The sequence below is a fragment of the Rhinopithecus roxellana genome, chromosome 10, assembly GCF_007565055.1.
Source record: "Rhinopithecus roxellana isolate Shanxi Qingling chromosome 10, ASM756505v1, whole genome shotgun sequence".
NCBI lineage: Eukaryota > Metazoa > Chordata > Mammalia > Primates > Cercopithecidae > Rhinopithecus > Rhinopithecus roxellana.
In genome coordinates this window covers 140,512,097-140,656,275 of record NC_044558.1, presented here as the reverse complement: position 1 = coordinate 140,656,275, position 144,179 = coordinate 140,512,097, and the positions used below count along the sequence as shown (strand labels likewise).

At 36.1% G+C, this 144,179-nt stretch overlaps 1 protein-coding gene, 1 long non-coding RNA gene and 1 pseudogene across 2 annotated transcripts; 2 read left to right on the top strand and 1 right to left on the bottom strand.

The window, feature by feature from the left end:
- Positions 1 to 56,302: 56,302 nt before the first annotated feature.
- LOC104667795 lies at positions 56,303 to 61,366 on the bottom strand (annotated as a pseudogene).
- Positions 61,367 to 72,672: 11,306 nt separating this feature from the next.
- On the top strand, positions 72,673 to 137,824 carry SYT10 (synaptotagmin 10). The gene is made up of 7 exons (XM_010370361.2): positions 72,673 to 73,125; positions 85,789 to 86,146; positions 102,830 to 103,397; positions 126,779 to 126,899; positions 129,533 to 129,704; positions 132,113 to 132,242; positions 135,178 to 137,824. Exons 1-7 carry the CDS (start codon positions 72,975 to 72,977, stop codon positions 135,247 to 135,249), a joined length of 1,572 nt encoding a protein of 523 aa, XP_010368663.1. The 5' UTR covers positions 72,673 to 72,974; the 3' UTR covers positions 135,250 to 137,824.
- Positions 104,294 to 105,666, top strand: LOC115900018. The gene is made up of 2 exons (XR_004059703.1): positions 104,294 to 105,250; positions 105,567 to 105,666. It is a non-coding gene; the product is annotated as an uncharacterized LOC115900018 (long non-coding RNA).
- Positions 137,825 to 144,179: the final 6,355 nt, after the last annotated feature.

The following is a 144,179-nucleotide window of genomic DNA, read 5'->3' as shown; positions in this document are numbered from 1 at the left end:
AAGGTGATATTTCATTGTGAATTTAGTTTGCATTTCCCTGATGATTAATTATATTGAGCACCTTTTCATATACCAGTAGGTATTTGTGTGTCTTCCTTGAATAAATGCCTATTCAATTTCTTTGCCCATTTTTTAATCTGGTTACATGATTTTTGTTGTGCTAGTGGGGGTTTTTTTAGTATTGTTTGTTTGTTTGTTTTGCTATTCAGTCATATGTATTCCTTCTATATATTGGATTTTAAACCCTTATTAGATATATGGTTGGAAAATATTTTCTCCCATTCCACAGGTTGCCTTTCATTTTGTTGATTGTTATCACTGCCTTGCAGAACTTTTCAGGTTGATATAATCCCACATGTTTATTTTTGCTTTTGTTGCCCATGCCTTTGCTATTATATCCAGGAATCATTGCCAAAACTATTGTCAGGGAGATTTTTCTTAAGTTTTCTTCTAGGGATTTTATGGTTTCAGGTCTTATGGTTAAGTCTTTAATCCACTTTGAGTTGATGTTTGTATTTGGTATAATTGTCTAATTTTATTCTTTTGCATGTGGATGTCCAGCTTTCCTAACACCATTTATTGAAGAAACTATCCTTTCTCCATTGTGTATTCTTGGAGCCCTTATCAAAATTAGTTGACTATGTATGAGTAGGTCTATTTATATGCTTTCTATTATTCTCCCTTGGTCTACATGCCTGTTTTTATGTAAGTACCATACTCTTAATTACTATCAGTTTGTAATATAATTTGAAATTAAGAAGCATAAATGCCTCCAGCTTTGCTCTTTCTGAAGCCAATTGCTTTGGCTACTGATAATCTTTATTGATTTCATATAAATTTTAGATTTTTTTAATTCTTGAAAAATGCCATTGGAATTTCAACAGATCTGCAATGAATTTGTAGATACGTTGGGTAGTATGAACATTTAACCACATTAATTCTTCCAAACCATGAACACAAGATATCATATCATTTATTTGTGTCTTCATTAATTTCTTTCATCAGTGTTTGATAGTTTTCAGTGTATAGATATTTTGTCTTTTTGCTTAAATTTACACCTATTTTATTCTTTTTTTATGCTACTGGAAATGGGACCGTTTTCTTGATTTGTTTTTCAGATAGTCGGTTATAGGGTATAGAAACACAACTGATTTTTTTAGGTTGATTTTGTATCCTGCAATTTTAGTAAGTTTATTAGTTCTAACAGTTTTTGATGGAGTCTTGAGGGTTTTCTATATATAATATCATGTTATCATCAAACAGATCATCTTACTTTTTTTCTTTTTTTGGCTAAATGCTCTAGCTAAGACTTCCAGTACTATGTGGACTACAAGTGACGAACGTGGACATACTTGTCTTGTTTTGGATCTTGCAGGAAATCTTTCAGCTTTTTGTCATTGAGTATGATGTTAGCTGTGGGTTCATCATATATAGCCTTTATTATGATGCTGAAATACATCCCCGCTATACCTAATTTCCTGAGAGTTTTTACCATGAGAGGATGTTACATTTTGTTACCTTCTTTTTCTTCATCTATGGAGATGGTCATATAATTTTATCCTGTATTCTTTTAATGTGGTGAATCACATTTATTGATTTATGTATGTTGAATCATCCTCGCATCTCCAGGATAAATCCCACTTGATCACAGCGTATTCTTCTTTTAATATCCTCTTGAATTACTTTGCTAGTATATTTTGTTGAAGATTTTTGCATCTGTGTTTCTAAAAGATATTGGCTTACAATTTTCTTTTATAGTAGTGTCCCTGTCTGGCTTTTTATCAGAGTAATGCTTCCCTCCTAGAATGGATTTGAAACTGTTTCCTCTACCTCATATTTTTTCAAAGAATTTGAAAACAATTGGTGTTAATTCCTCTTTAAATGTTTGCAAAATTCATCAGTGAAGCCCTGTGGTCCTGGGCTTTTCTTTGGGTGAGAGACTTTTGATTACAGATTAAATCTCTTTACTCATTATTGGTCTGGTCTGTTCATATTTTCTGTTTCTATATGATTCAGTATCAGCAGATTGTATGTTCCTAAACATTTATCAATTTCTTTTAGGTTATTCAATTTGTTGGCACGTAATTGTTCATAGTATCATCTCATAATTCTTCACATTTCTGTGGAATGAGTTGCATCATCTCCTTTTTCATTTATGATTTTATGTGAGCCTTCTCTGATTTTTTTTCTTAGATACCCTAGATAAAATAAGTTTGCCAATTTTATTATCTTTTCAAAAAACTCATTCTTTATTTCACTAATCTTTTCTATTATTTTCCTAGTCCCTATTTCATTTATTTCTGTTCTAAGTTTTATTATTTTCTTCCTTCTGCAAACTTTGGGATTTGTTTCTTTTTCATTTTGTAGGTCCCTCAGGTATACATTTAGGTTGCTTATTTGAGATTTTAGTGTAAGCATTTATCACTACAAACTTTTCTCTTAGAACTGCTTTTGTTGCATCCTATTAGCTTTGGTATTTTTTGTAATTTTTATATGTCTTAAGATTTTTTAAATTTCTTTTTTTGGTTTCTTCTTTGTTCCATTTGGTGTTCCAGCATATGTTGTCTAATTGTAATGTATTTGTGAGGTTTTTTTTTCCCTCCTGTTGCCAATTTCTAGTTTCAGACCTTTGTGGTCAGAAAAGAAACTTCATATGATTTCAATCTTCTTAAATTTGTTAAAATTTATTTTGTGCCTAACATACAATATCAATTTTGGAAAACAATACATGTGCACTTGAGAAGAATGTATATTCTGTTGCTGCTGGAAAGAAATGATCTGTATATATATGTCTCTTAGGTTCGTTTGGTCTACAGTGTTGTTCAAATCCACTCTTTCCTTACTGATTTTGTGTCTGGATAACCTACCTATTGTTGAAACTGGGGTAGTAAAGTCCCAAACTATTACTTTATTGCTATCTATTTCTTCGTTCAGATTTGTTAATATCTGCTTTATATATCTATGAGCTCTGATGTTGGGTAGCTATATATTAACAATTACTATATCCTTTCGATGAATTGACTTCCTTATTATTATATTATGACGCTCATTGTCTCTTGTGACAATTTTTGACTTAAAATCTGTTTTGTCTGATGTAGGTATAGCCACCCACCACTCTCAGTCATTTGCATGGAAAATATTTTTCCATATCTTTAGTGTCACATGTTTGCCCTTAAAACTAAAGTGAGTTTCTTATAGACAGTATATAATTATATGTTAGTTTTTCATAATTTATTCAGCCACTCTGTCTATTCATTGGAGAATTTAACTCATTTGCATTTACAATAATTACCAATAGGTAAGGATTTACTATTGTCATGGTGTTCACTGTGTTTTGACTGTTTTATAATTCCTTTGTTCCTTCACCTGTTGCTGTCTTAATTTGTGTTTTGAACATTTCTTATGATACAGATTGAGTATGTCTTTTCCAAAATGCTTGTGACCAGAAGTGTTTTGGATTTCAGATTTTTTTGAGTTGTGGAATGTTTGCATTTTATTTACCAGCTGAGGATCTCAAATCTGAAAATCTGAAATTTGAAATTCTCCAACAAGCATTTTTTTTGTGTGTATCATGTCAGTGCTCACAAAATTTTAAATGTTTGAGCATTTCAGATTTGGAATTTTTTTTATTTGGGATGCTCAACCGATATTATGCTCTGATTCCCTTCTAGTTATCTTTTATGCATCTACTACAGGCTTTTTCTATCTTAGTACCATGAGACTTGCATTATAAATCTTGTAACAGTCTACTTTAAGCCTATAACTTTTTTATATACAAAACCTTTACACCTTTACTTCTCTCCCATCTTTTAATGTTATTGATGTTCAATGTATGTCTTTTTATATTGTGTATCCATTAATAAATTATTATGCCCACAGTTATTTTTAACATTTTTGTTTTATAACTTTTGTACTAGAAATAAAAGTAATATATGCAGCACATTTATCATATTAGGGTATCCTGTATTCGTTATATATTTATCTTTACGAACGAGTTTTATATGTTTATATGTTTTCATGCTGCTGATTAGCATCCTTTTGTTTCAGCTGGAAGAATTCCCTTTATCATTTCTTGTAAAACAGTCTGATGATAATAAACTCTCTCAGTTTTTGATTGTCTGGGAAAGTCTTTATCTCTTCTTCATTTTCAGAAGATAGTTTTACCAAGTATAATATTCTTAGTTGACAGAGAGAGAAGAGAGTAAGAAAAAACAGAAAGAGTATTTAAAGAAATAATGACTCACTACTTCCTAAATCAGGGGAAGGAAGTAAACATCGAGATCCAAGAAGCCCAAAGGACAACAAAATAATTAACCCAAAGAAATTCACTGCCTAGAAACATTATAATCAAATTATTAAAATCAAAAAAAGAAAAAAGTTTGAAAGCAGCAAGAAAAATCAACTTGTCATAATAAGGGGAACCTCCACAAGTCTATCAGACTTTTTAGTAGAAACCTTATTAGCCAGGAGAGAATCGAATGGTATATTCAAAGTATTAAAGGAAAAATTCTTCTAACCAAGAGTTTATGCCTTGCAAAATTGTCCTCCATAAACAAAAGAGAGAAAAGCTATGTGCAATAAACAAAAGCTAAAGGAACTTATCACTTTGAGAACTGCTTTACAATAAATGCTAAAGGGGGTACTTTTAGTTGAACAAATATATACTAAACAGCAACACAACAGCATAAGAAAGTGTGAAACTCACTGTTAATAGTAAAAATACATATATATTATTAACAAATGCCAAATATTGTATTATAGTAATCATGGTAGCTAAATCAATTTTACTTCTAGTAAAAAAGTTAAAAGACAAAATGATTACAAAGGTCTATAAATAAAAATTATGTTTAGAAATCCACAATATGAATAGATGCAAATTGTGACAGCAATAACATAAAGTATGTGGCAGGAGACAAAGTGCAGAGTTATTGTTAATGAAATTAAGTTGTTACAAGCTTAAAATACATGGCTATAACTATAAAATATTTTATGTAAGCCCAGAGGTAAACATACAAAAAACTATAGATTTACAGAAAAGGAAAAGGGAGATACAAAAAATAATAAAATACAAAGGAAAACAGCAAGAGAGAAACAGTGGAACAGAGAACTGCAAGACTTCCCTATCAATAATTGCTTTAAATGTAAACAGATTTAACTCCATGACAAAAGGGCATGAAGTGAATGAATGGATTTAAAAAAAAGACCCAAGTACATGCTTTGCACAAGAAACTCATGTTAGATTTAAGAATATACATTTGCAGAAAGCAAAAGGATGGAAAAAGATATTCTAGGCAAATAGTAACCAAAAGGTAGCAAGAGTAGTTGTATTTATGGCAGACAGAATACACTCTCAGTCAAAAACTGTCACAAAAGACAAAGCAAGGCATTTTATGATTAAGGGTCAAACCACAAGGAAAATATAACAACCATAAACACATGCACACACATTAGAGCACCTAATGTATGATTAAAACATTGACAGAACTGAAGGGAGGCATAGACAGCAATGCAATAATTGTAGGAAGCTTAAAGAATGAACACACTGCCTAGACACAAGATCATCAAGAAAATAGAAAGAAAATTCTGAACAACATTATAGACCAAATGGACCTAAGAGGCAAATACATAAAATTTAACCTATTAGGAGTAGAACATACATTTTCCTCAAACACACATAAAGCTTTCTTTAAGATAGATCACGTTAGTTTACAAAACAAACCTTAACAAATTTAACAAGTTGGAAATCATACAGCGCATCTTTTCCAACCACAATGGACTAAAACAAGAAATCTATAGCCAAAGAAAAACTGAAAAATTCACAAATATGAGAAAATTAAATAGCATATTCTTGAACAACCCTTGGGTCATAGAAATAAAAAAGGAGGTAAGAACATACCTTAAAACAAATAACTATAAAACAAAACATACCAGACCTTATGGAATGCAGCAGCAGAAGTTCTAAAAGTTTTGTTGCAATAAAACCTATATGAAAAGAAATAAGGCCTTCAAATAAACAACCTAACTTTACACCCCTAGGAACTAGAAAAACGAAAAACTAGGCACAAAATTAGCAGAAACAACAAAGACTGGAGCATAAATAAACGAAAAAGAGAAAATGGATAAAATAAAAAACCGGCCGGGCGCGGTGGCTCAAGCCTGTAATCCCAGCACTTTGGGAGGCCGAGACGGGTGGATCACGAGGTCACGAGGTCAGGAGATCGAGACCATCCTGGCTAACACGGTGAAACCCCGTCTCTACTAAAAAATACAAAAAACTAGCCGGGCGAGGTGGCGGGCGCCTGTAGTCCCAGCTACGCTGGAGGCTGAGGCAGGAGAATGGCATGAACCCGGGAGGCGGAGCTTGCAGTGAGCTGAGATCCGGCCACTGCACTCCAGCCTGGGCGACAGAGCGAGACTCCGTCTCAAAAATAAATAAATAAATAAATAAATTTTAAAAAAAATTAAAAACCAATGAACAAAACTAAGTTTAAAAAATAATAATAATATTGACAAACCCTTAGACTACCTTAAAAATAATGAATAAAGCTCAAATAAATAAAATCAAAAAAGAGGAAATATTGCAACTGATGCCACAGAAATAATTATTAGTGACTACTATAAACAATTATATGCCAACAACTAAATAACTTTTCTAACATGAAAGAAAATTCTTATGATGATATAACCTGCCAAGACCAAATCATGAAGGACTAGAAAGTCCTATAACAACAAGGAGATTTAATCGATTGAAACAACAAAGAAAAGTCCAGGACCAGATAGCTTCACTCATGAATTCTATCAAACATTTAAGGAATTAACAGCAATTCTCAAATCTTCCAAAAAATTGAAGATGAGAGAACACTTCCCAACTTATTTTATGATGCCAGAATTATCATCATACCAAAGTTACAAAAAGACAAGAAAACTAAGAGCAAGTATTCCTGATAAATTTAAATGCAGAAATCCTCTACAAAATACTAGCAAACCAAATCAAACAGCACAGTAAAAGAATCACATCATGACCAAGTAGGATATAGCCCTGGAATGCTGCTATGGTTCAGCATGTGAAAATCAATCAAACTGGTATGCCACATTTACAGAATAGAGAATCAAACCACATGGTCGCAATAGATGCTGGGAAAATATTTGATAAAATTCAACATTCTTTCATGATAAAAACTGTCAACAAACTAAAATTAGAAGGAAAAAATTTCAAGATAATAAAGACCATATATGAAAAGCTGTAAGCTTTTCCATAGGCTTACTCAATGGTGAAAAACTAAAAATTTTTCCTCTAAGATCAGGAACAAAGCAAGGATTCTCATTCTTATCACTTCTATTAAACATAGTATTGGCAGTCCCAGCCAAAGAAGGTAGGCAAGAAAAAGAAATAAAAGGCATTCAAGTAGGAAAGGAAGAAATGATATTATCCCTGTGTACTGATGCCATGATCTTATATATTGAAAATCCTAAAGATTTCACCAAACAGCTATTAGAATTAATGAAAATTTTCAATAAAATTGCAAGATACAAATCAACATGCAAAAAATCATGTGAGTTAATATACACTAACAATGTTCTTTCTGAAAAGAATTAGGAAATCAATCCCATTTACAATAACACCAAAAAGAATAAAACACTTAGGAATAAACCTATCTAAGAAGGCAAAAAACTGATACATAGAAAACTATACAATCTAATGAGAGAAATTAATAAGAACACAAATAAGTGGAAAAGCTTCATATGCTCATAGAATGGAAGAATTAATGTCTTAAAATGTTTACACCGGCCGGGTGCGGTGGCTCACGCTAATCCCAGCACTTAGAGAGGCCGAGGAGGGTGGATCATGAGGTCAGGAGTTCAAGACCAGCCTGGCCTAGATGGTAAAACCCCGTCTCTACTAAAAATACAAAAATTAGCTGGGCACAGTGGCAGGCACCTATAATCCCAGCTACTCGGGAGGCTGAGGCAGGAGAATAATTTGAACCTGGGTGGCAGAGGCTGCAGTGAGCTGGGATCCCACCACTGTACTCCAGCCTGGGTGATAGAATGAGACTCTGTCTAAAAAAATAAATAATTAAATAAAAGTCTTGCAGGACTAAAAAGGAGCCAGCCCAAAATTTATGTGGAATCTCAAAGAACAAATTATTTTTGAATGAAGAATCAAAAATAATAGTGAGAAAGGAAAATGAATCTGGAGGCCTCACATTCCCTGATTTCAAAACATAACAAAGCTATAATAATGAAAATACTATGGTACTGACATAAAGACACACATTCACATCTATGGAACAGAACGGAGGGTCCCAAAATAAATTCTCATACATATGACCAAATTATCTTTGACAAGGCTACAAAATGGGAAAAGACTAGTTTCTTCAAAATATGGTCCTGGGAAAACTAGATATCTACACATAAGAAAACTAAGTTAGAGCCTTAACTTACACCCCATACAGACATCAATTCAACATGGATTAAATATCTAAATGTAAGACCTGAAACTACAAAACTCTTAGAAAAAGAACAGAGGAAAACCTCCATGACATTATATTTGGCAGTGATTTCTTGAATATGACATCAAAAGCACTAGCAACAAAAACGAAATGCATATAAACGGGAGTATATCTAACTTCAGAAAATACTGTGAAACAAAGGAAGCAATTAACAGAGTGAAAAGGCAACAGACAGAATGGTAAAAAATAATTTCAAACTATACATCTGATAAGAAGTCAATATTCAGAATATAGAAAGAACTCCTACAACTCAGGAATAAGAGTAACTTGACCAAAAAAATGGGCAAATTAGTTAAGTAGACATTTCTCCAAATAAGGTGTACAAATAGTCAAAAAGCATACGAAAAGATGCTTGTTTAATACCATTAATGATCGGGGGAAAACAAATCAAAACCACAATGAGATATTGTATTACCAACATTAGGATAACCAGTGTATGTCTAAATTAAAAAAAATAATAAGTGCCGACAAGAATGTAGAGAAATTGGAAACCTTGTATATTGTTGGTGGAAATGTAAAAATGTTCCACTACTATAAAAACAGTGGAAGTTCCTCAAGAAATTAAAATTATTAATAGAACTATGAAATGACTATCAGTGCCTCTTCTGGGTATTTATCCAGAAGAACTGAAGTCAGTATTTTGAAGACATATTAGGATTCTAATATGACAGATGAAAAGAATATAATGATAATACTGATAGAATATATAAAAAGAATGATAGATAAAAGAAAAGTGGTGTATACATATATATACATATAATGAAATATTGTTCACACTTTTAAAAAGCATATGTGACAACATGGATGATCCTTGAGGACTTTATGCTAAGTGGAATAAGCGAGTCACAGAAATACAAATACTGCATCATTCCACTTATATGTGATATCTAAAACAGTCTAATAGAATCTAAGAGTAGGATAGTGGTTGCCAGGAGCAGGGAGTGGGGCAAACTGGGAGTTATTATTTAACAGGCATAAACTTTCACTTAAAGAAAATGAGTAAGTTCTAGAGAGCTGTGACATAACATCAGTCCTGTAGTCAACAATACTATATAGGTATACTTAAAAGTTTGTTAAGATCACAGATCTCACGTTAAAGTTCTTATCACAATAAAATAAAATTAATAATTAATAAAACTTTTAAAAGATAACTGAAGGGTTGAGCGCGGTGACTCACTTCTGTAATCCTAGCACTTTGGGAAGCCGAAGCGGGTGGATTGCCTGAGCTCAGGATTTCGAGATCAGTTTGGGGAACACGGTGAAACTCCATCTCTACTAAAAATACAAAAAATTAGCTGGGCATGGCAGCATCTGCCTGTAATCCCAGTCACCCAGGAGGCTGAGACAGGAGAATCGCTTGAACCTGGGAGGCAGAGGTTGCAGTGAGCCGGGATCCTGCCACTTCACTCCAGCCTGGGTGACAGAGTGAGACTCCACCTCAAATAAATAAATAAATGAATAAAAAGATATTCCAGGCTCATGGATTGGAAGAATAAATATTGTTAAATGTCCATACTACACAAAGCAATCTACAGATTTAATGCAATCCTTATCAAAATACCAGTGACATTCTTCACAGAAATAAAAATAAATCCTAAAATTCATATGAAACTACAAGTCATAGAGTAGCCAACCCATCCTGAGCAAAAAGAACAAAACTGAAGGAATCACAGTACCTGACTTCAAGTTATACTACAGAGCTATAGCAACCAAAACAGGATGGTACCGGCATAAAATCAGACACAAAGACCAGTGGAACAGAATAGAGAGCTCAGAATTAAATCCACACATCTACAGTGAACTCATTTCTGACAAAGGTGCCAAGAACATATGTTGAAAAGGAGAGTCTCTTCAATAAAGAGTGCTAGGAAAACGGGATATCCATATGAAAAAGAATAAAACTGTTCATCTATAATTTTATTCCATTGTGGTCAGAGAAGATATTTGATATAATTTCTACTATTTTGAATTTTTAAGAATTGTTTTGTGACCTCACATTTGGTCTATCCCTGAGAATTATCCATATGGGATAGAAGAATGTGTATTCTGTAGGCATCAGATAAAATATTAAACAAATATCTATTAGGTCTGCTTGGTCTGTAGTGCAGGTTACATCTGATGTTTGTTAGTTGATCTTCTGTCTGAATAATCCTTCTAATGCTGAAAGTGGGGTGGTGCAATCTCTGGATATTATTACATTGAGGCCTAGCTCTCTCTTTAGCTCTAATAGTTGTTTGATATATCTGCATGCTTCAGGGTTTGGTGCATATGTGCCTACAATTTTTATATCCTCTTGCTGAACTGATCCATTTATTAGTATATAATAATCTTCTTTGTCTTTTTTGTACCTTTGTCTTGAAATATATTTTTTATTATACTTTAAGTTCCGGGATATATGTGCAGAACATGCAGGTTTGTTACACAGGTATACACGTGCCATGGTGGTTTGCTGCATCCATCAACCCGTCATCTACATTAGGTATTTCTCCCTGACTTATTCCCCCAACCCATGACAGGCCCCTGTGTGTGATGTTCCCCTCCCTGTGTCCACATATTCTCATTGTTCAACTCCCACTTATGAGTGAGAACATGCAGTGTTTGGTTTTCTGTTCTGTGTTACTTTGCTGAGAATGATGGTTTCCAGCTTCATCCGTGTCCCTGCAAAGGATATGAACTCATCCTTTTTATGGCTGCATTAGTATTCCATGGTGTGTATGTGCCACATTTTCTTTATCCAGTCTAACATTGATGGACATTTGGGTTGGTTCCAAGTTTTTGCTGTTGTGAATAGTGCTGCAATAAACTAAGTGTGCATGTGTCTTCATAGCAGAATTGATTATAATCCTTTGGATATATACCCAGTAAAGGGATTGCTGGGTCAAATGTTATTTCTAGTTCTAGATCCTTGAGGAATCGCCACACTGTCTTCAACAATGGTTGAACTAATTTGCACTCCCACCAACAGTGTAAAAGCGTTCCTATTTCTCCACATCCTCTCCAGCATCTGTCATTTCCTGACCTTTTAATGATCGCCATTCTAACTGGCATGAGATGGTATCACATTGTGGTTTGATTTGCATTTCTCTAATGACCGGTGATGATGAGATTTTTTTTTGTATGTTGGTTGGAAGCATGAATATCTTCTTTTGTGAAATGTCTGTTCATATCCTTCACCCACTTTTTGATAGGGTTGTTTTTTTCTTGTAAATTTGTTTAAGTTCCTTGTAGATTCTCGGTATTAGCCCTTTGTCAGACGGATAGATTGCAAAAATTTTCTTCCATTCTGTAGGTTGCCTGTTCACTCTGATGATAGTTTCTTTTGCTGTGCAGAAGCTGTTTAATTTAATTAGATCCCATTTGGCTTTTGTTGCCATTGTTTTTGGTGTTTTAATCATGAAGTTTTTACCCATGCCTGTGTCCTGGATGACATTGCCTAGGTTTTCTTCTAGGGTTTTTATGGTTTTAGGTCTTACATTTGAGTCTTTAATTCATCTTGAGTTAATTTTTGTATAAGGTGTAAGGAAGGGGTCCAGTTTCAGTTTTCTGTATATGGCTAGCCAGTTTTCCCAACACCATTTATTAAATACTGAATCCTTTCCCCATTGCTTGTTTTTGTCAGGTTTGTCAAAGATCAGGTGGTTGTAGGTGTGTTGCATTATTTCTGAGGCCTCCGTACTGTTTCATTGATCTATGTATCGTTTTTGGTACCAGTACCATGCTATTTTGGTTACTATAGCCTTGTAGTATAGTTTAAAGTCAGGCAGCATGTTGCCTCCAGCTTTGTTCTTTTTGCTTAGGATTGTCTTGGCTATACAGGCTCTTTTTTGATTCCGTATGAAATTTAAAGTAGTTTTTTCTAATTATGTGAAGAAAGTCAATGGTAGTTTGATGTGGATAGCATTGAATCTGTAAATTACTTTGGGCAGTATAGCCATTTTCACAATACTGCTTCTTCCTATGCATGAGCATGGAATGTTTTTCCATTTGTTTATGTCCTCTCTTATTTCCTTGAGCAGTGGTTTGTAGTTCTCCTTGAAGTGGTCCTTCACATCCCTTGTAAGTTGTATTCCTAGGTATTTTATTCTCATTGTAGCCATTATGAATGAGAGTTCACTCATGATTTGGCTCACTGTTTGTCTACTATTGGTGTATAGGAATGCTTGTGATTTTTGCACATTGATTTTGTATCCTGAGATTTTGCTGAAGTTGCTTATCAGCTTAAGATGATTTGGGGCTAAGACAATGTGGTTTTCAAAATATATAATCATGTCATCTGCAAACAGAGACAATTTGACTTCCTCTCTTCCTTTCTGAATACCCTTTATTTATTTCTCTTGCCTGATTGCCCTGGCCGGAACTTCCAATATTACATTGAATAGGAGTGTTGAAGGAGGGCATCCTTGCCTTGTGCTGGTTTTCAAAGGGAATGCTTCCAGCTTTTGCCCATTCAGTATGATATTGGCTGTGGGTTTGTCATAAAGTGTTCATTATTTTGAGGTACATTCCATCAACTCCTAGTTTACTGAGAGTTTTTAGCATGAAGAGGTGTTAATTTTTATCAAAGGCCTTTTCTGCATCTATTAAAATAATCATGTGGTTTTTGTCACTGGTTCTGTTTATGTGATGGATTACATTTATTGGTTTGTATATGTTGAATCAGTCTTGCATGCCAGGGATGAAGCCAACTTGATTGTGGTGGATAATCTTTTTTTTTTTTTTTTTTTTTTTTTTTTGTGAGATGGAGTCTCACTCTGTTGCCCAAACTGGAGTACAATGGTACAATCTCAGCTCACTGCAACCTCTGCTGCCTAGGTTCAAGAAATTCTCCTCCCTTAATCTCCTGACTAGCTGGGATTACAGGTGCTTGCCACTGTGCTCAGCTAATTTTTGTAGTTTTAGTAGAGGCAGGGTTTCCCCATCTTGGTCAGGCTAGTCTTGAACTCCTGGCTTCGTAATCCACCCGCCTCAGTGTCCCAAAGTACTGGGATTACAGGTGAGAGCCACCACGCCTGGCCATGGATAAGCTTTTTGATGAACTGCTGCTTTTGGTTTGCCAGTATTTTATTGAGAATATTCACATCAATGTTCATCAGGTATATTGGCCTTAAATTTTCTTTTTTTGTTGTGTCTCTGCCAGGTTTTGGTATCAGGATGATGCTGGCCTCATAAAATGAGTTATGTAGGAGTCCCTCTTTTTCTATTGTGTGGAATAGTTTCAGAAGGAATGGTACCAGATCCTCTTTGTACCTCTGGTAGAATTCGGCTGTGAAGCCATCTGGTCCTGGGCTTTTTTTGGTTTGTAGGCTACTAATTACTGCCTCAATTTCAGAACTTGTTATTGGTCTATTCAGGGATTAGACTTCTTTCTGGTTTAGTCTTGGGAGGGTGTATGTGTCCAGGAATTTATCCATTTCCTCTAGAGGTTTTAGTTTATAGTATTCTCTGACGGTAATTTGTATTTCTGTGGGATCAGTGGTTATACCCCCTTTATCATTTTTTATTGTGTCTTATTTGATTCTTCTCTCTTTTTTTCTTCATTAGTCTGGCTAGCGGCCTATTTTGTTAATCTTTTAAAAAAACCGGCTCCTGGATTCATTGGTTTTTTTGAAGGGTTTTTGTCTCTCTATCTCCTTCAATTCTGCTCTGATGTTAGTTATTTCTTGTCTTCTGCTAGCTTTGAAATTGTTTGCTCTTGCATCTTTAGTTCTTTTAATTTGATATTAGGGTGCCAATTTCAGAACTTTCTCGTGTGGTTTTGTTCTCATTGGTTTCAAAGAACTTATTTATTTATGTCTTGATTTCATTATTTACCCAGTAGTCATTCAGTTTTCATGTAGTTGTGCGTTTTTGAGTGAGTGTCTTAAACCTGAGTTCAAATTTGATTGCACTGTGTTCAGTTTCCATGTAGTTGTATAGTTTTGAGTGAGTTTCCTAATCCCGAATTCTAATTGATTGCATCGTGGTCTGAGAGGCTGTTTGCTATGATTTCCGTTCTTTTGTATTTGCTGAGGAGTGTTTTACTTCCAATTCTGTGGTCAGTTTTAGAATAAGTGTGATGTGGTGCTGAGAAGAATGTATATTCTGTTGATTTGGGGTGCAGAGTTCTGTAGATGTCTATTAGGTCCACTTGGTCCAGAGCTGAGTTCAAGTCCTGAATATCTTTGTTAGTTTTCTGTCTCACTGATCTGTCTAATATTGACAGTGGGGTGTTAAAGTCTCCCACTATTATTGTGTAGGAGTCTAATTCTCTTTGTAGGTCTCTAAGAACTCACTTTATGAATATGGGTGCTCTTGTATTGGGTGCATATATATTTGGGATAGTTAGCTCTTCTTGTTGCATTGATCCCTGTACCATTAAGTAATGCCCTTCTTTGTCTGTTTTGATCTTTGTTGGTTTAAAGTCTGCTTTATCAGAGACTAGGATTGCAACCCCTGCTCTTTTTTTGTTTTCCATTTGCTTGGTAAATATTCCTCCATCCATTTATTTTGGGCCTTTGTGTGTCTTTGCATGTGAGATGAGTCTCCTGAATATAGCACACCAATGAGTCTTGACTCTTTATCCAATTAGCCAGTCTGTGTCTTTTAATTGGGGCATTTAGCCCATTTACATTTAAGGTCAATATTGTTATGTGTGAATTTGATCCTGTCATTATGATGCTAGCTGGTTATTTTGCCCATTAGCTGATGCAGTTTCTTCATAGTGTCAATGGTCTGTACAACTGGTATGTTTTTGCAGTGGCTGGTACCTGTTGTTCCTTTCCATGTTTCGTGCTTCCTTCAGGAGCTCTTGTAAGGTAGGCCTGGTGATTACAAAATCTCTCTGCATTTGCTTGTCTGTAAATGATTTTATTTCTCCTTTGCTTATGAAGCTTAGTTTGGCTGGATATGAAATTATGGGTTGAAAATTCTTTTCTTTAAGAATGTTGAATATTGGGCTCCACTCTCTTCTGACCTGTAGGGTTTATGCTTAGAGACCCACTGTTAGACTGATGGGCTTCCCTTTGTGGGTAATCCGACCTTTCTCTCTGGCTGCCGTTAACATCTTTTCCTTCATACCAACCTTGGTAAGCCTGTTGCTTATGTGTCTTGGGGTTGTTCTTCTCGAGGAGTATCTTTGTGGTGTTCTTTTATTTCCTAAATTTGAATGTTGGCCTGTCTTGCTGGATTGGAGAAGTTCTCTTGGATTATATCCTGAAGGATGTTTTCCAACTTGGTTCCATTTTCCTCATCACCTCCAGGTACACTAGTCAAATGTAGGTTTTGTCTTTTCACATAGTCCCATATTTCTTGGAGGTTTTGTTTGTTCCTTTTCATTCTACTTTATCTAATCTTGTCTTCATGCTTTATTTCATTAAGTTGATCTTCAATCTCTGATATCCTTTCTTCCGCTTGATCAATTTGGCTGTTGATACTTGTGCGCACTTCATGAAGTTCTCATGCTGTGTTTTTCAGCTCCATCAGGTCATTTATGTTCTTCTCTAAACTGGTTATTTTAGTTAGCAATTCCTCTAACCTCTTCAAAGTTCTTAGCTTCCTTGCATTGGGTTAGAACATGCTCCTTTAACTTGGCGGAGTTTGTTATTACCCACCTGCTGAAACCTACTTCTGTCAATTCATCAAACTCATTCTCTGTTTAGTTTTGTTCCCTTCCTGGTGAGGAGTTGTGATCCTTTGGAGGAGAAGAGACATTCTGGTCTTTGGCACTTTCAGCCTTTTTGCACTGGCTTTTCCTCATCTTTATGGATTTATCTACTATTGGTCTTTGATGTTGGTGATTTTCGATGGGGTTTTTGTGTGGACCTCTTTTTTGTTGATGTTGATGCTATTCCTTCCTGTTTGTTAGTTTTCCTTCCAACAGTCAGGTCCCTCAGCTGCAGGTCTGCTGGAGTTTGCTGGAGGTCCACTCCAGAGCCTGTTTGCCTGGATACCACCAGTGGAGGCTGCAGAACAGCAAAGATTGCTGCCTGTTCCTTCCTCTGAAAGCTTCATCCCAGAGGAGTACCCGGCAGATGCCAGCTGGAGCTCTCCTGTATGAGGTGTCTGTTGACTCCTGCTGACAGCTGTCTCCCAGTCAGGAGGCACAGGGGTCAGGGACCCACTTGAGGAGGCAGGTTGTCTGTTAGCAGAGCTCAAGCACTGTCCTGCGTGATCTGCTCCTCTCTTCAAAGCCAACAGGCAGGGACTTTAATGTCTGCTGAAGCTGCGCCCACAGCTGCCCCTTCCCCCAGTTGTTCTGTCCCAGGGAGATGGGATTTTTAACTATAAGCCCCTGACTGGGGCTGCTGCCTTTCTTTCAGAGATGCCCTGCCCAGAGAGGAGGAATCTAGAGAGGCAGTCTGGCTACAGAGCTTTACCTAGCTGTGGTGGGCTCTACCCAGTTCAAACGTCCTGACAACTTTGTTTACACTGTGAGGGAAAAATTGCCTACTCAAGCCTCAGTATTGGCGGATATCCTTCCCCCCACCAAGCTCGAGCATCCCAAGTCAACTTCAGACTGCTGTGCCGGCAGCAAGAATTTCAAGCCAGTAGATTTCACCTTGCTGGGCTCCATAGGGGTGGGATCTGCTGAGCTAGACCACTCAGCTCCCTGGCTCCAGTCCCCTTTCCAGGGAAGAGAATGGTTCTGTCTCACTGGCATTCCAGGCACCACTGGGATATGAAAAAAAACTCCTGCAGCTAGCTCAACGTCTGCCCAAATGGCTGCCCAGTTTGGTGCTTGAAACCCAGTGCCCTAGTGGTATAGGCATCCAAAGGAATCTCCTGGTCTGCGAGGTTGCGAATACCATGGGAAAAGCATAGTATCTGGGCCAGAATGCACCATTCCTCATGGCACAGTCCCTCATGGCTTCCCTTGGCTAGGGGAGGGAGTTCCCCGACCCCTTGTGCTTCCCAGGTGAGGTGTCGCCCCACCCTGCTTCAGCTCACTCTCTGTTGGCTGCACCCACTGTCTAACCAGTCCCAATTAGAGGAGCTGGGTACCTCAGATGGAAATGCAGAAATCACCCACCTTCTGCATTGATATCACTGGGAGCTGTAGACTGGAGCTGTTCCTATTTGGCCATATCTGGCCAGCCACCTTCTTCTCTTTGAAATCTATTTTATCTAATATAAGTATAGCTACTCCTGCTTTTTTTTTGGTTTCCACTTACATGGGATATATGTTTCCATTACTTTATGTTTAGTCTATGCTTGTTTTACAGGTGAAGTGTGTTTCTTGTAGGCAACAGTTCATTGGGTCTTACTTTTTTTAAAAAATCCATTCAGCCACTCTACGCATTTCCATTGAAGATCTTAACCAATTTACAGTCAAGGTTATTATTGATAAGTAAATACTCCCTCCTGCCACTTTGCTATTTGTTTTCTGGTTGTTTCATGTTTTGTTTGTTCCTTCCTTGCTTCCTGTCTTCCTTTTTTGTGAAAGTGATTTTTCATGGGCACTATGTTTTATTTTCTGGTTTATATTTTTTGTGCAACTGCTGTAAGTTTTTTGATTTGAGTTTACATGAGATTTGTAAATAACATCTCACAACTCATTATATAAACTGATAATAACTTAACTATGATTATGAAAACAGACTAACAAATAAGCAAAGAGAAAATTAGTAAATATTTTGTACTTTAATTTCATCCCCCCACTTTTTTAGTTTTTGTTCTTCCTGTCTTATTACAGTTTCTATGTCTTAAAAAGTTGTAGTAGTTACTACATTTAAAAGTTTTGTTTTTAGCATTCCTAGTAAAGATTTGAATATTTTATATACCACAATTACATTGTTACAAAATTCTGTGTTTGTGCATTTACTATTACCAGTGAATTCTGTACCTTCAGATGATTTCTTATTGCTCACTAATGTCTTTTTCTTTCAGACAAAACAACTACCTTTAGCATTTCTTGTAGGATAAGTGTGGTGTCGATGAAATCTCTCAGCTTTGGTTTGTCTGGGAAAGTCTTTATTTCTCCTTCATGTTTGAAGGATACTTTCACTGGATATACTATTGCATGGTAAAAGTTTCTTCTTCAGCCCTTCAAATATGTCATGCCACTTTCTCCTGGCCTGTAAGGTTTCCACTGAGAAATATGCTGCCAGATGTATTAGAGCTCCATTATATGTTATTTGTTTATTTTATCTTGCTGTTTTTAGGATCCTTCCTTTAGCCTTGACCTTTGGGTGTATGATTACTAAATGTCTTGAGGCAGTCTTACTTGGGTTATATCTGCTTGGTGTTACAATGTAATCTTCTTGTACTTAAATAAGGACATCTTTCTCTAGGTTTAGAAAGCTCTCATTATTATGCCTTTAAATAAACTTTAACCCTAATCTCTCTCTTTCTACCTCCTCTTTAAGGCCAGTAACTCTTAGATTTGCCCTTTGGAGGTTATTTTCTAATCTTGTAAATGTGCTACACTCTTTTTTATTCTTTTTGTGTCTCCTGTGACCTTATTTTCAATGTCTGTCTTCAGGCTCACTAATTCTTTCTTCTGTTTGATCAATTATGCTGTTGAGACTCTGATGCATTCCCCAGTTTATTAATTGAATTTTTCACCTCAAGAATTTCTGCTTGATTGTTTTAAATCATCCCAATCTCCTTATTAAATTTGTCTAATAGGATTCAGAATTCCTTCTCTGTGTTGGATTTTATTGAGCTTCTTCAAAACAGCTATTTTGAATTCTCTGTCTGAAAGTTCACATATCTCTGTCACTCCAAAATTGGTCATTGTTGCCTTATTTAGTTCACTTGGTGAGGTCACTTTGGTGCCTCTTTCCTTAAGTCTTGATGCTTATCATTGTTTGCTGATGTCTGGGCACTGAAGAGTTAGAAATTTATTCTAATCTTCATAGTCTTGGCTTGTCTGTACTGGTGCTTCTTAAGAAGGCTTTCCAAGTATTCAAAGGGAATTGATTGTTGTGTCCTAAGTCTTTGGTCACTGCAGCCATATGTACATTAGGGCATAACCCAAGCCCAGTAATACTGTGACTCTTGTAGACTCATAGAGATACCACTTCGGTGGTCTCAGGCAAGAGCTAGGAGAATTCCTGGATTCCTGGATTACCATGCATTGCCTCTTCTTCTCTTCCCTTACTTCCCCTCAGACAAATAGAGTCTCTCATTCTCCATGCTCAGCTGCCTGTAGTTGGAAGAGGGAAAATACAAGCACTCCCATGGCCATCACCGCTAAGGCTGTGCTCAGTCACACCTGAAGCCAGCACAGTACTGGGTCTCACTTAAGGCCTGTGACAACTACAGTGTGACTACCACTGATGTTTATTCAAGACCTATGTGCTCTTTACTCAGAAGGTGATGAGTCCTGCCAGGCCTGGTCTCTCCCTTCAGGGCTGGTTCTCTTCTGACCCAGGTTAGATCTTAAAAACCCCTCTAGGAGCTATGGCATAAAATCAGGGACTTTAGGAGTCTTCTTGGTGCTTTACTTTACCGTCCTGAGCTGGCATCCAAGTTGCAGGACGAAGTCTTTTTTACTCTTCCCACTCCTTTCCTCAAAAAGAAATCGTATGTCCCTGTGTCTACCAAAGCCGAATATGTGCTGGATTAGATCTGAATCTAGCACAATACTGAATCTTGCCCAACATCCATGGCAACTGCTTTCTGACTACTGCTGATATTTATTCCAGGATAAAGGATTCGCTAGTCAGTGGGTTGTAAATTTTGCCAGGACTGGATCCTTCCCCGCAGGCCCAGAGAATTCTGGCCCAGGGTGGGTCTAGAAATGTCATCCAGGAGCTGTGCCTGGAATAGGGGTCTCAGGACTCTCCTTGATCCCTTATTTTACTGTGGCTGAGCTGGTATCTAAGTTGCAAGACAAAGTCCTCTTTATGCTTCCCTCTCCTCCTGGAGCTGCAAGCCATGCTACCTGAAGTTGAGGGATGGGTGACACAAGCACTCCCTTGGCTACAACTGGTGCCTCGGTGGGTCATATGCAGGCCAAGTCTACTATCTCCAGGCCCCAAACAGTACCAAGACTTGCCCAGGAATTGTCATCCTTACGGCCTTACGGCCTAGACTGCCTTTCAAGTTTATTTAGAACCCCAGAGCACTTTAGCCCGTGGTGGTGGAGCTAGCCAGAACTTAGGTTCTGACTGCTGAAATGGAAGATTTCCCTCTGGCTAGATCTGGTCTAAATGCTCTTTCTGTGGATGCCATCCAAATTCTGCCCTGTATTGCTTTCTGCTGTGACAGGGCAACCTGGAGTTCCAATACAAAGTCTCACAATCACTGTGCTCTCTCTCCTGTAAATGCATAGATTCTCTCTCTGCACCACAGAGTTGCTGCCGGCGATTAGGGTAGGTGATTCAAGACTGTCTTTCCCATCTTCTTTGGTGCCTCTTTCCTTAATATGATGTCAAAATCAGGTACTGTGATTGCTCTCCTGATTTTTGGTTCTTATGCAGATGCTTTCTTGTGTGGATAGTTGTTTAATTTGGTGTTTCTCTGGCAGGTGGGGGACAATTGCTGGATATTCTATTTAGCCATCTTGCTCCACCTCCCTCCCATACTTTTCTCTTTGATTTGTTAATGTGGGGAATTACAATAATATGCTGTTTTTCATAATGTTACATCATTCTTCCATTCTTAAAATAAATTTAACTTGGTACTGTTGAGTTTTCCTTTTCACTTATTACTGGTTTGTTTATATTTTCCTTTGGATAATTGGACCTACCTTAATGATTAATATTAGCCTACAATTTTTACATGCCATGCTCTCTGCATATGGTTTTGCTGGCAAGGTTATACTGAATTTGTAAAATAATATGAGAGTATTTTCACTTTTTAAAATATTCAGAATACATAGTAATTTTTGAATTAAATAGTGTATTTTTTAGTTTCTTGATTTTTTGGTCTTCCTTTAAATAGTGTGAAACTTTATCAGTCAGTTAAGTTAAGCTTGATCCTTTTGTTTGTTTGTCACTTTACTAGAGAGAGACTAGTGCTGCCTTTTCTCTGACATCAGTTTAGTCTTACTGCAAGGCTGGGCCCTTCTGGGCAAGGTTCAGAAAGTGCCTTCAGACAGAAACTTAAAGTATTCTTTGCAACTCACCTCATTACTTTATTTTCTCTCAGGGAGAATAATCCTTTGATGCCTGTTGCCTAATGTCTGAAAATCATTATTTCATGTACAGTCATTCATTGCTTAGTAATGAGGATGTGTTCTGAGAAATGTGTTGTCTGGAGATTTTTCTTGTTTGAACATCATCAGGTGTACTTACACAAACCTAGACAGTTAGCCTACTACACATCTAAGCTATATGATATAGCTTATTGCTCCTAGGCTACAAACACATAAAGCATGTCACTGTATTAAATACTGTAGGCAATTGTAACACAATGTCAAGTATTTGCATATCCAAACATATAAAAGTGCAATAAAAATACAATATTATAATCTCATGGGACCACTGTCATATATACAATCTGTCATTGACTGAAACATTATAACGTAGCATGCGACTGCATTTTATCTTCCAGTTTGTTTGTTTACTTATATATTTATTTATTTATTTTTGCAATAGGAAGGCAAGTTTAGTACCAACTGTTCTGACATGTCAAAAGTTGAAAATTTCTGTTCCATTAAATTTTATTTTTATATTTTCTTTTTCCTTCTATTATTGCATTTGTTGTGTTCTCTTTTTCTAGCTTCTTAGGTTAGATGCTTACCTTCTAGATTTTGAGTACTTATTATTGCCTTTTATATACATTGAAGACTACATATTTCCTTCAAAGTACTATTTTGGCTGCACTCCACATGTTGTAAGGTGGTATATTCAGTGCATTGCTGAAAACGTTATATGCATTATAAATTCTTCCTTGCTCTACAACATATTTAGAATGCCATTTTTAACTTACTCATTTATAATTAACTGAACTACATAATCAGAGCATATTGTTTCTATAGTTAATGTTTATCAGTTATCTGAAAAGTTTGAGAATTTATGACACATTAATTGTCAATTTTGGTAAACATGATAAATATTCCATGAATGCTTAAGAGAGTTATGGGCTTCCTAATTTTTACTATATTTATCCATTTTATTAAGGTTATTAATTGTCTTATATTCTTATTAATTTTGTCTGCTTGATCTGTCAATTATTTAGAAGGGTAGGTTGAAATCTCACATGATATTGATTACTTTGTCCACCGATGTTTATAGTCATGTCTTTTTTTCGCATATATTCAGAGGTTATGCTATTATGAACTTAATGATCGGAAATAAATTATGTCTATGAAGACCTGAACCTGTTGACATTATATTATAACCTTTCCTTAACAATGTTTTTACTTTAAAATGCATTTTATCATGATAAAGTGACTCAAATATTCCTTAAGTAAGTAAAAGCAGATAATTTTAAGTGATATTAACTTTTTCCCACTTAACTTACCAGTTCAAGCATAAATAAAGTCTGATTAGGAGAAACTATGCCTGCACTTCATTAAAAGTACAGAAAAATATTTTCCCATTGGAAATATTATATCCTTACATATCAGACTGTCATGTATCTTCTACTTTAGGATTGAACCATAAAATATTTTATGTTGAAAACGACTGAAATAGACAAGCACAGTCATACACACATTAAAATGCACCATTAAAAATATCTTTTTAAAGTTCATGTGGAACCAAAAAAGAGCCCACATTGCCAAGACAATCCTAAGTCAAAAGAACAAAGCTGGAGGCGTCACGCTACCTGACTTCAAACTATGCTACAAGGCAAATAGCATGGTACTGGTACCAAAACAGAGATATAGACCAATGGAACAGAACAGAGTCCTCAGAAATAATACCACACATCTACAGCCATCTGATCTTTCACAAACCTGACAAAAACAAGAAGTGGGGAAAAGATTTCCTATTTAATAAATGGTGCTGGGAAAATTGGCTAGCCATAAGTAGAAAGCTGAAACTGGATTCTTTCCTTATTCCTTATATGAAAATTAATTCAAGATGGATTAGAGACTTAAATGTTAGACCCAATACCATAAAAACCCTAGAAGAAAATCTAGGTAATACTATTCAGGACATAGGCATGGGCAAGGACTTCATGTCTAAAACACCACAAGCAACGGCCACAAAAGCCAAAATTGACAAATGGGATCTAATTCAACTAAAGAGCTTCTGCAGAGCAAAAGAAACTACCATCAGAGTGAACAGGCAACCTACAGAATGGGAGAACATTTTTGCAATCTACTCATCTGACAAAGGGCTAATATCCAGAACCTACAAAGAACTCAAACAAATTTACAAGAAAAAAACAAACAACCCCATCAAAAAGTGGGCAAAGGATATGAACAGACATTTCTCAAAAGAAGACATTCATACAGCCAACAGACACATGAAAAAACGCTCATCATCACTGGCCATCAGAGAAATGCAAATCAAAACCACAATGAGATACCATCTCACACCAGTTAGAATGGCAATCATTAAACAGTCAGGAAACAACAGGTGCTGGAGAGGATGTGGAAAAATAGGAACACTTTTACACTGTTGGTGGGATTGTAAACTAGTTCAACCATTATGGAAAACAGTATGGCAATTCCTCAAGGATCTAAAACTAAGAGTACCATATGACCCAGCCATCCCACTACTGGGTATATACCCAAAGGATTATAAATCATGCTGCTATAAAGACATATGCACACATATGTTCATTGTGGCACTATTCACAAAGACTTGGAATCAACCCAAATGTCCATCAGTGACAGACTGGATTAAGAAAATGTGGCACATGTACACCATGGAATAGTATGCAGCCATAAAAAAGGATGAGTTTGTGTCCTTTGTAGGGACATGGATGCAGCTGGAAACCATCATTCTCAGCAAACTATCGCAAGAACAGAAAACCAAACACTGCACGTTCTTACTCATAGGTGGGAACTGAACAGTGAGATCAGCTGGACTCGGGAAGGGGAACATCACACACCGGGGCCTATCATGGGGAGGGGGGAGGGGGGAAGGATTGCATTGGGAGTTATACCTGATGTAAATGACGAGTTGATGGGTGCTGACGAGTTGATGGGTGCAGCACACCAACATGGCACAAGTATACATATGTAACAAACCTGCACGTTGTGCACATGTACCCTAGAATAAAGTATAATTAAAAAATATATATATATGTCTCAAAAAGCAAGAAAGTCCAGTTGCACTGCAATTAACTATCCAGGGAATAGTTCACATTTGTGGTCAAATAGTACATTTTTATACCTTGGTTATTTTTTAAATAATGCCTATCTATAATCTGTTGATTATTTCCTATGAATCAGGCACCAAGCTATAAATCGTGTATGCATAATCTCAACAACTATGCAAACTCGAGCAGGTTATTTGACTTTTTCCTTTACCTCAAATTTTTCATCTTTAAAAAACCAATAATATCAATCAGTCTTCCAAGTTGCTTTTTAGTAATATAAACTTATGAGAAATATACTGTTCTGTGAATATTCCTTAGATTAAGAAAGCCTAAGTGCTTTTTAAAACACTCTGGTGTTGTATGTTTATACTAAATACATGTGAGTCATAAGAAAAACACAGTAAGCCTTCCATTGTACCTGTTTTAAAGGTACTATTACACACACACAAAACTTACAATTTGCTCTTTAAAACTGTTTCCAAGTAATGAGGAGACTGATAAAAGGGCAATTTAATAGCATCAGTAACTGATGGGCTCATTGCCAGGATTTTATTGATCTACTTGTCTACTAAAATGAATCTCCTTTTACACCAATCATTTGTTTGTGCTTTATTACTGTATTTATAGAGTTTTCCTCCTTTACTAAATGTTTTTGTATACTGGTAATTAGGCATTTTCCTTTATATTTTAGTTTTAATACAGGCTGTGGTCAACTTTCCCCTCACTGTCTTCCACCACCTCAACCAAAATCTGATACTTCTCTGGTGGCCCTGCAGGCATGCAGTAACCCCTCACTGGGACTTGTATGTGTAATAAATTTCTTCCTTCCAAACCTCATTCTCATTTCCTCCTATAGTCATGGTTACTTTACCATACCATATTCAACATAGACAGTCTTAGAAAATATACAATATAGGACTTTTGAAATTGTAAAAGGCAGTTTGGGAGGCTTTAGATATGTGGACAATGTCTCAGTAAAGGCTTGAAAAAGACAAGTTTCAAGAGTCACAGTTACTTAGGCACACCAACTGATTTTCATCTAAAGAAGTACGTATGAAAGTAAGAAAATAGGAAATAAAATTAGAATATTGCTTGTAGAACTGCTAATGAGTATTATATAATGAAAAAAGACCCGTGTTTCTTTCTTTCTTTCTTTCTTTCTTTTTTTTTTTTTTTTGAGACGGAGTCTCACTCTATCACCAAGCTGGAGTGCATTGGCACAGTCTTGGCTAACTGCAACCTCCGCCTCCCGGGTTCAAGTGATTCTCCTGCCTCAGCCTCCTGAGTAGCTGAGACTATAGGCGCACTCTACCATGCCCAGCCAATTTTTGTAGTTTTAGTAGAGACGGGGTTTCACCATGTTGGCCAGGATGGTCTCGATCTCTTGACCTTGTGATCCACCCGCCTCGGCCTCCCAAAGTGCTGGGATTACAGGCATGAGCCACCATGCCTGGCCAGACTGTGTTTCTTAAATTTAAAATGTTCTGTAATTCTACATTGCCCATGTGTGCTGAATGAAAGAACAAGAAAGGGATCATTAATGTAACTTAGGAAGTAATGCAAAAAGGAAATTTCAGTGTATGAAATGCTACTCTCATAAACTGAAAAAATGAAATCCATTCCACCACGCATTTAGCTTTCTTTCAGATTACTCTGCAAGCACATGTGTCTATTTTTCTTTATCTTCTGCCAGTCTCCAGCAGCTTTCATCGTATTTTTTTTTCCCAAAGCAGAACTGTCTATTAAAGGTTTTCTTCAGAAAGAACTACTGGGCAGTAGTACTCCGAAGGACCCAAAAGAGTTAATGTACGAAACCTGTATGTGCAGCCACAAAATCTAGGAACAGCATGTGACTAAGATAGGATTGTTTACTCTGCAAGTAACACTCCTGGTCAGTGCTAATTTGAAAGACTTCCAATTCTGGGGATCTTCAATCAATGGGAAGGATTCTCCATGAAGGAATACAGTCACCCGTGAAAGATGTTGTGTCCAAATACAAAACATTCCCCTCAGGGGGTTAGGATGAGGCTCACTCACTCATGCATTTGGCAAATATAATTTGAGTTTTTATCATGTGCCAGGCAGAATTCTAGGTGGTAGGAACAGAGAAGTCAAGTAAGAGAAGTTTTCATCTTTGTGGTGTTGAGGTTGTGATGGAAGAACACAGACATTAATCAGTAAGTATTTGAAAAGATACTACCATTTCAGAGAGTCATAAATGTTATGAAGAATGTAAGTCAGAATAGTGGAATTGAGGGAGATTGAAACTTGGGAGTTGGGAAAATAAGCTACTTAAGATAGGGCGTTTGGATAATGTCTCTTCCAGGAAAGGACACGTGAACTGAGAAGAGACAGAATTATAAGGACGCAGTCACAGGAAGATAAAGGGAGGGATACGGGCCCAGTCAAGGCACTGGCAAGTGTAAGGCTCGGGCTCAGAATCACATTCCTTTCCCCTTAGTTGAGAATTAGAGCACCAAGGATGACTGTCTATGGCAGAGATGAGTGGTTAAGAAGGGAGAATTTAGAAACATGGTACAATATAGTCCCTTTTAGAGAGCATGACAGGTGAAAGGATGTAGTGTATCCTGCCCTAAGGAGAACAAGAAGATCTGAACAAACAAATTGGTCTAAAGAGACAGGAAGATGGGATAGGGGAATTAAAGCAGAGGCTGCCAGAAGCAAGATGACAATTCTAAGGGCAATATACATTTATTTATATACTTTGGAAAAGATGTATCTCTTCTACAAGGCTGTAATTTTCTTAGAACAGGTTTTTTCTTATCCATTTTTCTATTTTTGATGTGGTTTATCATCCCCCAAAACGACCTATGATTGATTGTACTCCCAAAGAATAAATGCTCATTAAATATCTGTAGAGAATAATCATGAAATCGGAGACATTTAGGTAAAGCTATATGGAATTACACTCAGAGGTCATTTGAAAGGGAAAAAACATGTTGCGGAGAGAGGAATTATAGAATACAACCTAGACAGTGCATATTAGAGGCAATTTTGAATACTGAAGACTATTTTAAACTACTCTGGATGATCGTAGTGTCTCCAGAAATCTTGTGCAAAGTATAACCTTTGTCTGAGTTTCACTTTTAATTAAGATTTGTATTTTTTCCAGACTCATCAGTGAGAAAAGAAAGAGCAAGCATACAATGGTAAGAGCCAGCATATACAGCACACCAGTCTCAAAATTAGTGATGGCAAAGATAATTAACAGAAAATGTCAATGCGATGAAGTGTTGTCACAAGATAACGGTCTCCTGCTGCTATATAAATGTTGAACCGAAGCCCATTTTTCAAAACAAATGTCAAAGTTGAGACAGGAATTTTTAACCCACAAAATATTAACCTTTAAACAAGGTTCTATTGCAATAATGTATTTCTGATACAGTGTATTTTGCTCTAAAAATGCTAGAAAAAGTAATCATTTTTAATAGGGATGCTACAAATGTGCCCTAACAGTTATTTGCTATAATAGTTAATGCTATGGGTAGTCAACTGGATCAAAATCTGGATGCTTTTATTTTTAACATTTTAGAGATAATTATTTTAGTGTGCTTTCCAGTATAACCAGCTGTCATCTTACTACTTATACAGGCACCCTTAAAAATAATGAAAGTCTGAATGGCAGATTATATTCTTAATTATCAATAAACATGTCACTGATACAAATATTTTTAATTTAATTATTAAATTTTAATCTAATACCTTCAATTGAGCATTATAGTTTGATATGCCCATTTTTAAAAAAATGATTGTTAATAACTTTTTTTTCTTCTAAGGAATGTATCTTTTCAAATTCCAGATGATTGAAGGTAACATTACAAACCAAGGTGACAATTCAGTAATCACATGAATTAATATAGGAAGCTACTATAGCAGCAAGAGATCCCTGTGTAAACTGTTTTATCTAAACTCACTTTATTAGAAGAATTTTGTGCCAATTATCAATTTATTTGTCTCTCAACTGAAAATCTCCCTTTTAATCCTGCTATACAATAATGGAGGAAAACCTTGTAAAAATTTCTTCTTTGTCAGTGGCAAAAATATTAAGTCTGTTAGTGCAGTGTAACTTCTGCACTTTGTTAGTTCATGTAAACTTCCGCAGTGTTCAGCAGTCAGCAACACTTCTCTACGAGCAGCTTCCCCCAGAACGCACCTTCCAAACACATCACCGTGGGTCGTGGTGGAAGGGAGCCTCCCAATGCATGACCCTTGCTGAGTGTTACCAGTGAGTTCCACAATGTGGGGACCTCAGCAAACACTTCCACCTTCCTTCAGACCACTGCCATCCTCCCCAACAAGGTCTGGATCTCAGTCCTGAGAGGTAGGTTCTTCCATCTATGTCCTTTCCTGGGTTGCTTTGCCTCAGCTATAAAGGCAGGGGCTCCTCCCTATTTCTGCTCTTCCTGTATTCTTCAAAATTTTCTTTTTCCATTAGTAGGTAATCCATTATAATTAACTCTTTACATTTAACCTCCCCTGTTAAAATTACTGTGTGGCTTCTGTGTCCTAATTGGTCAGTGAATAATACAACTTTCCATTTCACTCCATCCATTTTTAAATGTTACCAGAATATAATGGCTTCTTTATAGATTTTCTCATTGAGGTAGGAGTCACGTAACATAGAATTAACCTTTTTCTTTTTTGAGATGGGTCTCACTCTGTCACCCAGGCTGAAGTGCAGTGGCAGGATCTCGGCTCACTGCAGTCTCAACCTCCCAGGCTCAAGTGATCCTCCCACCTCAGCCTTCTGAATAGCTGGAACTACAGGTGTGCACTGCCATACCTGGCTAATTTTTTTTTGTATTTTTGGTAGAGATGGGGTTTCACCATGCTGCCAAGGCTGGCCTCGCACTTCTGAGCTCAAGCGATCTCTGCCTGGGCCTCCCAAAGTTCTGGAATTACAGGCGTGAGCCACCACACCTGACCAAAATTAACCATTTTAAAGTGTATGATTCAGCGCATTTAACATTTCACGATGTTGTACAACCACCATCTTCCTCTGTCTAGTTCCAAGACATTTTCATCACCCCAAAAGATAAACCTGTACTCATTAAGCAGTCACTCCCTATTTCCCCTCCCTGCCCCACAGGTCCCTGGCAATCACCAATCTGTTTTCTAACTGTATGTCTTTTCATGTGCCAATTATTTCACATAAATGGAACCATACAATATGTGACCTTTTGTTTCTGGCTTCTTTCACAAGCATAATGTTTTCAAGGTTTATCCATATTTCAGCATGTATCAGTAATTCATTCCTTTTAAGCTAAGTAACATTCTATTTTATACACCAAGTTCTTTTATCCATTCATCCACTGAAGGACGTTAGGGTTGTTTGTACCTTTTATCTATTATGAATAATGCTTCCATGAATATTCCTGTACAAGTATTTGTATGAGTACCTGTTTTTAATTCTTTAGGATATATACCCAGAAGTAGAAGTGCTGAATCTTAGGCTAATTCTATGTATAACTTTTTTACAAACCACAAAACTGTTTTCCGCAGTAGATGCACCATTTTACATTCCCTCCAGCAATACACAAGGGCTCCAATTTCTCCATGTTCTTTTCGTTATTTTCCATTGTTTAAATTACAGCCATTCTAGTGGATGTGAAGCAGTATCTCATTGTCGTTTTGCAGTTCCCTAATGCATATGATATTGAGCATCTCAGAATGTGCTTGTTTCATGTGCATGATTTCATATCTGCCCTACAGAAATCTGTCTTCAAATCCTTTGCGTTTTTTTAGATTTACTTTTTATTTATTTATTTATTAAAAATTATAGAGATATATAATATTTATATATATTCTTTGCCTAATTTTATTTTATTTTATTTATTTATTTATTTATTTATTTATTTATTTATTTATTTTTGAGATAGAGTCTCACTCTGTTCCCCAGGCTGGAGTGCAGTGGTGCTATCTCTGCTCACTGCAAGCTCCCCCTCCTGGGTTCACGCCATTCTCCTGCCTCAGCCTCCCGAGTAGCTGGGACTACAGGCGCCCACCGCCACGCCTGGCTAACGTTTTGCATTTTTTTTAGTAGAGACGGGGTTTCACCGTGTTAGCCAGGATGATCTCGATCTCCTGACCTCGTGATCCGCCCGTCTCGGCCTCCCAAAGTGCTGGGATTACAGGCGTAAGCCACCGCACCCGGCCCCCTTTGCCTAATTTTAAATTGGGTTGTGTGTCATTTTATTGGTAAGGTATGTGTTCTTTAAATATCCTACATAATAGATCTTTTTCAGATATGTGATTTACAAATATTCTCTCCCATTGTGTAGGCTGTGTTTTTGTTTTCTTGGTAATGTCATTAGATGGACAAAAGTTTTAAAATTCTTACATAGTTCAATTTATCTTTTTCATTTGTTGCTCATACTTTGGGCTCATATTGAAGAATCGACTGCCAAATTCCCTGTCATGAAGATTTACTCCTACATTTTCCTATAGTAGTTTTACAGTTTAACCCTTATATTTAGGCCATTGATCATTTGGAGTCACTTTTTGTATATAGTATGAGGTAAATATCATTTTTTTTCTTTTGCATGTGGATATTCAGTTGTGTCAGCATCATTTGTTGAAGTGACTATTATTTCATCCTATTGAATGCACTTGGCAACCTTGTCAAAAATCAAATGGATATAGATGTATGAGTTGACTTCTGGACTCTTAATTCTACTGTCTAAATGTCTATATTTATGCTAGTACCACAGTTTTGATTAACTTTAGCTTTGTAGTAAGTTTTGAAATCAGAAAGTGTGAATCCTTCAATCTTATTTCTCTTTTTCATTATGGTTTGACTATTCAAGGATCCTTGCAATTGCATGTGAATTCATAAATTGATGTTTCCATTTCCTGCAAAAAAATGGATGTTTGAATTTCCATAGGAATTGTATTGAATCTGTAGATCACTTTAAATAGTATTACCATCTTGACAATATTAAGTGTTCAAATCCACACAGACAAGATGTCTTTCAATTTATTTGGGTCTTCTTTAACTTCTTTCACCTCATTGGTTAAATTAACCTGTGGGTATTTTATTCTTTTGGATAATATTGTAAATGGAATAAATTTATTACTTTCTTTTTCAGTTTGTTTATTGCTTTTCTATAAAAACACAACTAATTTCTATGTGTTGATCTTGTACCCTGTAATTTTGATGAATTCATTCAGTAGCTCTATTAATTTGAGGGGGGGTGGTTCTATATATGCATGAAGGCCTCTTCTTTTCTAATTTGTATATCTTTTTCTTGGTAGTTGCCCTGACTTAACTTCCAGTACAATGTTGAAGGTCAACATTGAATAGGCATACTTGTCTTGTTTTCAGTCTTAGGGAGAAAGCTTCCATTCCTGCACCATTTAGTATGATGTTAGCTATGGGTTTTTAATAAATGTCCTTTTCGTATTCAGGAAGTTCCCATCTATTTAAGTTTGCTGAGTATTTTAATCATGAAAGAAGGTTGAATTTTATCAAATGTTTTATTTTAGTCAATTGATTTAATCATGGAATTTTTCCCCTTCATTCTAGTAATGTGATTTATTATATTGACTTTCTTATGTTGAACCATCCTTACATTCCTAGGATAATCTCTCTTGGTCATGATGTATAATCCTTTTAATATGCTGTTGGATTTGATTTGCTAGTATATTTGAGGGTTTTTGCATATTTATTAATAAGGGATATTGGTCTATTGTCTTCTTTTATTGTGGTGTCTTATTTTGGCTTTGATAATAAGGTAATGCTGTCTGATAGAATGCACTAGAAATTATCCTTTCTGCTTGTTTTTTTGGAAGAGTTTGAGAAGAATTGGTGTTAATTATTCTTTAAGTGTTTAGTAGAATTCACCAGTAAAGGCATCAGACCCAAGCTGTTTTTGTAGGTAGAATTTGGATTACTAATTCAATCTCTTTACTTGCTAGGAGTCTGTTTAGATTTTTAAATGCTTTTTCAGTCCATTTTGATAATTTGTGTGTTTCTAGGAATTTGTTCTAATTTATATCTATAATATATAATTTGTTTCTGTACAATTATTTTCGGTATTGCCTTATAATCCTTTTAATATCTGTAAAGGTCAGCAGTAATATCCATATTTTCATTTCTGATGGTAGTTACTTGCATATTCTCTGTTGCTGCTTTTTTCCTTAGTCAGTCTAGCTAAGGTTTTGTCAATTTTGTTGATATATTCCCAAAACTAACTTTTGATATGATCGATTCTCTCTGTTTTTCTATTATCTGTTTGTGTACTTCCATTATAATATTTGCTTCATTCCATTCATTTTAGGTCTAGTTTTCTTGTTTTTCTCTAAGTCCTTATGTACAAAATTAGAATATTGGCTTGTGATCTTTATAATTTTATAATTTACTCATTTAAATCTATACATTTTCTATTAAACATTGCTTTCCCTGCATTATGTAAGTTTTGGTATGTTGTGACTTTGTTTTCATTCATCTGTGAATAATTTCTCGTTTCGTTCATGATTATTTCTCTGACCCATTAGTTGTTTAAGAGTGTGTTATTTGATTTCCATCTATTTGTGAATTTTCCAGTTTTTATTCTGCCATTAATTTCTAGATTCATTCCAAGTGGTCAGTAAAGATACTTTATATAATTTCAACTTCTTAAATTTATTAAGACATGATATCTGACTTAGTTTATAGTCTACTGTAGATAATATTATGTGCGGTTCAGAATAATGTATATTTTGCTATTGTTGAATAGCATGTTATACATATGTTTGTTAGATCTAGTTATTTTGCAGTGTTCTCCAAGTCCTCCACTTCTTTATTAATCTTCAGTCTAGATATTCTATCTATTATTGGAAGTAGGGTATTAAAATCTCCAACTATCATTGTAGAACTGTCTCTTTCACCTTTCAATTCTGTCAGTGTTTGCTACATATATATTAGGGCTCTGTTGTTTGATCAGTATATGCCTATAATTATTATAACTTCTTGCTGAATTAACACTAACATCAATATATAATATCATTCTTTATCTCTTTTAATGATTTTTTACTTAAATGGTATGTTTCTGATATTATTACACCTACCCCAGCTCTCTTTGATTGAAATTTGCATCTTTTTAAATTTTCAACCTCTTTGTGTCTTTGGGTTTCAGTATAATTGTGCTACAGCCACAAAATATCTTAGACTGGGTAATTTATAAATAATAGAAACTTATTTCTCATAGTTCTGGAGGCTTGGAAGTCCAAGATCAATGTGCCAGCACATTCCGTGTCTGGTGAGGGCTCCATCTCTGCCTGTAAGATGGTATCTTGAATTCTGCTTCTTCCAGAGAGAATGTGTGCTATGTCCTCACATAGGAGTGAAGATGAGAGAAATGAACTTGCCTCCTCAAGCCCTTTTATAAATATCACCCATGAAGGCTCTGCCTTTATGACTTAATCACCTCTTGAAGATCTCACCTCTCAATATTATCATATTGGTGATTAAATGTCAACATATAAATTTGGGGGGACACATACCATCACATTCTGTCTCTGGCTCCAAAAATTCTTTTCAGATGTAAATACATTCATTCCATTCCAGTAGCCCCAATATTCTTAACTTGTTCCCGCATTAACTCAAAAGTCTAAAGTCCAGAGTCTTATCTAAATATCATCTAAATCCAATATGTGAGACTCAAAGATGTGTTTCATGCTGACACAAATTCACCTCTAGCAATGTGACTATAAAATCAAGCAAATTAGATGCTTTCAAAATACAATGGTGGGATAGGCATAGAATAAGCATTCCCATGACAATTAGAGAGATACGAAAGAAGAAAGTGATACCGGTTCCAAGTCCAAAATCCAACAGGGCAAATCTTAAGGCTTGAGAACAATCTTCTTTGATTTCATGTTTCACCTTCTGGACATACTAGAGTAGGAGTTGGATCAGCAAGGCTCCTTGTGACCCCACCTTTTTGGTTTTGCTGGGTGCAGCCCATGACACAGCTCTCATGAGTTGAAGCTGCATGCTGGTGGCTCCACATTTCTGGGATCTTGGAAGTGGCCCCGTGCCTATGGCTCCACTAGATATGACCGTACTAGAGGTTCTCCGTGGTAGCCCCAAGCCCATGGCTCTAGTGAGTACTGCCTTAGTGGGGACTCTCTATGGCAACTTCGCCCCTGTGGGTACTCAGGACCCCTCTTTGGACACAGTTATGTCTCCTAGGCTTTGTCTCCCTGGACCTCTGATGGGAAGTGCAGGGAGACACCAGTAATCTCTGAAATGCCTGCAGGGTCATTGCTCCATTGTCTTGATGGATAATATCTGGCTTTCTTCCAACAATACTAATTTCCTTATCAAATGGTCACTTGGCTACACCCTTGGTTTTCTCTCCCAAATGTGTTTTCAACCTGACCAGGCTGAGAATTTTCCAAATCTTTAAGTTCTGCTTCCCTTTTAATCATAAATTCCATTTTTAATGTGTTTCTCTCTTCCCACATTTGACTATAAACAGTTAAGAGAAACAATGCAGCACCCTGAACCTTTGCTTAGAGATTTCTTCCACCAGAAATCCCAGATAATTTCTCTGAAGAGTTGCTTCCTACAAAGTACTATAACATGAACATGATTCAGCCAAGTTCTTTACCACATTGTGGGTAATAACGATTGCATTTCTTCCAGTTTCCAATAAGGTACTCCTCATTTTTGTCTATGACTTCATCAGAATGGCTTTGAACTGTCCATATTTCTACAAGCATTCTGAGTATGATCACTTAAATAATCTCTAAGAAGATTCAGGCTCTCTGTACACATCTCTTCTTCTGAGCCCTCACTAGAATTGCCCTTAACACTCCACATTGGGCAAAAATCTAGGCTTTTTGTAGCACATACCTCCAAATTCTTCCAACCTCTACCCATTACTGACTTCAAAAGCTGCTCCCACATTTATAGATATTCATTATAGCAACACCCCATTTATCAGTCCCAATTTGTCTTAGTTCATTTGTGCTGCTATTACAAAATCTCTGAGACTGGGTAAGGATTTAACATGAATATCTTGTAGACAGCATATAGCTAGATTATGTTTTTTAAAATCTATTCTGCTAAAATCTGCCTTGAATTGGCAAGCTTAATCCATTTACATTCAAAGTGATTCATGGTAAGTAAAAACTAAGCACTTACTTCTGCCATTATGCTTTGTGTTTTCTAAGGTTTCTCAATTTCTTCAAGACTGCTTTCTTTTTGTGTTTGATTATTTCCAGTGCACCATTTTAATTCCTCATCATTTTCTTTTCTATATAGTCTCAGTAATATTCTTAGTAATTTCTCTATTACAATTAAAATCACAAACTTATAGCTAGTTTAAATTGATACCAACTTAACTTCAGTAACATTAAAAAAACTCTATTCCTATCTGGCTCCATCGCCCCCTTTATGCTTTTATAGTCAAAAGTTACATTTGTATGCCTCGTGTGTCTATATTAAATACCCATAATCATTGTTTTATAGATTTATATTTCAAATCATATATAATAAAAGAAGTGTTACAAACCAAAACAACACTGTTTTACATTTACGTATGTAGTTATCGTTACTAGTTATTTATCTCTGTGTGTGCTTCTGATTTATTATCTAGTATCCTTTAATATTTCTTGTAGGTGGGCCTACTAGCAATAAACTCTCTCAGCTTTTGTCCATCCATGAATATATTAATTTCTCTTTCATTTTTGAAGAAGAGTTTTGTCAAATATAAAATCGATTGACAGTCTTTTTTCTTTCAACACCTTAAATATGTTGCCCCATTGTCTTCTGGCCTCTATAATTTCAAATAAGAAAACAAATATTAATCTTACTGAGAATTCCTTGTAGGTGATGAGTCACTTCACTTGCTACTTCAAAGATTGATTATAATGTGTCTCAGTATGACTATATTTGAGTTGATTCTACTCAGAGTTCATTAAGATTCTTGGATTGGTAAATTCAGACTTTCATCAAATTTATATTTTCAACCACAATTTCTTTATATATTCTTTCTTCTTCTTTATCTCTTTCTTCAACTTCTGAGAATCCCAGAATATTATATTATACTTGAGAGTGCCCAAAAGATTCCTTAGGCTTTATTAATTTTAATTCATTATTTTTCCTTTCTGCTCCTCAGAGTGGATAATTTCAATTGGAGTTTATTGATTCTTTCTTCTGTCTGCTCAAATATACTGCTTATCTCCTCTAGTGAATCTTTCACTTTAGCTACTTTACTATTTAGCTCCAGAATTTCTATTTGTTTCCTTTTTTATAATTTCCATGTCTTTATTAATATTCCATATTTGATGAGACATAATTCTTCTGGTTTCCTTTAGTCATTGTCCATAGTTTATTTTAGCTCTTTGAGTATACAGTTGATTTAAAGTTTTTGTTTAGTAAGTCCAATGTCTGGGTTCCTCAGTGATAGTTTTGTCAATCAACACTTTTTCCTGTGAGGGGCATACTTTCTTGTTTCTCTGTATGCCTTTTAGTTTTTTGTTGAAAAATCAAAACTTTGAAAATTATAACATGGAAAATCTGGAAATAATATTCTCCCTCCCCAAACTTTATTGTTGAGGGCTGCTGTTATCCAATTGTTTAGTGACTTTTTAAAGCTATTTTTTCAAAAACTTATTCCTTGCTGTGTGTAGTCACTGAAATCTGTTCCGTTACCACAGCATTCAGTCAGTGACTTGACAGAGATTTCCTTAACTGCTGAAATTTAGCAGAGTTTTGTTTCATTAAGCACTTCTCTGGTTCCTACAAGTTTCCTATTGGATTAGCTTTTATTAGATTCCAGAGTTCTGAAAAGCTGTTTCAGTTAGGTATTTTTCATCTTAATGTTTGTTTCAATAGAGAGAGCTCCCTACTCTGCTATTTTTTAGGTTATCCCTCCTGAGTTGTGTTTTTTAACAGTTTCATATTTAAAAAAAAAAATGTTTAACAAACTATAAAGACAGATTCCATGAGCTACAAATGAAAATAGTTATTTATTTCCATTCATAACTTACTTAGAAACATATTACCTTTAGGATCTAGGTGATCAACAAACTTTGCTAAATTATTGGATCTCAATGATGTAATCAAGCTATTTTCCATGCTTGCCCTTTTAATGATGTTTTCTGAAAATGTATCCAGTAGAATTTAAAAGTAGTAATATCCTCAAGCAGGTTTTTTTCAAATGGATCTGATGTTTTCTAGTTTTTTTATTGAAATTAAGAATATAGTATCATATAAATATTCATTGCAAAAAAATTTAAAGAGATTTACCATTTTCTTTAATATCATCATTAATACAAGTTTTTTTCTGGTTAGACCAAGATTGGCCATCTTGAAATTTTAGGTTGTAAGTGATTCTAGCCTAATATTTAAAGGCTCTCCTAAAAAATCATGTCACTCCTCCAGAGAATATGAGAAACCCAACTGAAGAATAGTGGTGTCACACAACACAGACTAGTATACCATAAAATTCTGTTTCCTCTACATCTTATTTCAATTCAAATGAAAATAAGCTCAAGAAGAGAACTTTATTTACAATTTTTTAAATGATATTTCATTTTGTTTTCTAGTGCTAGCCAAATCTGACTAAAAGTGTAAACATGATTATGTCTTAACAACATTCCTATTTACCAACATTCCCATTACAAAAAAAAAAAAAAAAAAAAAAAAAAAAAAGAAGCATGGGAAACATGTTGCTCATGTCTAAATTTTATTATTTACACATAATAAAAATGCAATTCAAAAATAATTATATACATGTTTAAAATAAAAACATTCAGAATGAGTGCACTTCTTCAATTTAGTGGCTCTGCACAACTGATTTTTTATGTTCTTCCAGGACTCAGCTGATGGAACATAAGCCATTTGTATCTGTTCTCAAAAATGCTGTTTGTTCCTTTCCAACCAGGAAGCTAACAAATTAACTCAAGAAAATAATCTAGTCTGACTCATTAAATTTATATGTTCATGTATATAAATAAAAAATATTTGTTTAAAAAATAGATTAACCAAATCAGAACAAATATATGCCAGAGCTTTACAAAATCCTTACAAGGATTCTGGCAAGAAGCCAGAATTAAAGAAAATGTTCCCATCAGTGAAGGAGAATGAAGTTAAACAGGAAGTCCAAAATAAAAGTGTAGACAAAGGTGAATCCAATAAAAATGATTAGAAATGTATGTGTAGGATGAGGGATTGGACTCCTAAAGAGTGAGCAGGCTAGAAAATCAATTGACTCAACTAACTGATGCAATTTTAGTCTTTTCTCCAACTTTTATAGTTTTCAGTCCCAGCCATGAATTGATGCCACCTATATCACTTTCTGAAAATCCAACTTTTGGGGTACTCCCTTGAGAGATTCTTAATCATGGTCTTTGGTATTATTCAGACATGGGTATTTTACAAAGCCCTGCAGGCAACTCTGATGCATGACCAGGAGTGTATACTGTTGACTCAGCTGTTTGGATGTTCCATGTAAATTAGATAGACAGATACATAGATAGATAGATGTCTTTATTTTTATATATCTGAACCCATTTCATTAGGCAAAATTCTAATCTCTGTTCTTCTGGGGGACTTCAAAATAGTAATAAATGCATGAATTTTAATATATTTATTTTGTGGGCTAAATTTTTATTTAATGATTAAATAAAAAGTAGAAAACTAGGTAATGTATAAATGCATGTCATCAAGTCCAAACATTCAGTAACTACTTACTGTAAATTACCAAGTTTGCCCCAACCTCAGAGTCTTTGCCTAAAAAGTCAAAACTTGATGTACATCAGATTCATTTCCTATTATTTCTGACATGGAAGCAATATTTCCTTTGTCACAGCCTGCTTGGGCTTCTCAGTATAATTTCATTATAAGCATCAGGACCTTTCTTCCTCCTGATAACGAATAAGAATGTAAATACGAAATTAAAATCTAATTTTGACTCTATTAACAGCTTAAGAGTAGCCACTGGGGACAGAAGGGTAACCTTAATTCTAGAACATTTGGAAGGGCATCAGCATAATGATGAAGCAACAGTCACTCCCTGAATAGGCTGACAACGACTCCTAGAGTTTCTCACCAAAAGAAAGCAGACTTCCAAGGAACAGCTGCAGATACCTATCACAACAAAACTACTGTTCATGCAGTTTAAACTTCACAGGTTTTAGAGTCTGAATATACTACTTTTTTATTCCAGCCCCACACTTCCCAGTTGGGTAACCCCAGGCAAGTTGCATAAACTCTCTGTGTCTCTATTTTTAATTCTATAAGTTAATGATAAACATATGTACATTATAAACATACACATACACATATGCGTATATTTACATACACACACACACACACACGATCAATTTTTTTTTTTTTCTGCACAAGCCAAATAGGTAAATGGGGTTTTGGTAGGAATCACCAACCCTGCATCTTTCAAGTCCTTGATAGTAACACAAATTTCTGCAGTTCTTCCAGGATTGCGATATTGTCTTTTGTTTACTGTTTTCTTAGATAGAAGCAGTTCTAGGGGTTTCCATTTGCCTTTCTTACCACAATAACTCTCACTCTAGAGGTCAGGGAAATAAGATGGGGATTCTACCAGTTGCTGAGTACATCTATCCCAATTATACATTTTGGAACTGGAGAAAAAAACCACAAGATTGGTCTGTGGACCTGCTCAACTCAGACACAAGCTTGAGCTAAAATCCCACTGATAACCTGACACCCATAATCTCCTACTTAAGCCCTTAACTTGACTTCCATAAGCCACTACTCTGACTGGTAGAACACAATAGCATTTTGGGTCTCCTGGAATTAGAATAGATATAGACAGAAAGATAGATATGATAAATATATTTATTTCGAGGAATTGGCTTATGGAATTGTAGGGATCAGCTAGTGTGAAATCTGTCAGAAAGGCTGGTAAGCTGGGACAGAAGCTGAAGTTGCTTCCCACAAGTAGACTGCATTATTCCTCAGAGAAAGTTCAGTTTTGCTCTTAAGGCCTTTCAACTGATTGGATGAGTTCACTCCAAATTACTGAGGATAATTTCCTTTACTTAAAGTCAACTGATTTTAGAGGTTAACCACATACACAAAAATACCTTCACAGCAATACTAGATTTGTGTGTGATTTAATAAATGGGTACTATGTGCTGGCCAAGTTGACACATAAAACTAACCAATGCAGACCCCTACATCTGGAAATGAAAATAACAACTTACAGGTCAACCATAAATCAACCTCAACATCTTCATAAGCCCTATGTCTTCTTTATTATGTAATATTTAATTTATTGCATCTAACTATTCTGTTTAAATCATTTAGATGTTCCATCTAATTTATCATTAATGTTTACATCTGTTTCCACAAACAAGTTATATTTTATGAAAATCACTGTAGGTCATTTTATCCCAAAACAAAATCTTTAGAAAATGTCATCAGCAGGTATGTTGATATTCCAGTATGAGAACAGGCACAAAGTGACATTCATTGCTAAATTAATTCCCAAAACTTTCCATAGGTCACAGTCATCTTCCATGAAATTCTGATGTAAAAATATAGAAAAGCATACTTCAAAAAGCTCCCAGATTATTTTCTTCATCCTAAATGAAGGAAATGTTCTTCTTTTGTCATACTCCAACCTATCCTGTTTATTTTAAACTCTTTATATAACATTATACAAGCAAGATCCTCCCATTTCTGTATAATGGTCCTCCAATTATAATGACCAGTAATAATTTCATTTAGGATAAACATTTGCTCAAACATAGACCAAAAGCTTTCAGTTTCAATAAACACTTACTGAAAAATGGTTAGCTCTGTGAAAGCAAAGATTGCTACTTTTTGACAGCTATAGTATCCCCAGCTCCTGAGACATTACTTAGCATGAAGAGGATATTCAATTAATATTTTTCATTTTTTCATGTATCGGCTTCATTAAGATGTAATTCACATACCATTAACATTCAACCTTTTAAAGATAAAGTTAGTGGATTTTTAGTATGATCACACATTGTGCAAACATCACCATTACATAATGTTAAAACATTTTCATTGCCCCATAAAGAAGCCCCAAATCCAATAGTGGTTGCTCCCCATCTCCTTGGTTTGCTCTCCCACAAGACTCTGAAAGGCACTAATCTACTTTCTGTCTCTACAGATTTATATATTCTGGATATTTCACATGAATAAAATCATACAATATGTGGTCTTTTGTCACTAGCACCTTTCACTTAACACAACATTTGCAAAGTTCATTCATACTGTAAAATATAGCAATATATATTCATTGTTATTGCTGAATAATATTCCAGGGTCAGGATATGCCACATTTGTTTATCCATTCATCAGTTGATAGATGTCATTACTTTTTGGCCACTAGTAACAATGATGCTGTGATTATTAGCGTGTACAGGCTTTTGTGTAAACATGTTTTCCATTCTTTTGAGTTCATACCTAGGAGTGGAATTTCTGGTAATATGATAGCACTGTGGTAAACATTTGAGGAACTTCCAAACTGCATTCCAAAGTAACTGCACCATTTATATTCTTTGTCTATTTGGTTCACTGTTATATCTCCAGCATTTAGAACACTGTCTACTTGGTCTCAATAAATATATATTGAATGAATTATTGAATAGCAAACATGATTCTTGTAATACAAATACATATTGTATTAACAAATTCTCACTATAACAAATGAATGTCAGCCACTTATTTAAAATAAGAAGTTGTAAGGAGGCATCCCTGACCTCATTCTCATTATCTAAAGCAGAAAGGAATCTCAGGATAGTTGCCTACAGCTCAGAAGTATTCATCTCAAAGAATAATCCTTACAAACATAATTTTTTTAAATATACAGGGATTATACAAAGTAATGAACAGATTTATCACAATTTATTCACATTTAAAACAAATCAACTTTGTTGGTATTTATGTCAGTAAAACCAAGGTGATAAGTTTTAGCTTATATAAAAGGTGGTTGTTTTCTTTCTCTCTAAGCAGTGGCCACATATTGCATTCCTCTTTCTTTCTTTTTTTTTTTTTTTAATTATACTTTGAGTTCTGTGGTGTATATGTGAGGAAGGTGAAGGTTTGCTACATAAGTATACACATCATGATGGTTTGCTGCACGCATCAACCCGTCATCTACATTATGTATTTCTCCTAATGCTATCCCTGTCCTAGCCCCCAACACCCTGACAGGCCCCGGTGTGAGAGGCGCCCCCTTCCCACCATGTCCATGTGTTCTCATCGTTCAGCCCCCACTTATGAGTGAGAACATGCAATGTTTGGTTTTCTGTTCTTGTGTTAGTTTGCTAGGAATGATGGTTTCCAGCTTCATCCATGTCCCTGCAAAGGACACGAATCCATCTTTTTTTACAGCTGCATAGTATTCTATGGTGTATACGTGCCAAATTTTCTTTATGTAGTCTATCATTAATGGGCATTTGGGTTTGTTCCAAGTGTTTGGTACTGTGAATAGTGCTGCAGTAAACATATGTGTGCATGTGTCTTTATAGTAGAATGATTTATAATCCTTTGGGTATATACCCAGTAATGGGATTGCTTGGTCAAATGGTATTTCTGGTTCTAGATCCTTGAGGAATCGCCACACTGTTTTCAACAATAGTTGAACTGATTTACACTTCCACCAACAGTATAAATGCATTCCTATTTCTCCACATCCTCTCCAGCATCTATGATTTCCTGAGTTTTTAATGATCACCATTTTAACTGGTGTGTGATGGTATCTCATTGTGATTTGTATTTGCATTTCTCTAATGACCAGTGATGATGAGGTTTTTTTCCATATATTTGTTGGCTGCATACATGTTTTCTTTTGAAAAGTGTCTGCTCATATCCTTTGCCCACTTTTTGATGGGTTTTGTTTTTTCTTGTAAATTTAAGTTCTTTGTAGATTCTGGATATTAGCCCTTCATCAGATAGATAGATTGCAAAATTTTTCTCCCATTCTGTAGATTGCCTATTCACTCTGCAGATAGTTTCTTTTGCTGTGCAGAAGCTCTTTAGTTTAATTAGATCCCATTTGTCAATTTTGGCTTTTGTTGCCATCGCTTTTGGTGTTTTAGTCATAAAGTCTTTGCCCATGCCTACGTCCTGAATGGAATTGCCTAGGTTTTCTTCTAGGGTTTTTATGGTTTTGGTCTTACTTTTAAGTCTTTAATCCATCTTGAGTTAATTTTTGTATAAGGTGTAAGGAAGGGATCCAGTTTCAGCTTTCTGCATATGGCTAGGCAGATTTCTCAACACCATTTATTAAATAGGGAATGCTTTCCCTATTGCTTGTTTTTGTCAGGTTTGTCAAAGATCAGATGGTTGTAGATGTGTGGCATTACTTTTGAGGCCTGTGCTCTGTTCCATTAGTCTATATATGCGTTTTGGTACCAGTACCATGCTGTTTTGGTTTCTGTAGCCTAGTAGTATAGTTTGAAGGCAGGTAGCGTGATGTTTCCAGCTTTGTTCTTTTTGCTTAGGATTGTCTTGGCTATATGGGGTCTTTTTTGGTTCTGTATGCAATTTAAAGTAGTTTTATTTCTAATTCTGTGAAGAAAGTCAATGGTAGCTTAATGGGGATAGCATTGAATCTATAAATTACTTTGGGCACTATGGCCATTTTCACGATATTGATTCTTCCTATTCATGAGCATGGAATGTTTTTCCATTTGTGTCCTCCCTTATGTCCTTGAGCAGTGGTTTGTAGTTCTCCTTGAAGAGGTCCTTCACATCCCTTGTAAGTTGTATTCCTAGGTATTTTATTCTCTCTGTAGCAATTGTGAATGGGAGTTCACTCATGATTTGGCTCTCTATTATTGGTGTATGGGAATGCTTGTGATTTTTGCACACTTATTTGGTATCCTGAGACTTTCTGAAGTTGCTTATCAGCTTAAGGAGATTTTTGGCTGAGACAATGGGGTTTTCTAAATACACAATCATGTCATCTGCAAACAGAAACAATTTGACTTCCTCTTTTCCTAATTTAATACCCTTTATTTATTTATCTTGCCTGATTGCCCTGGCCAGAACTTCCAATACTATGTTGAATAGGAGTGGTGAGACAGGGCATCCTTGTCTTTTGCTGGTTTTCAAAGGAAATGCTTCCAGCTTTTGCCCATTCAGTATGATATTAGCTGTGGGTTTGACATAAACAGCTCTTATTATTTTGAGGTCCATTCCGTCTATACCTAGTTTATTAAGAGTTTTAGTAGGAAGGGCTCTTGCATCTTGTCAAAGGCCTTTTCTACACCTATTGAGATAATTATGTGGTTTTTGTCATTGGTTCTGTTTATGTGATGGATTACATTTGATTTGCATATGTTGAACCAGCCTTGCATCCCAGGGATGAAGCCAACTTGATAGCAGTGGATCAGCTTTTCGATGTGCTGCTGGATTTGGTTTGCCAGTATTTTATTGAGGATTTTTCGATCAATGTTCATCAGGGATAGTGGCCTGAAATTTTCTTTCTTTCTTGTGTCTCTGGCAGGTTTTGGTATCATGATGATGCTGGCCTCATAAAATGAATTAAGGAGGATTCTCTCTTTTTCTATTATTTGGAACAGTTTCAGATGGAATGGTATCAGCTCCTCTTTGTACCTCTGGTAGAATTTGGCTGTGAATCCATCTGGTCCTGGACTCTTTTTGCTTTGTAGGCTATTAATTACTGCCTCAATTTCAGAACTTGTTATTGGTCTATTTAAGGATTTGACTTCTTCCTGGTTTAGTCTTGGGAGGGTGCAGTGTCCAGGAATTTATCCATTTCTTCTAGATTTTTTAATTCATTTGTGTAGAGGTGTTTATAGTATCCTCTGATGGTAGTTTGTATTTCTGTGGGATTGGTGGTGATATCCCCTTTATCATTTTTATTGCATCTATCTGATTCTTCTCTCTTTTCTTCTTTTTTATTCTGACTAGTGGTCTATTTTGTTTATTTTTTCAAAAAAACCAGCTCCTGGATTCATCGATTTTTTGAAGGGTTTTTCACGTCTCTATCTCCTTCAGTTTTGCTCTGATCTTAGTTATTTCTTGTCTTCTGCTAGCTTTTGAAATTGTTTGCTCTTGCTTCTCTAGCTCTTTTAATTCTAACGTTAAGGTGTCAATTTTAGATCTTTCCTGTTTTCTCTTGTGGGCATTTAATGCTATAAGTTTCCCTCTACATACTGCTTTAAATGTATCCCAGAGATTCTGGTATGTTGTGTCTTTGTTCTCATTGGTTTCTAAGAACATCTTTATTTCTGCCTTAATATTGTTATTTACCCAGTAGTCATTCAGGAGCAGGTTGTTCAGTTCCATGTAGTTGTGGGTTTTTGAGTGAGTTTCTTTTCCTGAGTTCTAATTTGATTGCACTGTGGTCTGAGAGACTGTTTGTTTTGATTTCCATTGTTTTGCATTTGCCGAGGAGTGTTTTACTTCCAATTATGTGGTCAATTTTAGAATATGTATGATGTGGTGCTGAGAAGAATGTATATTATGTTGATTTGGGGTGGAGAGTTCTGTAGATGTCTATTAGGTATGCTTGGTCCAGAGCTGAGTCCAATCCTGCATATCCTTATGGATTTTCTGTCTCCTTGATCTATCTCTTATCGACAGTGGGGTGTTAAAGTCTCCCACTATTATTGTGTTATTGTCTAAGTCTCTTTGTAGGCCTCTAAGAAGCTTGCTTTATGAATCTGGGTGCACATATATTGGGTACATATATATTTAGAATAGTTAGCTCTTCTTGTTGCATTGATCCCTTTACCATTAAGTAGAGCCCTTCTGTGTCTGTTTTGATCTTTGTTGGTTTAAAGTCTGTTTCATCAGAGACTAGGATTGCAACCCCTGCTCTTTTTTTTTCTTTTTTTTTTTTTTTTTTGTTTTTATCTTTCCATTTGCTTGGTAAATATTCCTCCATTCCTTTATTTTGAGCCTATATGTGTCTTTGCACGTGAAATGTGTCTCCTGAATACAGCACACTGAAGGGTCTTGACTCTTTATCCAATTTGCCAGTCTGTGTCTTTTAATTGGGACATTTAGCTCATTTACATTTAAGGTTAATATTGTTACATGTGAACTTTTTCCTGCCACTATGATGTTAGCTGGTTATTTTGCCCATTAGTTGATGCAGTTTCTTCAGAGTGACAATGGTCTTTACAAGTTGGTGTGTTTTTGCAGTGGCTGGTTCCATTGTTTCTTTCCATGTTTAGTGCTTCCTTCAGGAGCTCTTGTAAGGCAAGCCTAGTGGTGACAAAATCCCTCAACATTTCCTCATCTGTAAAGGATTCTAGTTCTCCTTGACTTATGGAGCTTAGTTTGTCTGATGAAATTCTGGTTTGAAAATTCTTCCTTTAAGAATGGTGAATTTTGTTCCCCACTCTCTTCTGGCTTGTAAGGTTTCTGCTGAGAGATCCACTGTTAATCTGATGGGCTTTCCTTTGTGGGTAACCTGACTTTTCTCTCTGGCTGCACTTAGCATTTCTTCCTTCATTTCAACCTCGGTGAATCTGATGATTGTGTGGCTTGGAGTTGTTCTTCTCGAGGACTATCTTTGTGGTATTCTCTGTATTTCCTGAATTTGAATATTGGCTAGCCTTGCTAGGTTGAGGAAGTTCTCCTGGAAAATATCCCAAAGAGTGTTTTCCAACCTGGTTCCATCCACCCTGTCACTTTCAGGTACAGCAATCAAACATAGATTTGGTCTTTTCACATAATCCCCTATCTCTTGGAGGCTTTGTTTGTTTCTTTTCACTTTTTCTTCTCTAATCTTGTGTTCTCACTTTATTTCATTGAGTTGGTCTTCAATCTCTGATATCCTTTCTTCTGCTGGATCGATTCAGCTATTGATACTTGCGTATGCTTCTTGAAGTTCTCATACTGTGTTTTTCAACCCCATCAGGTCATTTATGTTCTTCTGTAAACTGGGTATTCTAGTTAGCAATTCGTCTAACCTTTTTTCAAGATTCTTAGCTTCCTTGCATTGGGTTAGAACGTGCTCCTTTATCTTGGAGAAATTTGTTATTAGCCACCCTCTGAGGCCTACTTCGTCAAACTCATTCTCTGTCCAGTTTTTTTTTTCCCCCTTGCTGGCAAGGAATTGTGATCCTTCGGAGGAGAAGAGGCATTCTGGGTTTTGGAATTTTCAGGCTTTTTGTGCTGGTTTCTCCACATCTTCATGGATTTATCTACCTTTGGACTTTGAAGTCAGGGACCTTTGGAGGGGATCTTTGAGTAGACCTCCTTTTTTTAATGTTGATACTATTTATTTCTGTTTGTTAGTTTTCCTTTTAACAGGGCCCTCTGCTACAAGTCTGCTGGAGTTTGCTGGAAGCTCACTCCAGACCCTGTTTGCCTGGGTATTGACAGCAGAGACTGCAGAACAGCAAAGATTGCTGCCTGTTCCTTCCTCTGGAAGCTTTGTTACAGAGGGGCACCTGCCAGATACCAGCCAGAGCTCTCCTATATGAGGGGTCTGTTGGCCCCTACTGGGAAGAGTCTACCAGTCAGTATACATGGGGGTCAGCAACCCACTTAAGAAGGCAGTCTGTCCCTTATTAGAGCTCAAACACTGGGCTGGGAGATCCTCTGCTCTCTTCATAACTGCCAGGAAGGAACGTTTAAGTCTGCAGAAGCTCTCCTCACAACTGCCCCTTCCCCTAGGTGCTCTATCCCAGGGAGGTGGGGGTTTCAGCTATAAGTTCCTGACTGGGGCTGCTGCCTTTTTTTTCAGCGCTTTCCTGCCCAGAGAGGAGGGATTTCAGAGAAGCAGTCTGGTCGCTGCAGCCTTGCTGAGCTGAGGTGGGCTGGGCTCAGTTCAAACTTCCCAGTGGTTTTGTTTACACTGTGAGGGTAAAACTTCTGAACCCAAGCCTCAGTGATGGTGGATGTCCCTTCCCCACCAAGCTTGAGCATCCCTGGTCTGTGGAGCTCAGAGTGCTGCGCTGGCAGCAAGAATTTCAAGCCAGTAGATCTTAGCTTGCTGGGCTCCGTGGGAGTAGGACCCACTGGAGCCAGTCCACTTGGCTCCTTGGCTTCAGCCCTCTTTCCAGGGGAGTGAACAGCTCTGATTTGCTGGCATTCCAGGTGCCACTGGGGTATGAAAAAAGAACTGCCTCTAGTTCGGTGTCTGCCCGAAGGGCTGCCCAATTTTGTGCTGGAAATCCAGGGCCCTGGTGGCATAGGCACTGGAGGGAACCTCCTGGTCTGCCGGTTGCAGAGACCATGGGAAAAATGCAGTATCTGTGCAGGAATGCACAACACAGTCCCTAATGGCTTCCCTTGGCTAGGAGAGGGAGTTCCCCAATCTCTTGCACTTCCCTGGTGAGGTGACACCCCACCCTGCTTCAGCTTGACCAGTCCCAGTGAGATGAACTGGGTACCTCAGTTGGAAATGCAGAAATCACCCACCTCCTGCATGGATGTCACTGGGAGCTGCAGACTAGAGCTGTTCCTATTCCGCCATCTTGCCAGCAATCCCGCATTCCTGTTTCTGGGCAACTTAACATCGCAAAAGAATAAAGTGACTGCAACTAAATCAGCTGAAACCATCAGATTTACTGGACAAAGTGCTCTGAGTTCATTGACAGTTTTCAATTATCTGTGTGTATCACAGAAAGTGTAAGTACACAATATTAAGGTGTTCATTTAAAAGTAATATTTACCCTATGTAGTCTGGATACTTGAAAACAGTTCAGAAGCATGTCCTTGTTTTAGATTCATAGGAAAATCATTTTGCTCCCTCATTTACTATTAAGTTTACTAAGTGCTATTTATGCATATGAATCCAAGGAAGCACAGACTCTTTAATTTAATTATCAGACATTGATATGTTACTGTATTTTGAACACCAGGCTGGCGATTGTTTCAATTTGAAACAATCAGCCAGCTGAAAAAAATCTAAAATCATTTAAACCTAAAAAATTTGTTTTGTTAAATAATTTGAATGATAATGAAATACAAGCTCACATGGAGAAACAATTTTCATTTAATATTTTTGTAATGTTCCTTGCATCTAATTTAAATGAGATTACTTTTTCTATATTTATTTTGATTTAGTATAATGTAATGAAGTTCAAAGCAAAGCATTTAAGAAAGATATGCACATATGTTCTTAAGATCAAAATAGAGAAATACGGGCTCTATGAAAGTTTAAAGGGAGGTTACCACCATTTATTGAATTTCTGCAAAATATTAAGCATTGGAATCTGAGCTTTATATATATATTACATCATTAATCCATATACAATGAAGTGTTATAATTCTAAATTAATAGAAGAAGATTCTGAACTTTTAGAATAGTTGTTGTTTAAAATTCGGGAAGACATGGCAGGGTTGGGGTTTGAACCTATGCTAACTCCAGACCCAAGCTCATAACTATTAAACTATAATACCTTTGCTATTATCTGAATGTTTGTGTCCCTTCAAAATTCATATTTTGAAATCCTAACCTCAAATATCATAGTATTAGGATGTGGGATGTAATTTGGTCTTATAAAAGAAGGCTAAGGGAGCATATCTGGCCCTTCTCCTATGTGAAGACACAAGATGAAAACTCCTCTCTGTGAACTAGGAAGTGGGTACTCACCACTAATCTCCTGGCACTTTTATCTCGAGCTTCTCAGCCTCCAGAACTGTGAAAAATAATTTCTGTTGTTTATAAGTCAATCCATTTTATGGTATAAACAGTCCTAACAGACTAAGACTACCTGTTCCAAAAATTATTGCAATCTTTTAAAAAATCCCTTTCTAAACTTTAGATTTATTTGAAACTATTATTATCTAAGTAGTTCTTTCATATTATAATAGTAACACATGGTTGTCATATAAAATTTAGATGATATAGGTATATAAGCTAAAGGATAAAAATTAAAATAATCCCATCATATCAGTGATCAATTGTAGAGAACAAATTGCAAATGTTTTCTCCCATTCTGTGTGTTGCCTTTTTACTCTGTTATTTTAAACATAAAATTGTTCAAATTTTAATAATGTTCAACTTCTCTTTCTTTTATTGTCTGTTTAAATTGGTGTCATATCCAATAAATTTTTGACAAGTTTAATGTTATGAAACTTTTGCATTATATTGTCTTCTAAGGGTTTTATAGTTTTAGATCTTACATTTATTTAGGTCTTTGGTTCATTTTGAGTTAATTTTTGAGTTATGGTGCTAGGTAAAAGTCCAACTTCATTTCTTTGCACATCGATATCTGATTTTTCTAGAACCAAAACTATCTTTTCCCCTATTGAACGGTGTGGGCACCATATCAAAATCATTTGACCATATGTGGGAAGATTTTTCTGGGTTTTTTGTTGTCGTCGTTGTTGTTGTTGTTTTGAGACAGAATCTCACTCTGTCACCCAGGTTGGAGTGCAGTGAGTGGCATGATCCCAGCTCACTGCAACCTCCGCCTCCCAGGTTCAAGTGATTCTCCTGCCTCAGCCTCCCAAGTAGCTGGGATTACAGATGCCCACCACCACGCCCGGCTAATTTTTGTATATTTAGTAGAGACAGGGTTTCACCATGTTGGCCAGGCTGGTCTCGAACTCCTGACCTCGGGTGATCCACCTGCCTCAGCTTCCCAAATTTCTGAGATCCCAGGCATGAGCCACTGCGCCCAGCTATTTTTCTGGGTTCTTTATTCTATTTCATTGGCCTACATATCTGTCCTTTTGAGAAGTGTAAGTGCTTCAGCTTTGTTCCCTTTTATTCAAGATATTTTGGGCTATTCAGGGTCCCTGGAGATTCCATGTGAATTTTTAAATGGGCTATTTCTTTCTACAAAAAGAAATCATTGAGATTTTGATAGGAATGCATTGAATATGTAGTTTGCTTTGGGTAGTGTTGACATATTAACCATATTAAGTCTGCCAATCTTGGAATGTGGGACATTTTCCCACTTATTTATGTATTCTTTAATTTCAGCAATGTTTTATCATTTTCATTGTACAAATTTTTCAACTGCCCAGTTAATACCTAAGTACTTTCTTTTCTTTGATGTCATTGTAATGGAATTATTTTTGTAATTTTCTTTTCAGATGGCCTACTGTTAATGTAGAAAAATTCAACTGATTTTTGTGTTGACTTTGCATAGTGCTATTTTGCTGAATTCATTTATTGATTCTATAGTTTTTTTGTGCAATCTAGGGTTTTCTACACATAAAAGCATATCATCTGTGAACAGAGATAATTTTATTCCTTTTTTTCTATCTTAGATGCCTATTATTTCTTTTTCTGGCATTATTGCCCTAAATAGGACTTCCAGTCCTATATTGAATAGAAGTGGTGAAGGCAGTCTTCCTTGCCTTCTTTCTGATCTTAGATGAAAAACTTTCAATCTTTCACAGTCGAGTATAATGTTCACTGCAGGATTTTTATATACGGCCTGTATTATATTGAGGTACTTTCCTTCTATTCTTAGTTTGTTGAATGTTTTAATTATAAAAGATGCTGAATTTTGTGGGATAATTTTTCTGCATCGAGAAAATTATGTAGGTTTTTCTTTCATTTCGTTAATGTGATACATTACATTGATCAATTTTTATGTATTAAACTATCACTGCATTCAGAAATAAGTTGTATTTGGTCATAGTGTATAATCATTTTGATATACTGCTGAGTTCCATTTGCTAATATTTTGCTGAATCATTGTTTATATTGTTTAGTTCCTTCAGCATCTTTAAAGCAGTTGTTTTAGGATCTTTGTTTATTAGATCTACCATCAGGTCTTTTTCAGTGACAATTGTTGTAAACAATTACATTGTTCTGTAATTTTCTTTTCCTGCAGTGTCTTTGTCTGGCTTTGGTATCACGTTCATGCTGACCTTATAGAATGGGACAGGAAATGTTCCCTCCTCTTCAATTCCTCCTCTTCAATTTTTTAAAAAAGTTTTGAACAGATTAGTGCTCATTTTTCTTTAAATGTTTGGCAGAATTCACCAGTGAATTCATCAGGTCTAAGGTTTTTCTTTGTTGGAAGATTTTTCAATTACTGATTCAATCTCATTATTAGTAATAGATCTACTCGTGTTTTCTATTTCTTCATGATTTAGTATTGTTTGTTTCATGTTTCTAGGAATTTGTCCACTTCATTGAAATTATCCAATTGTTGGCATATAATTTGTCATAGCACTCTCATAATCCTTTTTACTTCTGTAGAATCAGTAATTATATGCCCACTTTCCATTCTGATTTTAGTAGTTTCAGTCTTCTCTCTTTATTTCTTAGTCCCATTAAGTGTCTACATGTTTGTAATTGTTGTGTGTTCCTACCTGTATTAAACCTTTTATGAATATAAAGTTTCCTTCTTATCTTTAAGAAGATTAAAGTTTATTTTGATTTAAAGTCTATTTTTGTCTGATATAACTACCCCTGCTTTCTTTTGATTACTATTTGCATGAAATGCCTTTTTCCTTTTGTCCAATTTCAATCTAGTTGTATCTTTGATCTACAGTGAGTCTCTTGTGAACAGCATATACTTCGAACATGTTTTTTCAATCCATTCATCCAATGGCTGTGATTTGATTGGCAAGTTTAATTCATTTACATTTAAAGTAATTACTTATAGGGGTGGACTTACTTGTCATTTTACTATTTGTTTTCTATATGGCTTATAACTTTTTGGTGTTCCATTTCCTGTATTACTATCTTCTATGTTTAGTTTAATTTTTGTAGTGGAATGTTAAAATTCATTGCTCATTTCCTTTTGTATATATTCTATAGCTATTTTCTTTGTGGTTATCATGAGGATTATGCTTAACACCCTAAAGTTATAATACTATAATTGACATTTATGCCAGGTTAATTTAAGTAACATACAAGAGCTCTACTCAAAAAACAGTTCTGCCTCCAGCCTTTTTATGTCATTCACAGAATGACATTTTTATACCTTATGTGTTCCGAAACATATACTAATAATTATTAGTCTCTTAAGTCACAATTTTGTTTACTAACAAAATTTGGAGTTACAAAGCAAAGTTTCAATAATACTAACCTTTAGACTACTTTTTAAAAGTCTCTTAAATTCTGTAGAAAATTAAAAGTACAGTTACAAACCATTGTTACAATACCACTAGTTTTTATAATTGCTCACATTCTTATTTTTATCGAGATTTTTATTTCTTCATACAGCTTTGAGTTACTGACTAGTGTTCTTTCGTTTTATCTTGCAGGACTCCCTTGAGCATTTTTTACAGGGAAAGCCTGTTGGTAAAGAATTCCCTTGGCTTTTGTTTTCTGAGACCATTTAATTTCTCCCTCATTTTGGAAAGAAAGTTTTGCCAGATATAGAATCCTTGGTTGACAGGTATTTTTATTTCTTTTAGCACTTTGACTATATTGACCTTTGGCCTCCAAATTTTCTGAGAAATCAGCTGATAGTCTTGTTGAGGATTTGTTATATGTGACAAGTTCCATCCCTCTTGCTGCTTTCAAGATTCTCTTAGTTTTTGTCTCTGAAAAATTTTACTATAATGTGCCTCAGTGTGAGTCTAAAAAAGTTCATTTTACTTGGAATTCATTGAGCTTCTTAAATAAGTATTTTAATGTTTTTCATCACATTTGGGAATATTTCAGCTATTATTCTTTCAAAAATTATCTTTCCCTTTCTGTTTCTTCTCCTGCTGGGACTCTCTCAATACATATGTTGGTTGATGCTGTCCCACATGTCCTATAGTTTCTTTTCACTTTCCTTCGATCTTTTTTCTTTCTGCTCCTCAGACTCAATAGTTTCCATTGTCCTATCTTCAACTTTATTGATTCTTTCTTCTTTCTCTTCAAATCTCTCTGAATCCCTGTAGTGATTTCTCTCATTTCCATTATTATAATTTCAGGTCCAGAAATTCTCTTTGGTTTCCTTTTACATTTTCCATCTCTTTATTGGTATTTCCATTTATTTCCACACATCATTTTCTCAACTTTCTCCACATCTTCCTTTAGTTCCTTCAGCATCTTTAAAGCAGCTGTTTTAGGATCTTTGTCTAGTAGATCTACCATCAGGTCTTTTTCAGGGACAATTTCTGTTGATTTATTTTTTTCTTTTGAATGGGTCATACTTGCCAATTTCTTCGTATGTCTTTTGATATTTTTGTTGAAAACTAGACATTTGAATCTAATAAAATGGTTAACTCTGGAAATCAAATCCTCTCCCTTTTCCAGGGCTTGCAGTTTTATTATAGCTTTTGTTGCTGTTGTTGTAGGCTGTCTCTGTGCCAAATATCAGCCTGTGGTGTAAACTTCAGGTCTTCTCAAGTCTTTTCTGAGCCCATACCTTTCCTTACACATGCATGGTAACTTTCTAATTTTCCCCATGTATGCAATTGCTTCTTAAGGTTCTAGTCTTTAATGTCTGGCTTCCAAGAGGGGAAAAGGAGAAAAATTGGTGTGGCAGGAATCACCGGCCCTTTAAATCACCTGGAAGTCTTTTCAGTCACAGACGGAGGGCTTGCAACAACTCGGGGAGATGCAACAACAGTGCCTCTCTATCCCCCCACCCCATCTGCACTTCTGTGATCAGAAATAGCAATTGGTAATGAGAACACAGAACCTGATATTTGGAAGACAGGCTATGTTTTGCCTAACACGGCTCCTGCAAACTATGGGCAGGTTGTTCCAGGAACACATGCAAGCTGCCTGTCATGGGGTTGGGGGTGCGAGACAGATTCTATGGTGGTAAGAGCTAAAACTGACCTAAATTAACTGCAATTTACCATCCAAGCCACCCCTGGAAGTTACAAACCTTCAACAGACTCCAGAGTTCCAAATATTTACATCAGACCCATTCTGCTAACGCAATTGTTGTCTAGGTGGGAAAACAGATTCCTGGTGTTTCCTATTTCCATCATCTCAGATTCCTCTCACCAATAGCTCTTTTTTGAATAACTGAATGGTGTTCAATTTTGCCAATATGACACACGTGATCTAATAAATTCCCCATTTTGGAAATGTAAATTGTTCTAACATTTTTAGTATTACAAACAATGTTCTGATAAATATTTTTCTTGCTAAATCAGTTAATTCACTCATGATATTTTCTTTAGGATAAACTGTTAGAAGTATACTTCTAAAGAAAGCATGCAAAAATGAGTAATTTAGAGAAATATAACATCCACTTATTTTCTTACCAACAGTATACACAACTACCCAGTTATCTTGCCTACACTGGCTCTTACAATTTTTTAAAAAGCTGATTATATTGTTAAATTCTGCAGTTACTTGACTATTAATGAGGTTATTTTATGTGTTAATTTGTCATGGCTACATTTTTTAAAAATTCATGTTGCCTATTTCATTATGAAAATTTGACTTTTGTTTTAATTAATTTATGAAATATTTTATTATTGAGATATTATTGTTACTAACCTTTTGGCATATATGCCACACACATTTTTCTCAGTTCATTTTTTTGTTTTAAATAGTTTTAAAGTTTAAAAAGTGTTTAAAGTTTGTAATTCCTAGTAGGAAAACATTATGTAAATGAATACCCTAATGGCAAACCACTGTAAAATGCTTCAGCTGCATTTCGGGTCGAGAGATAGTGATTATCTTCAAAGTGACCCAGCTCTCTTGATGAGAAGGTCAGAAGTACACAGGTTCATATTATTGTGACACCCATCCAAAGCATTCTAGGTGATCTAGGCTGCTTTTCCTTCAACAAGGGCTTTATTTATCAGGAGGGCATTATACTTGACCTCCAAATTTGACTGATAATTTACTGATAAGATTCATAACCTTTGGTTGCTCTGGTATTTTGACATATTTGCTGGGTTCTGGGCTACGTGCTGGAAGGCCACCATAACTTTTGGATCCTGCTTCGCTGCAAGAACCTCGGGATCACTTAAAGATTTCTTTAAGTCCAAGCATTCCTGCCACTCAAGGCCTTCCCCCTCCCATTCCCAGCATTCCTCTGTGAAAATTATCAGGCATTCCCCCAAGAAAGCCACCAAGAAAAGAGCCATACTGAACTGCTGACTGTCCTCTGGCTTCTTCCTCTATTTGGGTTATCTCATGCTCTTCTGGAGCCTTCTTAACTCTTTCTATTCTTTCTTTGATCTCTCACTCTTCATGTTTTCTCTCACACTTTTTCTGATGTTCTGCAATTTTCTGCGCCCTAGGTTGAACTTCTTTCAGCACTGCTCTAGCATCTTCATCATCATCCAGTTTAAAGGCAAGGCCAAGCAGGATCATGGGTTGCTTCATCCCAATGGACTAATAAATCTGTGTGGTTTCCCTCATGACTTGTAATGTTGACCTGAATCAGGATTTATTTCAATGGCTCTGTCACAGTCTCGAATGGCAGCATTTGGCTTCTGTAATTTGTCAAAGACATTGGCCCTCTTGGTATACAGAATGGCCAAGGGAGGATTCAGCTTGATGGAATTTATGAATTAGTTGATGGCTTTCTACAGTTCATCATCAGTTAGGGCTTCAATGGCAGCCACTTTCTTATCGTTTACCTGATCCATCATCTCCTCTGCTATCTCTGAATTTCCCATTTCTTGAGGGGCATCAGTGTCTAGTTCCATCACACCTTCATTATCAGTTCCTAGATCGCTTTCCTCACTTGATGGTTTGTCTGTCTTTAAGTCTTCCTCCGCCTTCTTATTATCTGTTTTTTCTTCCTTGATATTTTCTTCTGATTGAGCTTTCTGAGTAGCAGATGGCACTTTACCCCGCATGCTCTTCACCCACTCCCTCAGGAAGCGCATTTTCTCGTGTGCAGAACACTTGGATCCTGCTTACACATTTTCACGAAGGCCGGAAGCTCTTTCACTTTGCAGGGGTCCGTGGTCGGTAGGTGGTGGGTGAAGCTGAGGGGCTGCTGCTGGGTTCACGGGCCAGACCCTGGCTCAGCATGACCTCAGTTCATTTTTTATGATGTTTTTCAGTATATTTTTATCCTGCGTTATGGTTTCAATTTTTACATTAAAAATGATGTAAACATTTTTATTTTAGAATTAATTTTTACAATTTTAAATATATAAGGCATTGAAAATTAAATTCTGTGTGGTGATAAATAAGCATGTTGTTTTTTTAAAGATAACTTAATTATTCACATTTAATATTCAATCTTTGAAAGTGTATAATTCAGTGGTTTTTAGAGTATCCACAGAGTTGTGTAAACATCACTACTAACTTTGAAACATTTCATCACCAAAAAAATAACCTTTCCATTAGTAGCCACTGCCCATTCCCCAGTTCTTCCTGCCCCCTTCCCCAGATCCTGAAAGCCACTAATCTACTTTTCATCTCTAAGAATTCAGGTATCCTAGAGAGTTTGTATAAATGGTGCCTCAGAGTATGTGGTCTTTTGTGACTGGTTTATTTCACTTAACACAGTATTTTCCGGGTTCATCTATGTTGTAGCTTGTATCAGTAATTTATTATTTTTTATTGCAAAATAATATTCTGTGGTACAGAATACATCACATTTTGTTTATCCATTAATCAGCTGATGGATATTACCACTTTTTGAAAACTAGGAATAATACTGCTATGAATATTAGTGTATACATTTTTGTGTGTGAAAATATGTTTCCAGTTCTCTTGGCTAAATACTAAGAAGTGAATCAGTAGATAACTCATAGGAAGTTATACCTGGTTTTCCAATGTCATTGTACCATTTTTATTTCTACCAGAGGTGCATAAGGGTTCTACACTCTCTTACTGACATGTGTTATATCTGTCTTTTAACAATAGCTATCTTAGTTGATATGAAGTGATATGTTACTATGGTTTTAATTTGCATTTCTCTAATGCCTAATGATGTTGAATATCTTAATGTGCTTAGTGACCATATGTATATCTTCTTTGGGGAAATATCTATTCAAATCCTTTACTCATTTTTTTAAAATTGAGTTATCTGTCTTTTTGTTGTTGAATTATAAGCATTCTTTATATTTTCTAGATTAAAGTCCCTCATTATATAAGTGTTTTACAATATTATCTCCAGACCTATCAGTTAGCTTTTTGCATTCTTGATGCATTTTTGAAGTAAAAAAGATTTAATTTTCATTAAGTTCAAATTATCTATTTTTTAAAATTTTGACTATTGAGTTTTTGGTGTCAAATCTAAGAAATTATTGTCTAATTGAAGGTCATGAAAATTTATTCCTGTTTTTCTCAAAAAGGTTATAATTTCAGTTTTTACATTTAGGGCTATGATCTCTTTTGAATTAATTTTTATGTATGGTGTGAGGAAGAGGTATACTTTCATCCTTTTGCACGTGTATACCAGTTGTCTCATCACCATTTGTTGAAAAAATGATTTTTCCCCTACTGAATTGTGTTTGTAACCTTATTGAAAAGTCAGTTGCCCATAAATATAAGGGTTTTTTTCTGGATTATCATTTCATCAATCTGTATATCTATCCTTATCCTAGCACCTCACTGTCTGCATTACTTTAGGGCTTTATAGTAAATTTGATTGGAAGTATGAGACCTTCAAATTTCTTCTTTTTTATAGATTGTTTGAGTTATTCTGGGTGCTTTGCAGTTCCATCTAAATATTAGGACCATTCGATTAATTTTTGCAAAAAAAGCAGCTGGGATTTTCATATAGATGACATTAAATCTGTATATCAACTTTGGGACTTTGCCTTCTTAACAATAGTAAGTCTTGGATTCATGAACATATCTTTCATTTATTAAGATATTTTAAAATTTCTTTCAGCAATATTTGTATTTTACAAAGCTCAAGTCTTATAAGTATTTTATTATTTTAATGTTCTAAGTGAAATTGCTTTCTTAATTTCATTTTGGATTGCTTATTACTATTATACAGCAACAATATTTTTATATTGATCTTGAATCCTGAAATTTTGTTAAATTCATTTATTAGTTGTTGTAGTTTCGATATGGATTCCTTAGGATTTTCTGTATATAAGATGATGTCCTCTGCAAACAGAGGTAGTTTTACTTCTTCCTTTCCAATCTGGCTGCTTTTTGTTTCATTATTTTTCCCTAATTGTCCTGCCTAGAACCTCCAGTAAAATGTTCAATAGAAGAGGCATGAGTGCATATTGTTGTCTTTTTGTAATCTTTGGGTAAAGCTTTCAGTCTTTCACCATTAAGTATGATGTTAGCTGGGATTTTTGTTTGTGTGGGAGAGCTGTGAGGAGGGGGATATTTGTTTTTCGTTTTGTGTAAATGCCCTTCACGTGGTTGAGAAAGTTCCTTTGTATTCCTGGTTTGTTTAGTGTTTTTTTTGTTTACCATGAATCCCTTTGTTTTTAAAGTAAAGATTTAACAGCCAGAATTCAAGATTGGTAAATAAAATATTTAATCAATATACACAACTATAATTTAGGTTTAAAAAACTTGAATCATTTTTAAGTTCTCTGTTTTTTGTTTTGTTTGTATTTTGTAGCATGTGAGTTGGCTTTGAAGTTAATCCCAAAAGAAGCACTCCAAAAAAAATTTGCATAAATGCAGCATTTTTAAATTGTTGGTGAGTTCATAAAAGCAACTATGCAGACAAACAATATATTTTACTTTATAGTCATATTCCATATTCTAGCACTAACTCTTTAATGTTTACAATAAAAAAATTACAAATTCTTCTGCAGAAAACTTACTCAACAAATTAAATTGAAATTTTCTAGGCCAGCTTTCTGCCAAGAGAGAAACTGAGAACAAAAATTTCCTCAGAACTTACATACTATTTATATCATCATGTATTAATTATATAACTTTGTTTAATGAATGAATTGTAATCCTAGTGATTTACAAATCATTTTAATCAATATATCCTCTTTATTGAACTTCTCAAAATAACCAGTAACGTTTATGTGATTTTGGTGTTTAGAAATTGACACAGTACATTCTAAGCACTTAATTCAAACTTGTCAGTACCAGATAAATCCTACTTAAGAGCTATTATAGCGCTTCACATGGTCACTGAAAAGCTACATTGTCATTTTATTCCTGCTCTGTGCCTATAATTATTCTCAGTTCTGGGATGCAGTGGTGAAAAAGTCAGACCTCGCTGTCAGGGAGTTTGTAATCTAGTATGGGAAAGATAGATGGTAAACACATAAATAAACCAGCAAGATAATTTCAGAGAGAGACCACTGCTGTAGAGATAATAGAATATTCTAATATGATTTAGAATGATTGGAACTTCCTCTGTGAGAATTGAGGAAGAATGTGGTGTAAATGGGAATTTTAGGGAGGTTAATTATGTGCTACGTGAGGTAATTCATCACTTGTTGCCTCTTGAGAAAGGTATTTTGCTACTTCTTAAGACTTCTAGGGGGCCCAATTATTTTACTTATTAATGAGGCACCAATTCGAGAAAAATATTTGATACAGAGTAAAAAGGCTGAGCTGTAATTGATTTATATATCAAATAATCCTAATCCACAGAGCGATGATTATAATTTATATTTGCATAGCATTTTTGAGTACTTTCACATTCACTGCCTCTTTTGAGCATCAGGGCAATCCTTTGATGAAGTAAAACATGATATTATTCTATCAGTAAAAAAAGACACGCTAAGTTCAAAGAGTTTAAGTAAGTTATCCATTACACAGCTGGCAAATTATGGAACTTAAAACAGAACTGTGGGTTTGTTTTTTGTTTGTTTGTTTGTTTGTTTGTTTGTTTTTTACCTAATTTCAGTTAATGCCCTCAATCTATTGTTATTTTAGATTGCTTATTTTGAGTTGACCAGATATTACACCGGAAGTAAGTAAGTATACTACGTAAATTCTTAAGGATACCTTTTGGTCTAAAGAACCCATCTAGAAGAGTGGTTCTCAAAGTGTGGTCCCTGGACCAGCAGTATCTGTATCACATGGGAAATTTTTAGAAATGCAAATTCTCAGTCCCCACCTCAAATCAAATGAATTAGAAACTCCAGGAGTGGGGCCTAGCAACTTATGTTTTAACAACCATTCCAAATGATCCTTACACATGCTAAGTTTTGAGATCACAAGTTTAGAAAAGAAACAATGGTTAGTCTCAGATTCCTTATTTTTTTAATTAAAAATAAAAATATTTTGCATTTTAATTTTAATTTCTTTGATAGGCATATACATTATATATATTTGCATAAGTGTTTACATATAAAAACACAGGGCAGTCTTTGAAAATAATGCACTCAAAATAATGTCAGGAATTTAAAACTACTAACATCTATTTTTATAAGCGGGGATGCACAAAAAAGGATAATCTTATATGTTTCTGGTACAAATGTGAATTTAAATGTAATTTCACATAGCAGAATTATCTTCCTTGGAAATATAGATAATGTAAATAAAATTATCAGTATTTAAGTAAATATTACAAGTAAATCCACTGCAACATGGCCCATTGTGATAAATAGCTAAAGTAAACAAAAAAAAAATCTGCATCAGTAGGGAAATAATTGAATAAATTATGGTATATCATCATCTTGAAATGTTTCTAGTCATTAAAAATAATTATTCATCATGCCACACATGCTAGAGATTTAATATACAGCATAGTGACTATCGTTAACAATACCATATTATTTATTTGAAATATGCTGAGAAGACAGGCATACCTTGTTTTATCGTGCTTCATTTTATTGCACTTCACAGACATTGTGCTGCTTACAAGTTGAAGGTTTGTGGCAACCCTGCCTTGAGCAAGTGTATTGGCACCATTTTTCCAACAGCATGTGCTTACTTCATGTCTGTCACAGTTTCATAATTTTTGCAATATTCAAACATTTTCATTATTATCTTTTTTATGATGATATATGATCAGTGATTGATACAGTGTGGATATTTGTCCTGACCAAATCTCATGCTGAAATGTAATCCCCGGTGTTGGAGTTGGGGCCTGATGGAAGGGGCTTGGATCATGAGGATAGATCCCCCATAAATGGCTTGAGCCATTCTCTTAGTGGTAAGTGAGCTCTCTCTCTAAGTTCATACAAGATCTGGTTGTTTAAGTGTGTGGCACCTCTACCCCCAATTCCCTCTCTCTTGCTCCTGTTTTCACCACGTGACATGCAAGTTCCCACTTCAGCTTCCACCGTAAAATTTCCCTAAGCCATCCCCAGAAACAGATGCTGGCATTTTGCCTCCTCTACAACCTGCAGAACTGTGAGCCAATTAAATCTCTATTCTTATAACTTATCTAGTCTTAAGAATTTATTTATAGCTATGCAATAATCGCCTAACACAGTGATCTTTGATATTACCATATTAATTGTTTCGAAGTACAATAAACCACACCCATAAAAGACAGCAAAATAATTGATAAATATTTTGTGTGTTCTGACTGCTTCACCAACCGGCGATCTCCTACCTCTCTCCCTCTCATCGGGTCTCTTTGATACCTGAGATACAATACTAAAATTAGGCCAACTACTAACTCGAAAACGGCCTTCAAGTGTTTAAGTGAAAGGAAGAGTCACACATCTCTCACTTTATTTTATTTATTATTATTATTATTTTTAAAATATATTTATTTCTTGAGACAGGGTCTCACCCTATCACCCAGGCTGGCGTGCAGTGGCGCAATCTCAGTTCACTGCAGTTTCCGCCTCCGGGTTCAAGAGATTCTCCTGCTTCAGTCACCCAAGTTGCTGGGATTACAGGAGCGCAATACCATGCCCGGCTAATGGAGATGGGGTTTCACCATGTTGTCCAGAATTCCTGAACTCAAGGGATCCGCCCACCTCGGTCTCCCAAAGTGCTGGGATTACAGGTGTGAGCCACCGCACCAGGCCGCATCTCTCACTTTAAATCAGATGCTAGAAATGATTATGCTTAGTGAAGAAGGCATGTCTAAAGCCAAGGCAGTCTGAAAGCTAGCCCTCCTGCATCAGTTAGCCAAGTTATGAATACAAAGAAAAAGTTATTGAAAGAAATTACAAGCGCTACTCCAGTGAACATATAAATGATAAGAAAGTGAAAACAGGCCGGGTGCGGTGGCTCACGCCTGTAATCCCAGCACTTTGGGAAGCTGAGGTGGGTGGATCACGAGATCAGGAGATCGAGACCATCCTGGCGAACACAGTGAAACCCCGTCTCTACTAAAAATTCAAAAAAATTAGCCAGGCCTGGTGGCGGGTGCCTGTAGTCCTAGCTACTCAGGAGGCTGAGGCAGGAGATTCAGGCTGGCCTGAATCTGGGAGGCGGAGCTTGCAGTGAGTGGAGATCCCGCCACTGCACTCCAACCTGGGCAACAGAGCAAGACTCCTTCTCAAAAAAAAAAAAAAAAAAAAAAAAGAAAAAGAAAAGAAAAAAGAAAGTGAAAACAGCCTGAAGAAAGTTTTGCTGGTCTGGATAGAAGATCAAACCTCCACAATATTTCCTTACACAAAACTCTAATCCAGAGCAATGCCCTAACTTGCTCCAGGTCCTTGAAGGCTGAGAGAGGTGAGGGAGCTGCAGAAGAAACCTTGTAAGCTACCAGAGACTGGTTCATTAGGTTTAAGGGAAGAAGCCATCTCCACAACATAAAGTGCAAGGTGAAGCAACAAGTGCTGAGGTAGAAGCTACAGCAAGTTATCCAGAAGATCTAGCTAAAATCACGGATGAAGGTGGCTACACTAAACAACAGATTTTCAATGTAGATGAAACAACCTTCTATTAGAAGAAGATGCCATCTAGGACTTTCATAGGAGACAGGAGAAGTCAATGCCTGGCTTCAAAGGACAAGCTGACTCTCTTATTAAGGGCTAGTGAAGCTAGTGGCTTTAAGTGATAGCCAAGGCTCATTTACCATTTCAAAACTCTTAGGATCCTTAAGAATGATACTAGATCTGCTCTGCCTGTGTTCCCTAAATGGAACAAGAAAGCCTGGGTGACAGCACATCTGTTTATAGCATGATTTCTTGAATATTTTAAGCCCACTGTTGAGACTTAATGCTCAGAAAAAAGATTCCTTTCAAAATATTACTGTTCACTGACAATGCATCTAGAAATCCAAGGGCTCTGATGGAGATGTACAAAGAGATTAATGTTGTTTTCATGACTGCTGCCCATGTACCAAGGAGTAATTTTGATTTTCAAGTCTTTTATTTCAGAAGTACTTGTTGTTGTTGTTGTTGTTGTTGTTGTTGTTGTTGTTTGGGGTTTTTATAAATGATGTTTTTTAAGCTTTTGTTCTTCTTCCATTTTGATACATTTCCTGTACATGGCTCTCGAGGTTCTTTTTTTTTTTTTCTTTAACTTTATTTTAGATGCAGGGGGTACATATGCAGGTTTGTAACCAGAGTATATTGCATGATGCTAAGGTTTGGGGTCCAAACAATCCCATCACCCAGGTACTCAGCATAGTACCCAATAGTTCATTTTTCAATCCTTTCTGTCCTCTTTCCTCCACCCAGTAGTCTCTAGTGTCTATTGTTGTCATCTTTATGTCCATGAGTACCCAATGTTTAGCTCCCACTTATAAGTGAGAACATGCAGCATTTGGTCTTCTGTCCTCGCATGAACTCACTTAGGATAATGGCCTCCGGCTGCATACTTGTTGCTGCAAAGGATATGAATATTTAAGAAATGCCTTTGATAAGGGCACAGCTGCCATAGATGGTGAACCTCTGATGGATCTGGGCAAAGTAAATATAAAGACTTCTGGAAAAGATTCATCCTTCCAGATGCCATTAAGAAGATTCATGATTCATGGAGGCAGCCAAAATATAAATATGAACAGGAGTTTGGAAGAAATTGATTCCAGCCCTCATGGATGACTTTGAGGGGTTCAAGACTTCTGTGGCAGAAGTAACTGCAGATGTGGTACAAATAACAAAAGAACTAAAATTAGAAGTGAAGCCTGAAGATGTGAATTGCTGCACTCTCATGATAAAACCTGAGCACAGGAAGAGTTGCTTCTTATAAATGAGCAAAGAAAGTGGTTTCTTGAGATGGAATCTATTCCTGATGAACACACAGGAAACGCTGTTATAATGACAACAAAGTATTTGGAATATTCCATAAATTTAGTTGATAAAGCAGCAACAGGATTTAAGAGGATTGGTTCCAATTTTGGATAAAATTCTTTTGTGGGTAAAATGATATCACAAAGCACAGAAAAAATATTTTGTGAAAGGAAGAGTTGACTGGTGCAGCAAACTTCATTGCTGTCTTATTGTAAGAAATTGCCACAGCCACCCCAACCTTCAGCAACCACCCTTGATCAATCAGCAACCATCAACACCAACGCAAGACCCTCCACCAGCAAAAGAAGACTACAACTCGCTAAAGGGTCAGATGATCATTAGAATTTTTTAGCAATAAAGTATTTTTTAATTAAGGCATGTATATTGCTTTTTAGACATAGTACTATTGCACACTTAATAGACTACAGTATGTGTCAAGATAAATTGTATAAGCACTGGGAAACCAAAAATGTGCTGTGACTTTTTGATGATATTTTGTGGCTTTATTATGATATTCACTTTATTGAGGTGATCTGGAACCAAATCCACAATATCTCCCAGGTATTCCTGGAGATCTGTAGTGTCTTCACTAACTTACTCTACACACACAAAATGGTAACTATGAGTAATGATGGATATACTATTTAAATTAATTGTGGTAATCATTTCACAATGTATAGCTATAGCAAATCATCACATTATACACCCTGAATGTGTACATTTTTTATTTGTCAATTATACCTCAAAAAAGCAAGAAAAAATAATTCATTAAACTACAACAGTTAAACTGAAGGGATTTTCATTAGTTACAGTTAGGTAAAAACTGCACCATTTTGGAAAATAGACAACAGAGTAACATCTATACATCTGTGTATCCATATGCTTATTTACTTATATGGGAGAGGAAAAGAATATGACAAGGTTCATTCTAGGTTCTTAGATGGTATAACTAGTAGGGTCATGGATTGGTTGCTAATGTGAATGAAGAAGTAGATAAAGGCCATACTTTTATCATTTCACGCTTTTATCAATTCACCTTCCTGGCTGACTGATCCCTTAATACCTTTCTGCCTACTCTGTAGACACCTTATGAGGATAGATGAGAAGCAGCAGCATACAGCAATGGCTAAGAACCTAAATTCTGCAACTTAAGGTCTGAATTGGAATCCAGACTCTACTATCAATGGCTATATATCCTAAGAAAGGCTACTTAAACTCTCTGAGGTGTTTTTTTTTTTTTAACCTGTACAATACAAATAAAAATATCTATTACACCAGTTTATTGTGAAAATTAAATAGTAAATGTATGTAAAAAGCTTAGAACTGTGTCTGTCACTATTCTAAATGAGCTAATATATAAGATATTAATACTATAACAATTAGCTTGAAAGTACTTAGTTTTTTATAGCTTATATATCTAATAATAATTATGATTATGACCATTAAGCATAGATATAAAAGACACTGACACAAAACAGGTATCAAGAGTTTGTGACTGTTCCTGAGATATAAATGGCCATCTTTTTCCTTCTGAAAGAATATATTGCACTACTGCCACTTGCTCTTCCTTGTGGGCCTTCTTCCTCCCTGGGAATAGAACAGTTTACTAGCTTCTGTTACATACCCTGGTGATATGGTTTGGCTCTGTCCTCACCCAGATCTCACCTTGAATTGTAATAATCCCCACGTGTCAAGGGCTGGTCCAGGTGAAGATAATTGAATTATGGGGGTGGTTCCCCCCATACTGTTCTGATGGTAGCAAACCTCATGAGATCTGATGGTTTTATAAATAGGAGTTCCCCTGCACAAGCTCTCTTACCTGCAACCAAGTAAGATATGACTTTGCTCTTCATTTGCCTTCCGCCATGACTGGGAGGCCTCCCCAGCCATGTGGAACTGTGAGTCAGTTAAACCTCTTTCCTTTATAAATTACCCAGTCTCAGGTATGCCTTTATTAGCAGTGTGAGAACAGACTAATATACTATATATTTCTGAAATAAGTAACTAATGGCTCTTATTACTGATGATAACTACAGAGAAAAAGATAGGGTTAAGAAGTGACATATTAATCTACTCATTAACAAATGTTTATTGAATAACTATTACTGCTGGCACAGTGTGAAGCACTAGAAAAAGAGCAGTGATAAAGCAAGAAATGTTCCCTTCCTTCCAGAGCTTACAAGAAATTATTTGACTTTATGATTTGTGCTGCAAAGGAGAAATTGAGGATGAAAAGAAAGCACACAGTCAACTCAGAAAACAATAAAGAAGATAGAAGTCAGGTCAGTAAGGCTTTACAGACCATACTGAAGGTATTCAATAAATCCAAAGCACAATTAGAAGCCACAGGAAAGTTTTAAATAGTGGCACAATGAGAATTGGCTTTTTAAATAGCTAAACATGATAAATTAAGAACTTGTGTGCTTGTGTTCCTGCTCCTGAAATGACACTGCAATGACAGTAAAGCAATAAAAGGCTATAAACCCCAAAGAACAAAAAGACTAAAAAGACAAAAAAAAAAAGACAAAAGATGTTAATAGGTTTAGAAGATGGAAGTCGGTGAAGAAGCAGTCACTAACTTGTTAAGCAGAGAGAGCTTAAACCTCTAGAGGCAGACAGCAATGAGAAGCTAGTGATTCACCCCAGAGAGACCCAGAATAAAACAGAGATGGAGACACCTCATGTTCATTCTGAAGAAGGTGGAGGTAAGATAAGAGGCTAAAAAGGCAGGGGTTGGGGGTCAATGTAATTCTTAAGATGTCTTGAAGCTCAAGTCTCCACTCACACATCCTTAATTATTACCCTTCCCCAAATTGCAAATAAAATAGGTTTGTTTTTTGTGCTTTGTTTTGCCCGGAAATATTAACCTTGAAAGGCTCTAGATCCCGGACATCAGACCCAAAAGAGGACAGAGTCAGGGGACATACTGAAGAAGGAGGATTAAGTAAAAGCAGGTAGATTTTAATTATTACCTTTACATCCCTGGTGAGACACTAGAGAGTCCCTCTCTGAAAAGAATTTAATCACTCCAGAGAATAAAGCTGTTGATACTGATATTTGGGGTGTTCCAATTAAAAACACAGCTCAGTTCTGAACTGCCCTTCAGTGATGCTCATTGGTTCTATGTCTTACTGATGCACTTGGTCCTGCAAATCCATATTACAGTGCTTTTAAATGGAAACCCAGGGATCAGCAGACACCTGAGAAAAAATCCTCCAACATAAAGAACAGAACAACAACAACAAAAAGAGTTATTCAGAGAAAAAGATGACAAGACTGAAACAAGGGTGAAAGGGTGTTAAATATACATAATGAATATGGTCAGAGAAAGAAGAAAAGATCTTGCATCCATGAAATAAGAAAAAATAATCACTAACCCAAAAAGTGTGCAGATATTAGAACTATAAGACACGAAATTGTAGTAGTTTAATAGAAGGCTCAGAGGACAAGGTCAAGGAAATCTCCCCAAAATTAGAGCACAAGGAGCAGGGTGACAAAAATGGAAAATAGAAGAGAAGTGAAAATTGGAAATTTAGTCCTGATAGTCAAAAATCCAACAAAAAAGGAGTTCTAGTAAGGGACTGCACAGAAAAAATGGAAGTTAGAACATTACTGAAGGAATAAATCAATAGAATTTCTCAGAATTGAAGAACTCAAAACTGAGTCTCAGATTGAAATGCTCACTGGGTATCCATCAGGAAAAATGAACAAATTGAACATAATGGAAAAAAGAAAAGACACCAAATCTTCCAGAGTGATGAATTGGGTTGTATTAAAAGGATCTGGAGGCCTGGGGACAGTGGCTACTGCCTGTAATCCTAGCACTTTGGGAGGCCAAGGTGGCCTGATCACCTGAGATCAGGAGTTTAGGACCAGCCTGGCCAACATGGTGAAACCCCGCCTCTACTAAAAATACAAAAAATTAGCTGGGCGTGGTGACGGGTGCCTGTAATCCCAGCTACTCTGGAGGCTAAGGCCGGAGAATCGCTTGAACAGGGGAGGCAGAGGGTGCAATGAGCCAAGATTGCGCCATTGTACTCCAGCCTAGGCAACAAGAGCAAAACTCTGTCAAAAGGAAAGAAGGGAGGGAGGGAGGGAGAGAGGAAGGAAGGAAGGAAGGAAGGAAGGAAGGAAGGAAGGAAGGAAGGAAGGAAGGAAGGAAGGAAGGAAGGAAGGAAGGAAGGAAGGAAGGAAGGAAGGAAGGAAGGAAGGAAGGAAGGAAGGAAGGAAGGAAGGAAGGATCTGGAGTCAGAACTGAACTTCTTAGTAGGGACACCCTTCTGTGCAAGCCAGAAGTTTGGTCATCATCATCAGCAGCAGGGAGTGAGTGGCAATTCCATTTTCTGAATTGAGGAATACAGGAGCGGCCCCAAGTGTATACAGAAAGTTACAACTGGGATGTTATGAATCTGAGCTGCCAATAGAATACAAAAAAGGAAAGCAGTAACACTTTAAGTAAGTTAAAATTTAATAATTTTCTGTGATCTTCATTCAGACTAAGCTTAGCTGCTCTGAGATTTCTTCATTTACCCACTCTCTTAGTTCCTGTCTTGGAGGTCAAATAATATTTAAAATTAGAGTCTTAGAGTGATTCCCAAGTTCCCCTTACCTTAGGGAGATCTCTGCCTAACAAGCTAACTCTCACTCCTCCACGATGTGAATGAGAAAGAGGAAGAAGGAATTGGAAGAGGATTGAGCAAGTAGGGAAATCACAGTTTTGAATGTTTAAAATTGTCACTTAAACAGATATGCTTAGCTCACATGGGTTTTTCTTGGGCTCCTTATTTCCAAACCAGTCCCTCCTCTACATAACGTAGAGGTCATCCAGAAGGAAGCTGTGACAGAGATCATTACAGCCAGCATTTTTTTGACTAACAGTGGCTACTATAGTACTTAGCACAGCCTACAGTGCTCGGTAAATATCAGTCTAACCTGCACTCCTCTCCTTTTACTATTTCACCAATTCCTTCAGAGTGTGAGTGGGGAAGTAAATACAAATCTATATTTCTTGGTTTACTTTTTAGGTTCTTGGTAGCTGAAATAGTTGGAAAAAAAATTTAAAGACTGAAAGTTGAAATTCTTGTCATCTTATCCTTCAGCATGGAAAAAGATGATCTTCAATGCAGTTTTTACTTTGCCCAAAATTCTTACCTGAGCTTTTAGTTAGTGACAAAAAAAAACTGTTTTGATTCACCTGTTAATGAGCTGTGAGATAGTCCAAAGAACAAAGAAAACAATCAAAACCTGGGATATTCATTTTAGATGAAAGAAATTTTTTTTTCAGAGAAATGAATTCAGAAAAACGAATATCCAAGTGAAATTAACTCTGCTTGTTGTGAAAACACAACAGTAAGGCCAGGAACAGCATAAACAAATACCAGGAAAGTTATTTTCAGAATTTGTTTACTTAATATTTAACGCTGAAATCAAACACAAGAGGGTTATTAGGAAGATCTTCTGCATTACTCCTCTTAAGCAATTAGATTCTGTAAGTAGTATAAAGATAATTACTCATTTGGTCCTCCTACACAGCAATTAGTTCATATGGTAAATATGAAAGTACAGCATTGCATTGTGGGTTGTTTTCTACCGGTCTGTCTGTGTAGACTGTAGCAGAATGGGGGGCAAAAGGCAATTGGAAAGGGCCTTATTTAAATGTGTTACTTAACTTTGCAGATACAGTAGATGTTTAATTTTTTTTGGATTGACAGTGAAATTATTTCTTTAGACAATGACTGAAAAACCACCCAAGTCAGTGTGCATAAAAACAAAAAACAAATGGAGACTGCAGATTTTAGTTTGTCTTAATTCATGGTAAAAAATAGTCCTAGTTAAACCAATTATCCTATGGATCAGGTCAAAGTTATTCAACTAATGAATGCTTCCCTACTGGAGTGCTATGGCTAATACTTATAGTAGGTTTACCATAGTGCCCGTGCAAAGGAAATAATTTACCATGAACTGATTAGCTGTTTTTAAAAAAGACTACTTATTCTGCTAGTATAGACATGCCAACAAGCTCAATACATCCCACTTCAAAAATAAAGAATCCCTCATCACAAGAGGGTTAAATCGATCCTCAGGTTATGATATGGGATGAAACTCTGCCCAAAAACAGTTTAAAAACCATGTAAACACATTATTACATCCTGAAGCCCGTGTTTATTAATTCTATTTTGTCGCTTTAGTTCTAGTGATTTGCACGCATTTGCATTAAAGAATTATAAAAACAGGTGAGCTTAAGACATCAGAGTCCAAATCTCCCATTTTACAGACTCAGGCAAAGACCCGAAAGCAGGCCGGGCGTGGTGGCTAGTGCCAGTAATACCAGAATTTTGGGAAGCTAAGGCGGTAGGATTGAATGAGCAAAGGTGTTCGAGACCAGCCAGGGCACCATAGTGAGATCCCTGTCTTTACAATAAGTTAAAAAAAAAAAAAAAAAAAAAAAAAAAAAAGGCGCCTGGAGTTCCTGGGGTCCTAGCTACTAGGGAGGCTGACGTGGGAGGAACACCAAGACCTGAAAGCAGCTTCAAGGTTAGGCTGAGATGTGTGACAGATTTGAACTTAATCCTGTTCCCTTTAACACCCATGTCTTGTTTTAAGTCGCTAAGAAAGTAGATGGAGAGAGTCAGGTTGTGCATTCTCAATCTCCAATTACGGATTAATCAACAGAATCTTATCTGATTATTAGTACAAAGAACATTTTATGTTGTGATCTACCTAAGAGGGTTTGCTTATTCGCGCATTCATTTTTTTAAATTAACTTTTTCAGTTTTTCTTCGATTGGGATGACTTTTCCGGAAGGGCAGAAGCAGATAGCACAAAAAGTAGAATACATGCGTGGAAAAGTTGGAGAGACAAAGGCGGCGCGGATGGCTGCACTGATGCAGGGAAAAGTATTGGGAAAACGGAGAGCGCTCCTTGGGCCAGCTCTGGGCAACGATGAGCATCCCCGGCCTCTGCAGGGGCGCCGGGCCGCCAGCCCTCCCTCGCGAGTCAGTTCTCCAGAGGACGCGGGGAGCTGGATCTGTGCGCTCTGCCTCCAGTCACCCCGCGCCCGCGCCGGGCTGCTATTGGACGCGTCGCCGCCAGGCACCCGCCAGAAACACCAGTGTGCTGGGGAGAGGAGGGGGGCGTGCTTGCGAGTCGAGGGCTTTGGCTTTTTTACGGCTCCCCCCTCCCCTCAGCACTCCATGCCGGGTCTCTAGTTCCAGCTCGCCTCGGCTTGCTCGCGCGGCGGGAGAGTTGGCGCAAACCTCGCCGCAGCCGCAGCCTCCTCGCGCGCCTCTTCTTCCCTGCGCCCTTGGCTCCCGCTATGGGACCAACGTGGGGCTCCTAAGAGTTGCCGGGTCTCAGCTGCGCGCTCTCCAGCTAAAGTCACCGCAGGCGGACTATGGCTTAGGACGCCCGAGGGGTTAGTCTAGAGATACGGGAAGAAGAAAAGACGGCTAACTGGGGAAAAAAAGAGAAAACGAAAGAAAAGCCAAACGATGAGTTTCCACAAGGAGGACGGAGTGAACACTCTGTGCCAGAAGGCGCTGCACATCGTCACCGAGCTGTGCTTCGCGGGCCAAGTGGAATGGGAGAAGTGCTTGGGCATCTTCCCTCGGGACAGGGGCAGCCAGGGCGGAGGCAGCACAGGTAACCGGAGGGCTCCGCTCGCCTCCTCGCGCTCCGCTGGGACCCCGCGCGCTCGGCTGCAAGCTCCGGGGTTCTGCGCCTCCCGCGCCGCTCCCGGGGCATATTTGGGGCGCCGCGCTTTCCTACCTCGCTCCCTCCTTCGCTCAGCTCCTGGCGACTTCGATGGTGGGGCGTTTGGGTTTTGTTTCCTCCTGTCCCCCTGCAGGGCTTCTCCCATTCTCTGGTCCGCTTCCCGCCTCCCGGCGCCGTCTCCCGCTCCCAGGCTCGCCGTGCCTCTCGGCGCTCTCCCACGCCTCCCATCTCGCTCCCGGAGTGGAGAGGTGAGTGCGGGCGGTGACTGCGCCGGGAAGGCTCCCGGCTCGGCTGCTTGTGGGGGCGGCTCACCTGTGGGACTGGGGCTGCTCTCGCTTGTTCACCAGCCTCTGGTCCCGGCCTTTCTGGTGGGGGCCAGGCGGGACGGACAGTCTATGCTTGGACGCAGAACTCCCTTGCAGAGGTGGCTGCCTTGGCCTCCGAGGTAACTCGCGGCTGCAACCTTTCGGGTACTTGGCAATTTCTAAAGCCCTTTTAATATATATGATTTTCTAGGGTTTCTTGACAAAGTTGGTAAAACAGCAGGGATTATTGATCCCATTTGTGAGGCGACACCTAAAGCTCAGAGCACATATCGAAGAAGTGGAAGAGAGGGGAAACGTTTAAAATCCCTAGCACACGCACGCTCTCATACATCCAACTCACAGACGTCCTCCCTATCCTTCAGGAAACTAGGAAATGGGCTGGATGGAGGAGGATATTGACTGTCGGAAATCTGGAGATGGAAAAAAGTCTCAAGTGGTTTTTCCTCAAGACTTGGGGGTGGAAAGGATCGAATCCGAGTCACTGTTTGGGTCACGACTGGGGAAAAGGTTGGTGTGTCCAGCCTGCTGTGCTGCTCGGGCGCACGCGAGGTGGATCCCCGAGTTGCGGGCTGCGTGGTTTCGAGAGCCGCTTGGGAGGGTCACTTGTTGCACTAGGAGTCAAAAAACACTGCTTTCGGGATTTTCGGCTGGAAGGTTGCCATTCCTTCTCTAGGTTCTTTCCCTTGGCTTTTCCTGTCATTTTGATCTCCTGGCGGAATTTTAAGCGTTGAAGGTAGTCAGGGCAACAAGAGCTGAACAGCCAGGCTCGGAGTGGAGCAGGACAACATGGAGCCCTGCGTGCTGGGAGGGAGCAAAGCTGGGCACATTTATTGAATCCCCACCACCACTACCCCTGCGTCAAAGCCAAGCGGGGAGCAGGAATGGGTTTAGTTTAGCTTTTACGTTCCATCTTTCACATGAGTAGCCGCAGGGTTTGGAATTCTCTGATCCACGGCAACGCGAGCCAAGGGGGCTCTGCACTTGGCAGAGCTTGAAGAGATGCCACTGTTTGGACCCTGGAGCGGAAAACTTTAAAATTTTGTCAGTGTATAAACACAACTGATAATCATTTCCATTCGTTCAGTAGGTGTTAAATTCCTAGGAGTGTATGAAACTCAGCGGAAGGCACTGGTGGGCATGTTGTATTCTTTGTCGTGCTAAGTATGAGGTAAAGACCAGAATACTGTGACCTCAGAGTCCTCTGTGGTGATATTAGGTAAGCTTTTCTGAAACGTCTTTAGTGACACACGTGCTAAAGGTAACACTGAGAGAAGAGGCTACACTGGACGAAATGAGAGTATTTAAGTTTGAAGACTGTGCTTTGGTAATTGAACAGTCGATGCTGTGAATAAAACTACTGATTTTCCTCTTTCCTGCCCTTTTGTGATCACACACCAAATAGGGGTTGCCCGGGTCTCAGATTGGCTAGTTTTGAGGAAAATATGTGAAAATTAGAAACCAAATCCCAGCTTCTAAATCTGTCCAAAATGCACAACTATATCAGTTTCAGATAAAATACAGTATATGAATTGTAGAAATGGTTCTCAGTTTTTCCTAATCACCACAAGAAGTAATTGTAGTCTGAATTCCTTTTGAACTTTTCCCCTTGGGAATAAAAAAGTGAGAAAATTAGCCTAAAACAATTGCGAGAATATTTTCCTCCCCTTAGGAGGAAAAATAGACTACATAATATATACAAGAGGGGTATTCGATTTAATATAGGAACACACATATTTAATGGCTAGTTACTAGGAAAGATATTCTAATAGGTTGTGTATGACGTATAAAGACAAGATTGCTATACATTTTTCATTTGCGAATCTAAGCAACAGTTAGAAGTAAAATACTTTAATTTGCAAATAGACTCTCAAAGTTAATAGAGATCTATGAAGTGGATTTAAAGATTGTTTGCCAAGTATTTAATTCTATTGCTTAGCCACTCGGCGTCACACTGTTCTTCAAAGTAGATTTTCTTATAACTTTGTGCTCTCATGCTTGTTATTATAGGTTCCTAAATAAAGCACTTCCAGTGATCCTTCTGCTCATTGTTTAATGAGAAGGGCATTTTTAGTAGGAAGACATCAACAATGTTGAATGGCACAGTGCTTATTTACTCTGAAAGTTAATCAGCACTGCCCAGATGGTATTAGTTGTTCTAACGTTACAGTAATAATTACAAGCTCCAAAATTGTGTATATTTTTAATTCCTTCACATAGAGATAGAGGGAGAGAAATTCAGGTAATTCCAGTTAAAGTCATTCTACATGAAGGGAGTTACAAATCACATATATAAGTAAGATATTATCTTACTGGTTTTGTAAATGCCAGTGAAGTGCAAGCATCACCATCCTTTTTACCATATCAGCAGCAGCAGAAGCAGCAGCAGTATTGTTGCCATTGAGGATTTCACAATCACAGTATGATCGCAATATGACCAATCTCATACTTTAATGAAATTGGTGAAGACTTACACTAAAGTTGCCAACACAGGTACATTTACTCTTTTGGCATAGTTTATCAGTCATTATATGTGCCAGCATTACTAATATTCTAGAAAGTTCACCATGTGCAATTGTTAGAATATCAGATATGTTGAGTCTTTTTACCACAGATTCTCTCCCTCTCCCCAAATAAATATATCACCCACTAAATTCATCTCAATGCACAAGATGATTTAATATTAGAATGCTTAGGGAAAATACAAAGCAATATATTGGGCTCAAAAGTTATTTTTCAGGCATACTGTGACTGAATATATATAATCGTTTTTAAACTGGATTTAGCTTAATGTCTGGTTACTCTTTAATTCCTGCTCAAATGCTTATCAATTTCAAGGAACCTGTGTTGCTTAAAAGGCACACCTCATAAATCACAGCTAATCAAGCCCACTTAAGCTCAGTCACGTGAGCTCACATCACAATTGTATAGATCTAACCTTAATTTAAAGATTTTCATAAGCATTTAATTCATTCATGTTCTAATTTTGCATGTTTACACAATTTTAATTTGGGACTAAAAATTCTAAAATAAAAATTTATACAAATTCTTTTAAATTCATACCTGTGTTCTTCCGTTTCTTAGAGGTAGGGATAATAAGTAGGTATATGGCAAATAATTTTATTAAAGTACTTACCTGATAAGAAAAGGGATAGTTAAGTAAAATGTTAAGAATTACGTCATAATTTCCCTCTAAGATCAAGGCATAGTGGGTCTATGATAAAAGTTTAAAGTTAGTAGAGGGACAAACCAAATGACTACCCAATTAATTGAGTTACCATTTTTTAATCACCATAACAGAGTTTTACACATCTTAGTGATTGTATAAAGAATTCCAATTTACAAACATATTATCAGCAGAATTGTTTCCTTGAGACTTGTAGGTCTGTAAAAGAATAATAGAGCTACAGTGAATTCAAAATGATAGGCCCATTTGAAGAAGGATATATAAGAGGGTATTTTTCCTTCCTCCACATTGTCACTCCACTGCAGAGTGGCCAGCTTCTACTATGTCTAGCCTCATTGTCACATGATCATCAATACACCTTATGCTTGGTCTGATTTACTTCAAACAGAAATGGAGACCTATCTTCAAAACCAAGGAGGTCTCAGCAAACATTTATTCTTCTTAATTCCTAGTATGTTAGCAGTATTGGCAGGAATTTCTTTTTGCTTTAACCTTTTCTTTTTCCTTTGTGACAAATTAAAAGCTGTATTTCCTTTTTCTGTGAACTATGAGTCTCTGACATCTAATTCTTATGAGTGATTTTGTACACCAAGTTCAAATCACATTTAAAAAAAACTTAGTCATTACTATAATTTTGGTTTTCTGAAAAAAATTGGTAATTGAGATGCATCTGCATTCATTTACAAGCTCTTTTAAATACAAAATTCGGACAGAAGACAGTCATTACCATAAATGTTTAATGTAATTTCCAATGTCAATTAAAATCATTTCTATTTTGAACATATGATTATATTCTTCCCGATCTACGTTTTATTCCACTAATGATGTACACATTAAGTCAATAGCATGCCAGCTCTTTGAGGGCAGGGGCTTGTTAATTATTTTATCCTCAGTGCCTAGAAAAATCTGTGGTTCATACTAGCTACTTTATTTATTTATTTATTTGCTTATTATTTTTATTTTTATTTTTTTAAGACGGAGTTGCACTGTTGTTGCCTAGGCTGGAGTGCAATGGCAGGATCTCTGCTCATCACAACCTCAGTCTCCCAAGTTCAAGCGATCCTCCTGCCTCAGCCTCCCGAGTAGCTGGGATTACAGGCATGTGCCACCACACCCAGCTAATTTTGTATTTTTAGTAGAGACGGGGGGTTTTCTCCATATTGGCCAAGCTGGTCTCGAACTCCCAACCTCAGGTGATCCACCCGCCTCGGCGTCCCAAAGTGCGGAGATGACAGGCATGAGCCACCGCGCCTGGCCCAATTAACATTTTTTTAAATGAATGAATGAATCTTGGGATTTATTATCAAGAAGCTTCAAATTTATTATTTGTAAAATAATGAGTCTGTCTTAATAACCTCCAAATCCCTTCTGCAACTAAATTGTATACATCTGTATTTTTGTGTCACCAGGGTCTAATATGCCATATAGACATACAGAATATTTAGTTTATGATAACAGCAGAAATTAGAGCATTTGAAACATTTAAAAGCTACAATTCAGTGAGCAATATACTCATGAAAAAGCAACTGAACTTGATATAGGTATCCATTGACTTTCTTCAGAGTGTGTTCAGGTGGAGCTATAATTCCATGGCAAATTTGTAAGTGTTGCGTAAAGCACTGGGTCTACAAGTTCTAGAATCTCTGTTCAATATATTCATGTATGGCAGTAAAAGAAAAGCATTGTTAGTGTGCTAAGTAGAAAGTGACAGGGGAAAAGTAACCATCTCATTATTCAGATTGCTGTTAATCATTCCAGTTGAAAGTGGGAATCATCATTTTGCAGATGTGAAAACCAAGGCAAAGAAATGTAACTTCCCTTCAAATCACAACTAGTTAGTGTTGGAGATAGGCTAAGAAACCAGGGCTTCTTAGATTTTAACCTAGGTTTAACGAAGAGTAGGAATAGGAAGAGGAGATTCTGGGGGCATCCTTGGCGCTGAAGGGCATTGGAAAAAATGTCTGTGAAGATGAGCTCTTATTATTATTATATTATTGACTATAATTGCTGGCCAATGAAATTTCTTAGTGTGCAATTATGACCCAAGTCCCAAATCTTTCTATTAGATTTTCTGTCATCCAAATATAACAAGCAGTGTTTTTCATTTTTCTTAACTTGACTATATACACACATGTGTACTTCAGTGTACGAGTAGGTGTTTACATATTCTTGGCCAAATATAATTGATTTGTGTCAACTGTAAAATCACATAAAAGATTTTTAGTGTGTTTGAAATGCACAACTTTGAACTCATATAATCCCAAATATAGTTCCTTTCATATGTTTATAAATAAGTCTGTAGTGAAAACATATATTAAATTACCAGTTACATTGTTTTTGTTAATTTGTAATTAGAAAAAATAATTCATTAAAATCTTGTGTACTGTATTTTCCTACCATATTTTGGTCAAGTTAAATAATTAACAGTGTATACATTAAAAATTCAGTACTGTGAGGCACTGGAGACAAAATATGACAAGGAAAAAGAGCTGAGAGTCACCCACTAAAAGATCTCAGAGCATCATTAGTATAAACGTATCAAAGAAACTGAATGTTCAGATAAGGAGTGTTACTATTGTAGGTTCTTTCGTCTAACTTGCACAATGCCAGTTTCCTCTGTTGGTGGAACACCTAACACTGACCAAGCTTACAAACAGAGTTCCTGACTAAAGAGATGGCTTCTTTTATTATTTTATAGGATAATTTTCTTCTTCTTCATAATGTTAAATACATCCTAAGTAGTCACTGAAGCTATAAGAGCTGACATCAACATGCCTCACGTAGACTATCCAGGGAAAAAAGTGGAAGCTCTTATGGGTTTATTACCAGAAATTAATAAAAGTCTTTAACACCTTTGTTTCTTTACGGAATTGTGCTGTAATGGCCTTGGAGCCAGAAGGGGGGAATCATCTTAAGGAGAATAGAAAGGAATCAATATTAATGACCTTTTTTTTACTTAGATGGACCTTGATGTATGTTATGATCTAGTATCTAATTTATTATTCCATTGTCGACTAGAAAACATAACAGTCAATTTTTAAAACCTTGTAAATGTCAATTTGTCCATACCACAAAATTGTCTTAATTAAAAAGGACTATTGTTTTCTCTTCAGTATTCATTAATTTTATTCCCTTAGTGATGTTTTAGTAGTCATGAATTTATAGGACTAATGGACAAAACAATATTCAGAAGCCTATCATTTCTAATCTGTTACAATATGAGCTGTTAATGTACCTGAGAAGTGGTTTTAGGATTATGCTTTTATTCAAGCAATATTTATTGAGCACTTACTATGTGAAAGACACTGTGCCAAGAATTAAATGTACTAGTGCCATCAATTAAATGTATGTGATGCTATCTGTGATGTTCAAGTTAATGTAAATATATGAGTAATATACAGTCACAAATTATAAATAATTTACTCAATTATGAGCATATGTAAAGCTTTTTAATAAATTTAGATATTTGAACACCATATTTGGTACCATGTTTTATCAAATCGGAGATGCCTTTATTATAAGATGCACCATTATTTTATGTGGCACCAAGAAAGGAAAGAGAATGTTGCCAAATAAACTATGGCACAATGCTTTTTAATCACATGGGATTTTTATTTTACGTATATATAGAAATAACCTCTTTTAAAACTTAATTAGACTTTTAAAGAAATCTTGTATCACTCTGGCACAAATATAGAAGGAAAACATAAAATAAATACATAGGTTAAAAGTGATTTTAAAACTAAAATTCTGAGTCTGATTCTTCTGAACGGCTTTTTTATTCAGAATTAATGATGCCCTTGCTTTTCCATACATTTCACATTCTATGCCATAAAACGTGTTAATGATACATTTTTTTCTTAAAAGAATTCATAAAAGATATACAGGCCAATGGTACTGTGCTCTAAAGCTAACTGTGCAAATATGTGGGATGTTATCAGTATTTCTAAATACATCTGACTCACCACCTTCACCACACATTTCCAAAAATTTGGCTTGTAAGGTTAAAGGATATGCTTCAGTATTTTCTCCAATATTCTCTTACGAGCCACTTAGATTTCTATGAATTTTGATGCTGATGTTTTTGCTTTAGCACATACACAACGAAAATTGTGACACAATTATTGCCTGGCTATTAGCTATTGTGACAAGCCATCAACGCTAAGATAACATCCTGATTTCAAAAATGCAAAATGTATTAAAGTATGTATTTGATAATGGATTAAATATAGTATTAATATAATTTGTATCATGTATTGAAATTCAAGAGAAAGGCAAAGATCAATACATTTAAAATGGGCATTATAAGAGGCAACATGCAAGGATTGTTGGTGATTGATTATATTATGTATTAGATTTATAGATGAGAAAGCGACTACTAGTTGCTTCCCAATATTCATCTCCTGCTTCTACTTCACAACAATAGGATCTCTTATTTTTTTTAAGAATATGGCAGCATAAAACATTTTAAAAGAACATTTTTCCATCTCCTTCCAGTTTGGTATAGCCCTCATGACTAAGTCCTGACCCTTGGGAAGTTAGCAGTGATGTGCACAACTTCAAATTTGTACTTTTAAAATGAAATGACATACCTTCACCTTCCCTTTTTCCATCTTCTTCTTCCATCCAGCTGCCTGAAATATGGACATAGTACCTTGCCATTTTGGACGTTAAAGAGAAGCAAAGACCTTTTAATAGCAAAGCAAAAATGTAAAACCAGAATTCCAGGCACCTTGGGGTTGATAAATCTGCTGTGGCCTGTTTATGCTGGGACAGTCTCATTTCACATGAAAGAGAAATAAACTATCTTGTTTCAGTCACTATTAATTTGGTCCCTTGTTATAGAAATCAGAAGCATGCCCTAATTATTATAATGGTAATATCAGATGTATAGTATAAATAAATTAACTTCAGAGATAATCCCAAAATTTCGTCTTTGACTAAGAGTTGCTGATTTGAGTTTTATTGCCCCTCTTTCTCTGTGAAATGTTGCCATAAGCAAACATGTAGTGTGGTCAGGCAACAACAGGGAGCAGGAAAGAAACAAAAGGCTTGGAATATCGATGAACTAAATTATATTAATTTCTGATTAATGATTGGAAATCACATTTTTGTACAGTTTGAAAAGTTAAAAATGAACTAGAATTTTAAAATTTTTTAAAAGATACAGAGAGACACAGAGAAGAGTATCAATTCAAGCAGTGGTAATTGGATTTGAGAACAGGACACTTGTCCTGTACTTTTCTGCATGATCATAGTTAGCTGCATGAGTAGTAGGTAATTGGACCCAGCAGTATTTTTAAGTCTCAGTGGACAAGATCATGCAAATGTTATGGTCTGGTTATACAGACTTTAGCAAAGTTCTGCTATACTAAAAGTTTCTGAGGAATTCGCATTTTAGAAGTTCCCTGTATTTTCTGATGACAGTGATCTTTTTCTCAGTTTTTCCTAACTGTGTCACTTTATTTTGGGATATTAAGACATGATAAAAGAGTAAAATGTTTCTAACTAAAATTAGGTAGAGATACATAGTCAGATAGACTGACAGACGTATGGACAGACAGTGGCAGAATAATGTTTATGCATATGTATGTAATCAAACCAGAGTCTGAGCAATTTTAAACCTAATTATCTCAGAGCCTAATCTAATTGCTGTATATTTCATTAACTCTTAATCTTTCCAGATATAATAGGATGAATGTTATGTAATGGATTCTTTTGAATTATCTGGAGACACTGAAAATTAGAGCTAGAGAGCCTAGTCATCAAGTTTGCCCATTGGAATGGGTAACTTGAAAGTCCATGTAGAAAAGCTAGGACATTCATATTCATCTCTCCTGGTGATTGGCCACCTTCCTCCAGTGATCTTCTCTAGTCTACCTTACCTCTTTTCTTTTATGATCATACTCAAACCCTTGTCATTACGGTGAACGATACTACCATAGCATTGTAAATCCAAATATTTCAATCCCCAACCAAAATCTCCTACGAGTTCATCTTTCTCATTTAGAAACTCCAGTCTATTAACTTTCCTATTTATCTCTGAATTTTCTTTCAATAAATATGGCATCATACTTATGATGCATCATTTTATCTGTCCAATACACTCACTCCTTTGTGGTCTATCACACTCTTCTGGAAAAACAAACAAATCAAAAACCTCATCCATGGATGAATGTATTTGTCTCTCTGCCCCTACACCAAAGCTGCTGAATGTTTAGAAGATTTTAAAACCAGGCAGACTAGCATCACTTTATTAGTCTCTAATTTCAAAAGAAATGTATATTCTGACCAGGCATCTGATGTTTCCCTATTCAATTTTTCCCTATTCTCTATAGTTTCTATTTCAAATTGTTGTCACGCTCTTCAGATATCCCAAACTATTCCCAAATATTCCAACATAATTGGCAGTTAACCCTAACTCCTCCTTTGGAGAGAAAAATACTAGTTATAAATAAGAATTCACTTGACTTCCTGCCTCCAGACCTACAACCTTACTGGCATCCAGAACAATTCTCTTTCTTACAAAGAAAGAAGCAATCCAATTATTTGATCTTTGCTTCAGACCTCATCCGTTGTCACCTTTTATGGGACTTAACTGTTAATTATTCTGCTTAACTGCCTATCCTTTCTTGTCCACTGATTCCTTCTCATTATTCTGAAGCATGCTGAGGTATTGCACATCGGAATAAAAACACCTTCATGAACTCCATGTGCTGCTGTAGTTATTGCTCCCTCTCTCTCCTCCTTTCCTAGGTATAATTTCTTGAAGGAATTATCTATTCTCACAGAGTCCACTTCCGCACTACCAGTCACTTCCTCTTTTTTTTTTTTTTTTTTTTTTTTTTTTTTTTTTGAGACGGAGTTTGCTCTGCGGCCCAGGCTGGAGAGCAGTGGCACACTCTCGCCTCACTGCAAGCTCCGCCCTCCGGGTTCACGCCATTCTCCTGCCTCAGCCTCCCGAGTAGCCTCAGCCTCCCGAGTAGGTGGGGCTACAGGCGCCTGCCACCATGCCCGGCTAATTTTTTGTGTTTTTGGTAGAATCGGGATTTCAGCGCGGTAACCAGGATGGTCTCGATCTCCTGACCTCGTGATCCGCCCTTCTCGGCCTCCCAAAGTGCTGGGATTACAGGCGTGAGCCACCACGCCGGGCCGCCAGTCATTTCTTAATCCACAGTAATCTGGTTAACACAACGTCTGCTTCACTGGTCTCATAGAATTCACTAAAGATATACTTGTTAAGGTTAATGGTCACTTCTCAACTCTTGTTTTAATTGAACTTATTTTAATGATCTACACTATCATTTCTTAAAATATTCTCCTAGCTTCTGTGAAAACCGAATGACCTGATTTTTTTCCATATCTTTCTTTCTCCTTTTCCCCATTCTTCTGTACAGGTTTCTTATTCCTTAAAACTCTTTTTCTTTAAATATTGGTGTACTCAGAATTGTGTTAAAGAACATTTATCTTCTATGGATTCAGATCCCACTACTTAAGGAAGTTAAATTAGTTGCAATTTATTTAACTTGCATTTATGCATGACCAATAGCCTACTCAAAATTTCTACTTGCATGACTGTAAGTACTTCAAACTCAATACAACGAAAATTGAAATCATTGTGTTCCTTACTTCATCATCCCAGTGAGTCACATTCTTGTCCTTTTTAATCTTCACACTCCTTCACTAGGGCTTTGATTTTCTCTGGAATCTTTTCTTTCCCATTTCAGCAACCCTGGTTCAGAACCACTACAGTCTCTCACAAGGATAGCTGTTGTAATCTATTAACTAGTATTTCCTCTTCCAGTCTTGCCTTCACTTCTGTCTTCTTCTTAGCCAAAATGTTAGTTCTGAAATGCATATTTTCATTTCAACACCTTGATTTAAAATGTTTCTGGGACCACTCATTTTTCTTTGAATTAAATGTGTACTCCATGTCATAGTTAAATGAATCACAAATATGAAAATGTCTTTAAAAATTTTTGTTGACTTTATAAATTTTCGTAGATCCTCACTCAATCTTTTGATAGGTTTTTTTTTATTTTGTTAAACAAAGCTTGTTATTGGGGGAAAAATATGTCACGAAGAATGCATTAAGCACTTGATTTCATGTTTAATACTATTAATGATTAGTCATAATTGCTATGGCAAGCAATGCAAAACATAAATAAAAGACACTAAGCTTGCTTACATAATTTTAGTTTTATTTTTCAGGATAAAATTCTACTTAATCTAACTTCTTGCACTATTTTCTATTAAGCAGAATTCCCTTTCCCCCATGTCTTATGTCTCTGGATGCAAGGAGCTACAAGATTGTAATTATGATGGAATCTTGACCAATCCCCATCCTTAAGAAATGATATATCAGTTTCCCCTTCTTTGAGGAAAAAGCTTGACATCTTCAATAAACAAAAATTTTATCCTTCTCTATATTGCAAAATGTACAGGGTCAAGTCCCCATGGAGAATGCCTGCACTAGTCCTGTGGGCCCATTTCCTGGTTCATAGATGACACCTTCTTGCTATGTCCTCACATGGTGGAAGGGCAGAAGAGCTCCCTTAGCCTACTTTATAAGGACACTAATCCTACTCATGAAGACTTCCCTCTCTACCTAATGTCCTCCCTAGAGGTCCCACCTCCTAATCCCATGGCCTTGGGGATTAGGATGTCAGCATATGAATTTTGGGGATGATACAAAAATTCAGACCAGAGCACAATTCATTGATTAATTTAGGACTCAAGAAATTCAGAGAAATTAGGAACAAAAATAATACAAAATTATCAGAAAGAATCAATGGAGTTTGCAAAATCTTGGACCCATCATAGTGTACTTGGAAATATGCATACATCATAATTTTCCTGTATATAATTAGAATTTTTACCGGAGTGGAACTTTTCAATTATCTCCTTTGAGAATTTCCAGGAATGATTATTAACTTTTTCTTCCTACAAAGATAAATTAAAATTGAGTTTTTGAAACTCTAAATCAGGAAATAATAACAATTATGATGTAAAATTTTCTTTTCATTTCTGCTTTTTAATGTACAATATTAATTAATCATTTTTACATTATAATTTTTCCAGATATTTCGGTCAGCCTGTTAGCAGTCGTTGTCAGCTTTTGTGGACTGGCCTTGTTGGTTGTCTCACTTTTTGTCTTCTGGAAGCTGTGTTGGCCATGCTGGAAAAGCAAACCTGTGACTTCCAACGTCACTACCCTTCCACAGAGCATTTCAAGTGCTCCTACTGAAGTTTTTGAGACTGAAGAGAAAAAAGAAATTAAGGAAAATGAAAAGCCAGCCGTAAAAGCTATTGAGCCTGCAATAAAAATCAGCCACACTTCCCCTGATATCCCAGCAGAAGTCCAAACTGCTTTAAAAGAACATTTAATTAAACATGCACGTGTGCAAAGACAAATTACTGAGCCTACGTCATCATCTCGGTAAGGAAAGATTAACTATATAAAACTGGTGTGTGTGTGTGTGTGTGTCTGTGTGTGTATGAAATTTCATAAGAGAGAAAAACTTTAGTTGGAAGAAAAGAAAAGATAAACAGGAGAAATGGGAAAGACATAGGAAATAGATAAATAAAGAGAGAAAGGGTAGGACAGAGTACATAGGGGCAGAGAGAGAGAAACTAAGGACAAAGAAGCCAAACAGGGAGCAGGACCATGAGAGGGGCTTAGCAGACTGTGAGGTTTCAGTAAAATTGTGTAACTACAGATTATTGTTAAACTTTCTCCTTTGAAATATCATCAGTTGATAGCTGCTACTTGTAGTCTTTCAACTTAATTTAATTCAACCAATAAATATTAAGAAAGCCATTTGAAATGCATATCATGGGGGCTCTATACAATCAGGAATCATCTAGAATTTCACAATCACAACTAACAGATTCATATTTAGTCTGCAACTATTTAACACATATACCAAAAACATGAAACTTCATTGTGTGTTTGAGCTCATGTAGACCGGATTCTTAACTGGGCAAAGTACAAGTTCCACAAGAAGCCAAATATCATGGGCATATGGAGGAGTGTACATAAAAGGGAGGAAGAAAAGGACTTCCTTAAGGAAATACATTTTAACTCAGCCTGGGAAAATCAGCAAAACTTTGTTGGAATTAATTCACCACAGTATATTCTAACTGTATTAACTGTACAGGAAAAAATGATTCTTGTAAAGAGGCATTTTTTTCTGCTAAGTATAGGCCTCAATTCTTAAAACAAATTGCATGAGAGCAGTTTTTCTCAGGTTCCCAAAAGTAGCAACTAGTTTTATTCTAGGGTAGGGTAAAATCAGTGATCTCTTATTGAGAGGAAACTGCTATTTCCTGCAAACTGATTGACTTCCTAATCTTACTTTTTTATCTCTCTAAACTGAAGGTGCATCCATGTTTTCCAACATGGTAATACTTTGTGGGCTTCGAAATCTATCAAATTGAAAAACTGGGACATATTGGTTACTGGAATTGAAAGGCTGTTCAATATGTATTTTGTGTAAATAAGAGAATTGTATCTACAAATAAATCCACTTCTTACTCAAATATATTCCAGAGGGATAAGAATAATTGTTACCTTTGAGATAGGGAACTTTGGGATAAGGAGGGTGGATGGAGGTGTCCTTTTCATGTTACACTTTTCTGTGCTACTTAAATTTTATAACTAAGGAATGCCTCATATTCTGTTTTTATTTTGACAAGTTTTCCTGAGCAATGATATTTAGGTTCATTTTAAATTTTCTTATTTATGATTTTTGTGTAATGTAACCCAATAAATATCCACGTTAATTTTTATTATATATTTATTGAACTATATATATTTATTGAATTATGTATATATTTATTGAAGTATAAAATAGTTGTCCAATAAACCACTTTTTTTTACATGTTTTACAAATAGAGGAAAAATGTCTTTGGGAGGAGCTTCCTTTTTTCCAAGACATTGATCTCACTATACTTATGGGGAAAACTGCTGTAAAATTACCTGATGTATTTACTTGATTATCACTACCATCCCTGAAAACTTTGGCCAAATATGATATTTTATAGCCACGAAGACTTAAGACATTCAGAAATTTCAGAGTAAAAATCTTCAATTAATCTGCAAAACATTTTAAAAATACCAACCACTGTGAATATATATTAGCTTAGCATTCAGAATTATTCAACTCTTTAGCTGATATGTACAGATTATATAAGGATACTCAATGAAGACAAATTCAGGTAATCAATGTTTTTTTGGAACCTCAGAAAAACAAAATACTGTCTCCAAAATATTTTCTGTTGAGTATAAAGAGACCACTTGTCTGATTATCCCTAGCTAGAGGAGAATGAAAACACGTGAGCGAAGGCTTCGTTTTGCTAGCTATGTAATTACGTGAAATTGAACAACTCAGAAAAACATAAAAATTTCAACCTTAAAATCATAAAAATTAGATTGTGTATATCTGATATTTTCTAAGAGGAAAAACTGCAACACACATTCAGAGTTTTGCTAGAAATTTGATATCATTTCACCTGCCTCTGACTTTCATTGTTCATATGGGTGGTTGGGGAAAGAAGAAGAGGAAAAGAATTTTGAGCACTTGAAATTTTGTCACTATGCCAAGGCACCCTTCCTGATAATCCTTCCCCAACCTGCATGAAGTGAGTATTATTAATTATCCCCATTACATGTGAGTTAAATGAAACCCAGAGAGATTTAAAAAGTTGCCTGAAGTCATGCAGCTGGGAAGAGTAAAAATTCAAATTTATCCAGTTGGAAGAACACAAATTAAGCATAAATGCCACGGGGATGTAGTTTTCCTGCAATTAAATATGTTGGCTACAAAGTATGCTTAGGACAGGTAGTTGGGAGGCTGGAGAGTTAGAGCATCTTCCTGTTTATCCTACTCAATTAAAAATCTGGAATTTTATATCATTATCATGAATGACTAGAGTCATGATTTGAATCTGTTTAGCCTTGGGATGAATTCCTTGCAGAAAACATGATTAGTTCTAGTTCTCAAAACCCTCATCTACATTAATTACTTAATCTTACTAGAAACTACCTTTATAGAGAGAGGAAGAGGAAATTGCTGAGTTCATTATGTAGTCCACATGAACACAGAGATCGAGGGTACATTATTATGAGTCAAATTATTCTGCTCATATGCCAACTTTTCACTGAGATGTAGCAAAATCAAACCTACATGCATAGGCACACACACACACACACACACAGATGCACACACACACACTGAATTTAACTTTAATACTTTGTTTCCTCACCTTATTAGTATGTCACAGTTCCAGTCTGTTGGGACTCCTTTTAATTTGGCTCAGACATCATAGTCTTTCAAGTTTTACTTGTCTCTATATTTAAATAGTATCCTGATGGGCCTAGAAGTTAGCAGCATTGCTAGAAACACACATTTCTCAAATTCTCGTCTCCCTTTTCAAATACCTGGACATTTTGCCCTATCAGCCTGCCAGGCAACCAAAAAACCCAGCTGGCATTTATGTATTTCTTCGTTACTAATATTCTTTAAGCATCATCTTGATTGATTGTTTATGCATCCAATAACCTTATTCAACATACATTTAATCCTGGGTATAGTCAATATATCCTACTCCTTCCACTCTGAAAACTCTAAGGATCTGTGACCACTTCTGTAAATTTATAATATAATGTGGAGACAATACATGCAATACCAATATAAGGAATTACAAATGCCAGCTATGTGATGGAGAAAGTGGAATTCAGAACATTGAAACATTATTTCCAGCTAAGGCATGTAGAAGAGCCATTAAGCTGAGTCAAAGGAAACTGGGAATTCATGTAAGTGGCAATTGGGAGAGGACGTGCATCCTAGATGGAAACATATTATGTGAAAAATCATAGAGTAGGAAGTTTTGCTGCGAAAACAGCAGGTAAGGTACTTTGATCAAAAAATAGAGTAAAGTGAAGGAATAATGGACGATAAAATCAGCTGAAATTGAAATATAGTGAAACCTTGAAATCATGGCCAACATGTTCAGAGTCTCTCTTGTCAAAAAGTGTTTGTAGCAGAGGAGTTCTATGGATAAGTGTTATGTTTTAGGATAATTCACCTGGCAACATTTTATAAGACAGACTATAGGAGAAGATATCTACTTTGTAATTACTTTTTATTATGTTCAAGCGTAATAAAAAATCAGGAAATAGAAAACAACAACAACAACAAAAGAAACGTAAGAAAATTTGTAAAGGAAAATCTAAGATCCCTTGTAAAAAAACATTAAGTGGCAATTCAGTAATTCCATGTCTAGTCCAAATCTTTTAAAAGTCATTCAAGGCTGTTATACTATGATTATACCAAGCTACCATTAGCATTTTGGTTCTATATACCCCCACATATAGAGTTGTATGCTGCTTTCTTAGGCAGAAAAGCTGCCGTATTCACTTCTATATTGTTTTTTGATCCCTTAACAAAACACTGTAGGAGCTCAAAGTGAACTTACTGAATTAAAAGAATCAATAAATGAATTCAATGACCTCATCTTGTTTATCCCATTGATCTTCCATGGTTGCTCACTAGAAGGGTGCTTGGTCTTTTTACCATCCTCCTAAAGACCTGACTCTCTTTGCCTGTGTGCTTTTGTTCATTCTGCTTTCCTTGTGTGGAGTAACAATCTCGTTTTTATGTACTGTAAGATCTTTAAGGAAAATGCATCTGAGAGCCCAACTTTATCTGCCCAATTATTAACTATTATCCTTTATTATTTAAAGCTGTTATTGCTGTATTAAATAACAAATTGCTATATTAAAACAGCAATGCTGTTAAAACTGTAATTGCTAATTACAACCTAGCAATTATTTTGTATCTTAATATTGAGCTTCAGCTGTTTCCAGACGAGATGCTAAATTTTCAGAGAACAAGGGTGTATAACCTACTTTTATGCCCTCCTAATTTCCAACAGTGTGTAGGTATATAAGTGTCAGTTGAATGCTTTTGATTGATTGATCATCTTACACTTCATTTTGCCTTTTTAAATACATCATCTTTAAAAGCCACACCAGCTGATGAGTGGTGAGATACACTGTGTTCATATTAGAAAGAGGTTAATGATAGTATTCTCACAGGGATGAGTATGAGGATCAATTTTATGTGCATTTTTTAATGGTGTAAAGACAAGGTGAATAGTAACTGGCAAAATAATGTATTGAGGATGAGGAATTATGTAGACTTTAGGACTCTAAGTACCTATTGAAAATAATTAGGAACTGTAATAGCAGAAACAATTGAACATGAAACAAAAGCAGGAAAATATACATGGGAAGAAATCACTGACTTATATGTGCTGATGAATTTACAATATTTACAATTAGCTATGGTTGATTAGAAGAGTAATGCTTAAAATCATCATGCATAGTATCTGAAAGAATGCTTAATGTACATTATTATAAGAAAAATGAAAAATTATTTAAAAATACATATAATGAGATTCCATAGTTAACTTTACTGTAAGAATGTTTTTAAAAAATTGAATTTCTCTGAAAAAGATAGCTAAAATTGAAATTATCTATGCTAAAACACTGTAAGGAATGAAAAATGAGATGTTACAAAAAGGAGGAGTTTAAAAGATGTATGGCTAGCTAGGGTATCAAGTAGCAACACTTGCCCAGAACAATGGAAAGACTTGAGATCTGTCTCCCTGAGATAGAAGTTCATAAAACATGCTTTGCAGGAACTTGAGGTGGTTAAATAATGCCCTTCATGAAAGAAATGTATTAGGTGTACACCCTTGCTTCTTTTCTGAAAAGAGATGACTCTTTGAACACAACTCTTTGGTTGTGCCAGAGTCACAACCTTAACAAAATGATTGAAATTTGAAGTTTGTTTTCTGGCACTTATAAATATTGTCTTATACACAAACACTGATTCGGTTCTTTTTTGCTGTCGTTGTTGTTTTGATACAGGGTCTCACTTTGTTGCCCAGAAGTGCAGTGGCATGATCATAGCTCTCTGCAGCCTTGAGCTCCTAGTTCAAGTGATCCTCCTGCCTCAGCCTCCCAAGTTGCCAGGACTACAGGCACGCACCACCAGGCCTGGCTAATTTTTAAAATATTTTTGGAGATATGAGGTCTCAAAATGTTACCTAGGCTGGTCTTGAATTCCTGGCCTCAAGTAATCCTCCCACCTCAGCTTCTTAGTCTTCTATATAATATGAATAATGCTTGGGAATTTTGGTTTTATTAGTCACAGGAATCGTATGGTAAATTATTTTCGTACAAACTCCAACATACATTTTCTTAGTTCCTAGCAAATGTTTATGATGAAATACATTAAAAGATGAATAATGCTTAGTCTCTGCCATGATAAAGACCACAATTTAGAAGAAAGTCTTGGAGAGTGGAAGACAAATCTGAAAACAGGCAATTTCAATACACTATGTGCAGTAAGGTCAAGGAGATGTGGAGGCACAGACGAAGGGTCGTCAAGACTGGTACATGAACCCGGTTGTATAGCTATGACTATTTTTCTCCAAAACCTAGCTGAGCTCACCAGGAGGTAAGCTCATGAGAGTCAGAAACATATTACAAAGTAAAGGAAGGCATAAAATTGCACACTGAGCATAGAAATCCAGAGCTAGAATTATGGTCAAATGACCTTCTAGGAATCAAGTAATGCTAAAAAATAAGTTCTTGGATTTATTCTTTGGACCAGTTGTTATTGAGAATTTTTTAATGTTTAAGGCTTCAGTCTATATTTACTTCTTTTCTTGTAATATATGTGTTATGTTCTCAGAACATTATCTGTAGATCAAAAGCTATGAAGAAGTATTTTCCAAGCTAATTAATTCATATACATTTATTTAAATAAATGCTACATCAAAAGCAATTGCTTATCATTGTTTTGTGATGTTTACATCTTATATCTTTTTTAAACATGGAGAGAAGTCAAAGTAAGTATTTTAAGAATGACTGAATTGCCTCCTTAGCACAATGGGCAGTACGTTATTCTCATAATCTGAAGGTTTTAAGTTCAGAATAAGTGAACATTTATTTCATTAAATTTATTAAAGAACCAATTGCCTGTAAATTCTTGAATAGAATAAAGGTAAACTACTGAATGGATTTTAGCCACCTCTTTAAATAATTGAGAAGAAAACTAGTTGTTTCTCTAGCTTTTATTATTATTATTCAATTGCTATTTAGTTACATGGCTAAATTTTTCAGAGAAAATATTTTCTTTCTTCAACAATATTTATTGAACACTTATGTCATAGACATTTTTCTTGAAATTTGATACACATTTGGCACAAAACTGTCAAAAGTCTCCCCCCCCACACACACACATTCTTATAAATTATATGAGGTTATAATAGGTAATAAGTCCTATAGAAAATTATAGCACAAAATAAAGGGATTGGAAAGTCTGAGTGGGAGGCAGTGTTGCAATTTTAAACACTGTAGTCAGGATAGATCTTCCTGAGAAGGTAAATTGAGTGAAGACTCAAAGTGGTAGAGAGGTAGGCCTTGAGGAGTCTGGGAGGGCTTTTCATATAGAGGAGGCAGGTGCTGCAAAAACCCTGAAGCTAGAACCTGTGCTACATGTTCCCACCAAGAGAAATCTAGGAAACAAAGCAGAGGTAGAGGGGGCTACATTATTTTTGGCTTTTACTCTGAGTAATATGGGAAGCCACTAAAGGAAGTCAAAGGAGTGGCATGACCTTTTTTTAAAATATGATTCTGCCTGCTGTATTGAGAATAGACATTGAGGAGGGCACAAGGATAGAAGCAGAAAGTCCACTAAGGAGGCTCTAATCCAGGTCAGGGGTGATGATGTTTCAGACCAGGGAAGTGGTAGTTAATAATGTTCGTGAGAACTGACTGGATATATTTTGAGGGTGTAAGAAACAGACTATCCTGATAGATGAGCTGGGGCATGTGAGTGAAATAAGAAGAGCAAAAATGACTTGAAGATGTTGGACTGAGCATCTGAGAAAATCAAGTTGAGACAGATGAGACTGTGAATGGAGTGAGTTTGAGAGGCAAGAAGAGGAGATCTGGACCTGTGGCATTTAAGGATTCTATTAGAAATCTAAGTGGACAAGTTCAGTGGGCAACTAGATAATGACTCTGGAACTCTGAAGTGAATCTGTGATATGTATATCAATTTGGGATCCTGAGCATGTAGATTATGTCCTCAGCCAGGAGATGATATCATCAAATAGTTGAGAGTAGATGGGAAAAAGAAGAAAAAGGATAAATTTCTGAGCGTTGAGAGATTGGGAACAGCCAGGTGGACTGAGAAGTAGAGGCTAGTACAGTAGGAGGGAATCTGGGAGGGTGGAACCTGGAAGCCAAGTGAAGAGAGTAAGTAAGCTCCCAGGAGGGAGTAGCTGTCAAGGGAGTGTGCTAAGGCTGGGTGGAATGATTGTGAATGGACCTGTTTGAATTTAGCAATGTGGGGGCGACATTGTTCACATTTTGAAGAGCAATTGTGGTACAGTATATGAAAAACTGATTAGAGTAAGTTTAAATAGAATCTGGACAGTGAATATACTGTAATTAACTCTTTCAAAAAGTTTTGCTGCAAATATGTTAGAGAAACAGAGCAGCACAGAGAAAGTGGGGTGAATAGAAAGTTCTTTTAACTTTACATCTCAATTCAGACAACCCTTCCAACTCACCAAAACCTCCAATCTGTTGATTCTGTCACTATGTCATAATTCCTATATCCTTGATATTATTATTTTTTTCTTCTTTACTCAGTTTCAATTCCATGGTCAATCAGAGCCACTCTTGTGTACATCCTCAATTCTCTTGTTGCTTTCTATTTTTGTATTTGCAGGGCAAAACCACAGCCCTCCCTGAATTCATTGCTCTGTCACCTGTACACTTGCACATGTGCAATGTGACTGGGAAAAAAATGACTGTGAATATGACTGGAAAAAAATATAAACAACTCTCATGAATCCACTTGAAATTCATGACCACATTACTCATTTAGCTAGCTAGTGCTAAAACAAAAATCTGTTTTCCCTCTCAATCTTTGAGAGTCACAAGACTATTGTGTTGATACATTTTCTGTTGCTCATAGCAGAATATCAGAAGCTGGATAATTTATAAAGAAAATGAATTTATTTCTTACAGTTAGAAAAGCTTTTAAGTCTGTGGTTGAGGGGCCACATCTGTCAAGGGTCTTCTTGCTGGTGATGACTCTGCAGAGTCCCAAGGTGGTGCAGAACATGTCAAGGCAAAGGGGCAGAGTATGCTAATATGCTAACTCAGCAATCTCTTCCTCTTCTTATAAAGCCAGCAGCTGCACCCCTGTGATCATCCACAAATCTATTAACTCATTAATCCATTGATTCATGAATGGATTTAATCCATTTATGAGGGCAGAGCCCTTATGCCCTAGTCACATCTTACAATACAGGCTCCGCCTCTCAATACTGCCACATGAGGGATTAAGTTTCCATGTGAGTTTTGGAAGGGACATTCAAACCACACCATTTTATGCCTTCTCACCTTTTTTCAAACTTCTATCACCTTCTTCCTCATTCTCAGTTTTCAGTTTTAATTAATGACCTTACTTCCCATTTTACTAAGAAAATTGAAGCAAAGGGCAGAAACCTTCCACAGACTCCCACCACATCATCAACCCTCTTACCAGCATCTATCCCATATATGTGCCTTCCTGATTGATACTATGGTAACTATCAATGCACCTATCTATAACTAATCCCTCCACTTTCATGTTAGATCCCATTTTGCCTCCTGTCACTTCTAAGAATCCTCCTCTCTGATGTTTGCATTATTAATTCTCCCCCTCTCTTTTATTAGTACTCTCAGCACAAGAGCATACCATTATTTCTTCCATCTTAAAGGAACCTGAAAAGGTAGGAAGTGTTGATCAGAGGGAAGCATGCCTGAAATTGCGGTTGTGGAGAGCTTGCAGTTGACGATGACAAAATCTGGCTATTTACATAATAGTGACTGAGGTTAAGTAGAGAACATCATTGGAAGAGAGGAGTTCATTGAACCTTGAGGCCAAAGGGTTGGAAGAAATACTTTGATTGCCAGAATTAGAGCAGAAACATTGTAAAAGAGAATGTTCATGAACCAGAAGACTAAGATAATGAAGACTTTATAGAGAGGGTTTTGAATATCAATAGATCACTAACAGTAAGTGGTAATGGGAGTGTGATTTCTTGACTTGAGCTTCAGAGATGGGTGTGGTAGCTTAAAAGAGAATGGTGTGAGCCAGGCTTGGTGGCTCACACCTGTAATCCCAGTACTTTGGGAGGCTGAGGCGGGTGGATTGCCTGAGGTCAGGAGTTCAAGGCCAGTTTGGCCAACATGGTGAAACTCCTTCTCTACTAAAAATACAAAAAAATTAGCCGGGTGTAGTGGCTTTAATCCTTGCTACTTGGGAGGCTGAGTCAGGAGAATTGCTTGAACCAGGGAGGTGGAGGTTGCTGTGAACTGAAATCATACCACTGCACTCCAGTCTGGGTGACAGAGTGAGACTCTGTCTCAACAACAACAAAAAAGAGAATGATGTGAAGTAGTAATGGGGGTCAAGAAGAAACAGTTACTTCACTGGCAAGCTGGTGGAATAAGAGCCATGGGAAATAACAGCCACCATGTGAGAGGAACGCATAGGAAATGATGTCCTTGGGGAAAAGCCAAATTTCTACCAGGTAAATAAGGTGAGAAAACATTCCAAAAAGGGATTAAGAATATAGAGGTCAATGGGTTATTTTTAAAAATCCACTGTGGCATTTTATACAGTTTACTTTCCTTATGGTCTTTTGCATGGTATATGCTCAGATATTTGTGTAATGAATGAATCACCTTGTCTTTGTTTCAAGTTGAATGGAAGAAAATAGGAAACTGAGAATAAAAACTTTGTTTACCAGAAACTTGATTTAGTCTTGCTACTCAAGCTTCTTTAACTATGAAATCGGGATCTAAGTGAATATATGATGAGAATTTCTGATGCAGATTTTAATACTAAAATGAAGATACATTTCTTTTAAACATTTAATTATTAAATAAATAGAAAGCTGCTAAAGATATTTTTACTTTTCTTCTGTAATTTCTTAAGCAATATCTAAGGTTAATTTAATAGATAGTAGAGACATTGCAAATTAGAGCAAGAGGATATAGGTTTCCCATTAGATGCTGAGATTTGAAGTCAGGTGGTCTCTTTAGCCCAGGGTAGTGGTCCAGGACATGCTTACATAGAAATGACTTTGTACATCCCCAGGAAGGCTAGATTTGACTTTGTCAAAACTAGAGTTCATTATGGCATTTGCACTTCAGCTCCTTGTGTCCTGAATTATAATAGTAATAACTAATATCAATATGAAAAATGATAGCTGGGAAAGTCATATACAATATATCATTTAATCTTCTCAAAAACTGTAAAAGAACCATTTTATAAATGAGAGAAAAAAGCTCAAACAAGTTAAGTGATGTGCCAAATTTGCCCTCACTACATAGGGAAGCTGGAACCAAATTGTAGTCAGATTCTAGTCCAGCACTTTTTCCACCTCATCTCTCCGTAAAAATCTTTAAACACTTTCTTCTGATAGGTGGGAAGAATTTGCTCATATTCCAGTGAGTTTCCGGGACTCTAACCACATGTCAACCAAAGCAGCTCTGTCTTTACATAGTCAAATTCTAGCCTCAGATTTTATTGGAAGAAAAGGATCTATTGGTAGTAAATATTTGAAAGTGACCATATTAATACATTATATTCCAGTGCCATCAACTAATATTGATGATATCTAGCTACCCTCAGAGTTCCAGGTTAGATGGGGAAAGTTTTTCCTTCTCTGGGAGAATGCTTGGACAGTGCTAGGTTTGAAGAATAAGATGGAATTTAGGTTGGTGCAAAAATAATTGCGGTTTTTGCCATTACTTTCAACAGCAAAAAATGCAATTACTTTTGCACCAACCTAATACTAGGTTTGAAGGATAAGCATGGGGTTAGTAACAGTCAAATGACTTGCACTGTGATTGGTTGGATATTTGTGTGAGACTATATAGCCACTAATCACTGTCATTATAAAAGAGAAAAAACAAAATCCAGAAGAAAAAGATTTGTGTTGTCATGGCAATAGTTTAACATTGTACTCATTAAAGCTTGTCTTAACTGACTAAACTGTGACTTAGAATATGTGCTATTTACCCTAAATTAGGACACTGACTTACTAGAACAAAAATGTTACTAGTTTTTTATTCTCATAAGGGGCTTTACAGCTGCAAAAATATAAAAAGAGTCATAAAGGAGAAATTACTAATTTTGGCACAGAGGATAGAAAATTGAAGTTTTATAATATTGAAAAGCACAAGGGAGTGTGAAATGATGGAATAAATCTATTAAAAAAATAAAGAATTAACTTCTTAGGGGTTTTGCTGCCAAAAATCAAAAGCTTGTTGCATAACTGAAAGTGATTTTAGCAAGAATATTAGATTTTCTGTTCAATAAAATATCCTAAATATCTTAAGAATAATGAATATGCAAACTAGATTATACTAGATCCTTTTAATATTTCACAGTAATATATACCACTTATATTCCTTTTTATATTCTTTTCATTTTCATAAATTCTCTCTGACCTTTGCTAACCCTAATTTAAGCTCCTGATCCTTAATATCTGGGGTAGATTCAAGGTCAAAATACATTTCATGTCATGCCTAATGCAATAGAGTGACATATATCTGAAGAAACAAATCACTTCAAGATTTAAGTTAGCAAAGACAGGTATACTCATACAGAAACTAAAATATTGAGTCATAAAGTCAGTGTAGTTTAAATTGGGGCTAATTTTCTCACCTGAGATAAAGTAATTCTAGTATGTTTCTCTATATAGTAACAGTTTTTCAATTATAGTCAAATTTTAAAATAGTCATTTTTAAAATATGATGTACCACAAATCGCCTTACAAATTTTACTTTGTTGCTATTTTCAAAATGTGTCATTTCTAATAAAATGTATCATAACTATAAACTCAATAAGAAATTTGTACACAGTGTCTCATCATAATTTCATTTACAAATTAAACATTTGTGCTCCCTTCTAATTTTTGGTAACAAGTCAAATAAGTTAAAACCTCTAAAAACATATCTCAAGCTATTTTAACCAAATAAACTTTAGATCTTAGTGGATTACATAATTATGTTATATATAATATTTAAGTGGAAAACATATAAATATATATATTGATTCATATATATGAATATTAAATTGATACTTTAATATTTTATATGGTTATTTAGTAGAATAACTGATTTTTGAAGTAATTTATTCAAATAGGATAACCATTAATATAACAGTATATATAGCATGGTGGCTAAAGGTGTGGCCACTAGACTCAGACTGCCTCAGTGAAATTTTAATGTTAGCACCTGCCTACCAGCAAGACTTTGAATACATTACTCACTTCACTTCTCTGTGCCTCAGTGTCCTCATTTGGGAACATAATAGTGAGTGCCTGATTGGGTTACCTGAGGCTCAGTTGAATTGATAAAGAATTTACACCCATACCTGCAACATCATAAGTACTCCTGTGTTAGCTTTTACTGGCAAAATCTGAAGAGCAAAGACATCCTAACTTTTTATCGTGAAAATGTTGTAGTGTATATTTCTTTATTTTTCCCCATCTTTTATTATTCCTTTTTATTTTCTTCCAAATTGTATTAGACATTATTTTTTTCATATTCTAATTCTTGGCATAGTTCAGCACTAATCTGATATTGGAATATCATTTTTCCGCACGCTTTCTCCTTTTATCCATATAATTCTCTGTAACAGCACACTAAAAGCTTCTCATTCTGGGGGTGAAGCTGAGCAGAATGTGGAGGACAAGATCTTTCAAAAACACTGCAGTTTACTTTCACTTGTGACACCCTTCCACCACTTTACTAGTATGAATCTTTAATTTGCAATGTATGTACTGAACCATAGGTCCTTTAAACAAATGTTTGAGAGGTCTGTGAATAGTACAGTAGAAACAAGCAAAGCTACTGATACTCTCACGGCTCATTTCGGTTTGTCCTCCTTATCTCTATGAAAGGGGACCATAAAGAGAGGTTGAATTAGTTTCAATACAGCCCTAAGCATTTTCTATGGTGTTTTTTGAATTACTGCTCAACAGTTCAGTACAGTTAAAGTAAATAAGCAAATTAAATGTAAGAGAATGAACTTGGCAACACCTTAGTTTATAATTCTGATTTTAACAAATTCTATTATATTAATGCACATAATATTGATGCTGCGTTGTAAACATTTAGGCCCATAAAATTATTGAAGGACTGTAGAATGACAAAGAATCACAGAGTAAACTTAAGGTTAGAAAACACTTAATGCTTCCTGCCTCAAGTGAGATGCTAGACTTGAGGCCAAATCTTACTTGAGGCAGGAATATTTTTCTACAGCATCTAACCTTTGTTCTACATTTCCAGCTTGAGGAAATTCACTACTTCACTGTGTTGGAGAGCTCTAGATCTTAAAACGTTCCTTTATATTAAGCTAAAATTTATCTTCTGTCCCTTCCATAAATTCCTAAATGCTGTCATGACAGTCCTTCGGGCATTAGAAGACAGCTAGCCTTAATCCATCTTTACCCTATTCTTCAACTGCTTCTCCTTTCTAGGTTCAAAATCCTCAGCTCCTGTCACTACTTCTCAAATGGTATTGTGCCCAGGCATCTCACTTCTCGATGGTCACTAATTTGTAAACTTTTCTTTGAGATCTGGAGATCAAGGCCATCCTGGCTAACATGGTGAAACCCCGTCTCTACTAAAAATACAAAAAAATAAATTAGTCGGGTGTGGTGGCAGGTGCCTGTAATCCCAGCTACTCGGGAGGCTGAGGCAGGAGAATGGCATGAACCCGGGAGGTGGAGCTTGCAGTGAGCCAAGATCGCGCCACTGCACTCCAGCCTGGGCGACAGAGCGAGACTCCGTCCCAAAAAAAAAAGAAAAAAAAAAAAAAGTCAATCTTCTCACGCCTGTAATCCCAGCACTTTGGAGGCCAAGGTGGGCAGATCACTTAAGATCAGGAGTTCGAGACCAGCCTGGCCAACATGGTGAAACCTCATCTCTACTAAAAATACAAAAATGAGCCAGGTGCAGTGGCGGGAACCTCTAATCTCAGCTACCTGGGAGCCTGAGGCAGGAGAATCGCTTGAACCTGGGAGATCGAGGTTGCAGTGAGCCAAGACCATGTCACTGAACTTCAGCCTGGGTGACAGAGTGAGAACCCATCTCGAAAAAAAAAAAAAGAAATCGAGCTTCATTTGTACATCAGTGAATCAAATATTAATCATGCAATGTCATCCATATTACTTAGTGCTGTAACAGGTGTAGACCTGCTGCAATAGACAACAAAAGTGAGCAAAGTATTTTGAAATCAGTGTTCTGAGGGTATACTGCCTGGATATTAAGTGTAAGACAGAGCTGGAAGGAAAAAAAAAAGCCAGCCGAAGGTGACTGGAGAAAGCAAAGTATATAGTGATAAGGATTTGGACTCCATAGCAATAGAAAAGGAGTGGAGTGAATAATTATATGAGATGTTTCAAAGGAAAAGCAACAGGATTTAGAAAACCGAGTAAATGCTATGTGTAAAGGGAGAATGATTCAAAGCATACTTCATGCTTGGAAGCATGAGTGACTGATAAAAATGTTAGTGCTATTGTCAGAGATTGTGGGATGAAGAACGAATTTGCAAGCAAAGGGAAGAAAATGATGAGTTTGCTTGCATTTGGGGCAAAATGAAGACATCTGTTTAGAAATCTTCCTTAGAAATTTAGAGATATGGGACTAGAGGTTTATGTAGCTGGGATTTATCTGAGAAACCATCAGATTCAAGACAATAATTATAGTCCAAGAACTGATGATTAGTCTGATGGACAGGCTGACGAGAAATATAACAAAAGACCTGGCTTTGAGGAGATACGGCACAGTTCATGCCAGAAAGCTTGGAGGAAGTATAAAAGAAGCAGACCTTTAATGCAAGTCACATGTAGAAGACATTAGTAAGCTTATATATTTAATATTCTGGAAATGTTGACTAGATGAGTAGTAATAGTGACTGTAGGAAATTCAGTCTGAATTTTTAAAAACTTGTTTTGTTGGGCTCAAATTCTAAAATTCTACATTTGTTCTTATCCTTAGAGTTTCTGAAGACCATAGCATGTTGAAAAAAAAGAAAATGTACTCATTTTTGGCGGTCACAACCATATATTCTTTTTAAAAGTAAATATTCATTTAGTAAGATTAAGAATTAGAAACAACTCATTATAAGAAAATGTGGACTTATAATATGTTTTTGTTTTAATACTGTAGTCACTAAAACGTGAAATTCACGAGACCCAAATATCCAGATGAAAACAAACCAGCCATCTGAATGATTTTGTCTGTATAATGCTTACATCTAGATAGACCCAGATGATTGATAACATTCACAATTTTCTGTGGAATATTGAATTTTTTGCTAATCAGGTTTCTTTAGAATTGTTTTTAATTTTTTGCTTAATTTTAATTATATGCTTATGATTGAGAGTACAAAATTCCAAAAGCTTATGAAAATTAACATTTGCCAGCCACATGTTGTGGCTCACATGTGTTATCCCAGCACTTTAGGAGACTGAGGTGAGAGGATTGTGTGAGTCCAGAAGTTCAAGACCAGCCTGGACAACATAGCAAGACTCTGTCTCTGCAAAAAAATTTAAAAATTAACTGAGCAGGTAAGGTGGCGCACGCCTGTAGTCCCAGCTACTCAGGAGGTAGAGGCCAGAGGGTGACTTGAGCTCAGGAGTTTTAAGCTACAGTGAGCTATAATAGCACTACTATACTCCAGCTGGGGTGACAGAACCTGTCTCGAAAAAACAAACACACACACACACGAAGAACATTTAAGTGTTTTAGGTGTTCTGGAATTTTAGGGGACTTCTCTTTGAATATTGTACTTCTTTATTTTTCTTCAAAAGTACCTCTTTGATTATATGTTTGTGTCTATCTATGTAGATATAGATATCTTTTCACTGTTCTGGGGGTGGGGGAGAGTTTATATGCCACTGTATAACATTCTCATCGAAATGATCTCCCTCAATGATTTTGTGTATATGTGTGTGTGTTCAGCCACAATTCCTTCCGAAGACACCTACCGAGGCAAATGCAGGTTTCCAGTGTTGATTTTAGCATGGGCACGGAACCTGTTTTACAAAGAGGAGAAACAACAACCAGCATTGGGAGGATAAAGCCAGAACTCTACAAACAGAGATCAGTTGACTCTGAAGGCAACCAAAAAGAAGATGTCAAAACCTGTGGGAAACTTAACTTTACCCTCCAGTATGATTATGAAAATGAACTTCTAGTTGTTAAAATTATCAAAGCCTTAGATCTCCCTGCTAAAGACTTCACAGGAACTTCTGACCCTTATGTGAAGATGTATCTTCTTCCAGACAGGAAAAAGAAATTTCAGACCCGCGTGCACAGAAAGACTTTAAATCCTGTATTTGATGAAACTTTTCAATTTCCTGTAGCATACGATCAACTAAGCAACCGAAAACTACATTTCAGTGTATATGATTTTGACAGATTTTCTAGACATGACATGATTGGGGAAGTGATTCTTGATAATTTGTTTGAAGTCTCTGATCTCTCCAGGGAAGCCACAGTATGGAAAGATATTCATTGTGCTACCACAGTAAGTAGTAATTCCACCAATGTATTGTTTTTTATTTGACTTACAGTGATACATGAGTACTTATTACCCAAATTATTGGGATAAGTCTTATAGAGTTATGGAATTTATGTCTAAGATCCTGCAAAGGTAAGATTTCATTTCTACTACTAATAATTCAGTCACCTAATGCTGAATATATTGGTAACCCTAGTGATTGTGTAAATAAAAAAAAAGCTCTTATAAATTAACAGAACTTGTAGACTATTTCTCCTTTAAAATATTTATCTGTAATATAAATATCCTATCTACAGCACCCAGTTTCCTCATAGTTAGTATTGGTTTTCATTATTTAAGATAATTTTGTTAATTTCATTATTTTAGAAATTATTTCACTCTTTAAGAATAATGACTTCATTATTTAAGATAATTCATCAAATCAAACCTAAAATGTACTTTGATGCTATTTGAAAAGTCCTTGGTTTGATATGAAACAACCCATTATTTCAGAAGCTTTCATAGAATACACACAACTACAATATATGAAATGATCAATGATCAAGAAGTAATCATTGTTTACATTAAAACTTTTCTTTTTCATTACAAAATACTTTTTCTGATTATAAAATAATACCAACTTCAGTACTGAAAATTTTATAAACAGAGTAAAAACACATAGCATAAAATTAAAACAATCTACAGTGCTACCAATTATATATAATATTTTGGCATATTGCTTTCCAACTTTTTGCTATGCGTATTTTAGAATATTAAGAACATACCAAGCTTAATTTTTTTCACACCAATTTTCTTTCATTCTATATTCATTTTAGCACATGATGTTGAAATACATGATCCATTTACTTAACCATTTTCTTACTGTTAGACACTTAAGTTAGGCATAAATTTTGTTATATGAAAAATTGTGGGTTTTTTTGTAAATCTGTTTTTTTCAAGATTATTTTTCCGGTATAGAATTATAGATGTGGAGCTAGAGAAGTGATCTCTTAAGTTAGATTGCTTGCTTTAGTTTATTAGCTTTTAAATGGGGACATTTAATTTTTTACCATCAGGTTGTTTTTACATATTTACCATCTTTTGTTTGAGTTGTAATACATCTTATAAGTTTAAAGCGTTGAAGTTTTGAACAGAGACAAGGGATTATTTAAAACATAAGGATACCTTTTTATTCAGAATAGCTCCTTTTGTGTTTTTCCAGTTATGAATGTTTTACTAATTACAATCAGTATGTGGGATAATTATATTGTCATTGTAAATTATGTGGATAAATTAATTTGAAAATTTATGCTGCCAGTTCAATGTTGTATTCCAGCATCATAACATTTTTAGTTGTTGAATTCTTGTGTCATAATCTCTATTGTGATATCTATTAGGGAACAAAGAAGGAATTTTCAAAGTGGATCATATTTCAAATGCACAGTGGGGCTCTTTTGATTTCACATTTGTGTTCATTTTATTACCTATATTCCCACAGGGAAAACATGATGAATACTGATTTTTATTGTTTTTAAAAATAACACCTTCTAGAATTCTACAAATGCAGATGGCAGTTAATTGTTAGATTATTTCTCTTGATTCCTCAGTCTTATTATTACTTTTTATTTATTCAACAAATATTTACTGAGTACCTATTTATGTTTGGCATGCTCTAAGTACTAAGGTTGCAAAAAACACATTTTTTTATTAAAAAGTGAAGTATGTTCTGTACATATATTCAGGCTCAGAGGTATATAATCTGCCAATAAAATCTAAAAATTAGTATAATCGACTAGGAGATTGACAGTGAATTTTTTTTTTTTTTTTTTTTTTTTTTTAACATTCATACGTTTTCCAAACTGGTTCTACTTAGAAAAAAAGTAGGATTCCGGCCGGGCGCGGTGGCTCAAGCCTGTAATCCCAGCACTTTGGGAGGCCGAGACGGGCGGATCACGAGGTCAGGAGATGAGACCATCCTGGCTAACACGGCGAAACCCCGTCTCTACTAAAAATACAAAAAATTAACCGGGCGAGATGGCGGGCGCCTGTGGTCCCAGCTACTCAGGAGGCTGAGGTGGGAGAATGGCATGAACCCGGGAGGCGGAGGTTGCAGTGAGCTGAGATCCGGCCACTGCACTCCAGCCTGGGTGACAGAGCAAGACTCCGTCTCAAAAAAAAAAAAAAAAAAAAAAAAAGTTGGATTCCTTGTGGAAACTTTAGTTTCTCATTGCCAACAATATTTATTCATTGTTTGTTAATATTAATAAATTACTTAAGTTTATTTTCAGCTCTCCCATATGGCTTGAATGTTAGTTTTTACTTCTGTTATAAAAATTACCACAAATTTATGTTACACAAACATTTTACAATTTGGTTAGAAATCTTTTATAATTTGGTTAGAAATACAGTTTGGTTAGAAATTACCACAAATTTAGTCTTACACAAACATTTTACAGTTTGGTTAGAAACCTGACATGGGGCCAGGTGCGGTGGCTCATGCCTGTAATCCCCAACACCTTGAGAGGCTGAGGTGGGTGGATCACGAGGTCAAGAGTTCAAGACCAGCCTGGCCAGCATGGTGAAACTCCATCTCTACTAAAAATACAAAAAATTAGCCAGATATGGTGTCATATGCCTGTAATCCCCGCTACTCGGGAGACTGAAGCAGGAGAATTGCTTGAACCTGGGAGGCGGAGGTTGCAGTGAGCCGAGATCGAGGCCACTGCACTCCAGCATGGGCGACAGAGCAAGACTCTGTCTCAAAATAAAAATAAAAATAAGAATCTGACATGGATCTTACTAACTTAAATAAACTGAATGTGGTTGACAGGGCTGCATTCTTTTCTGGAGGCTCTTAGGGAGACCCATTTTCTTGCTTTTTCCTGATTCTAGAGGCCACAGGCATTCATTGCCTTATATTGGGCCCCAGTGGGTAATCTAGGAAAATCTCCCCATCTCAAAGTCCATAATCTTAATCACATCCACAAAGCCCCTTTTGCCATTTAAGTAACATTATTCACAGATTCCAGGAATTAGGGGATGCCCATCTTTGGGGCTACCTTTATTCCACCTGCCACCTCTGCAGACATTCTCATTTCTGAATTCTGAATATAAAAAGAAGTTGGCAGAAAATAAAACACATTTTTAGATTATTCTAATAAAAGAGCATTCTCTTTAACTAGAACATTGAACCACACATTGTTTGGAATATTGCTTCTGGATTTTTGTTTGGAAATATAGTAATGAAACCTGAATTTCTAGACTATGTGGCCAAATATTATGGTTAGGGTAGTATTTAATTAAAATTTCTGTTCATCCTTTGAAAAATCATTAAGCAATGTTACATCTTCTTATTAGTAAAAAGGAAAAAAAATGATGCAGGTGGAAATTTCATTAAGAAACTTTCTTTTTCTATTCACACATCATTAATTTTTAAGAATTTCATGCAGAAATTATTGAGTCTTCTAGAAAAATGGAGAATAAGAGGAAAGAAATAAAAAGCAATGTAGGATATGCTCTCACTTGTTTAAGGCTTGTGGAAACCTACAAAGGCAAATCAAACTGTGCAGGCACAGATATAAAAGAGTTTATGTAACAAATAAAATAAATACTGGATTAAAAGACTATTGGCTGGGCACGATGGCTCATGCCTGTAACCCCAGCACTCTGGGATGCCAAGGCGGGTGGATCACCTGAGGTCAGGATTTTGAGACCAGCCTGGCTAACATGGTGAGTGAAACCCCGTCTCCACTAAAAATAAAAAATTAGTTGGGCATGGTGGCACGCAGCTGTAGTCCCAGCTATTTGGGAGGCTGAGGCAGGAGAATCATTTGAACTGGGAGGGGGAGGCTACAGTGAACCAAGACAGTGCCACTGCATGCCAGCCTGGGCAGCAGAGTGAATCTGTTTCAAACAAACAAACAAAAACTGTCAGATTAAAAGATAATGATGACAAATATAAATATTCTTATAATTCTTATAACTTTGTAATTGTAAGAACTCATAACTAAAGTTTTTTTTTTGAAATAGTCATTTATGAGATTTTTAAAGAGTGCCTTTATATAATTGCAAATCTCCAATTTAATTTAAACCAAAATTTACTGGGGAAAAAAAATACCATTTTGCTATCATTTTGAAAAGCACTAGCTGGTGTATCTTTAATTTTTTATGATTCTTCTTAGAATCATTAAGACTTGCTTTATTATCATATTGTTGTAAATGCCATGGCTGTCTTTTTCCTTCTTCATGCTAATTATATAATTATATCTCATAATTGTTGCAGAGAAGACTCTGTGAAAATCAGACCTAGCGGCTTTTGTGATTGTTGTTTTTAAGGGTCTTAAGTGTCGCATTCCCACAAATTTTCATCACAGAGTCTCTATCATATTTTTTTCCACAGGTGCAAAGGCCTGTCCAAGGCCTTATCCAAAAAAATCTTCCTAGAACAGTTCATCCCCCAAAATTTTCCGTTCTACAGCATTTGATTCAAATAACTTTAATTTGATTAAATATTTACTGAGAACTTTCTATGAACGAAGTTTATATTTAGTTCTAAAACTGAAAGAAAGACTAGTAAAATACAAGTTTTACTGAAGGACTTTAACAAAAGAGACAAACAGCAAGGAAATAAAGTATATGCCTCAGTGTAAATTATTATATAACTGTTTCCTGATAGCCTCCACAAATGTGGTCTTGTCTACACACACACTTTTTGGTACTGACTGTATCCCATATGAAAATATTTCAGATTGCCTTTCCATGATGATAGAATTCTGAAGAAAAAGTTGAGTGATTCTCAAAGAAAAAAACAGCATGAGGAAAAGGAAATAAACAAGACTGTAACATGTTTTCAGGGGACAGAAAAGTAAAGTGTGAATATGAAGTGAAGAGACTAAAGGGAACTCAAACCAAAATGTCATATTTTATCTATAATCAAGAGGACATTTAATGTCATAGGAGTTTCTATTTATTCTGTTTTTTATTAGAAGAGTGAAATCAGTGAAGCCATTACTTCATATGGCAACCCGTGTGTACAATGGATCAGAGTGGGAGATTGTGAAATGTGGTGCTCAGTAGGAATGTAACAGACTAGATGAGATGAGCAAAGCCTGATTGAGGCTGGTAGCAACGAGAATGGAAAGAAGCTAATATATGCTAATGAAAGCATTGTCTGCTTCACTTATTTAAACATTCTGCAGGTGTTTGTCTTATGTCTGCCACTAGTCTCTGAGCTTCTGGAAAGCAGAAATCATCTTGTATATCTCTTGCATCCCTTACATAATATGAGCGCTTAGTGGTTAATGAATAAATGCTTTTTGAATAAATAACGTAGCAAATTTTCATATGGGGTTAAGTGTAGAGTTGTATAAATACAGATCTGCCACTACCAGAGGAGAAAACAATGCAATGTTGTACCCTATTGATTACAAGTAAACAAGGATATGCTTAGGTATACTTTGTTAATGTTAGCTACTTTTTGCAGACAAATTCTTTTTAATATTCAGGGTATGGCACCCATATATATATGAAATAAAGCAGGAACATTTTAAATTTATTAACAAAAATGTTATCAGGTTGAAACAAGAGGCACATATTTCATATTTATGATTTCATTAATAAATTATATAAGAAGGATTAATATTTTTCAGGAAGTAGCAATTGTTTTGAAATTTGATATTGACAAAAGAAACAATAAAGGTGAATCTTCATTCTGTGCAAAATTTTCGTTTTCACTTTAGCAATCATCCTACTATATATCAAAAATCTGGCAAGCCAACCACCTTTAATACTAGCATAGAAACATCTCCAGCATGGGGAATAATATTAAAAAACATGTGTACCCTATGCTGCTATTTCTGAAATGTAAGGGAGAAATATATGTTCATATTCAGTTATATATACAAAAAAAGGTCTATGTAAAGACATACAAGAATTTAGTAGTAGGAGTTAGCTATTGGCAACCAGATAGAATGAATATATGGTAGTAACTGGATGAATGACTACAGAAAAAGAATTATTTGCAGCATGTTGCTTTATATACATTTTATATTTAAGCTATTATGCATAATATTACTGAAACATTGAATTTTTTTTAAATGTCAATCACTATAAAGACTATTTTCTTTTTTTTTGAGACAGAGTCTCGCTCTATCCCTCAGGCTGAAGTGCAGTGGTGTGGTCTCAGCTCACTGCAACCTCCACCTCCCCAGGTTCCAGCAACTGTCCTGCCTCAGCCTCCCAAGTAGCTGGTATTACAGGCGTGTGCCACCATGCCCAGCTAGTTTTTGTATTTTCAGTAGAGACGGGGTTTTACCATGTTGGCCAGGCTGGTCTCAAACTCCTGACCTCAGGTAATCTGCCCACCTCGGCCTCCCAAAGTGCTGGGATTACAGGCGTAAGCCACCACAGCCAACCAAGACTAATGTATTTGGAATATTTGAATGTAGTTTTCCTGTGCATACTCAAGAAGCCATTGAAAAGATAGGTAGACAAGGAAAAGATTTCCTTTTTTTTGAACAGAACTCCCTTCATTTGCATATTTATTTACTTACCTATTCAATGAAATTTTCTTTTTGCACCAACTGTGTTCTACACACTTTAAAATTCTTGCAAGTAAGGAAGTTGCTTGTGTATACCACATTGACCTGATTACAGGTATAAAATGTTTGAATCTATTATATTCTAACTAAGCGTCTGTCAGGTATTGTTTGAAAGAGTAGACCTTGACAGGACAAGTACAAAGGAACTGTTGTATTCATCGTATCAGCCATTCAGAGTACTGGATGCACCTGCTGAGCTTCAGTTTGAAATAACATATTTTATTACACATTACTAAAATTTTTTAATATTTAAAATTCTTTTTAATATAGAGATGTCTTTTTAATTCTACCCTCAATCATCCTGGATCAATCATAGGATCAGAAGAATACTATATATTTTTCGCATTTAGCTATCAATGAATTGCCTTCCAAGGTTCATTAACTATGAAACATGTGTCAGCTAAGAACATTTTAAAGAGTGGTGAAATTCCAGTTTTATTTTAAGGAAAAGAGTATGATGGAAAGTGGGGCAGTAGGAAGCAAACCTTTCTAGTCAGGGGCTATCTGTCTTACCAGGTCTCCTGGGGTGTAACAGACAGTATTGTAGCTATTGACCTGCAGGTTGGGACGATGAACCCACATCTGCTCCTCTATGAACATTCCTAGTTTTCTGTTTCATCTCTGCAATAAACCTGGCCTTGGTGTGTCACAGATTACATATCTGCTTATGGGCCACCAGTAACTGATGATAGATTAACTCAAATGATGCAAGTAAATTCCATGAACCTGTATGTACGGTCTTTTATTTTGCTAGAATTGATGGGAAGTATCTATGTTAATTTAAAATTAAATTTAACTTCAGTTTAAAAATAGTAGAGTCCTTCATATACTATCATAAGACCATGGGAGTTCAGTTCCCAAAGTATGATTTTTCTTGGCCTTAACATCTGCCTAACTCAGCCAGCCTACTTAAAGGAGCTTTGTCTCATGAGTGATATTAAATAAATCATCATAATTTATTATGTTATTTTCATGTTAGATCACATCTATGCACATTTAGAGAACAAGCTTTTGTTGTCTGATCAGTGTGTTTTGACTATTTTTACTTTCATGGGAAAGATCGCAGGTAAGTGGCTATGAAATAGCCCACAACAATTATTATATTAGCCTTTTATTAGCAGTTTAAACAGCAGCTTCCTGTAACATTGATTACAGGCTTCTGTTTTACAAAACAAAAAAGTCAAAGTTAATGCAAATCTGAACTTAAATTTGTGCCACCAGTTTTAAATGTAATTCAGCAGTGATGCCATACTTTTTAGACAAATCTAGAATTGCTGGGTAAGCACTGTGTGATATTCAGACGCATTGGAAGGGTGTCATTCAAAAATGAGTATCAAGCAGCCACTTAAGGAATAGCTCCCAACCATATTTTAGTTATAATATTTGGGATTGTTTGAAAAACAAAAGGATGGTTTTGCCTAAATTCATCATATCTACATAATTTCCCATTTAAATTCCTACATAGTTGTACTGGTAAATATTATAACTCCCATCGAGCTTCCCCACTATATCCTTGGGACTATCCCTTTCTCTGTGTCTGTAGTTAGAGGCAATGTAGCCTCTAAGTGCTTAATGAAGCACTGGAGTCTCTGTAACAAACCCACATTGCTTTATATTCCTGCTGTGTCACTTATCTGTGTATGGCTTGACCAAGTTACTAAATCTCTTTAAGTATTAATTATAGTATCTGTAAAATGGGAATTATGGGAAGGCTAACCATAGTTTGTTGTTAGGACTAAGTAACATAAGTGATCGGCACAGTCGGATATTTGTAAGTGTTCCATACATGCCATAAGATGTATTTTATGGTGGGTTTTTGGTGGTTGTTTAGGTAGCATCATATTAAATAGGAGTAAAGACCTTGATACTAAAACTTACAGTAATATCATGAGGGATAGTTTTAGGTCTTATATTTTTCTATTCAAGTCGGAAAGTTTTGAGTTAGAGCTCCTTTACATCTTTTTAGTTACTGTGTGCTGTGATTCAGTGAGTAGACACTATTGCTGCTTTTTATAATGTATGATGTATATACTTATAATGCCATCTGGCCTGGACCTCATATCCTACCTGGAGACAGTATCTCAATTATTTTTCACACATTCATTGAGGATTTTGGCATCTTCATTTCTCTCCACTTCCACTCCAGGTATCACCCTCCTGAGCACCATATTCCACTGCCTATCCTTCCTATCCCTTCTGATTTCTGACTCTACCTATTCTTTATGAACTGGCAGTTAGTTCTAACTTTCCCTATTCATTTCCACCACTCTCCTATGTGACTTCTCTGCATCAATTTCACCTCACTCAAAGCAATATGTTTCCAGGCCCGCAAGCTTTCTTACTGACTGATACCTCTGCCTGAAATGTCCATTGTCCCTGTTTCTGCCTGGGAAGCCTCACTCATCTTTTCATTTTCAATTCAGATTCATATTCCGAGAGTCAGACTTCTCCCAAGGAAGAGGGCTCTTTGGGCTTCTTCCTAAGGGAAGAGGGCTCTCTTCCCTTTCCGTTAGGCACTTTGTTCCCTCTTTGTTCCCTCACCAGTCTGCATCTTATAAAACCTCAGAAGCTGAAGATGCTGGATATCTCCTAGGTGTGTCTTTAGGTTCAGTGTCTGCTCTTCTCCACCCTGTTTGGTGCCTCAAAAGGCTGGTTGGTTTGGTTCAGACTTTCTGTCCTTCTGGCAAGAAATATTAAGGTGGAAGAATGACCTTGGGAAATATATTTCTGTCCATTGCTCTCTTCCCCTGCAAGAAAACCTCAGGCTGTCTCTGCCCTTCATCTGAGGGTACGGTTTTTCTCAAAGCAGGCTTTTCTTCTGACTACTTTCTTTCTGAATCCAGGTAACTGTCCCCACTTGCTCTTTAAGTGCTAGTGGTCATGACAACCTCTGCTGTTACCACTCCAGGGTAGCTGTCTCTTGTGGTTCCTCCTCCCAGCTCACATCTCTGTGAATAGCCCTTCATGAAGCCCTCTGGAATTACTCTGATTTGTGTGTGCCATCTGTTTCCTGCTGAATCTCTCACTGATACTCTAAAGAAAGAAAATGTTTCCTAATTACAAACAGGTTAATTTCCTATAACCTTTCTGGACCATGCTGTGTATCTGACTGTACGTCTACATGCTCATTACCTTAGGAGCAATCAAGTTAGTCCTGTAAAGGCTGATGATAAGACAAGGCTTCAACCACAGAAAGTAAGAAAGAGCCATGATCATTGCTAAAACATTCTACTCTTTATTACGTAAAGAACTTCAAAGGATCTCCTTAAATGTGGAATTCTGGGCCTAGCGCAATGCTTCATGCCTGTAATCCCAGCACTTTGGGAGGCCGAGGCAGGTGGATCCCGAGGTCAAGAGATTGAGACCATCCTGGTCAACATGGTGAAACCTCTTCTCTACTAGGTCCAGCTATTTGGGAAGCTGAGGCAGGAGAATTGCGTGAACCCAGGAGGCAGAGGTTGCAGTGAGCCAAGATCACACCACTACACTCCAGCCTGGCGACAGAGCGAGACTCCATCTCAAAAAAAATAAAAATAAAAAATAAAGTGGAATTCCACATTTCATTGCAATTGAAAAAGTAAGAATTTATGCCTCTTAAAATTAATATTTCAGACACAGATATACATCATTTATTAAAAATAGCCTGGAAAAATAGCTCTCTATGTTAATTTCATCGGTTCCAAAACATATTTTTATGTTCCCAGTTTATCTTAGAAATTTAAAATATAAATATTTATTAAATGCCACAGATGTTTCTGCTTTTTAGAGTATTCTGAATGTAAATTATCCTTTTATTAACAGTCGTGATCTTTGTGACCATTAACTATATAAATGTAAAAAGCAGATTTTCATTTCTGTCCAATGCTCTCTTATATTTAAAATGTCTCATGTCTATTTTAAGTTTGCACACTTCCTGCTTTCCTTACTGCTCCAATTCATTGCTTTCAGGTTGAATAATCAAATACCCAAATTATATAATTATATATAAATAAGATCAATATCTTAAATAATGACCTGAGATCTTGCTCTCAGAGTAAAGTACGTAAGATTTGTAATAGGTCAGAAGTCTTTTCATACTACCTTAAAAGTTCATGGGCATATTCTGGGCAGAATTTTGAGAGTCTCATGTTTAGATCATATAATCATTATTTTAGAATTGGTAGAGAGTCCACGTTTAATCCTTTCTTTTTATAGTTTAGAAAACTGAAGCCCAAGGATGTTAAGAAAATAATTTAAATTCACAAAGCTGATTAGCAGGAGAGCCAGAACTAGGTTTTAAAGCTTTCATGCCTAGTTCAGTTGTTCACCCTGAATGATATTAGAGTTTTACCATACTTGAAATGTAGTAAAGAGAAAGGAAAAGAAATGAATTTTTTTGTGAAACACGGAAGTTCAACTATTGGCTTACAGAATTGGAATCGCTAAAACTAATATAGTTTGAATTACAGAAGTTTGTAACATAATATTTGTGGCAAAAACGTATGCATAAGGCCTTTAAAACTTGTAATCCTGTCAAATCTGTCTTGTAAAACTGTGATTGATATGCATAGAGAACTAAGCAATGCTTCTCTTTGCCTTGTTTTAAAAATCAGTTGGAGTCAATATTATTTCAGAAAATATCCAGGTAATTTTTCTCTCTTAGATGGAATTAACAAAAAAATTCATATTTGGGTTATTATTCTATCAGCTATGTCCTGGTATATTTTAATGTTTGAAGGTTGTAGGAAATAAAGAGAAGCTATTTAGCTCCCTAATGCTCCAGCAGCATAGCTGGGCCTGTTACAAGTTCTAGGAATTTAGTGTGGTTCCAAAGATACTGTTTAAAGTTGCTCTATTTCTCCTTTGCATTTAACCAGTATAATTATTAGTTGTTAACACACTCTTATATAGTGACAAGAATATGCAGATGTTTTTTAAATGTAAATGTTCAGAATAATTCTTCTCCTTTTCTATAACAGAGTGCAGTAAGGAGTTTGCTATCAATTAAGTATCTGATTTTCTAATTTCTAAAAAAATTTTTGGTACTTTATCTGCTGACTTTGCAATCTAAGACCACAAAAACAATTTTGTTTTTCTGGCCACTAAAATTGTAGGCACCATTTCTATTAGGTAAAGCCACAGAGTGAAGCAGGAAAGTACAGGAGTTAAAATGCTAATGAGTATACTTTCATTAGAATCCTGGGATGGTTACCTTTAGCTGTATCACTTAGAATAAGTTGCTGAACATTTCTGAAATTGTTTCTTCATCCACCAAAAGAGATTTATAATAATATCAACCCAACAAGAATATTTCGAAAGTAAAATTAGATGATAAATGTAAAATATTTGTAAAATTTAAAGTTTCTAGTTGTCAGTTATCCCTGACATGCTACCATGCTGCACACAAAGAAAACACCTTGTTATCCACTCAACTGCTGATATCCCAGCTACTTCTACGTCCTAAAGTTCTTGCCCTAATATTTAGATTTCTTAAATGTATTACCCTCATATTTTGAAAAAAATGAATGAGAGATACTGATGCCTTAACTCTTTTCCTAAATCTTAAAAGTAGAACAAAATGTGACAATATTATTCAAGACTATGCCATGACATATATTGCATTAAGTCCTGCACATTTAATTCAGTAAACCAGAGACCTTACTGACTGGATATCCATTTTATTCATGCTTTTACAGTGCCTTTAGATTTTTCAATATCTATTGTCTCGCATCCTATGGTAAGTAAAAGGAAGCTGGCACCTATCAAATACCAGTCTACAGAAAAATGTAGATAACTGGACACAGAAAATTGTGCCCAAACACACTGTTATCATAACAAGTAGACTGCATCTGTTTATATAGGAGAGAGGAGCAAGGATCTTACCCCCATCAACCCAGCAAACTTTTGTTTAGTTCTCCTGTTTACCAAACACTCTTCCCAGCGTCTCAGGACATAAAGTGTTCCTTTTCTAGAAGGCCAACATTCCAGAAAAGAAGACAGAAAATAATGAAACAAATATACGATATGCACATGAATGAAGGCATGTACTATATGAAACATGAGGCAGGGTAGGAAGTAGGCAGTGGTAGTGGAGTGGAGGTCACCCTAGATAGAGTGCTCAGATAAGAACTCTCAGATGGGAGTGATGGGAGATTAAATCAGAGAGATAGCTGAGCGTCAGGTCATCTAGAGTCTTCAGGCCATGGAAAGAGCTTTGGGTTTTATTCTGAGTTACGTTTGAGGCCGTTGATGGCTTTTGTTGAGAAGTGAGCCATAGACTCCCTTAGAATCAATACGATCTCTGGCTATTATGTGGAGAATAAACTTTGAGAGCCAGAAGTGGAACAATGTCAATCAATTCTCTAAAACAGTGAAGTCAAGTTCATCCAGTCTAGGTGTCTATATACAGCAATACTTACAGGGACTCCTTTAATTAAGAATTTTGTAAATATATTTAAAAGCATCAAACACTCTAAGGAGAGTTGTATATAGTTTATTGCACAGGTTTTCATGCCCCTATTTAAATGATGATGGAAGTTTGAGAATAAGTCTCTGTTTTTTTGCACCAATAAGCTTATGATTTATCTCTTATCTAGTATGATGAAGGGAAGAGTTGTTATGAAATTTGTATCCTCTTTTTGTGTCTCAAGTTGCTCTTGTCTCAGTATCTATGTGGGGCTATTCCCTCCTACTTCACTGTCTTCATTACACAGCTAATTTTGAGACTTGATTAGTTAAATCAAGGAAGGATTGTTTTAAGGCCTCAGCTCTGTCACTTTGTGGCTCCTGATAGCTACAGTCCTTGGTTATGTTGGATAGGACAAGAGCTAAACCATTCTGGCATATATGAGGTTGGTGCAAAAGTAATTGCAGCTTTTGCGATTTTCTTTAATGGCAGAAACCACAATTATTTTTGCACCAAACTAGTAGTTGTTTCCCATTTGGAAGGGAACTGAAAATGGATCTCCCATTGAGCAGTGACATAGGCACTCTTAAACAGTGTCGTGGCAATAGTAGCTCTGGGTGGTTGCTGTTAATCGCTTAACTGTCCAGGGGGGTTTTGTAATTATACTGTCTCTAACACAGCCATGTTCTCTGCCCCGTTCCTGCCCTGACCTCAGCTATGCTTCACCTGGATTTAGTGCCATTGGCCAAGCACAATGCTTAAGATTATGTGCTTAGTATAAAATTCATTGCTTCTTTCATGCAGAAATACAAGGAAGTCCTGCTGAAAGGCACGTGGTGAGCATTTTCTTTATCTTCAAGTAGAGAAGGCAGAAAAGAGTGAATAATGAAAATATGATGTAAAAATCCAGGAATCTCACCAGGTTTTGTGATAGAAATCTCATTTTCCTGTTTCTTCCCTGACCTCTATGGAACACAATGAAACCTGATTGAATCAGAATCACTGGGAGGAAGACGAAAGGCAGGGAGGGCGTGTTGTCCAAAAATTGTGGTTCTTTGAAAGAAAAAGAGAAAGTGGGCTAGAAACTGGAAAAGGATTACAATGTTAATTGCATTTCCTAATTGTACTTCATCAAATTGCTTCTTCCTCCCTCCCATTTGCCATCTTTAGTCACTAGACTGCATGTGCTGGCTGGTTGGGAGAAATTACCAGATATGTAAGGAAAAAGAGCAATTTACAGACCTTAGGGATGCATTTGATTCTGAAATTTTAGTGTGCTATAGAATTACAGCAAACATAATCCCATATCACACAAGACTAGAGAGATCTATAGAGAAATAAGGTCCAATAAAGCTAATAGATAAGTATCCTCTAACTGTAGCTCCCCAAATCTTGCATGTATCTTTAAATAGTTCAAAACTATTATGACTGGTTTATTGTATTCTCAAGGTCATCCTGTGTGGGCAAGCACTTGCACAATTGTAGAAAATTTCATTCACACAAACCACAACACCCGTAAAAAGTGTCTTTGTCACTTGTTTTCTAGTTGCCGGTAACTTTCACTCCTTCAAGCAGTAGATGCCTCTCCTGCAACTAACAGAAGTCATGACCTGGCCTGATACCTTATTATTTATTTACTCATTTAGTAAGCTTTTGAATGAACATTCACCTTATGCTAATCACTGACCTCAGAAACATGGTTTTGAGCAAAAAAAAAAAAAAGTCGTATGTTTTCTGGCACCTACTGTGTGTCAGGCTGCAAACTGCAGTCTGACATATATTATCTTTGTGTATTATCCCTTTTAAATATAACTGCAACCCCCTCCACGTAATTGTTATTAGCCATAAAAATGGATCTCATCCTGACTGCAGAGGTGATTTGATTATGTGCTCCTGAGGAGAGGCCATTTCGAATAAGGCCACTGTGTTGCCATTCAAATCATAGTCCGGCATTGCCAGAGCCAATGCTTTCTGTTTGGCCTTCTGGTCATCACTGAGCACTCTAAGCCTCCCCTCACAGCCTTCTTATAAGCTGACCCCTCTGTTTTTAATTACCTTTGCCTTTACTCATTTTTCAGCATTTAGATTGTCACCCACCTCTAATGCCCTCCTCGATCGTCGTGGAAAGAATCAAATATCTTTCATCACTGTTCCCATAATTAAAATCCAAGTATCTCTCTAGAAAACATTTACAACACAAGATAAATTAAATTAAATTAAATTAAATTAAATTAAATTAAATTAAATTTAAAAATAAGCAGCCGGGTGGTGGCTCATGCCTGTAATCCTAGCATTTTAGGAGGCCCAAGGTGGGCAGATCACCTGAAGTCAGGAGTTCAAAACCAGTCTGGCCAACATGGCGAAACCCCGTCTCTACCAAAAATACAAAAATTTCCTGGATGTGGTGGCATGTGCCTGTAATCCCAGCTACTCAGGAGGCTGAGGTGGGAGAATTGCTTGAACCCAGGAGGCAGAAGTTGCAGTGAGCCAAGCTCTTGCCACCGCACTCCAGCCTGGGCAACAGAGGGAGACTCCATCTCAAAAAAAAAAAAAAAAAAAAGTAATTTAAAATTATGCAGACCTGTGTTACCATTAAAGCTTGTACCCCAATTAATCCCTAATTAATTGTACGGTGTTCTTCAAGGTTAAGCAACTTGTCCGAAATCACATATAAGCCCTAGGAGGAGAAAAATTTTGTCTTAGTCATCAGTGTTTCTTCAATGCCTAGAAGAGTGCCTGGCATTATTTATGCACTCAGTAAACATGACCGTGCTAATGAATGAATGAAAGTTTAGAGACTGACCAGACATTGTGTGTGTGTGTATACACATACATATATACATACATATATATATGTTTACACCAGGCACTTTACATGTTTGATATCGACCTTACAAGTTACTTATTTTATATATATGGAGGGCAGAGGTTTTGGGTTGTGGGAGCATAACAAAAAATTTGTAAGATGAAGGCAGAAAAAAAATGTAGAGACCATATTAGTAGGGGCCACGTGTGTCATATCAAATAGTTTGGACTTTATATTGTATGCTCTGTGTGTTCAGCACACATCAGATAATCCTCTTGAGAATTTTAGTGGAGCCAGAAGATAATATAAATGACATCGCACGTTTATTATCCTGTATGGCCTTTCCTCATGAATCCCCAACTAGATCAAGCCTGATACTCTCAGCCTTGAGGATTGGATACTTCCTCCTCTAGCATATTATCTGGAAGTTTAAATGATAGCCATTTTTTATGACTACTTGTTCTTGACCTTTAAATTTATCTATTCACACCAAATGATTGTTTGTGGTCTTTTCAAGGAGGCTCCACCCGGACTATAACAAACAGGACCTGAAAGGGCTTGTCCAGACATTCTCAAACATGCCTAAACTATATGTGTTATTTAGTTCTCATTTTTCACCAGTGCTTAAAATTACAGAATTTTAGAGCTGGAAAATAAATTAGCTCATCTCTTTGAGCACCTCATGTTATACCAAGGAAATTGAGGTCAAGTGAGGTTAAGTAGATTGTTCAAGGTTAAATTCCATGATTTTCTCAGGTGAATGAGAAGTGTAGGTCAGGGAGAAATATATTTTACAGTAGTTTGAATCCAATAGATCCACTCTGGGTCTGTATTTTGTTGTAGCTTATTTTGTGGGCAGGTGAATGAAGGACTAGTAACTTGATGAAGAAGCTCATTTGATCTAGTTCTACATCTCACTTTTAACAGTGTGAAGAAAACCATCTGTTTTCTTACCACCAAGGAAATGTGGACGACAGGCTGCGTTTAAGGTGCTAAGTTGATGTGATGACTGCTATCACCATAGCAACCAATTGTTTGTTTAGTTTTTTTAATACATGTTAATGATTCTAACTTCCTAATATATCACTGAATTCAAACTTTTCCTCAGCCAACATCTTCCCACACCAACTTTACTTCAATGACCTCTCTCTCTCTCATGTCTTTTTTCATTCTAATCTAGCCTACTCAAGATAAAGAAAATTTTTTTCAAATATTATTTTCATTAACATCATTATTGTTTTTGAGTACATGTTTACACTAGGCACTTTACATGTTTGATATCTACTTTGCAAGTTACTTATTATTGTCTCCATTTTGTTTGTAATTAAACTCAAGCTCAGAGAAGTCAAGTATTTTTGCCATGTACTTTGGAATAGAACATGGAAGATTTGCTATTTTTAACTCTAGTTTTTTTGACCCAGGAATCTATGCCCTTTCCACTCTGCCAAGCTCCCACACTTTCATGTCACCAACACCTTGGTAACCCTATTGCCCACAGCAGACATCAAACAACTACATCAAGCTTAACCCTTCTCCAACGTGTTTCCAAACTCCGTATTTCTCAATGCATACTGACCATTTTTATTTCTGAGTATAATCATAGTACTCACATACAACATTATTCCTCATTACCCTGTGAAATCCCATCTGGTTAATTCTTCAAGTCCAACCTAATGCTTATTGCCCTCCAGGAATACTTCTCTTGGTTCATAGACCTTCTAGTTATGGAGCCTTTAATCTCCCTTCTCTCCATCTCTTACACTCCATTGCTACAGCTTGATTTTACTATTAGTCCTGTAATAGGATGTGCAATGCAAATATTTGCATGTCAATTTGTCTTTCCAGTGACTTTTATTTTTATTTTGGAAAAAGACTACATGGAAAACACTGTATAACTGTGACTCGGTCTGTGAGGTTGACTAGCCAATCATCAAAAAATGGTCTTTATCTACCCAGCTCCATTTTGGTGGAGCCAGCATGAAGAAATCAAATTTATAACCTCTAAACCAGCTTCAGTGTTACCCTTTTTTCATATGCCCCTTTTCCAAGTAGGAACTCTGAAGATTATTATTGTGATTGTTCAGCCAGATAAATTAGTGTGTATGAGAATGGAATAAAAATCTTCTTACCCGAAATAAATTTTATGGAACACTGCATCCTAGACTTTGTAATAGGCTTTCAAATGGTTATTTGCCCCAAAATACAAGAATTCTTCAGAGGTTGATATGGAAAACTCATGTTTATATAAAATTGTAGAAAAATGAGACCACACAATTTTCAGAAACTCAAAGCCTTACTCATTTTGAGCTGAATTATAATACCACTTTAAACATTTTAAGCATTTTTGATAAAAATAATCCTGAAAAATAGTGTACATGTCTCTATTTTCTTGAACAGAACATATAGGATATATTTTCTTGATGACTCAAGGTCATTACTTTAAATGTTAATTACTGTTCAAGTCTGTAATAAAATATAGAGTTCAAATTCCTGAGGCATTATTATTGTTTAATACCCCTAATACAAAATGATTCCAATTTGCTATTCTTTTTAGAATATCTGCTTTTTTTTTTTTTTTTTAGCAGTTTTGTGTCTTTGTAGCTATTTTTTCTTGCTGTCTGCACTAGACCTACTGCTGTTAATTTCCCCATCTCCACATTGCATGTGTGAGATTGGACCTACAGTAGATTGATATAGCAAGTAAACATTCTTGCTAAAATTTTGTCTAAAATAATAGCAAATGGGTGTTGAAAAAAGTGATATAAACTCCTTATACAAATAACTTTATTGTATAATTTCCTTATATTTATGCCATATGTTTAGAGACCCTTCAATTTGTTTCTTGGTTCTTGATTGGTCACTAAAGTGCTTGGATTGTTGGGGATGAGAATGACCTTTTAAACCACAGTGGTATGTGACAGACAGAAGAGGCTGGCCCTTAAGACTCTACCTGTTCGTTGGAGTTGAACTATCAATAAGGGCATAGACTTAGTGGAGGGTAGTGAGAATTAGCTCACATAGTAGCTCAGAGCAGTTACCAAATTCTAGAGTTCTGCATTACATATGTTATAGGGCCCTTTTAAGGTCATGCAGCCACTTACCTTCATTAAATTCATCTTCTCATGGTAATCTTTTAGATCACTTCCAGATTTTGAAAGCTTAAGAATATTGATATTTACCTTAGAGAGTACTCTGTCCTTTGCAATATGTTGGCAGTTTGTTCTTTCACATTCACACTTCTTGAAATAAAAAATTAGTTTAATGAAGACTTAAATTTTTGTGCAGTTATTATGTATGCATCCCTTATGTTAATTTTTACCACCCAATTCATTTCAATTTTCTTAAAACTCCTGGCTACATGGAGTTTGAATTTTTTTTTTTTTTTTTTTTTTTTTTTTAGGTGGAGTCTTGCTCTATTCCCCAGCCTGGAGTGCAGTGACATGATCTCGACTCACAGCAACCTCTGCCTCCTGGGTTCAAGCAATTCTACTGCCTCAGCCTCTTGAGTAGCTGGGATCACAGACATGAGCCACCACACCCAGCTAATTTTTGTATTTTTAGTAGGGACAGGGTTTCCCCATGTTGGCCAGGCTGGTCTCTAACTGATTTTTTTTTTTTTTTTTTCAAGATGGAGTCTCACTCTGTTGCCCAGGCTGGAGTGCAGTGGCCCAATCTCGGCTCACTGCAACCTCCACCTCCCGGGTTCAAGCAGTTATCCTGCCTCAGCTTCCTGAGTAGCTGGGACTACAGTTGTGCACCAACACACCTAGCTAGTGTTTTTGTATTTTTACTAGAGACAGGGTTTCACCATTTTGGCCAGGCTGCTCTCAAACTCCTGACCCAAGTGATCAGCCCACCTCAGCCTCCCAAAGTGTTGGAATTATAGGCATGAGCCACCGTGCCAGCTGAGTTTAATATTTAAGTGGAGTTCTTCCTAGTGCTATAGGCGTAAAGCGAACCACCTTGTACTAAAGAGCTGCTGGAAGATGCCCCTTAATGATGATCTGTGCTTCAAATTTATTTGGGTTAGTGTTTTGGCCAATCCTCAGTCAAACTTCTCCATGTTTATCAAATACCTGTTAATAACAGATGGTCAAAATTAACTTACAACTGAATCCATATAAAAGATCTTTAAAAGATGGAACTAAACATAGTGAACTTTCTTTGTTCCAGCTAATAAGCACATAATGTATCTAGAGGAGTAGAAAAATCCCTTTCACAGATGGTTTAATGTGTAAAAGTAAAACCATATAAGTCAGACATGTGAAATATGTTTTATTTGTTAAATCCTATAGATTACATTGTGTGCTTTTTTTCCCTCTCTTCATGTGGTTTGTGTCCTATTGGAATCTAAGCATTTCGTGCCTGAGATATGTCTCCTATTTTTTTGTGCCTGGCTTCTCCATTACCACCCCCACCATGTTTCTCAGTAGAACTTGGTGTCATGATCTACATTCATTAAGAGATCGTTTATTTGACCAGCTGGCAACAAAATATGCCTACACTTATTTATAGTAACTGAAAAGAGACATACCCAATGAGGGAAAGGGGAATGGCTGTCAGGCGGAAAATTTAAACCCTTAGAGTGAGCCTGAAGAAACAAGTGGACGAAGAAGCAGAAAGAGAAACAAGGAGAGAATCAGCAGATAAGAATGTCATTCAGACATATTTTCTTAGCCGTTTAAAGCCTACTCACTTCCTTCTCAACTGAGACCTCCAAGGGCCGAACCATGTCATGTCCATCTTGGTGGCTGCAGCACCTACCACTGCGCCTGGCAAATAATGCTCAAAAATTGTTAGATGGTGGCTGGGCGCTGTAGCTCACCCTTGTAACCCTGACACTTTGGGAAGCCAAGGCAGGTGGATCGATTGAGCCCAGGAGTTCAAGACCAGCCTGGCCAACATGGTAAACCCTGTCTCTACAAAAAAATACCAAAATTAGCCGGGCTTGGTGGCACATGCCTGTAATCCCAGCTAGGCTATGGTGGGAGGATCCCCTGAGCTGGAGAGGTTGAGGCTGCCATGAGCCATGGTTGCACTACTGCCCTCCAGCCTGGGCGACAGAGTGAGAGCCCCCGTCTCAAAAAAAAAAAAAAAAAAAAAGGTTAGAAGGAGGAGGAGGAGGAGGATGTTCCTTCTTCAGCAGGAGGTTGTGTTCTTCCTGTTTTTCCTCAATGCTCTTCTATGGGATTTTTGGTCTACAGCAATCCACTAGCCCAAAGGATATCCAGTTGGATATGCTTTTCTTTCAAAATAGTTTTTGTTTGCTAATATTCTTGCAAAATAATAATCACTTCCATTATTAAGCTTTTCATTTATCTGGTACTTACTGAATTCCTGATATATGTAAGACACTGCTCTATGTGCTAGCAATACAGTAGTAAAGAAAACATCATTCCTTCTCACATGCCAAACGCTGTATAAAATGCCTTATGCTTTATTTACATTATCTCCTTTAATGCTTACAACCCTTGTGAAGTGGACGTTTTTCTCAATTTGAAAATGAAATTTTGGAGATTAAAAACTTAATTGAATTTCCCAGGATCTCACTTTTAGAAAGTAGAAAACTGGGGGTCAAACACAAATTTAATTAAAGTTATTTCTCTGAATTACTGGTCTCTCCAACTTCTAGACCATGAATAAAGAAATGAGAATCATGTAAATCAGAACCTGAGCTATATAAGTAAGCCCAATAGATGTTAATAGTGTATCATGAAAAAAGTTTAAGACCCCAGCTCTGTGGACCTGGGTGCATAATCAGCAAGTCATTCCCCCCAAAAGTAAACCTGCCATGAATTTCTTGCCAGGCATGATTTCATTGAATCCTGTAAACAGCTCTTTAAGGGGCATCCTAAATTGTCCACTGTCCACATTCATTTTCATTTGTCCACCATCTATGCAGTAAAAGACCACGTGTAAATCGACATCAGGGTACTGTGGACAGTTCTGCTTTATAAAAATGAAATAAAACAGGTCAGGTTTTATCCAGATTAATTAAATAATATATTCAGTTCTTCAAAAAATACGTACTGGTATGTACCGGCTATGCACCATTCTCTTCAGTACGTTGTAGAAAGTAAGACAGCCAAGAACCCTGCTCTCCTGGGTGTTATATGTGGGAATCAGGGAAACAAACAAAAAGAATTTAAAAGATGATATCAGACAATAAGTACTACCAAAAATATGTGAAGGGTCTGGGAGTGGGGTGAGTATAGGATATGAAGGGTGTGCAGTCTCAGAATGAATGATGGGGGAAGGCCCCAGTACAGAAATGCTGTTTGAATTGAGTTCTGCATGGTAAGAAGTCAGCCATATAAAGATTTAAGAGAAAGAAGTGCTAGTCAAAGGGAAAAAAACAAACAGAGGCCCCAAAGCAGGAACAAACTTCATTTGTTTGAGTAACACATACACACACACACACACACACAAAGACATTTGTGTCTGCATCAGACCTTGGAGGGGAGAGGAATGAGAAAATGTTAGAGAGAAAGGTAGGGCCCAGAAGACAGAAACCTTATGGGTGACGTTCTAATGTATTAGCCAAAGAAAGACATATTTAAGTGTGGACAGATTGGGAGGTTGAGGTGGGCACATCACTTAAGGTCAAGAGTTTGAGAGCAGACTGGCCAACAGTTGAAACTAAAAATACAAAAATTAGCCAGGCATGGTGTCACATGCCTGTAATCCCAGCTACTCAGGTGGCTGAGACAGGAGAATCACTCGTCATACCACTGCACTCCAGCCTGGACAACAGAGCGAGACTCTGTCTCAAAAAACAAATGTGGATGGGGATGTTGTTAATAATTACCCCATAATAATAGGTATGAACCAGGAATGTCCCAGGCACATCAGGACTTGAAGTTATTCCACTTATATGCCAAAGTAAGGAGTTTGGATTTTATTCCACTACAGTTGTGATCCCTTAGACAGTTTTAAGCAAGAGATTTGCATTTCATAAATGTTCACTTTGCTGTGTGAAGATTAACTTCTGGAATGAGAGTTTTGTTTTCGAGGCTAGTGAAGTAATCCTGGCAAGCAGTGATGGTGGCTTGAATGGCAGTAATAGAGCCGAAAAGAAAGTCACTGATTTGGGATATATTTTGTAGATAGTGTAATATATATATACTATATATATATATATATATATATATATACACTATATATATATATATACACTATAATATATAATAGGACATACCCATAGGTTGCTCATAGGGGTGAGGATAAAAGAATAATAGTCACTAACTGGGTTTTCGGCATCAGCCTTTGGGTGAATCGTGATGCCGTTTGTTGATTGTGGAAATGCTGACAGGAGAATCAGTTTTGGAAGATGATGGGGCATGGGTGGAATCAGTAGTCTGGTTTTGACTAGTGTTAAGTTTGAGATTCTTGTTGTAAATGCAAGTGGAGATAGCAAATAAGCAGCTGGGATACAATCATTTTGCTTACTGCATTCAGAATAGCTTTCCTGCAGTGTTATCTGTATTATCCTCAATAAAATAATTTAAAATGACACTCCAGTATTCTATTAAAGTGATTTTGTATTCAACATCTTTCATTATTTTTTGTTTTCACCCTTCAGTGTTTGAAATTGCTAACATTCTGATTGCCTTTCTAGGAAAGCGTAGACCTGGGTGAAATCATGTTTTCCCTTTGTTACTTGCCGACGGCAGGGCGTATGACATTGACAGTCATTAAGTGCAGAAATCTGAAGGCGATGGATATTACTGGCTCATCAGGTATGTACACAAAGGACCAAGAGCACAATCCCAAATAAAATATTTCATGTATCTAAAATGACACATGACTGCTGAACTATTTGTCTATGATGGGGTACTACAAAAGAAAAAAAAAAAAGATTACAAATTTAAATGTTCCAATTCATCTCTTTTATTTACATTATCATTATGAAATTTTTAAAAGGTGTTATCAAATAGATCTGAATTTGGGTTCTTGTTTCTATTTCTTCCTCTACCAATTTAGTACTGTCTCAAAAATACATAGTTTACCATCTACTCCCCTACTTTCAGCTAGTCAGTTGTTTATAAAGGAAGATTCTTAGGCTTTAAGTGGTGAGTGAGGCCATGTGAAGATATATTTAGTCTGAACTTATTCGCCTCACCTGATCTGCAGAGAAATAACCATGTTCCACGACCATCATTTGCATTTGCATTTTTGCCACGTAACCAAAAATGTGTGCATCTGTAGTGTCTGAAATAAATAATAAAATAAATTAATGCTTCTTGAAGATTCTGAAAGAAATTCTTTAAGGAAATGCCTCTTGTGCTAACTCTGATAAAAAGATAAAGACACATCATGTTTCTTCATCCCTTTATTTAATTCACTGCAGTTATGGGTAATTATTTAGAATTTAATACATAAACACTGGCACAACTGTGGAAGAAAAATGATAAGGGAAGAGTAGGGAGACTGGTAGGTATTTGTTGTATTAAACAGAAATAAGAAATAGTGGTGGAAATAAAGGATGACATTTGGGGAAGATCTATAATTTGTGGTTTTGCAGAACAACAACAAAATCTAAATTTGCATCACAAAAAACATAAGGGAACTGTAAGTTCTGGTGTGGAAATAGCTCCAGGATGTACAAGTGGATTTTTTAAAAGAGGTAAAAAATTAACATGAATATTATGCACCCTTCTGTGTAGGAATGGGGAAATTTGGAATATATATACTCATATTGCTAATATCTGTATTAAAAATACCGAAGTGATATACAAAAACTAAGGGATGAAGAAGGATGAAGACAAATGGGAGAGAGACTACTTATTGTATATCTATCATGGATTTTTGAACTATGTCATGATGTTCATTTTTTAAAATGTGCAGTACATAGTGTGTATGTGAAAGTAGAACAACAAGTAAATTCTACATTAATTTTGGTGAAACAGTCTTGGGTCAGTAAATGTTGAAGAATTTAAGATAAACAGTGTACTCTGCAAATTGTTTATTCTACTCTTTTTTACCATGTATGAAAAGAGATCAAATTTTGAGACAAGAAAACAACATCAAAGTTATAATTAAGTGCAAGATTCCATTTTACTTATATGAAACTTTTCATCAGAGAAGTGATTGCTTTGAGAGCACCTCCTCATTAATCCTCACAACAGGCTTGTGAATCAACTAAAGAGCCAGTAAACTATCCTTGTCACAAGCAGAGAAATGTAGTCGGAGATGTGATGGGAGTTACAAAGGGTAATCCATGCCTCTCATTCCAGTTGTTCATTAGAAGGCCTAGGCCTGTGGGCTCAAACACAAAGCTGTATCACAGAAATGAGCTTCTCCTTAGGATGTACTTCCTGTTATTTAAAAAATTTAAAAATAAATAGGAAACAGAGATTAACATGTTATCTTGTTTTCCTCTGTATACCCCATTTCCAGCCACGAATACCTTGCTTCTTGATAGGAATGCTTTGGAAATATACAGATACATATTCCAAGAGTTTAAGAAGCATTCACATGCTCAAATAAATTAATATTGCCATCATTTTGGTTTATTCTATGGAAATAAAATGTATTACTGTGGAAATAGGAAAAAAGAAATATTGGTGCTACAGGTAGAGGATGGTCAGAATGAAAAAAAAAATTAAGATAGCAGACACTGATTGTTTAACTATCTAGTATGCTCAATCCAATGTCAATATCACCTCCCAAAACCATACCTGCTTTGAATAGAAGGTATAAAAGTAAGGCTTGTTGGAAATTTTGTATAACCATCATATAGTTTTCTATAATACTATAGTAGTTTTACAATTTAAGATGGTAAGGGTAATAGGAGAGATATCAAGTCAGCTGTAGCAGAACTTATTAACAATTATCTGCTCCCTTTGGCCTATAAAAATGTAGCCCAACTAAATTTTTCTTCTGTAATTGGAATGATGTAGACAATGTCATATCAGGAGACTTCTTCCTGTGTGGCCATCTTTAAACCAAATATCCCCTTTTTTATCATTTCCTGCTGTGCATGCAATAAATCACTTGTAAGTATCATTTTTTTTCAATCGAAGTTCCTTATTAAGCAAATGATATTTTTAATTTTAGGTCCTTTTCCAGTAATTGAAGGAAATTCCAAGTATATTTTTTGCTGTCTAATTGTTGCTTATTGTGATCTCTGTCTAGGTACAGTGTTGCTAAGTCTTTCCCAAGTTTTGATCTTCTTACTCTAGACCATTTTGAAAGAAACTAACCTTACTAGAATTATTCTTTTTTTGGAGACAAATTTAAAATTGGTAATACTAAAGGTCTTAACATAGGCCTTAGTACTGTATGTCTTATTTAGTAAAAATAAACTGCAGTTTTATTTATACTTTGTACTATTACTTTTATTCTAATAAAGTTATCTTCTTATTCCTAGATCCTTATGTCAAAGTGTCCCTGATGTGTGAAGGTCGAAGATTAAAAAAGAGGAAAACAACTACAAAGAAAAACACTCTAAACCCTGTGTACAATGAGGCCATTATTTTTGACATCCCTCCAGAGAACGTGGACCAGGTCAGCCTCTCCATTGCAGTCATGGATTACGATAGGTATGTGTATCTCTCTACTCACTGAACAGCAGCCACGTGTAGTCATGCACAAGCCAAACTCAGCTTTTCAGGTCATTTACTGCTACAACAGTTTTAATTTAAATTGGAGGAGGGAATATTGATTCCTTCAAAATTCGTTGTTTTCTGTGTTAGAGTTGTGGATTTTCATTTCCAAAAGAAGTCATCTTTAAATTAAAATTCACCTGACACTGGTGAAAGAATGGGTCCAGAAGTGGTATAGAACATATTCAGGAAAGCACTATTGTGGAGTCTTTTTACAGTAACAACAGAGATTATAATCAACAGAATTTGTTTTACCAACTAGGCTGGAATATGAATATCATGGTGCTTACCCGAGCTCTATCATTAACTAGCTGCATGAGAGGACATATTACATAATCACTTTGAGAATCACTTTTCCCATTTGTAAAACTTACGCATCCTATAGAACTGTGAACAATGAGGAATAAGAGTGGAAAGTGAATAGTAGCCATAAGGATACAGCTTTGATGCCTTCACATTAATCTTAAAGCATTGCTTTATAGATAGTGCTTCCAGATCACACAGTTTGAGTCACTCCTGCTTTCATGAAAACATTGCAGCCTCCCCTATGCAGCTCTGAAGATCCTTCCCACTGCAGCTCTTACCTTTGCCCTCCCACTTTTCCCGTTGCCTGGACTGTCCTCCAGCTTCCTGTATCTTGTCCCACCAACACCCCACATCTTGCTTGTGTTAGCACCTGTGTAAGTCTTGCTTTGCTGACCAATCCTCTTCTTCCTCTGAACTCTTGTCCTATCAACAGTTTGTGTCTCTTATTTGGGCTTTACTGTATACTTCCTCTTATTATTTTGCCTTTTAGATTTATACAGTTTTTGGAAATGAATGCTTATGTTTTTAACCTACAAAATTATCAGTGCACAAAGAGTAGCTTAGTACATTTATTTTGTTCTAAAACACACAAACAAACACAAAGTGTCCATTTTATAGTATCATCACCAGGACCCTATAACTGAGAGAAATTAATGTGCTCACCTCTGGCTTAGAGCTAGGGGGAAAAAACACTGAAAAATAACATTTGCAAGCACCATCTATTAGAACATTTATAATTTAAAATTTAAATTATAATTTAAAAAATGTATAATTAAAAAAATTCACTTGTGACTACTATTTAGAAAGAGAGAGAACTCTTGAAGTAGTTGGAACTTCAAACCTAAAAAAGCTGCAGATGTTTTTGTCAGGAGCCCCATTCTGCTTTGCCAGTTACCCCCATTGATTTCTCACAGCAGTAAGTGCAGGTGGATGCAACTGAGCATTTGTCACTGTGGGCAGTTTTATGGAAATTGATGCTAACAAGATATGCACAGGAAGACAAAATTTTTGTGCCTAAAAACATGCTTGTTGGGGAAATTTCATATTAAAGAAAATAATACTACATATGCATATCTACATCAGTGATGGGAAAAAAGTAATGGAATTGTTCTAAAATCATCTCAAAAGTATCTTTGGAGATGTCTGTCAAAATCGAAAGCTCCTTCCAATGACATTCCATTATTGAGAAGCAGCTTAACCACATGTGCTCTTGAGTCAACAACTCATTTGATTCAGCTCCTGTCTCTGCCTCTTACTAAGTGTGTAAAGTCAGGCCAGCTCCTAACCTTCTGGGCATTTAGTTTATTTGTAAAACGAGAGAATGATAATAATGATATTCACGGTCACGGTGGGAGAATTAAGTGTGTCAGTACATTTAAACTACTTAGAACACTGACACATAATAAGCTCTCAAAAATATTAACTGTTATTATTATCATCTTGATTCATTGCTGTGAAAGCAGGGCCTGAATAGAAAATACAAATGTTGTCCAGTATGTTTTCTGTTATGCAAAAATAAATCACATGCCATGCAACTGAACATAATCCTGCCCTATTTAATTGTAATACAAGTGGTAACACACTGACATATCATTTAGAGCCAATTAAAGAAAATTGGTACTGTATTTCTTGGTGAGAAATCTAAACATTGTTATAAAACATTAAGCCTCATGGAAAGAACAAGATTTGCTTCACATCACTTATCTTAAATAAGACTGTTTGCAAGAAAGACACTCATATAGCTAAAGACCTACTGGTATTTCTCATTCATGCCATTTTTATTATGATGAAATGTGCTTAAACTACAAAGCACTGAAATGGTTTGTGTGTGCCTCTTATACACATTCATGTTTTGAATGTTGATACTGTTTAGTAAATGTTGATTTACTTAAGAGATTTCTTTCGGTCTGAAGTAGTATAATCTGCAAAATTACAGAATCTAATGTTTTAATCATATGTTTAAAATTCTACTAAGATTTGTGAAACTCCCTTTATCTTTGAATGTTGGAAATGAAAGTATAATATTCCACAAATCATAGGGTAGGACACAATGAGGTCATAGGAGTATGCAGAACAGGACTGGATGCTGAGGGTCTTGGGCGAGACCACTGGAATGAAATGCTGGCCTATCATCGAAAACCAATAACACACTGGCACCCCTTGCTGGAGGTAAGCTTGTGAGTTCCTTACATCTGCTCTTTTTGTTGTCTCTTTTACTTAAATATTATTTATCTGCTAACTTTTATCTGATATTTTATGTATTCATCCTTGTTAAAAAAAAATAGAAAAGATTGTTCTTGCTTTTGTCCCACATTATCTAACATTTAATATTCAAAGTTCTGTGTGCCTTCTTGGATTTTAAAAAACACTACATTTTCTGGGCTTCATATTCTTTTGGACAGTAAGCCATTTGCAAGTTTTTTGTTTTTTGTTTTTTGTTTTTTGTTTTTTGTTTTTTTTTTTTTGTTTTTTTTTTTTTTTTTGCATAGTCTGAAAACTTACATCTGTGAATGCTGGAGCAATCTAGTAAGTTTATTACTAACTGGAAACTGCATTTTTGTCCTTCTCTTCTGTAAGAAACAGTCACCTTACCCAGAGTTTTCCACAATCCTTAAATAAAGGTGCTGTCACCTAATATAACTTTTCTGCGTAACAGGAAAGGTATGCCTCTCTCAACTGTGATCAGGAAGTAAAACTGCCCACAGGTTTTAAAAATATTGAGGTGTCAGTTTAGTCGAGTTCAAGGCTTGGCTCTGCTGTGTGACTGCTTATTGTAAAACTTCAGGCAAGTTACTTTACCCTCTGTGTTTCTGCTCTGACTCTGAAATAGTGGTAAACTCAGAGTAAAACTAAAGAAATGCTGAATATTAAGTGCTTAGTGCTTCTTGTTCCAGCACTAGGGACTGGATTGAATGGGAGAGGCTGTGCAGTATAATTGACTAAGTGTCAGTGGGACCAGGTTCTAATCTCAGTTTGGTCACAAAAGAACACGACCTTGGCTGTGTTACTAAGGCCATTGTAAGGGAAATAGGATGAACACCGAATGAGCATTGCATGCTCACACAGGTGAACTGTCGTCGTCAGTATCTGTTTATATGTGAATGTGTCAATTCTTTATCTGACTTCATTCAGTATAAATCATAAAAGATAGAGACACACACACACACAGAGATACCCAGTCACTTGGTGTTTTCCCCTAGAACTTCATAAGTATAGACGTGTCTTCTCTGAGTAGCTCACATCTTAGAAAGTTATTTGTTTCAAATGGTGAATGTTGTCTAAAGTACACTTTACTTCTTATTGTATGATTAGTATTCTTTTCCTGATTCTCATCTTTTCGTGTGAAAAGTGAACATTAATTCTAAAAATCTAAAAAGGAGAGTAAAGCCATGTTGGGCAGGAACTCACTCTGAGTGGAGAGGTGGATTCTAATTTTGTTTCTCTGGCTGTCTACTTCTGAGCAGGCTGTTTACTCCATCTCCAACTACACTTCTCCGTATTTCACAAAAATAGAACTGCATGCCTCTACAGGCTTCACAGGGATGATGCAGGGAGAAATGAGATAATGTGAGCAAGAACTCTTAAGGAATGAGAGAAAGGTGCTTTATGACCAAGGCATAGTAATTATTTATTAGTGCTTAATAAGCAGCTTTACATTTCTCTGCTGAAGGGGGATTCTGTAATAGGCACATGTTTGTGTTTGGGAACATGTGGACACTTTTTTTGTCATAATAGAATATACAGGAAGGTAAGCTACGATATAGTCATCAGAAAAAGATCCCAGATAGTTATTGAGAACAAGATTGTGTAAATGTACATTCTCCAGCAAAATAGCTCCTTTTAACCCCTGTTCCTACATTTGTTGGTCAAACAGAATATATGGACTAGGGACCTAAGAACTAGCTGGATTGTGCATTATAGGAAAAATAAGTATGTAATTATATATGTTGTTGTCACAGAAGGCATAAATATGAGAAGGGAAGAGTTATTTGAGAGTTGTGTCCATTGGTACAACAAAGACTAAAGTATCATGTAGAAAATCGGGTTCCTCCACCGGGCGCGGTGGCTCACGCCTGTAATCCCAGCACTTTGGGAGGCCAAGGCGGGTGGATCGCTTGAGGTCAGGAGTTCAAGACCAGCCTGGCCAACATGGTGAAACCCCGTCTCTACTAAAAATACAAAAATTAACCAGGCTTGGTGGCAGGCGCCTGTAATCCAAGCTACTTGGGAGGCTGACACAGGAGAATCACTTAAACCAATGAGGCAGAGGTTGCAGTGAGCCAAGATCACACCACTGCACTGCAGCCTGGGCGACAAGAGTGATACTCCATCTCAAAAAAAAAGAAAAGAAAAAGAAAATCGGGTTCCTTTTATCTAGATAATCATTCATTTTGTTGTAATTAAACGTTTTAAATACACATAGGCATTTAAGGATTGTGCAAAAGTATCTCTGTCACTTGAGGCTCCCATCTGCCAAATGCTGTCCTCATCTCATTAATTGCCTCCATGATCACCTCCTGCCTTAGAGCAAGTGGAATGCAGTCTCTTGTGTTTACTTCAGTTCTCTTGTGTTTAGTCTCTTACTGTTCTTTCCTAGAAATTGCCCCTCACTAAAGTAAACCAACCTGGCCAACGTGGTGAAACCCTGTCTCTACTAAAAATACGAAAATTAGCCGGGCGTGGTGGCAGGTGCCTGTAATCCAAGCTACTCGGGAGGCTGAGGCAAGAGAATTGCTTAAACCCAGGAGGCAGAGGTTGCAGTGAGCCGAGATGAATGGTTTACTAAAGTAAACCATTTATTGTAAAAAAAAAGCTAAAACCCCGTTGTAAAATTTGAAATTATTCTGCATTTATAAATAGTTGTCTACACAGAGCTGCTCTGTGTACGTCTGTGTACCATGCTCTGCCTACATTCTATGAGACATCCATGTCCCTTCATGGTAGCAGAGAAGGTAAGTTCTGAAGGGCAAAGGGAGTTATGTATTTCTTTTCTTCAGAGATTCGCATATTATGGTTGAATATTCACTACTAAAAGGGAGCAATGATTCACCACTGTATTCTGTTCCTGTACTAGATCATATGTTATGAAACTATTGTCTTTCAGTTACCTGGCCGGGCGACCAGTTTTGATAGTCAAGGATCCTGCCCTTCTCCTAAACCACCTTCCACACCATAATGCCTCCAAAATAAGACCATGATATTAAGAACCTAGGATCACGTGCTCATTGAATCAGAAAAAAAAGTGGAAGGTTTGATTTCCTCATTTAAAATATATCTATAGTAATGAACGAACTTGATGTGCACTTTTTTATTTACTTTTATTGTCGATTTTTTAACTTTGAACATCAATACATTTTACTTGAATATATACAGCCCTTCGTTGCATAAGGCATTTTATCCTTCACGTCAAATGCCTGTTAGCACAGAGTGTTTTACTATGTTGTAATTCTTTGCATAAGCAAAGAAATGTTTTTTTAAACAGTTCATACTTATCTAAAATTAAATATAGTTTATGCTGCTATTGTATAAAGTAGCAGTTGTCACATATGTATGGGTTTGATTTTGTTATACTGTGTTCATTTCTAATTGTGCATGTGGTTCTATATAAACTTAAAAGGAGATTTTGAACTTAATTTACACAACAAATCCTTACACAATCAAATTAGTGTTACTTATCTGATAATAGTTTCTTTCATTCTCAGAAAATGACTTTCTTGGTGAGGTTTGGCTCTGCTAAACTCAAAACTTTGTCTCTCCGGCTTGTTCTTTAAAACACACAAACAAAGCTGTAAATTTAAAGAATCATTCTGAATATAAATTTAAGAAGTAATGCTTATTGGCTGAAAAACGGAGGCTGAGCCATTGTGGCTACCATTTTATACTGTTTTACTGTAACGTTAGCTCAAATATCTGTTGCACTGTTTAACTGATATTTTTTAAATTCTAATAATCTTCATCTCAAATGTAGCATTAGTATTTCTAAGTGAACAGAATCAGAAGTTCATTTTTTAAGTGTTTGTAAGGTTCTCAAGTACTGTGACATGTATTTTTTGTGACTTGAAGCTATCATAGAGATCCTGTATTTCTGATAGACCATACTAACAGACACCAAAGGAACAACAGCACTGCCTGTGTTCATCATCGTTTAGACTGTACACAGTAATGGTGACTCTTAAAACCAGTCAGAAGCTAATCATTGGAATTGGGTACTTTCGTAAAGAAAAGATGATTTATTTTCAGCAAAATATAGAAATATACCATAAATATTAATAATACAGCTTCAACACTTAATAATAATAAACACATTAATTCTAAAGGCCCAGGCCTCCAGTCCTTGCATGAAAGGCATTTGCCTTCATAAGGATCAAGGTTCAGGCCACTACATGTAAAAACTATGCAAATGTTTTTACAAGACAGAACTTTCTTTTAAATCAGGTCAACATATTTTGTCCCATTTTCAGGCCCTGTTGGAAAGTATCTATACTGAATTACCTCAACCTTACTTTTGAGATATGTGGTGTAGATAGTATATATTTCAAGCTTATTTCAAAATTGGTGGTTTTTTTTTAAAAAGGCAAGAAAATAAAAACATATTTACCTGGATGAGAAAATTTTATCAGCGGTTATGAAATTTTTATTTTTGTAAAATCCCATTGTTTCTAAATATTAAAAAAAGTTTTAAAAGCATTAACATTTTGTTGACATCTCTTATAGTGATGGCATTACTATTAATTAAGAGGTAAATATTTTGCACATTAACATTTTAAAGGCAAACATAGTTCTGCCTCAGATTTTTCAAAAATGCTTATACCACCCTAAGGGAAAACAGGTACTCCTAGCTAACATTTTCTCATTTAAAATAATAGAAGAAAGCTGTTTGGAAACACTTGGCTACCTTGTCAAGCCTAAAAGAATTATTTGCTATAGGTAAAATGAAAGATGACACTTGCATTTTGAAATTATTTGTTTTATTGGGAAATAAAACTTTTCAAATGGGAAGACAAAGTTATGCTATTAATAGAATGACATTTTTGGAGACAATTGTTTTATTAGTAGATATAACTGAAGCTTAAAGTAAATTAACAATTACATTTCCTAAGTGAGTATAATTCTTTTCACCCAAAAACATATTTGAAGGACTTTTTGTTGATTCTTAGAAACTCGCTTTTCTTTACTTCCTAAGGAGAAAAAGCCAATGCTTGTGATGAAAAAATGTGAACCCATTGGCCAATCCAAAGACTCTAATATGGCAATTGTAGATTAAAATAAGTTTTTAAAATAATTTTTTAAATGTTTCCTTGAAGTTAGAATAAACTCATCATGCAAGGATATGTGTTAATCCCGAGAAAGAGATGAAGAAGAGGAAATTCACCGCAACTGATCTTTCATGTAATTCAGGAGGTAGGTTTACACTCAGATTAATAAGGCATGATTGTTAAAAACGACAGTTCATATTATTAAAATGTAATCCTAATACTTTTAATACAACACACCCTCACTCTCTACAGCCCACACATTCATATACACATAACTTATCATCTTTCTGCTTGTAATTGAAAATGAAATATTTTTAGTTTCAGTATTTAAAATAAGGTTGATATTACAAATCTCCTCTCATTTGTGTGGGACATCACATTTTAATGGCAGTACTGACACATTATGAAGTTGCAGTTCAGGTATATAATGAATATCTAATTTCAGGGACTTCTTCAGGGACTTACCAAATATAAGTCTAGGGAAAAAAAGAGTAAGGGTTGATTCATTAGCATAACAACACTGATAATCTTTTTAGTTTTAGGGGAGGGATGTGTTGTTGTTTTTACCTGATTCACCAGGAAATCATGGGGATGAGGGAATTGAATATGAAAAGAACATTCGTGTTTGTGGAGTATATCTTTTCATAAAACTCAAAACATTGTTTTTCTCACACTGGTTTCCTAATAATATTTTTCCCAACAATTGTTTTTGTCAGGCCAACCCTGTGTTTCTGATACTTCATTTAACATGTTAACATTTCCATATCGAATATATTCACAGTTCAGCAACAAATATCATTAAGACTAGTGCTAGGGGAATAAAGACAGGAAAGCAGAGCCAAGCACTCACTTTCTTATGCAGTTTTGGGAAGTGTGTGCACGTTGTAGTTACTGCAGGGAGATCACAATTGATCAATACTGACTCAGGTTTTTGATAAATAAAAGCAAATATATTTGAACCTATTTGGTGGTGATATTTCATTGACATTCTCAACTGTGTTTATTCTCCTCTGATGTTTATTATTATAAATTTTTGCAACTCAATATAGAGGTATCAATCTCCTAAAGAATTCATTTAATGATTAATTACTGCAAAATTGAAAAAGCCAAACTTCCAACCCTGTGGTCAACTTTCACTATCCATAAAACAAAATATACCTTATTTGAGGATCAGTTACCAAAAGAGCCAAAGACTATTACAAATAAAGGGGCACAAAATCTTAACATTGAACATGTGGTAATTTCTTTAGCTCCTCAAAAAGAGTACTTGAAGTTATTTAAGAATGTATATTTTTATAGAATTTAGTCTGATTTTTTTTGCCACCTTAGTTGTAATACTTACCAGGTAATTTAATTGCCTGATAATAAAGAACACCTGGAGTTGTTAAGGATTTGAGAACATCATTTGACTTCTGCTAAATAAAAAGAAAATGCAGTTTTCTTCACTTGTTTTTGAAGCTGCTCTAGTTGTTTTGAGGTACTCTACTTGATCTAAATTTTTATAAACTTTAGGCTAAAAATATATTGCTGTCAATGAGACATGATTCAAAAATGAAAGTGAAATAATTACATGACAGTTGAGAAAAGCTAAAGCATATGGAAATATGATATTGAGATGCAAAATCAAAAGAGGTGTATGTTTTAACTTTTAGAGAAATGTATATAATTTAACATTGTTCCCAAAAAACCTATGACAGAGCATTTAATTGTTAACTCAGTGACATGGGTCAGGATATGATTCATCTGAACCTGCTGTAAAGACCCATTATTTCAAAGAAAAGAATGAGCTTGTATTTTCCATGAGAAACAGTTAATTAAACTAAATGTTGTTTCCAATACATTATTCAGTGATACCCTTTTAGGTAAGAATTTTATGTTTTATTATAAGACTTCTATATATGTACTCAATATTCTGTTAATTAAAGTGAATGATAATTTAATAAAAGATGTATTAGTAATTAGTTGTCATCTACCATTAACAGTTAACCAAAAAGATGTGTATTTGAACAGTGGCAGTTAATTAATACTCAGTTCAAGCGTCTTCTCATCAAAGTAAAAAGTTATTTTCACTCTCACCCTGTTCATCGTGAACATAAGAAACCAGGGTATAATTTGGTGGCATGACAACATCATGCTACAGAGACTTAAAAAAAAAAGCACTAAATTAAAGGCTGAAGTGGAAGTGGGACTTAACAGTTTATTGAATGCAAACATTTTGAATACTAAAAGTGGTGACTGAAAAATAAGTAGACAATGTTTAAGAGAAAGTATAGCCTTTTTCATGCCTGAAATGATTTAAATACACTCCTGCCAGGAGGAATTGATTAGGATGATTCTCTACTGCGACACTAGAAATGACTTGCTATTGATAGATACATTTGTATGGAAATATTTTTATCTCAAACTGACAATAATTTCTTCTAAACTCACCTGGACCATGAGAACCCTCTCCAAAAAGCAAAGTTATGCCTGATCTTGTCACCAGAGAGTAAAAATAAGCCATTTTCTCCTGAAATTTCGCTGTAAGTGTAATCTGTTGTATGTGTACAGATCCCCTTATTTACTGCAAAGGGTGGTGGATTTCAGTTATTCAATTTCACGTTTTTCTTCCCTCAAAAATAATTTATTAGATATTAATGAATATTATAGATACAAGCCAAAAGTGTTAAGAGAAATAAATCTCAATGTTGGAAGGTTAATGCATTAGCTGTTTATTTCATCAACCCTTTCAAAATTTTTTGTTTAATTTTCCTAATCTCAGCGTCAATATATGAATTATATTTGGCTACGATTTTTCCATAGAATAAAGTTTGTGGACCCAAAACAACCTATAATCCCTAGGTTATTTACAAACTGGTCATTGAATTATTCTGTATAAAAATTGCATGATTTGTTCTATTTATATTTATATAGATCATTTTGTGAGTTTCGTTATAATTTTTGTTTTTCTTTAAAAATACCCTGGAAGTTTTCCACTTAAATAACGTAGTAATCTCCAGTGTGAATAGCTTCATAAATTTTATCACTGTATAAATAAGCAGGTAGACCAACTCTAATATACAAACTATTTGCATTTATAGTTCGTTTTGTTGACAAAATGTCCAGCCCAAGGGGCGTCATTCACATTAGCTTGTTATTGACCTTTCCGACTGAAAGAAGTGATCGGGTTCACCTGCAAAATATGGAGAAATTATGGACAATGAAGCGAAACCTTTATTTCAGGATGAAGAAGTCAAAGTCTAAAAGAACTGCCTCACATTGTAAATGTGATGAGTCCACTAACGAATAGTCCAAGATATTGCCAATTATCAATTATTCTAAACTGCCAGGAACCACTAAAATCCGTCATTTCACTTATAACATCAAATTATTTGGATCCATTATATCTGATTTTTTTGTACCTTTAGTCCTTGTTCATTAGGTGACTTTTCAGCTGAATTTTGTGATTTGATACTTGGCCATTGTTCAAATCAGTATCTTTGATTTCCGTATTATAGAACAGAAATGTTAAAATCTTTTGAAATTCGTGTTTCTGGCTTTTGTACATGGTAAACAGTCATTTGTGAAACTTGACAGCATATAACTGTATTACTTAGAACAAATTTTTTGCAACCACCTTTAAAAGATGTTACACAATGCAGTATTTTTACAATGTCTTCTTTAGAATGTGTGACTGTATTTGTCAGGTTCAGATGAATTACGTAACAATTAAACCTCAAAGCTGTTATGAAGTATACAGTTTATGATTACTTTTGTAAAAGAAAATGGAAAGCATTTGAAATATAATTTTACTCTGTTTCGTATGTACTTTGCAAAAGAAATAAAGTGATTATAAGTTATCTTTGTCTGTGTTTATAGAAAATATATTTTCCAGATTTAATTTTGTGACCTTTATATTATTAAGGTTTTCTCTAATAGACATTATCTGTGGCATTCATTAGTAGTGCAGAATGATATGTTTATCAATAATCCAACAATTCAGGCATTGAATATATGTTAAAGGTCTTCTGTAATATATGTCATTTTTATCACAAAATTATTCATTTAAATTTTTGATTATTTCCACTAAGAAGCAATGAAACAATCATGAGTCAAGTGTTAAAAGCCATAAATGCCATTTACACACATTAGCTAAATTTGTTTTACCTTCCAAAAAAAATCCCAAGCCCCTAGAAATACCTTAGCAGGTGATTCAGCAGTTGGGGTGTATCAGATATTTTGCTGGATCATTTGTCTGCTTCTGCTTTGCCTCCAATTTTCAAAATATTTTCATCAAGAATATAGGCGTAGCTACTAGTTTTAGACAGTAAACAGGGCACTGACTCAAAGAAAATCATAACTGTTGGCAAATCAGATGTTCTATACCTAGAGTCATTGTTTATTAAAATATATATATATGGCCAGGCGTGTTGGCTTATGCCTGTAATCCCAGCACTTTGGGAGGCTGAGGCAGGTGGATCACCTGAAGTCAGGAGTTCAAGACCAGCCTGACCAACATGCTGAAACCCTGTCTCTACAAAAAAAAAAAAAAAAAAAAAAAAAAAAAAAAATTAGCCAGGCATGGTGGTGGGCACCTGTAATCCCAACTACTCAGGAGACTGAGGAAGGAGAATCACTTGAACCCAGGAGGCAGAGGTTGCAGTTAGCCAAGATTTCACCACTGTACTCAAGCCTGGGCAACAAGAGCAAAGAGTGAAACTCCACCTCAAAAAAAAAAAAAAAAAAAAAAAAAAAATATATATTATATGCCTCTTCCCAGAATGATGCAGGATAAAAACTCAATGACCTGACCTGTCTGGCCTTGTTTAAATCCGTATATCCAAACAGTATGAAGAGCCTGAGTGAAATCTAAGTTGATGCTTTAGAAAAGGAGCCAGATTGCCACTTTTAAAGATTTTCTTGTTTCTTAGTAGTGTTCCCAAATTTCTCCCCAGGAAGTGTTCAAATTCCCACTGGTTTAAAATGTGTATTCCCACTAACAATATAAGAGAGCTTCCAGGTACCCTCATCCACAATTGGCATTATTATTTGAATCTGCCAATTTGAACATGAAAAAATGTTTTAATTTCTATTTCCTTTTTTTCCAGTGGGATAGGTCATATTTTACATAATTATTGGCAATTTGGATTTCATTAAGTCTTTTCCCATTCTTCCATTGGGATTTTCTTCCTTATTTATTTTTAAAGGTTTTTATTTCATTTTTGAATGCAGATAAATTTTTCATATAAGCATATCTCAAACTAATCATTCTTCAAAGTAGATATCAAAATATTAGGTTATAATCTATAAAGGACATTTATACTATATATAAATAAAAAATACATATCAAATATATGTATGAGGAAATGTAAAGCAAAGTTTAAACAAAAGTTATCTTCTCTTGAAAAGCACAAGTCCTTATCTTGACAGTTTCCAGGATGATTTCGGCTGTCACCCACCAGTGTGTCTGAAAGAAGTAGAAAAAAATAACCCATTATTTATGCTATTGTTTAAAAATCCCTTGTTCTGCTAAATTTGAATAGTTTTGATTCTATCCACTCGTACAATGACACAGAATGGGGTAAAGTTGTATCCAGTAACGTCCACAGAGAATAAAATCAAAAATCTAAATAGAAAGCACAAATAGGACACTTGACAAGAGGTTTCCATTTTCATGCTATAGTTAGAATTTAAAAAAAAAAAAGTTCTCCAAGTGAAAAAAAATCACTCAAGTTCCAACTATGAGTATAAATTGTGTGAAGAGAAATGAATTCCCACTATGAATGCGTTTAGTGAGTCTGATTAGATTGTGTGCATTTTCATGAGCAACTAATTTTTTAATTAATTTTAGAACATACATGAGTAAAAAACTTACCTTAAATGGGAAGCTAGACCTGAGACAGTAACAGAAACTCAAGCCAGAAAGTGAAAGAGCTAATAGATAGAAATCATACAGAGAACACAAGGCACAAACAGGCCACAAAATTGCACAACCCCAGGAGGAATAAAACAGCCTATAGTCTATGTAAATGGTGCTTCCAGGAACACACAACTCTAACCACCTCTAATTAGTAAATAATAAGATATAAGTAGCACTAATAGGTACAAAGTTAATTCAACCAGAAGCTAAAATTGAAAGCTAGAGTTGAGAATTAAAGGAGAGATTTTTTTTATTGGACATGTTACCTAAAACATACAGAATACGTGCTATGCACCAAGCACTGTGCTTATTGCCAATTGTATTCCAAATCTATGTGTACAAAATGTCTGTGATGTATTATTGTGACCTTTTTAAAGATGGGGGAATTGAGGCTCAGATTGATTAAGTGGATACACCCGTAGTCAGTGGCAGAGTACAAGCCTTGCAAACATGGCTAACTCATTCCTAAATCAGGGCTTTTAATCTCTACAGGACATGAGATATAACAACTAATACTGATACAATTTTAAAATATTTTCACATATATTGCTTCTTAATTCTTACCACAAGCCATGTGGATTTCATCACCCCCATTTAACAGAGAAGATAATCATGGTTAACAGAGTTTAAATGAAAGCCCAAGGTATTGTAGTAGACTGTGGAATGGGGCCTCAAATCTAGGTCTTTGGTCCTCAAACTACATGCACATTTTATGACCTGTTGCTTTTCTGGTTGCCTTCATACTATGAAGCAAAATAAGACTTAAAGGTATTTTGCCTCTTTAGATAAATCACTAAGACGAAAGTTACATAAACCTAATTAACACTTACTTTACTCATCTATAAATTGAGATTAGTTATTTCTGTCTGACCTACCACTTAGTTAATGTATGTACCATCTTGTAATATGTAAAATATTCTGCAAATAGTAGGTACTAGTTTTTGCACCAAC

Coding starts and splice junctions, on each gene's coding strand:
- SYT10 (XM_010370361.2), top strand. CDS start 72,975: ATGAGTTTCCACAAGGAGGACGGAGTGAACACTCTGTGCCAGAAGGCG. Junction 103,398..126,778: donor ATATTCATTGTGCTACCACA/GTAAGTAGTAAT, acceptor TTGCCTTTCTAG/GAAAGCGTAGACCTGGGTGA. Junction 129,705..132,112: donor GCAGTCATGGATTACGATAG/GTATGTGTATCT, acceptor CACAAATCATAG/GGTAGGACACAATGAGGTCA.